This window comes from Seriola lalandi, unplaced genomic scaffold, assembly GCF_002814215.2.
Source record: "Seriola lalandi dorsalis isolate HSWRI2012SDOR001 ecotype SW California unplaced genomic scaffold, Sedor1 jcf7180002054302, whole genome shotgun sequence".
In the NCBI taxonomy this organism is placed as follows: domain Eukaryota; kingdom Metazoa; phylum Chordata; class Actinopteri; order Carangiformes; family Carangidae; genus Seriola; species Seriola lalandi.
Genome location: NW_019524855.1, coordinates 79239 through 202615, shown reverse-complemented (window position 1 = coordinate 202615; position 123377 = coordinate 79239). Strand labels below are relative to the sequence as shown.

The 123377-nt window shown below is 41.7% G+C and overlaps 1 protein-coding gene across 1 annotated transcript; it reads left to right on the top strand.

Moving 5' to 3' along the window:
• Positions 1-33206: 33206 nt before the first annotated feature.
• Positions 33207-122429, top strand: LOC111655071 (protein O-mannosyl-transferase TMTC2-like). Its single transcript, XM_023406318.2, has 12 exons — positions 33207-33662; positions 74864-75440; positions 94898-95744; positions 97268-97382; positions 97970-98055; positions 99835-100019; positions 101230-101308; positions 104212-104333; positions 109615-109696; positions 111365-111479; positions 115082-115145; positions 119980-122429. The coding sequence occupies exons 1-12, from the start codon at positions 33580-33582 to the stop codon at positions 120157-120159; spliced, it is 2535 nt and encodes an 844-aa protein (XP_023262086.1). The 5' UTR covers positions 33207-33579; the 3' UTR covers positions 120160-122429.
• The last annotated feature ends 948 nt before the right edge of the window (positions 122430-123377 follow it).

Below are 123377 nucleotides of genomic sequence, written 5' to 3'. Positions count from 1 at the left end.
GTGAAACCTTCATTCTATGATGTCCAACATGTTTCCCGCTATTTTCCCCCCATCTTTGGTCCATTGCCCAGTTACATATGGAAAGGTGATGGTTTTGAGCCAGAGAGGAAGATGACATCAGAGGTTTTCCTTTGTAAAATGGAAATCTGACAGGTCCCCCTACAGTAGTCCATTAATTCTGGTGACTGATAAAATAAAACAGACAGAAGGTGGATGAAATGAAACGAGACATGCTTTGGCAGAATTGGCTGGCAATGCACCACAATTTATAACCTAATCTGAATACAATGTAGTCATAAAGCAATTAAACACCTTCTTACAACACTTACACTGAATTTATGTATATCTGGTAATAAAACTGAATTGTGTTTCTTGCACAATTTTAACACCCACTTATATTTTATCAACCTAAGTGTGACCTTTGACCTCTTTGAATAGCCGGCCTCCCCAGGGCCTCCTAACCTTTTCGAACCAGCGTGTATCAGTATTATACAGAGCAATATGCAAGGTGAAGCATATGTAAAAATGATATTCCAGGTCCACCAAATTCTTTATAGGCCTGACCATAAATACATGACTGATTTATGAAGCTGATAGGCAGCCAGATGAAAAAATCTAGTTCTGTTTCTTAGTTCATGCAGGTTGTAATGCCTAAGTCTCATTCCGCTATTGTCTGACTTTAATGTAGTAAATATACTTTTCAAACCAGCTTGGTAGGGCATATCTCTCTAGAATTTGATCAGGTCTTGAGTGTGACAGGATCAAAATCACATTGCAAGATAAACAATATGTTACAAGAAACACTTTAAGAGGTGAATAAGATGAAGTAAAGCACATGCCAATATAGCATGTAGACTGCACTGCACATCTTGAAATGGTTGTGAAGTTCCACTATAGTCAGCAGTATGTCAGAAGTATCTGTGCGCAACAGCACACGTCATTTGGTCAACAAACATCCCTCTTTGTAAAATAGGGTGTGGTGTGGTACAATGTTAAAAATCTGTCATTTATCAGGGAAATAATATACAAAAGAAAGCATAAAGGCCAAATTCTTTGGATTTTCCCGGAAAATGTGTGTTGTCCTTTATGTAGAAATCAATCAACTGGCTGTAATAGGGAACCGAGGAAGTCAGGGAAGGTCTCATTTTTTAAGTTACAATCTGTTGACACATTGGCACTAAAAAAGCGATTAATAGGTCTACATGTAAATTGCTTCACATTCTTACGATGATGATAATATGTCGGTGTTGTGTACACAGCTTGTTTCTGCTGCCTTCAAGAGGACAAGAAAAGGTTTAACTTCATGTAAAATGAGAGTAACTATTCTTTTGCCTTTAGGGTACTCTGAAAGTCAATGTTTTCAACAGTAGATAAAGTATACATTTTGTTTTTGAGTTCAGCTGTGAAATCACAAGGAAAACAGTGCAAAGTTTTGAATTTTATGGTTTACCCTCTCTGGTTCCAGTTTGTTATAGGGATATAACACTATTGTGTACATAGCATTATAGATCTTGTTTCTTTTCTGGAACAGTACGTTTCTCTTGTGGCTGAAGCCAACTGTGGTTTCCAAACATTAAAATTAGTTTGCTCACCTTATACATGTTTTCCAGTGTTTTATATTCCTTACTAGAAGTTTTTTCAAACATTAAATAAGATGAAGTGGGGAGTAGGGAGATCATTCATTGATCATTCACTAAATTGATTCCCACATTTCACATACTACAGAGCTACTTGCACATACATGGAAGTGCATGTTTTCTTACTTTTGATAATACTAGAAACCTATATTTTTCAGTTGGAATGCTCACTTACAAATATAATATTATATCATATACATTTCTGAAGGTGAATTTCACTTAATTCTGTTCTATTTATTCACTCTTGACTGTTTTTTCATATGTCATAGTAGCACAAAAATACCACATTTATTTTCTCCTGTGAGGAATGCCAGAATGTAACTGGCTTCAAAGCGCTCTCAATAAGTTTAATATCACCCTGCAGCTCTGTAGAATATGAGTGTGGTGAGAACTATATCTTCCTCAAGGGATCAGGGGGCTTCAGTTTAGAGCTACAGCTCCTTTTCCACAGCCAGACTCCTACTGATACTTTCCATCCTGGCTCTCCGTCAGCACTTCTGCCAAAATGCAATCTTTTTCACATAGTGAGAATCTGTAAACCAGAGAGCACAGCACACATAGCTCAGCAGCCTCAGAGACTTCCAGCTGTCCGCAGGGGGGTTAGAACAGCTTCTAAAGGTGGATGATTGGTTTTCAGGTGAGTTATTAGGTGCATAGGTTTTGTATTATAGTCACACCTGATCTGAAGACTACCAGACTCAATGTCATTATTAAATCTTGAACAGTTTATCATGTAGTCAGGAATTTATCTCCAGACATGGTGTCAGATTAGGTATGTAATGGAAGAGACAGGGAGGGAGAGACTGGACCTCCCACTGATAATCACTGTGCTGAATGGGCACTGCCTTCTCACTGGGTGGCACATCTTGTAAATGCCTACTCAGACCAGAAGGCAAATACCACAGCAGCACCAGCCACGTGCTGGGTCAGACTGAAGGGCAGGCCAGAGAAGAAAAGGTTTCATAACCTCACCCAAGGCCGAGCACAGCAGCTGATGTACAGCAGGTTGTTATTATAACCATTCTGTGGAAGAAGTGAATACTTTTTTTCTGGATGCTTGATGACTTTAATTGGTGTGTCAGATGTGATTTAACACAAACGAAACAATATAATATAGTAAATGTTGGTTGAAAGTTGATGAAACAAGCTCTTCCAAATTTTAATTCATGGATATAACTAGAGCTGAATTTTGTTGACATTTTCACTTAAGTCCCATTCCTCCACATTCCTGTACATCACAGCAAGCCATTCTATGAAGTCAGTCTGTTTTCCAGGGAGCTCTTTTACACTAGAACCATTCTGTTATTTATGCAAATCCTGATTTAGGACAGCCTCCTTTGGTCCAGCTGAGAACCTAAAAGATAATTTAAAACAATTGAATTTATTAACTTTTGGCATAAGATGATAACGGTAAAAGTCTACCCCATAAGTCAAAGAGGTTCTCTGGATGATCGCAGCAGTATTGGTATGTACAGTATTTTATAGATGAGAAAGCATTGCTATTAATCCTGGTTGCTTTTTTGTGTTGCTATTGCAAGCCTGAGGTCTTGTTCCTGTCCCCGTTGAATCTTGACTGAGCCAGTCTCCTCAGAATGTTGCCACGAAGCTTTAGGGTTGGCAGATGGTGGTGTATACTTTGAGCCTACTAATCAGATTAAAGTGGGTCACTGATTTGGATTGGGATCAGAATCATTATTCAAAAAAACTACATTAAAGTTATGGGAATCCAGAACTTCTTACTTGTCATCTCCACTGTTGGGCAAGTTAGTCATGTAATCAGTTACTCATATTACTAATTCTAAAGTGATAAGTATTAAGTAAGGGTGGTTCTTAGCATTACAATCATCCTTTACAATCATGGGAATAATTCTTACTACCCCTTACTGACAACATTAATAATTTCTTTGGTTTTGTTAGTCATCTCCACATCACATCTTCTGTATCTAAGATGTGTAGAAACAGAAAACAAGACATTTTTCGAGACATTGGCAAAACAAGCAGCATGCTAACCATCAACAGCTAGCTGGACGTTGGCTTTGGTGACTGCACTCAGCTCTCCAGCAGTTCTGTTCACACGGTGAAGCTATGGGTTCACACAATTATAAAACTTAGCATAGCTTACCAGTGGCTAACGGTAGCACTCAACGTGTAATTAAGGCAATTTTGGAGTTACTGGAGTGGCATTTCTTATCTTTTCATGGAGGCTAACCTACGCCCCACTCCTCCAGCCACTACACCATGCCAACACTTCCTGCATAAAGTCTGTCCACTGAATGAAGAGAAACCAAACCAATCATCCATCCAACTACTGGTAAGATAGCAAACAAGCTGACATCCATATTGTTAGTGGGTAACTGTGATGCAATTACTACACCTTTTAAATTATAATCCCTTATACCTCTCATTACTAAAAAAAAAAAAATGATAGAAAATAGATACATGTAATGCATTAGAAGTATAAGTAAAGTATAATATCCTTTAAATCCTTATCTTTTACAGCTGGCCATCTAACTAGAGACACACATCATCAGGAATTTTTTGTGGAGGTGTTGAATAGTTGATGTTGGCTTCAGATGCCTGTGGTTGGAAGGACAAAGTATTCTGGGAATAAAAATGTCTACATTTATGCCATGAAAGAGTCTTATCCAAGCACTGCTGCAGCAAGGGATTTGGTGATTCCATGAGTGGCTTGTTTACTTCAGTAAAAGCAGTTTTCAAAACATACCACTTACATGGTTTGACCTTTCAGCCTCTGGGGTCTGTGCTGCCTGAGTCTATTATATCCAAAACAAAAAGGAATACATTGTGAACGATATAGTTCTTGGTCAACATTCTACAATAAAGTCTGAGCCCCACAAAAGCCGAATGTTTGATGTGTTTTACGCCTGTCAGAGTGTGAAGTCAAATGGGAGCTGTCACGACTCTGTATCTGAAACCCAAGCCACTTAGCTGCAATTCCAGTCTGCCCTGAAATAAATCTAAGTATAGTGCCTTTCTCGAGCCCACATCCTGTTGCAGATGTTCCTATGAATAGATTGCGTGTGAAGTACCCTGGTACTTGTTATGGATTATTTGAATAAATTGCCATGTAGATGTCCGCATGAATTTACTGAGCTGCAAGTTCTACATGCATTTCTGCTCGCTTCTTAGAGTGACGCTCACGGGAGTGTCAATTGGTTACGGTGTGAGTCATGAATGTGAATTAATTTGTTCTACAGGGAAGCACTAGACAAAGAGGTGTTCTGTGCACAATTATTCAGCTATTCTCAAAACAATAACAAAGCACCAAAGACCATGATGTAATACCAAAACAAATGCACCTACTTTACAATTTATGAGCCTCTCAGAGACTTTTTCAACGGATAAGTATAGAGGTTGCTTTGTCCTCACCTTAGAGAGTGTAATGGGAAGATAATCTGATGTTATGAAGCTGCCAATAGAAAAAAAACATACATAGGTATTATATTGTTTATTCTTGGATGTAGTGTAAAGGATGTGCAGACAATGTGCGTATGCTTCAGTGTAGCTTCTTAATTTTGTAATCTCTGGACTCAGAACAGTGGCTGCCCACCATCAGTTATTACCAACAAACCAGTTTAAAGCCTTAGCCTATTCATTTGACATCGCTTCAGTTTGCAGGATGAATGATCTTTATATCTGTGTGCCAGTCCTTGTTTCTCTGGCGAGAGTGTTCAGAAAATGTAAGACTACATTAAATGAATTAAGTTGATATATAACTGTATAACAGAAATCACCTGTTGCTAATTTGTCCTTCATGATTTTCCATGCTAAGGTTTCACTCTCTGAAACCTGCTACATTCCTTTCCTCATGCTTTCACACAGGTCCACAATATCAAATGACATATTCTAAGCATACTGTGCATCTGACCTTGAAATAAAACAATTGAAATGAATGTAATGGATGTCTGCGGGAGAGAAATATGTCCAGCTATACAGAGTACATAAACACAACACCCTTCCAAGTAATCACCTAAAATGAAGTCATTTTTTAATCCATGATGGATGACTTGTTCTTGACTTCAGTTTCTGCTCCTTAAGTTTTGTTAATGGCAGAGCTGTGCTGGCCCCTCTCAGCGTATTAATCATTTCTGAGTGTTGCTAGTACAGGGAACACTTTGGAACCAGCTTTAAACAAGCTCTGGTTCTGGCAGAGGAAGTGCAAACTCTGTGAGGAAATAAACTGCTAGGAATGATAATCTGATGGTGGTGGAGGAGTGTGTTTTGGCTTCGGTCAGCAGGAATCTTGTGTTTCATTGGAATCTGGCAGTGCCAAAGAAAAATCAAGGAATCCAAAATGATTCCTTCCCAGTCAATCCAGATATGCAGATGTCTCTTGATTTAATGGGAAGTTGGTGAACTTGTTATACGTTGCCATTAGTCCACATCTACTATCTACTCTGGTCTATTTCATTTTATTTTATAAAGTGATTATTATTGTCTAACTGACATGGCCTTTTTTGTTTCAGTTAGCATAAGGGCCCATAAACACCTACAGACAATTGGAAAATAAACCTAGCATGGCTGGATGTTGAGATATAAAACAGAGATTTTCTTATTCCTGCTTCCTGAAACCTTTATTCATGCTGAGACAGACATTTTCCACAACGCAGCACTGATTACGATCAATCATCCTTCCCTCGAGGTACATCTTTGCGAAGCCGATCCAAGAAATACTAATAGTTTATTGTATTTATTGTCCTTATGGGATATGATAATTCCACTGATTTCAAGTGTATCTTCCTTTAAAAAGGCAGATTTGTTCGTCATTTGCCCTTTTATGTCATGACGCTCACCTCTCAAAACATTACAAATAAAGAAACATGTGAGTTTGATTATTACTACACCTTTAACTACCATTTCATCATTTTTATTCAATGTTTCAACAGCAATTGTGACGCTAAATGAACTGGAAAATAGATTTTTGTTTCCTGCTTTGGCAGATAAACACAGTATGTGCTGTCTCACTGACTTTTGAAAGCTGATATACATTAAAATATGTTATTGAGAATTTAGAGAAAGTGGGGGCATTTCTACATCAAGTGTACTGTACACAGATGCCTACTGCCAATGGCCCAGGGGCCTTGGGCACATGCAAATTAAAAGTCGTTTTTTCTACTATTCCTAATTCCTCAATGGGTCAAAATAAATTAGTAATTAAATCTAATTATTACCCTTTTTAAGCAATTCTTCTATTAATTACTTCATGACTACTACTTCAGCATCAGTACTTGGCCATTGGACTTAATGCCATCTGTCTTTAACAGATGATTACCTCATTCTACTCACCTCAATCATACACTGAACACTGGTAAAATAAATGAATTAAGGAGGCATTCGAAAACAAATGCTCTTTTGTTGCCGACGGCGGAGAGCACAGCAGGTCATTTTGATTTTCTTCCATCCCGCCATATGTTTCCGTTTTTATTGTTTTGGTTTTGAAAAGCAAAGACCGCTGTCAGAAAAAAGATAAGAGCCATCAAGCTGAGCAAGAAACCATGAATCAAATCTTTTCTTTTCCAACGTATGATGAACTATTGAACGAATCTGCACACCACATGGTCGATAAATTCTCCTGGACTGTACCTGGAAGAAAAAGACTCAGCTGTATTCTGCATGCAATCCCTGTTTTTCTGTTTGGATGGAGCGGGGTCAGGTCGATGAGTAACACTAATATCATACAGCACAAACAACAAGAAAGACATTCTTGAATGCTTGCGTAATTGCTGAAATTCTCCTTTGATTCTGCTGTACACAAATTAGGGTTTGGTGATTTGTTCCAGCCTCCCTGTTGTTTTACAGGGATGTCCTCTGGATAGCTTTTTCTAAGATGTGATGAGTAGCGCACTGTCCTCAAAGAACAATAACAACAATAACCCCCTGAGGATGCTGCCTTGTTAAGACCGCCAGTTTTCAATTTGATTTGACATCACAATAAATAAAAGTACGAATATCTGCCATTATAGTCTGTTCATCTCACAGGCAAGTCCTGAGATGTTGCCAGACTGAAAACATCCATCATCATGGATATCATGGTACATGGGAAAGCATGTACAGTGTTTGACAGACTTTAAATGGCTTAAGAATGATCATATTTTTTGGTTTGCATGCTGAAGATGTAACGTATATATGAAAGCCAGACATCAATCATACAGGAAGAACACTCGTGTTCTGTTAGCAGAGATGCTTACAGCGACACTAGCTCAAAATTACAGAGGTGATATTGATTTTTCTCTTTCCATGCCAGCCATCTTTACAGGCCTTAACTTTGGTTTGAATGAGCTATGAATAAAAGGAAAAGTTCTAAAAACTGCTCAAATAGACGTATTAACTCATATTTTTAAAAATGCATTGTAAATCATTTCAAACCAAACTGGGATATTGTGTTGCAGCTATCATGCATGAGTTGATCATTAAAAGAAAAGTCTTGGGGCCTTTAAGATGTCAGTCACTGAAAACAAAACCTCTGTCAGTTTGAAGTCAATGAGTTTCAGATGGTAAGACTAAGACGATGTGGCTTTTCATAGAGTCCCCAGAGACGGGAATGTTTTGGCCATGAAGCTTATGCGGGCTCACTACACACATGACAAGCAGTTGTTGTCTCACTCGAAGCTGTCGTTACCATCTGAGGAGATCATTTTAAGTCTGAATGTACTCTGTTATGACAGATTGTAAACGTGTCAGACGTCTAATGACCCGTAATCCCAGAGTTTGTTCATTAGAAATTCATATACACAAATCCATTAGCAGGGAAGGAATAAACAGAACAGTGACAATATCTGCTAGGACATATCAATTTAATTTGAATATGTTTGAATTGTAATCTGTGTTTTTTGTTCTTCAGAATGTAGGAATAAGAAAACATAACTTTGCTTAGTACATCCAGATGATTTGTCATTGTCGCTCTGACATAATATGACCATCACTTTAGACATTTTGACAGGTGTTTTCAATACACTGTCTGATAAACCAACATCCATGAGGATGTATGTCTCCTCACATGAACTGAATACTTGGTCGGTTCATGCAACCAGTGAAGTCAGATCAAAGAAACGAGAAGCACATCTTATTATTTAAAGCATAAAATACAGTTACATCTTTGTTTCATGTTTTTATGGTGGATTTATTATGCTCTGACCACAAAGTCTGAAGATGCATCTTTTTCATTTTCTGATAAACAGCAAGGAGGGAGTGAATCATTATCAAAAGAAAGGGGGGGGTATGGGTTATCTTAAAGTTTCTGTTATCTGTCATGTGCTCAACACTCAAAACCAAACACCCACGGAATAATAGATCACATTCGAACAGTTTCTTTATGTTTTATGCCCAAAGTTTATGATAAGAGGACCGTTACGTGTAAACACTAAGATAAATGATGAGAGTGGCTGATATGCCGTAACATCTGGGTGTGTTGTAAAACTTGGCTCATGAGAAGCTCATCTGCTGAACTCTCGGACAAACGCACAGGGTGAGGAGGTAAACGAGGTCTGGGTATTTGCTTTTCAAATAATTCTTAATGAATACTGTGTTCTAGCATTTTTCTTTTCGCTTTTTCAGTCTGCTCTTCACAAAAACATATGGATACTTTCCTGGACACTCCACACAGAATCGTCCAGTGTGTGTGTGTGTGTGTGTGTGTGTGTTCTTCTGTGCCTTCAGCCAAGCTTTAAAGCAAAAAGCTAACCATTGTTTACACATCCACTCTCACAGAGGAGCCGTATAGGAAAATGTAAAAGAGGAAAAACACATAGAAACAATATAAACCCCCGAGGCTATTACTTTGCAAATGTTTAGTGTGAAATTACACTCTCTTAAACACAGGAAATTGCACCATTTGAGCTCAATTAAATATATACACAGTTCTACTTGTGATGTATTGCACATACAGCTAATGAGTGAGGTGGCTACTGATTATGAGTCATTGCTTTTTTTTTTTTCTGCGTTTGTAACCGTCTGAGCTCTGATCTGTCTGTCAGACACTGAGCATCCCTCCTCCAACATATTTTTATTATTAAAGAAAATTCTATATGGCTGACTGCACAAAGTATTAGCTACAGTGGGCATGTGGTGGATATGTAATATTTGTTTTTCAGATTTTGTAGCATTCATGCAATGAGATTAAGAGTGAAATACTTAACAAATACTGTTACCTAACTGATTGGTCATTAGTGCAAAGTTTGCAATTTTAGTTAGTGTATATTGTGTTACTACTCCTCTTATCTGGAGGACTGATGTTAAAATAAGTTTAGCAAAGATATCCAGATAATTTAGCAAGACCCCAGAAATCAATTTACATGATTTAGTTTGGTGTTACTTAGATGTCGACCAATCTGAAAGTGAACGCAGGTTCCTACATTTTGGTTTCAATCTCAGTGGCGTTGTTGCGTTTCATTCACTTTTGGATCAGTATCAAAAAGCAGTATCAAATATTTTGAGACAAAGCTGTCAAAAATGCCATCATGCTTCAAAACACAAAAAGCTGATACTATAGTGAGGTGTTTACTGATGTCCTTTGCTATCTTGTTCTATGGGCTTTCTCCACTACCTTCTCTAACTTTTTTCTTTTGTTAAAACAAATCTTCTACATATTTTGCTGTGCAACCTGCAGATATTGCAAATACATTAAATTTTGCTTGGCTCATTCAAATTCAACCAGACCTGACAATCAAATGTGTACGACAGTTAAGTTATCCGTGCATTTGCCTGGATTGTACCTTTTAACCCTGCAAAATTAACGTGTCTTACAGATTCTGTAACTGATGTAGCACTGCAGCATCGCAGACCAAAACAAACACTTCATATTCCACAACTGCGGCCCCCGCTCAGTCAGTCACCCTTCCCCTGCCTCCACCTTCTCAGTCAGCAATGTGTTAGAAAGCTCACTGAACACAAAACACACAAAGAAACACAACTGAATAAAGTTACCCTGTGTACACGAGAGCCAACAAAATACAATCCAACCACAACCAGTCAGCCAACGTTAACATTTCCGTGATATGCTTTGCAGCAAAGCCAGCTAGTAATAGTTAGCAAACATTATTATGCCTACTGCAACTGGTCACAAATGACATGTAGCATCATAGCCATGTAGCCTTAAAGTTACCTACGCATTGAGAAGAAGAGCCAGTTCTGAGTCAAGCTGGAGCGTTTAAGCAGCTAGTAGCGTTCTCCATCTCGGTAAGAGCCTGATGGCTCCACGGTTGGACTGGAAAAGATATTCAGCCTTGGATTTATCTGCCGCAACCAGCCGCACTAAGGGAAAACTTTATGGGTGTTTTTGAAGGGTCCGCCAGCTGACCAGAATTTGAGGTGGTAGTCCCCATGGCCAGTCCGCCTGTGCTCTGTTCTTTTCTCTTTCTTTGTTGGAATCCCTTTTAAAAGAAAACGTGGTTTCTTCAGTGGAGGAAATCCTGAGAGGTACTCTCACCTGAAGGCTGTGTACTGCACTGTGCCATCTCACCTGTGGGCGGCCCCTGCATGTTAATAAATGTGGGGAAGACCAAGAAGGACTCATGCATGAGCATGCATGAGTACATGCACTAACACGCACGCGCTATCAGTCCTGCAACCCAAATGAACAACAAAGAAACTCAGGTCACTATGGTAACAACAAATACAGAGGCAGTGTGACCTCTCTTCTCATGACACCATTACTCCAGCCATTCTAAGAAGCAGTACATTTGGATTATCTTATTGTTTGAAAATGTAATTTCTTCTACAGTTATTCCTATAGTCTACTCCATTTAGTCGCCTCTCTTTTGCCAGCCATATTGTATGGTGATTTAGTCACATTTATTGTCTAATGACTTCAGTTTTGTCACGTCAACATTTTGTCTTTGTCACACAGTTTTTGTTAACAAAATTAACTCAGTCTGTTTTAATCTTGGCACGTGTAAAGCTCCACATTGTTTTAAGTAGCCCAGAGAGCTGCTGCAGGGAGCTGGTTGCAAGGGCACCTTGAGCTGTATGGATCTTCTTGACATAATATTTAATTTTAACCAGAAAGCAGATCAAATAGTAAAAGTGTCAGGGATTTTATGACCTTCTCATGGACACCATTATTATCTTTTGACATCTTCTTATCTCATGTTCATGTTTACCAGTTTTACTAGTTTAATGCCCTAACACATGCAGAGCACATGTAGAAATCACAAACACAGCGTGTCTGCAGGCTCAGTTTCCAGCAACTGCATCCTGAAAGCCTGCTGAAATTAGATCAATGGAAAGCCTGTGAGAAAGAACCTTCTTTGTGTGTGTGTGTGTGTGTGTGTGTGTGTGTGTGTGTGTGTGTGTGTGTGTGTGTGTGTTCGCCATGTGTGTTTATGTGTGTCATGCATTTGAGTAATCTGTCCTGTTTGTATAATTCCACACACATTTTGCGATGTACACAAACCTGAGGCAAAAATGTATCTTGCTGACAACCCCAGTATTAATTTGGTATGCCGGCCTTATTTTGGGTTTCATCTTCAAAACAAAACACAGGCTAAACTCATTTTAGCAAAGCTTCATTCAAGCTGTCTTATGAGCTGCATCCATTGCGAGTGACTCTAAAGCTAGTGATCCTTTATTTTTTTATAATCTAAACATTCTTTTCCATAGATGTACTTTTTGTGCCCTTGAATCGTCCTGATGAAGGCTATGCAAGTAAAGTTTCTTCACTGAAATCTGCGCAGATTATGAGAGTCATCCCAGTATCTACAGTGTCTGTGAGATATTGCACAGGTTTTGTGGCCATTCAAGACCTTACCAATCATCATCAAGTATGAATGAGTACAACAGTGCAGCAGACTAGTTGGTGTTTATGTGGAAATAATCTACTGTATACAGACAATGTTTACTAAAGCAGCACTTAAACATAATGTCGGGTTTACGTGAAAAATCTTTTGGCTCTGGATAAAAAATAACTGTTTAAAAATCATATAAACTGGTACTTTTGGTAATCTTTATCCTCCTGTTTGTATCTTCTCCACTGCAAATACTTTGAAGATGAGTTTACCACAGCCTAAATTATGGCAATTTACAGCAATTTAATCTCTTTATATTTTTATACGTTGGCATAACCTCCTCCGTATGCACTCTGAAATGAGCCCTTTTTCAAGTCAGAGGAGAGGAAAAGCACAAAACAGAGACAGAAGTGAGTGCGACTGTCATTCTCATACTCAAATGTTGTTGTCCACCCAACTCATCTGAGAAAATGCTTTTCTTTAAGATGACACAGTCCCTGAGAGGACATTTCACTTCAATCAGATGACAATTTACGTCTTGTCGAACAGTGATATGTCACTTTAAGCCAATCTGTTCCACAGGATGGTCATGGTGTCATTGAAAGTCTGAGGCAGGAAGCATCAGCAGGCGGGATCCACTATCCATGGATTCACGGCACTCTGTTGCTGTGCGAGTCCTCACTGATCCTGCTGACAGGGGTGCTTGTGTTGGAAAAGCCACCATGGCCTCTGGTTGTTCCTGTAACCCCACACCCGGTGTATCCTGGTTGAGGAGTATATGGAGAGCTCTGTGTGTGTGTGTGTGTGTGTGTGTGTGTGTGTGTGTGTGTGTGTGTGTGTGTGGGGCACCGCGGGGGTGTACTATAATCCAGTTGTCAAACGAGAGAAGGATGAATGGTGGACGAAATATAGGAGGTCCTTGAAACTTTTTTCGCTATTGAAACGGTCGTTGTGGGAGGCTATCACACTACAGATTGTTAATTAAACTGACATACTGGTCTTTTGCATGACATAAACAGACGCAGTTGTTAAAGGAGGAATCCTTCTCTCCGTTGTGGAGGATAAGTTCTAATTAGAGCTGGGGACAAATTGTCTGTGCATCCAAGAAAATCAAATCAGGAACACGCGAGCTCCATATTGCAGATGATTTTGTGTAATTTAGCTTGTTTTGTTCTGGAGCTTGTGGGGCTCCAGCAGTACTCTACCAGATGTTATTCTTTGATTCCTTGAAGTGATTATTAAAACATACTTTTCCACCAGGGTTTGGTAGATGCTGTCAAAAATGTGTCTAATGAAACTGGGGATCTGGGATGTGTTATTATTTATGTCATGAGGTTTATGTTTCCCGCAGAGAGAACACCATTATCTGCACCAACAGTTCTGCGGTATTGTAGCCCAAGGACAGAAACAGCTACTTGATTTTCATTTATGCATTTTAGAGTTATTTAATTTAGCTAATTAACATCAAACCTGTTTAAATCAGATTAATTTCAGTTGAGCAGATGGGACAAATTCATCACCAGAATTAATTCTTTATCTTTGCCCATGTGCATTTCGATTCTTTATTTCCAAAGTCGCTTATAAACTTTGTCACTGGTGAAAAAACTCAATGAGAAGTTGTTAGGATTTTATACTTGTTTCACCTTTCAGTTACCACTGGTTTTCACTTATCAGGTGAAATATCTCAACTTCTGCTGGATGGATTATCATCATGAAAGTCTTTCAATTTCAATTTATGAAATGATCGATGATTGATGACTTAACATTTCCATCAGCCCAAGGCGTACTTTGTGTTTAGTGCTAATTAGCAAATGTTAGCATGTGAACACGCTAGCTAGATCAGCATGTTAGCATTGACATTGTGAGTGTAGCCATTCCAAGTGAAAGCAGGTATAAACTGTAGCTACTATAGCTCCTACAAAATATTAGCTGAATAAATTGTACTAGTGTTAACATAGCGGCGGTGCATTTGCATCCTTTCTGTCCGTCATTCATTCCACTGAGTGGGAGATATCATTTGTGTCAGAAATTCTCAATATCTCCGACTCCAAAGTTTGAGGCTGACATGAACACTGTTTTTTTTCCCCACTCGGCTGCTCGTAATGACAGTTTAAACAATACGACGTGAACATGTCATATAGCATTTATAGTTTCTCATTAATGTACGGTACATTCAGACCAGACTGCATTTTTGCAAAGACCTGAGATCATCAGGTCAAATGTTTCTCAGTATGTATCTGACCATCCTTCACTTTTACAGCTGAAGGTCTCATGGATTTCATTGTGTGGAATTTCCTGTAATGTAGTATAGATGGCTTGGCTGCAACAAACCATCTCCACAGCTGAAACGTTCATTGGTATTTTTTTTTTTTTTGTGTGTGTGTGTAACAAGTGATATTTAGGTTAAATCATGATCCATCAATTGATGTTTCGACCTCTTATAACCCAATAAGACTAAATATTTATATTGGAGAGATATATTGATTGTTCTTGGCTATGACACCTCAGCTATACAGTGCAACTATCTGCCAGTTTTCTGCATGAATAATACAGTCGATTGCTTTTCTTGACTACAGCCCAAATCACAGGAGAACAGCAGACATCACTCGCAACCTATTATAGTTCAAAGCTTGCTGCTTTGGAAGCCACTAGATCAGACACTGGTTCTTACACAAAAGAAATTTTGTTTTGTCACATAACTGCTTCATAAAGTCTCACACCTGGGGCTTTAGTGAGTCCGAACCTGCTGAGAGAAAAGCTGAAGCTCCTCTTGCGTATCCATGAGGATCATGCATTATCTCATGTTCTCTAAGAAAGACAGTACTATTGATGTGTGGGAGTATGAGTGGGGAGTTACAGAATTGATTCAATGCCATAGAGAGGTGATGGCCCCCATCTGGCCTCTGGTTCAAGATCCCTCCTCAGTCTGCTGTGTTGTTTGCATATGAAATAATCCCCTTACTCAGCGCTGTGGTCTTAACAAAGCTATGAACCATAGCTTGCTTTGATTGAAAATATATAGATATGTTGCCTTCATCCCTTTGAGGTTTGAATCTTGTGCGAATGGGTTCATCACAAATAACAGCAACAGAGCGGTTATTGATTTTCACAGGTTCCCTCTGGACAGATGCTACAATGCAAGGGATCACTACTGTAGATGTATCTGTCTGTAGCAGCAATATAAAGCCTGGCAGAGAGGAACTTCTTTGCACAGTGCAGCAAACTTGTTGTGTCCTGTGAGCACAATAATGGTACATACACATATCCTGCCTCCAGCAGCTGTCTAATTTGAGCAGTACATTTCCCCCCTCACTGTTTTTTTCCATGCAGTTGTGTCAGATACAAGACACCGCAAATGCCACCCTGTCTGAATTGTTCTGATGAGAGACAGCAATTGAAAATGCTCTGTACACTTACACGTTCTGGAAGAAGTGTAAGAATTTACAAAGAAGGCTGTGTAGCTTCTTGCAATACTAAAAATCCAGCTCAAGCTATAGCACTTCAGTAGACAATAAATGGTTTAAATCCTCAACAGTTAAACTTAATCTGTAAATGTTCACTATATTCAAGTGCACAGATAAAGAATGGATGGACAGGACAAGAGAAACATCACAAACTACATAAATCATGAAATGTAGAGCTATAATATCAAGAGACATATCCTGCATACGACAAGAAAATGTAGACATGAAACAGTGGTATTGTAGTAAGGCTTGAAATGGCGTCAGTGTTGACTGCTGACTGCCTATACTGGGTGTATTTTACTCCTGTAAATACAAATACATTAAGTTAATCCATATATCTTTCCATCACTTAGCTTGTTGCTCGTTTGACACTCTGCACAACTGACGCAGACTAGATTGAGACAGTTTGGAAAATTTAGTTAAACCCAGCTGATTTCTAAACTGGTTTGGAGGTCTGGGTCTTTGATTTTGCCAAAACTGCCTGGCGCCAGCTGGGATTGCACATCCACCCAAACACATAAACACACACAAACGCAAACGCCGACACAATAGAGAGGTAATACATCTGTCGGTGTAACATTTACAGTAATTACAGAACCCACGGTAAAGGCTTCATTACTGCTGAGAGGACATTCATCTGTGTGTGTCCTTTAAATGTCACTGAGCGTGTTCAGTCTGTGAGGTACAACCTCGTACCTGAACTGCTGAATCCTTGTGGTTCCCTTTCACAGGCACATCAGATAGGACAGCTCACTTCAGGAGGTATCATTGAGCTGTCAGTGTATGTTATTAGCATTTCATTTACATTAATTTGCATCACTGTTTAGTCAGGGCCTCATTAATCAATAGCTGCTGTACATACACAAAAGAGAAAAGGTGCACCTGTCACATCTGTCAAATGAGCTATCGTGTGCTTTTTTTTTTTTTTTTTTAAATGCAAAACATCAACATGCTGTCATTGCATAACTTGAAACTATGGAAACTATGAAAACTGCTTTCAGTGAAAGCAAAAACCCCTGTTTTAGTTTCCTTTATAATTTTCACTCCATTTATTTAATCTCTATGAAAACAGTTTGGTTAGCGTGTGTTGTTTTTAATAACAAATAAATTAACTTGACTTAACTTTGGACTCCAATCTTAGATATGTGAAAAAGGCCAGGAGAAAGTGAATACTGAATGTTATGTCCATCAGTGAGCTCTGCAACAACAACACAAGAAACATCATGAATCAGCTTTTTCAGTGCCAGCTCCGGCATCTCCACGTTCATTTGTTTCAGTCTGGGCACCTTCTGATGTTCATCTGAGAACACAGCTCTGCTTTCGCTAAAGCCCCCATGCCTTGGATGGTTGTTTTATTTATGTGACAGTTCAGAGGCTTTATTTTGAGCAACCGTCTAACATTCCTGCATGTGTTGTGTTTTGGTGCGCCGCCAGGACCTGCACCTGTTTGCGTTTTTGAAAATATGAAACATTGAACTGCGGATTGTCAAAGTGAAATGTAGCTCGCTAGCGGGAGACTTTGAAACCGAGGTAAACTAATACCTGCCTGACACACACACACAAAGCTATGAGTTACTTAAACCTAATAGCCAACGCTGAGCTGAGCTTACTGAGTCGAAACTCCTCTTTAAAACAGAGAAACGCGATGCTGAGCTTTCCACTCCTAAGTCATCTCACTGTTTACCGAATGACGCCTCCTCTCTGTAGTGCCTGTGCATTGTGTTTTGCAAATGCAGAAATTCAATGTGAGCGAAACAGATGAGCCTGTGTTTGTACAATGAGACGAGCCGGAGTGATATCATGCGTTTGTACACGGGACATGTGCGAGTGAGTGAGGTCAATGCCTGTAAGAGGGATTTGAGTGTGTGAAGTGGGAGTGTGAAGATGGGCTCCAGATGGTTGGATGGTGGAGATTTATAGATGAACAGTGGCTTTGTAATGTGAACGTGTGGGATGGGAGAGAGAGCTGTGACCTCAGTGCTGCAGCTTCCACACTGCGACGAGTCTGTCTCCATATAACAGGTTTGCTTTGCCTGGGACTTTTTCCTTTTGATTTGCTCTTCTCTGGGACACCGGCAGCTGGAAAAGAAACACTTCTGGCATTGATTATGATTCCGTTGAGAAATAAATCCTTCATATTCTATAGCAGCTCTGTAGTTTTTGGGTGTGAATTTTACTGTGTCACTATGGTGCACTTCTTCTCTGCAGTCCCCCCCCCCCCAAAATAGTACACCTGTATTTAGTCTCATTTTCCTTCTCCCTGCCCATGCTGTCCTGCAGGAGATGCTGTTTTTCTAGCTTCCACAATATCTCTGCTCCTGGCCTGTGGATAAACCAATGCTCCTTATCGTCAAAGGATTTAGCCAGGGGCTAATTGGTTTCTCACAGGCCTGAGTCCACACTTTCTGGGATGCTGCATATGGGTGGAGTGTGTTCAGCCAGCCTGCCACTTCTAAAGAAGAGCAGCTGCATGAAGAGAGAGAGAGAAAAAAAAAAAGAAGCCTTGATGAGATTAAGCACTTCAAGATGTTTGCATGTTGGTTTAAAGCCGAGAGAGAGAGAGAGAGAGAGAGAGAGAGAGAGAGAGAGAGAGAGAGAGGGCCACTCGAGGCATTGCATTGTCACATCCTGTTGTTTGTAATGGTGTGCGCTCTCCCTCTCTCTCTGATCTGCAACACATGCACATATACAATGGCAACACTGTCCTTGTGTGTCTGGCAGCAGTAAACAAACCCCATCAGCACCTTCAGATGCAGGAGTAAAAGAAAATGTATTGGAGTATGGGAAGATATGACCTTGACAACTTTTGCTGGAACCAAAAAGAAAAAAAAAAAAAACTCTTTATGGGAAGTGGAAAGTGAAGAACGTGTTGCACAAATAGAGTGGAAAATGAGTCCCGTTGGCTGCCAGAGGTCTTCTTCAACATCTTAAACACATTAGTTACCTGCTCCAAAGGCATAAAAAGTTTCCGTGTCACATTATTACATGGCAGGGCTTTCACCTTCATTCATGATTTCAAAGCAGCAAGTTATAGTCCAAAATAAATGTGGTTGGGTTAGTTAATTTTAGGCATGCAAAGCACTGACACAGCCTAAGGCAGGGCCTAGTGTACTTATTTCTGAGCTACCAAAGATTTCTAAAATAGCATTTCACCATACAAAAGTTCATTCCCGCTCTTCTTGCCAGTAAAAATGGAGAAAACAGCTAGCAAGATTTATTTGTGCTTGAGTCTCTTGGTGTTATTGCATGAAGCGAAGGACGATGACCCGTGTTTACGGCATGAGGCTCACACACTCACGAGACAACCACTTCTAACAGTGAGCAGGGGCTGTGGTAAAAACACACCTGCTGTACATGTAGCCCTCCCAATGGACGGTTACACTACATGGCCAAAAGTCCAAAAGTGCATGGACAATTGAAGTTGTGTTTCCTGCGTCTCCAACCTCCAGAGCTCTGGACTCTTCAGTGTTTATTGCAATTGGACTACAATATTTCTAGTCCACCAAGTGAAAACTTTGCAACAGCACATCTGCACCTTCTCCTCAATTAAATATCAATATGAGTCATAGTATAATTGCAACGTATCACACTGTTAATATGCATTGTATTGCTTACACCACCTTTCCTTTCTCCCCCATTTCACTCAAATCAACTCAACCGCTCGAGGCGGGCGGCCGTCCGCCCTCAGTCCGGTTCGGTCGGAGGTTTCATCCGCTTACAGGTTTTTCTTTTCCTGTGCTTGGTCACAGTGGGAACTGTTGGGTTTCTCTATCATATTGTCAGGTCTTGACCTTGTAAAAATGCCTTGAGATAATGTATATTATAATTTGGTGCTTTGGATACTTTCTTTCACAAAAACATCTGCACAATTCACTTATATAATCAAAGGAATGGTAATGTACTGTATATCATGTATGTTATCTCTCCAATTCTTCATTTTTTCCTTTTTTTTTTTTTTGTAGTGAAAGGCCCAAACTGTTAAACCTTATATATTTGGGTATAAGTTAAACAAAGTATTCATTGTTTTGCAATGTATGTTTTACTCTTCTTACCCTAATGAAATCAATTTGTTAACTTGAACCTTGTGTAACCTAAAAGAAATGATTGCAGCAAGGACAGAAAATTGCTTAGATGAGTTGTTGCATAACTATCAATGAAAAATTCAAGGCTGATCCACCCACTTATCATCATCATCATCATCATCATCATTAACCTAGTCTGGAAAAGTCTGGAAAGCCTGCCATTAGTGTTCATCGGGATGAATTAGTGACACTCCTTTAGAGCAAACTGGATCTTGCCAGTTTCGAATGGAGAGACATTTGTTCTCTTTATGAAGGACAGCTCATACTAAATGAGAACAAATAATTGTGTCTGGGTATTGTTCAGTGTAATCAGGCATGTCTGCTTCATGGACACTGGTTAATTGGTTTAGTTTGCATTTATGAAAATTATAACCTTTGCTTTTGACCCAAATCATCACAGCCTCTGGCTCTCTACTGCTGGAACGTGGCTGCTTGCCAAATCTTTTAGTTCAGACAACACATTTACTTTAATGCGATACCCCAGTGATCTAATAATGCACTTCTAAAAAACTGGGGACTCACAAGAGACAGATTTTTTAAAGTGTTCAAAATCAGAGCAGTGAGGCGGAGAATTTTAAAATTCATTTCTCAAACTTTTGAAAGCTCCCTTTAGGCCCACAGAAGACATGATACAACTATTTTTACAGGCTTGGTAGTACTTGGACAAACTGCGTTTTGTGTATAAAATCGGAGCGTGCCTTTAAAATAGCAGCAAATATATTGGGATGGACGTGCTGAAAAATGATGCAGTGTGTTTACAGCAACAGGTCGTTAATGCTCCGTGAGTCATTTACTGTGCATCTGTGAGTGTTTAGTGAGACACAATCATCATCACAGGACAGGCAATAAAAATGGATCCCTATAACTTAAATTCTGTGTTAAAGTCAACTGTCCCCTTTTTCCTCTGATCTTTAAATCTATTCGTTTACTATATTGTTACAGCTGTGTGTGTTGCTGCCAGATCTAAAGAGCAACGTGGGAATCCAGTTGTAAACGATGCTCTTCTGCTCTCTGAAGTGAATGTGTTGAGGAGCAAGTGCTTTGATAAAGCAGCGGAGGACAGATGAGACGGGGGATGTGCTGCACACTGCCTGAAGCTTGGAACTAGAGTAATGCTTTATTGATCAACTAACGTCATTTCTACCTGATGAGGATCTGTTGTAAGTTGTTCTTGCTGCGGGATATAGACTGCGTGTGGGATCTCTTCTTTTCTGACTCCTGTGAACACAGTAGCCTCGTGTCGCTAAGGTTGTAGATGTACAAGCAGAAAGACCTGAACTTACTGGACATACTGTACAATTTGAAAGGGTGAAGTGGGCCCTCCTGAGTAGCAGGGAAATTCCCTGTGGGAAAGTCCCCATGGTAACCGCAGCGGTTGATTCGCGTAAATGTCACATGATTGTAAATGTCATCTGGGTACACATTAACGTAACAGAATACAACATTTACAACAAAGTTGTAGGGTGGTGTGTGTATGTATAAATTGCACACAAAAATTAAAACATCAAATTGGAAAAAAAAAAGGAACTAAAGATGCCAAACCAGGTGACCTCAGTGCACAAAAAAGCAGAAATGTCTCATTGAATCACTTCCAGATGTCGACGACAGAAATAAGCTCAAACAAATACGGAGACCTGCACAACACAATCTCCTTCAAAATTGAACTGTTGCGGAAAAACGTGCAAACATTATCAAGCCACTGTTTATCGCCAGTCAAAATATTTTCCTCAACATCCTCCACATCTGTCCCCACCCATGTCTGCTGCGCCGGTGAAAAGATGTGCAGATTAAAGGGCCCATTAGAGGCTCAGTGACACTGGATCCTATATCACAGGGGAGCGTGGTGAAAATTGCAGTAATCCTAGTTGACGATATAAACAGTTTGAAAAGTCACGGTGCCCGAAGAGCAGCAAAAGGACAAAAGAGATCATTATGCGTATGGATGAATTTCACTCACGGTCCTTATTTGTGATATGAGGCTGCTGAGCTGCAGCGTCAGAGCGCTCTCTGTAATTTCATATGAGAGTTGGAACCATTTTTCTCCTCTTATTATCTCCCAGGCTTTGACAATGAACTAGTCTGTGTATTTGCTGTAGACTTTTAACTATGTTCTCTCTTTTAGTGCACGTCACTGATTCGGCCCTGATTAACAATAATGGATTACTGTGCTTATCACATCAGTATGCTGGACTACACCACAGCACTTTAATATCTGCCGTAGGGGCACTTATGAATCAGATTTTCATTTTTAAACAGCGGGTTTAAGATGGATTGCTTGCAAGCTTTGGGCAGTTGAAAATAATCAGGCCAATCAGTGGCAAACAATGTCAGCTACACCCCGTTCTTTTTCACTGAAAACTAGAAATTACGATGGTGGAAAATAGTCTGCTGTAACATTCAGTTAGAATGCCAAAATAGCAGTTAGAAAACATTCTTCTCTGGGGGAGGGAGGAAAAAACAAACAAACAACAAAACAAAATACATTCACTCATTTTTTTTAAACATGCCTATCACATTAAATCGTTTTACAGTCATGGGACTATGTACATTGGGCCTGGCAGACGCTCTTGTGTATATGCAACATTTAAATCCAATTTCATTACATTTGACGGAAAATATGTAGAAGGCTGCTTGTGGCATTGTGGTATTTTGAGTGCTCAGCCTTTGTTTAGTATCTGTCATCTCTTCGCCTCGGATTGCGTGAGCTGGCAAACACAACTGCAGCGAGAGCCCATGTGCTGTTATTCTCAGCTTGTTTAAGAAAATACACCGGGGACTCAGACTTGATCTGATTGTTTTACACCAAAGACGTCTTCTTAAATGAACGCAAAGGGGCCTGGTTATATGCATCAGGTTATGTCAAGACTGATCCTTTCGGACCTGATCTTTGAGTTTAACTCTCTCAAGTTGCAGAGGTCCCATCTTACCTCATTCTCCTGTTGTTCACGTACAGTGTGCTGCAGAGTAGCAGCCCAGCACAGCTGCGCTGAGATCTGCTCCACAATAAGAGCAGCTATCTCTATTTTTATGTCACTTCCATTTACTTGAAACTGTCACTGCCTGTCCTTTGATCTCTGTGCAAGAAATAGAAATGATATTAAAGTCTGTTATGTTTGAACAAACCCCTTGGTAGTGTGTGCGTTACAGCAGATAATCTACATTCATGCCAGCACAGAAGGGACAGAATCATGGCAGTAGATCCCAGAATTAGACATGACACATGAAACTTATTAAGTATTTAGTTGGAAAACTTTTGATTTTATTTTATAGATGTGCTTAATCCCACTTGTTTGTCTCCAGTGACATTCATCTCTGTTCTTTAATACATGTAATGATATTATTACTAGTGTAAACGCTGTTGGTTTTCTCTGATGTATAATAGCACATAATCCCCTAAACCACATTATATGGACAAATTATAGTTTAAGTGCAGCTCTGCTAGCCCTAAACAGAGGTTTTTGCATCTCCCCTCCGTATCAATCCTGGTGTGTGGCTCCACTTTAAAAACTAAAGCACCATGTGAATTTCTGGCTCTGATCACTGCTGGAGTTTGAGAGGGAAAGAAAGAAGCAGGAAGAACAAAGGAAAACGTTGGAGCCACTTGCCTTTCCTAGCATGCGTGTTGTCTCTCTTCACCACCGAAACTATTCCACTGCGTAGAAAGCGTGAGCGTGGCCCAACAATTTGTCAACTGTGCGTTGTCTCCCAAGGGAGAGCGGGCGAGTTAAGTTGGAGCGACAGGAGGAACAGGAGAGTGGGCGCAAAAGAGAAATTGAGACAGAGGAGGATGGAAGGAGAAATAGTGCGAGAAGTGTGTTGGCAAAGGGGAGAGAGGGGGGGAAGACATTTGTATGCAAGGTTTAGCTTTGGCACATTAGCATTCAGTGAGTAGTCACTCTCCACTGTGTTCACTCCACTATAAATCAAACAGCGTGTTTACAGCGTAGGAGTGCAGGGGTTATTGCTGATGCAAGGCACACCATGAGACCACTCTTGAGCGCTTCACATTTGATTTTGATTTTATGTGCAAAGCCTGCAGTCTAAGCTGGTTCTCTCTGCTAATGGCATTTAGAAGAACATCTTGATAAAATTGATCTGACTGATAATTGGCATCCAACAGACAATAAAAGCTCTTTTGCCAGGAATGTCCTCCCATAATTCATTCAGTTCAGTTAACTGATTTTCCCTCTCAGAGTTTCTGCGAGCAACCTCTTTCATGATACGGTCTCTCCGATTGCATCTATGGCTACTCTTCAGCTAGTTTAATAATTTAACAGGATCTTACTGTTCTTTACGCAAAGATTAGGCAAGGGTTTATGTATTGGTCCCAGTCTGTCCCACAGTCCCTCCAAGCCAATGCAGATTGAAGTGGAAAAATATGCACTCTGCCAGTCACATCACTGGTTTCATCAGTGTGAAACAGCTCAACAAACGAAGAGGTACCTGTTAAATAATGTTGTTTGGAACGCACAGAGCAGCACGATCTGATCACACTGTTCAACAGTTAGATAGTAGAATGACAACAGAAATAAATGATGAAAAAATAGTTTGGTTAAGTAGTTTGTTTATGCCGGCATCAATCCAACGCCTTTTCAGTCTATTCTCTCTCATGTTGTAAAATGCCCCATCATTATTCAGGCAGCATTTGCACCACAATTCATTTCAAGAATAAAACATGAAATGCTGGAAAAGAAAAAAGAAAAAAAAATTGCTAAGAAAGTTTGAAGTTTGAAAAGAGGATGAGGCTGAGGAATAATAAGATCCAGCAATCTGATGATTCGCACATGAAGAGACACAATACAAAATTATAGCTGCCTTTTCTTGATGTATGCAGAGGTGTGAGTGTGGTTATTCTGTAGCAGCCTGGTGACAATTACATGTGATTTCATGGAGGTGAACACAGTGGATGGTTGTGCATGATGGCACTGCAGCACCTCTCCAATCAGAGGCTGCAGATTTATCAATGTATGTGAAATGTTTGAGAAATGAACTGATAGAATAGCTATTTATACAGTATAAAGCAGTGTTGATTAGAGGGGCTATTATAAATTTTCTCTGACACCGAACGTGGTTTCTTGCTTGAAGCGGGTGATGATGATGATGATGATGATGATGATGATTATGACGATTGTTTGACAAGAGCTTTGGTCATCATTGTGTTTTAAAGACAAGAGGATATTATACGCCCTCTGAGCAGCGCCATGTATCGGAAAGTGACGAGACGCGCCGGGGCTAGCTGGTTAGCATGCTAACTTTAGTAGAAGAAAAGACGTGAAAGAGACAATAGTTAACATTGATGGAGACAGCTCTTGGTGAGCAAAGGAATGAACTCACATTTCTTATAGACTGGTAAACAGCTGTTAATGCTAATAGCTCCTTTAAAATCTTTGCTTACTTTATTGATATTACTCCATTATGTCTGTATTTAGTTTGCTCTTGTTGATAATGTGGCAGTGGAGTAAACAAACATCTTTTTTAAAAAAAACTTAAGTTTAATATTTTCATGCACGTTTTGGGAAGCAACAGCCTCTCGAAACCTCTTCGTCGCACAGTTGGATGGGGTGGGTGCTACTGGAGTGGCTATCTAAGTTTTCAGTTGCTATGGCAAATTCAACAGACAGTTATGTGTGTTTATTTTCATATGCTACACACCAAACTTGAGCAACTTTAGCATTCCTATGAAGTCATGTTTCGGGGCATCTGGGTGATCAGTTCTAGCATTCATTCTTCATTTTAGCTCTTGTTTTGGTCTCCACTAATGAAATTATCTGTCTCTTTAGCTGCTAAGAGCTCCACTATGTTCACCAACTAGTCGCTAAATGTTTCTGTCTGCCGATCGGTGCCGAGCAAGTAGTGCACAGTGGGTTTTTGGAGACTCTTCGATGCAAATAGCTGCCAGCTGTGGCCCAAAAACGATGAGCCGAGAACAGCAAGAGTGCATAAAAACAGTGAAGTTGAATGCCAGAAAACCAAAACAATGAGCTCAGAGATGCTATAAAACTCTGTAGAGCTGAGAGGAACTGCAGAGTCAGGTGATAATTCTCTGCGGTTCGTTCTGTTTATGAGCAACCCCTTTAACATTACACACATTACCTGTGGTACTCCAGCACAGGTGTTTTCACTTATTTTGTTTCTTGGGCCTCGTCTCAGGACTTTGTGACTTGTAGGGACTGCGCTTGATTGACAGCTGCCTCACTCTCCTGTTGCACCTCTTCAGGCAGGACAACTTAAACCTTTATAATTGTTATTGGTACATTATTATTGACTTCATGTAATTCCTGGTATAGCCTGGCTCACTGTCACACTGTCATGCCTTACTAACGCCTGTGCTTTTCCTACTTTCCTACAAGCGCCTGTTGGAAAAACTGGAAAGCTGTATGCATTGTGTCTTGGTGGTATTTTTTTTTTTTTTTTTAAGTGACAGGTCAAGGAGGTGTATTCATGAACATGTTTCCTTATTTCCTTCCTCTAGTTGTCTATGTGCAGAGTCTGCTGCTCTTTCAAACATCTGCCAAACTGCAGCACAGCCAGTAGACCAGTGACCGTATAATTCTGTCTGACTCTGTCTCAAGACATGACATCAAAAAATACACAACTCCTTAACATCAACAAGACTTTTATACATACTTAGCCCTCCTCTGGTGTGCACTTATACCAGAGGAGTCGAGGGCTGGGGGCAGAGGAGACCTGAGCTGACGTTTTAAGGATCCCTCAACTGGACTCTCCTCTTCAGTCTTCTGCTGAACACATTAACCCAGATCAGCTGCGCTTCTCATCAGAGGCACTCAGATGTTACACATCAAAAAAAGCGACTGGGATTGATGTATAAACACACGCCCCTTGTAAACAGACATACTGGCTTCTCGTGCGTCTGCAAAGCGTACAGACACACACACACACAAACGGTCTTTCTGGCACACATGCTGTACAGTATTTTAACCTTAACACTCTCTAACACACACACACACACACACACACACACACACACACAGACATACACACCTACAGCTCAGGTTGTGAGGACGGGCTGAGGGAGCTGTGTGTTCATTAAAATGGTTGTAAACATCCTCTCACTGAATGTATTTGTGGGGTTTAGGTGAGAGATGCGCTGGCTACAGTAAGTTTAAGCAGCCCGTTGGGTCTCATTAAAATGATCATTTACAGGGGGTTTATTGTACAGGTTGTTGCTACATATAAAACAGATTGCAGTTTGTACATTTATAGATAATGATACTTGAATTTATGTGTATAAATTTAAATATTTCTTTCTCACTTATGTTTTGAAAATCACTCTGTTTTATTTAACTTATTTATAGAGCAGGGCACAGTTTTATTGACTCTTTGTTAGAGTGGAGTTAGTCTCCAAATCCACTTCCAAGAATATCATCATGTCTGGCTGCTGAATATCTGAGGGATATTCTCAAGCAAAAACAAAGCCAACTGCAGGAGAAGGTCTTTTTTTTTTTGCTGTGTGGAAAGGCAGTCAGCGAAATGTCCTTGGTCCATAAAATGTCATTTCTGCAGCTTTTAAAGGCTAAACAAGGATCCAGCATGAATCCACACAGCTCTGGTGTACAGTGGGAACCTGCCAGTCGGGAAGGTTACTGAAGGTCAGGTACAACAGAAGTTTCAGCTATTGTCTCTGGAGTGGAGACGTTGATTCCTGTGTAGAAGAGACCCCGCTGCGGGTATTTTCATTATGCAGATGAGTGTGAGCGCCCCTGTCCCCGTGACCGTGCTGAAAAAGGACATAGGCGGCGTGTGGCTGGCGGGACACGTATGGCGCTGGCAGAGGGTGTGTGTGCCACCGCCACCACCGCCACCACAGAGATCTGATCACTTGCAGTTATCCCCTTTCCTTGGGCTGAGTTAACAGGGAAAAAATGGCATTCGGAGAAAGCCACAGCATTCCTCTGACAATGCCTATGTCTGTACAGCATAAACAGATGGGAGCTCTTGGCTACGCTGAGCCCCAGCTTAACTTTACTGTAGGATCTATTGTTTTTATTTATAGCAGGCTGCTGCTGTGCTGGCATTTTCATCCTGTGGAGAATTTGGTGCACCATCAAAAAGAATTGGAAGTTACTGAACACTCCATTGCTAATGATAACAAATATTAAAGTGGACATTTAATATAACAGGTTTCACACAAAGTGTTGAAATGCACCATGGAAACAGTTCATTTTTGTGGATAATTTGTTGGCTTTCTGTCCTTGTAGACAGTTTTTATTGTTCTCTCTCTCTGTCTGTGAGCCATAAATAATCACCTTCCTCCTTCTCGCTGTCTTATTAAACCTTAACCGTTTCTTCAGCTTCTTTTTTTTTTTTTTTTTTGAGTTTCGCAGTGAACGTGAATGGTTAACAGTGCAAATACATGATGAACTCATACTTACTAAGAAGGTGCAAATCAAAGGTATCATCATCCATGGCTTACCCAACCCCAGCTTGCTTTAATTTCACCTGGCAAATAACAAGAATCTGCCTCAGAACTTAGGACTTAAAAGAGAAGAAGAAACTGCATTCCCTTCCTCGCCGAAGATCAAGACTTTCCCGCTCTGCTTAGACTTGAGAGAGGAAGACAGCAGCGTGGCAGACGCTGCAGGGGGCACTAGGGTTCAAAGCAAGACGCAGAGTGTGCTGATGGACTCCTAAGATGGTGGTTACTTGAGAAAAAAAAAAGTATTGCAACTCTTTTTTTTTTTTTTAAGAGCCAAAGAACCTTGGGTTATGTACCACTGATTTGGGCAAGCTTATGCTAAAGATAATAGCAAAGCTTTTACAATACACTGGATTCTCCTCTCATTCCTCTCTTCTGCTCAGAATTTAATTGCTTTTTAAATTGGAAATGTTGTCCTCCACGCACCATCGCCCACTGAGATGTGGTGGAGGGAGGATGTATGTGTGAGTGCACGCAAGTAGTTATCTCCTTATATATATTTAGTAGGCCCAGGTTCAGTGTAATCTTCCTAACATCACACAGCCTTGGCAGCCAGACTCTCCCAAGACCTTTTCCTTAGATTGTCTCACTGCTCCATACAATCTCGTCCATCAAACTTCCCGCTCCTCCGTCTCCGTCACAGTTAATGGATCTGCCACACAGCTAAGTCCCTCATGAAAAAGAGAAGGACAAATTATATTAATGGAAATGCCACTGCGCCTTGTTTGACGGACACATAACTTCTCCCGCCTCCTCTCGCTCTGCCCGTCAGCATTCTCATTCACTCCGACTGCACCGTCAACTCTGAAGTGAAAAGTAATTTACTGACGGTAGTTTACCGCTGAGTAAGCAGCTTCAAGATGAATATTCAGAGTTGATATCTCACACTGATTCATCTCATGTTTTTTCCTGCTTGCTGGAGTCCTATTGGGCACAGGTTGAGAAGCAGAGCTCAGCCTGCACGAGGATGAGGAGGACAGTAGAGGGAAGAGTTAAGAATAATATTACAGGATAAAAAGTGGGAACTTCTGTTTTTACTTTGGCTCATCGCAGTACACCACCTGCATGCATTTTCTCCGTGTCATTCAAGTTATCATTCATTACATGCTGCCTGATATAAGTTTTCGTGTTTGATACTTAACGTCAGTCCCTCCCAAACACCCACAGATCAGATTAAGCCTCTTGGCTTCGTGCAAAGACATACTTAAGAGAGCCTGCGTTAAGCATCACTTTCTGTTTTACCACACTCACGTTTCTCCTTGGGTTTTTTTCCATGCAGAAGTGATTTGGCCCTCAGACGTGGGTCTGAACCTGTAATTATCCAACAGCCAGAGCAGTGTCCCTGTAATTCCTTCAAACCATCCAGGATCCAAAGACATTCAGGGAGGTCTTCCTCTGTCGCACACATCAGGCAGAAGCCCCCACATGTTTTCACTTTGGTTGGACACTTTACATATGTGAAGCTGAGAACTTATCATCATAATGTACAGTTAACAATTCAATTGACTGAATTTGATTCCCTTAATCTATGACTCCATCAGATTGGTTGTTTCTATAACACACAACAGAAGTCAAGTTGTATTGAACTGTGACTTTATGCTAAGTTCGTGCAAGGATCCAGACTGCCGCAGACTGGTGTCTCTGTTAATGTTGTGTTATTACACTTATTGCATTATTGGATTATTATTGCAAATGCATCAACGTGCACAGTAAGCAGCATTTCAGTGCTTTAGTCGGTCGAGCTGGAGTTAATGTCAGTAAAGTTTATATACTGTTGGCTGGCTTCATCTCCAACAGTGCATCATATTTTACTGACATGGAATGTAACTAAGTACATTTACTCAATTACTGTACTTAAGTACGGATGTGAGGTACTTGTATTATCAGTTTCATGACACTCAACTCCTGTACAGCTTAAAGAGAAATGTTGTACATTAACTCCTGTACATTTTTCTGACCAATACAGTTATTTGTTACTTAACATACAGAACATGTGATAAACTTATAGAATATGATGCATTATTATGTATTAAACAACTGGACCCTATAAAGATTAGCTGAAATATACTTATCTTGTATTATTTTGATTAGTGAATAATACTTTTATTAAAATGTAAGGATGTGCTTTTACTTGTCTTAAATTACAGTAAACTAAATTGGACAAGCAATAAGCAGATGCATCAATGATCTAAATAATCTTTAGTTACAACTCTTTATAAAATAGTTAAAAATTAGCTCCACCCCAACTAACTACAGCAGTAAAATGCTGCTGCTTAAATGCATTGGAATATTTCAATTATGTAATATATAATAATATTACAGGGGCCATTTCATGCATTGAGTACTTTTACTTTAGATGTTTTAAATACATGTTTCTAATATCTACTTTTACTTAAGTGACAGTGACATTTCCGATGGAGTATTTCTACTTTATCACTTTTACATTGTGGTATGGAGTAAAGGATCTGAATACTTCATCCATTACTTTTACTCACCACATGTTTTTTTAATCTGTAAAGTATTGTTTGGCATCCACCAATTATTTCCATGACTGATTATGTTGATTTTTGATTAAAATTCATGTATACAGTATATATATATATTTTCATTGATCAGTCCTTTGCTGAATAAAATGTTGGAAAAGCTGTATGATAACCAACAAAAAGAGAATCATTTGATCAAATGTTTGTCTAATTATCACATTATCACTTGTAGCACATGCATTTAACCCAGAGGGAAAACAGCACTGGCTCCTTCATGTTTTGATATTTCATCAGTGCTTGTGAACTGTAGACTAGAAGCAAAAACCTTGTGCCAGTTGCTCTGATCAGTCTAATTAATTCCTGAGATGTGTTACATCATAGTGTCCTGCTGCTGTCCTGTGAAAGGCTACATTGAAGTCTGGCCCGACAGATGGGGTCTGTCTATTGAAACAACCCTGAATCAATATGCAGTGGGCCAGGCTACTTGCTTTGTCTGTCGACCACTTTTACAATTATTCTTTTTTTCTCCCCCTCTCTTTGCTGTCGGTCTCTTACGTCTTGATATTGTGCAATATCCTCTATTGGAAGAGAGTCCAAGAACATTTTAACTGGTGGAAGAGTTTGATTATAAAATGCTGTATATTATTTTTGGAAATTAAAACATGTTGTTCATCCTGAAATTGATGATACAAGATCCAATCTAGGAAAGTCTAATAATAATCAGACACTGATGCTATTCATCATGAAAAAGAACACTTTCTTTTTTTTTTTGTTTTTTTACTCTATCACTGTTTTAAAGTAGTCATTTTGGAACAATGAGATAATCACTGGATAATTACTGGAAAAATATTGCATTTATGGACAATGCAATTAATTGCACAATAGAGACTGAAATAGGGACTGGTGTGATCTCCCCACAGACATCATGCACTGTGAGCCCTCTACTGGCGACTGTGCAGCTCGCTGTGCACTGCATTTTAAATCAATAGAAAGCAATTACTGGAATGACACTGTGAGCCTGTCAGGGGCCCGTGTGATGAACATGTCACCTTTTCTTCATGTCAGCCAAAGGAAAATATTTTCCTTTCATGATTTAATCAGACAACTAGTCTCTTGCATCAAAGCGGTCTATACTCTGACAGAATATTCACTGCACTGACAGAAGTCAACTCACAAAACTATGATTTCTACTAAAAGCAGACTATAAAATAATTTTGAATAAACTGTGAATTTTTTGCCTTTTTTTTTTTTTTTACAATGAGCAGAAGCCAAAGCACAGACACATGAAGTTTCTTATTTGGCTGCTGTTTTCTGCAGCTGTGATCATTTATGTTTAGTGTATTGAACCCAGACAAGTATATCAATAAAAGTTTTACCAAAATATTTCAGAACACAATGAATAATTTTACAGCAACGCTACAATATTTGATGTAGCCTTGAGGTTCTTTAATTATTTGTATTCCTAATTAAGGAACAGGAGATACACATTAGCCTAAACCATAATTTTTTCTATACTGTAGGCGTTGGATGAGGGATACGACACCACCGATTACAATAATATCCCATTCATTGTGGTGCTAAATCCTTAGGGAATGAAGCAATAGTGAAATGAAATAAAATATTCATGCTCGGGGAATTCATGGAGCCTACCTGAACGTCAGTCTGAGGACCACCTCGATATTATGGACTACTGTTAGTGGTAGTAAGTGAACCTTATGTAGTGTGATTTACCCCCCCCCCCCCCCCCCTCTCCACAGGAGGGGTAGTGCGCATGCGCTCAAGATATTCTAACCACATGCGTTTGGATCACAACTTCATCAAGTACCAAAAGACACCAAGAGTAGGAGCGGAAGTGTAGCAGGTTTTTTTCATAATAAGGCCTAACTACTCTTAAAAAGTTGATTTCTAGGAAAATGAATAAAATTTGTCTTAATATTGGCTGGATATATTCATTTTAAAAATTAAACTTACATTGTCTATTTTAAGGGAGAGTAGCTCTTTACAGGATAAGAAAAATGTCTAATATCAACATGCAGATGTTTATGGTTTGCTATTTTAAAACGGGCTGTAACGTGATTTATTTAGGCGTAAATGGTAAATTTATGTTCAGTCAAGAAATGAGAAAATGATGCAAAAATTTTAACCTTAAAAATTTGACTTTTAACGTTTAATATGAAATGAGAAGAAACCATTCCTTATTTTTTTTTTCATGGGCCTAATTTCTATGAAGTTTCACAGCAAGCTTTATTTTGAAAGTCTAACCGGACGTTGCGTATGTATTATTGCCGCCTTGACCGCGGTCTCAATCACGACGTTTCTCCAGCAGCGAGCGTCCGCTGAGCATCAGAGCGCTGATCCTCCTCTAGTGTCGGGAAGGCGTGCGGTGGGCGATGCTGTCACAGATTCACTAAACGCTGCTCGTGTTTCATTTTCAGAGCCCAACTCCCAGCAGGCTACACAGCTCTCCAGCCTCGCACCCAAACATGGGTTAGGAAGAAAGCGACCGATGGATTATCCACTTTGTGCACTTCAGCGAGGATGATGGAGGGGGAAGCGGACTTGTTTTCACAGAGACATCCTGACAAAGACGGGGACTGAGAGGGAGTAGAGATCGGGATTCGCAGCCTCGCTTTGCATCTCTCTCTCTCTCTCTTTTTTTATTTTATTTTTTTCAGTTTTCTTTATCATTATCAGTACTGTTATCATTTTCCCCGCGTGTGTGCGAGACAGAGAAATGTTTGCAGAATTGCTGTGCGGCGCCGTGGCTCTGGTCCTGTATGTCAACACTCTGGGCGCCGATTTCTGCTACGATGACAGGTACTTGGGTGAATGAATGACATCCAGCCCCGTGTTACTAACGTCACTGCCTCTGCTATATCTACTCACCTGTAATGTATCAGATCTGGACGACAGCGTAGGACTGATGACAGGCTTCATTCATTGTATTTCACTATTTCATTGCACCAGCAACACTGGCATTTAACTCATGTGAGCTGGATTTTTTTCATTAACACAACAAGCAGCCTGCCTTAAGGCAAGTATCAATAAATCAATAGAGTATGATGCTTTGAAAAGCTATCCAGTGATATTAATATTACTTTCTCCTGCAGACACTTGTGCTTTTACTAGTGTTCATCATACAGTATTTTCACATTTCCAGTGGTTCTAAGAATAAATCCCTGCAGCCTTCCTCTTGTTATATCACTGTAGTTTTCCATAGGAGGAAGAGTGATTCAGTAGTAGTGTGCTCGGATGCCTCAGTGCAAAGTGTTGCAGTCTCCAGAGGCTGGACTTTCTCTGAGTCCTGACTTGTTCTGTGGAAATAATTGATCTCTGGAGAAGAAGACATATAGCATGTCTCCTCACTCCACAGCCCCCAGCGTCCCTTTGCCAAACACGTCCAACTGTGTAGCCTGCTGAAAGTTTCAGCAAAGTATTCCATATTATTAATTTACTTTAAAATAGGCTGCAAGTCGCCGTCCTCCACTGGAACCTATCAGTGCAAGGGTTCAGCCGCTGTAATGCAGGGTAATGCATTACTCATAGTTGGCCTTTTGATATTTGAATGGCTGAATGGTTGTCAGTGCCTCAGGCTCATTTATGCACCATCCATGCCTCCATGTAGGTCAGAGGCATCATCATTTTCCTGCCATCATCTTCCTATATTTTATTTATTTTTATTTTTTACAGCTAATACATTATTATTTATTTGACTGTGAGTTAAAGATGTAAGTTTATAATCTTCAATGTAGTTCCAGCAGTTTGTGTATTTATGACAGGTGTGGTGCGACTATTAAAACACACCCAGAGGATACCGTTTAGTGAGCAAACAGTACATTAGCACGCGCCGAATCAATTAGTGCTGTATTTCCTTTACATCTGCGCTTACTGCTCTGTGTATAGAGCACTCCCTGCTTAGCACATTCCCTCAGGCCTTTTTCCTCAAAGTCTTGATACTTTTCTTGTGGTAGAGCTGCTATGCATTTACACCTTGCACTCAGGTCAGGCGATTCAGGCAGCCCTGTGCAGGAAAGATGGTGTTCTGTGTCCATAAACCTGTCAGGGAGTGGCAGGGCTGTGGAGAGGGGAGAGGCTGTTGCTGCTGCTGTTGTTGCACAGTCAGCTGCTGTGTGGCTGCTGGAGAGCCTGGAGCCTCCAAGTTTTAATGTAAGACAGAGAGCCAAGTTCTTGATGATTCTGTGAAGAGATGTTAACATAATGTTATTTATTACCACATGACTTTTGAGTCCAAGTTATTGCAGGCTTCTTACGAAACGGATGAATGACAGCCAGGGATTAAAAAAAAAAAAAAAAAAAAAAGATTTTCTCTGACTTGTTCTGTCTCCGACATGTTTTTCATCACAGGCTTTCTGTCAGCCGGCGTTATCTGTTTTTAACACCATGTGTTTGGTTCAGACTTGCAATTAGCAGCCGTCTCCTGTCCCCTCGGGCTCCACCGGTGGAAGGAGGGAGATAGAGGAAGGGTGTGGGGTGTGGGGTGTTGGCTGGGTGGTGCGACAGAGATATATCATTCTGCTGAGTAAAACAGCCCTGGACACACAGACCTATCTAACTGGCTTATGCTGTTCCTGTGTAGAAACAGAGCCAGTGTGACTTGGAAAGAAGCTGTCATAATGGAAAACACTGAATGTGTGAGTGACAAATCAAACTGCCTTGCCCGACACCCTGCGGCCTGTGGACTGGATTTATTTTAACTGAGAATCTGATGCTAATTTATGGATCATTCAGATAATGTATTACAGAATGTAGGACCACATGCTCGAAAAAATAAACACGCACAGTTGATGTTTCATTTAGCGTGCATTTAAAAGTTAAGAGAAACCCTGTCTTTCATCGAATGTTTATGACGAATGGCTGCAGAAGAATTAAAAATGGATATTTTGTCACAGTGCAGCATTGATTCCTCTCTCTCTGAGAAGACAGATTGTGCTTCCCCCTTTTTGCTTCTGGCTGTGAAACCAGTGCATTGACTTTGCTCATCTAGTGATTAAAAGTTCAGATTCAAGTCTGTGGTGTGTGCTTGGGTGAGTGCCTCAGGGCTACAGAGCCGGCATAAAAGACACCTGAGGATTTGCAATCGATCGGGTGTTCGACTCGGTACAGCACTGGAATATGTAATGGTTTTGTTGCTTTCTTTTTTATATGTATTCTTGTCATTGGGAAAGGGAATGTACAAGGAAAAAAAAAAACATAACTGTGGAGGGTACTTTGTGTTCTTGGTCACATTCTTCTTATCAAAGGTGTGTTCAGTGGTTACACATTAATTTGAACAAACTTTATGTGTTCTATACATAGAAACCAAGGCCATTGGGAGGTCGTGGTTCAAGGAAAAAACAGTTAACACGTTTTTACAAGAAATCTTATCCTCAAGACATAAAAAAAAAAAAAAAAAAGTAATAATAATAATAATAACCGCCTGCAAGGCAATTTTCTGACCCTGCAGTCAGTCACAGACCCTCCCTCGATAAAAACGACAGCCTGGAAGAGTGGCCTGCTCTGCGGTGCCAAATCACCCCAGGGAGCGTTTCCTCTCCCTCCCCCTGGACACACTCATCATTAGCACATACACAGCTTTGACACCTGCGCTGGAAAATAGGAATCATACGTCATGTAGTTCATATCTCTGCTGCTATAATCTACAGTTAGAGCTGAGTGAAGGAATGGGAGAGCCCAGATAAATGTCACTGGAGAAATACTGGTGCAATATTCTGCGACATGCTGGAAGCCTGCAACGTTAGCAACCTCGCAGAGAGAGACCGCCAAAACCTGGTGAACGCCTCACTGCATTGTTAGCTCGACCGCTGGTGGCAAAAAAGTTATCTCACACTGCGTCAAGTTTTAAGGAAGCCTTTGTGCCACAGGTCATCTAAGGTGAACCCCCCCCCCCCTTCATCAGTTGAAAACATTACTCTCCTCTGAAGGTATATTTCATCTCAACCCGTGCACACTGGTTCTATGGATTATCGTCTCTCTGTCGGTGGTGCTGATGGATGTGATGAACTGCAACCCACCTCATTGCTCTGCCCTCAGTGCGATGCATTATAGGGTTTGACTGTGTGAGGATGTGTGAAGGACGCGGCCTCGCTGGGCATGGGTGATCATTTATAACGCTCAGACACTTGGTAAAAGGCGAGTCCCTGCACTGCTCCTTGCCCTCAAAGCTTTATTAGGGAAGAAGTCGGGATTGGGGGCAGAACTGAAAACTCTTCACACTGATGCGGTTTGATGTGAGCTCCGGCTCGATGACGGCAAAGAAGCCACACAGGGCGGGTGACTCATGTCGTTTAATGATCATACCAACCGGGTTATGTAAAAAAAAAAGAAAAAAAAAAGAAAAAGGGGTGGTGAGTTTTTATTTATTTATATATTCTTTTGGTGTTTGGTGTTTTTTTTTATTTTTCTCACTTTTGCTTTGTTTTATTCGTTTTTTCATCATGCAACATGCAAGTTTCTTTGCCTCTGATTGTGTGTTGTGAGCATGTAACAGACAACCAGACAAAAAGTAGACTGTTATACCATAAAAATCCCTAGGTGACATTTAAAGTCATCTGCACCGTGCACCCCCCCCCCCCCAAAAAAAAAAAAAAAAAAAAAAAGAAACCAAACAAACTCGGCAAGTTTAATTGCAGGCTTCACAGAGCTTTTGTTACCAATTTGAAAGCTCTGTGTGGTCCCTGTCAGGTGGAAACCAGTCTGTGATGGACCGACGTGGACCCGCAAACTGCCTCTTCCTTGGCTCTGTGTGTCAGTGCACCGATCTGGAACCCTACTCTCATGGCCTATACTATAAGATGGGCTGGTTAACGTTGCGGTTATGTTGAGGGCCCAAGGGCGGCAACCCAGCAGTCTGAGCATCTCCTCTTTTTTTCCCCAAGTCAGGGTTTCTCTGTCTGTGCCCTGTAATTACCGTCCTGCCTGCAGTGAGGGGACTCACGACATGGTTTCGTAGACGTAGCTGCTCCTCTGTCTCTCTGTCTCTCTCTCTGTTTCACTGTCTGCTTTCCCTTCTACTACCCCCCAAAGCCTTTTAGGCCTCCAGCTCCCATCAGCCAATGACTGCCTCCAGATGGTCCTGTTTGGTAAGCAGTTTTGGGTTTTTCTCCCTTCTGCAGTTTGAAGGGGGGAAGGTTTGAAGTGGATTCAAATGGAGGATGTTGGTGTTTGATCATAATTGCCAGGATGGAGACATCAAAGTTCCTGATGACACGGTCAGTGCGTAATAGTGTCAGTGACGATGGCCTCAAGACTAAAGTTTATACAGCCACAGAGCTTTATGGCATCTTTCAGCTGTTTGTTTTGGTTGCCGGGCCCACAGGTTTTCTGTTTTGATTGGCTCTCACCAGTCTCATAGTGTGTCTCAAATTGTTTTTCAGTGAAAACAAAGATAACAAAACAAAGTTAGCAACTAGCTGTAGTAAAGATGGTGGGCATATTGCAGGAATTGACTATTTTTGTTCTCAAGGATTTGGTGGAAAGCAAAACATAGCTAAAGGTGGAGTGAATATTTGATTTACATTTGTCACTTGATCAAAATGCACAACTGCAAATGAAAGCTCCATATATGCTGGATGTGTAAGGAGGCAACTGTTTGCTGACATGTTGGCTATAACAGCCTGAAAGGTCGTAAGGATTGTGTTCTCAGCTAATTTCTGCTGCGGCTGAGCGGCCAATGGAATCTGTTATTGCAGCTTCAAATCGTATGTCAAATTAAAAATACAAAGAAATGATAAAACTACTGTTGAGCAGTGTGGTAGTGGCTGTTTTCAATGTGCATGGACTCTGTTGTCTAGAGGGGGAACAAGGAAGCTTTGCATTCATTCCCTCGACCCACCAGGGAGTACAGACTGTTGGCAGGAGAGGAGGGAGATATGAGGAGGCATCTTGCCCGATATTGTTGGTCCCACACTTGATAAGTCAGTGTTTGTGCATTGTGAGTAACAATTGCAGATTCTACACAACTTGAGACATTTCACACTGCAGGCACAGTAGCTGGTTGTGTGTCAAAAAACTATGAAAAAAAGAAAAGTTCTTAGCAAGTTTCATTCCAATTTCTGTTCTCGTTTGTATCACAGAAACAATCTCCCGCCATGTAGTCATTTCACAGAACTGGATGATTCCCCCTGTTAGAATATGCTGCCACTGCGACCATCTTTTTTGAGCTACACCAGCCCGGAAAGATCAGCTCAGTTTTAACCACAGATAGATTGGATCTCCATTTTCCTAAGCTCTCATTTTCCAACAGATAGATGATGAGGGAAAAAATAGTTATTTTCACTCTTGCCACAATTGCAGATAAGCTAGTCTGGCAGAAATGCATTTGTTTCTAAAAATACCATTAATGAGGGGTTCTGATATGTTTGTGAGTTGCTTCATTTACCCACAAAACCCTACAGAATTACTTGGAGCATTGGAGTCTTGGATGGTGGGAGTTCATATTTAGGTCAATAGGAAACAGCTGACTAGATATGATGCTCCTTTTTCTCCCTCTCTGTCATCAGACCCAGAATAAGACTTCATTCTCCTGTATCTTGGTTATTGAATTTCACCTCCTAAACTCCATTTGAAAACGTTGGCCTTTGGACTGCATTCCCTGTGGTGAGGGCAGAAAGGAAAGATCTGAAATACCTGCATATTTGGAAAATGTGCAATAGAGATTAAACTTGAGAAAGTGTTTTATTGGTGTGTTTTAGCTTAACATGTAAAAAGTGTGGAAACCCACACATCGCAGCAGAACACTGCATTCCTGTTGCTTAACTTCCTTTCCCCTTCCCTCCCATTCTGGGTCACCAGATTTCTCAGTGACTGTCAAACCTACTTCTGCAATTCACAGACGTTTTTTTTTTCTTCTTCTTCTTTTCCATGAGAAACTGTCGAAATGTTATTTATTTCTTGTCTACTTGCAATACTTACTATGACTTTCTGTAAATCAGCCGTGTCAATATTTTCACAGATATGAGTATCAGTATATGTCGGTGGATAAGTAATAAGAAGAGTGCAGAGATGCTAAAGATATGTTTAAAAATACGACAAAAAGACGAGGGAAGACTCTCCACTAGGATATGACGGTACTGAAATACAAAGCAGGAGCTCTTGATGCATCTAACACTGTTCAAACGAAAGGATATGAATTCCCTCCAAAAATCAAGGCACACTGCTTCACAGACGTAGAGATGAGAGTAGAGAACGATTTTCTTTCCTTTATATTATTATTATTATTTTTATTATTATTAAAAAAAATCTAGGAATAAATAACAAATTAAAGCCTAGCATACTGTGGACGTTGCCTTTTTACTGGTGGGACTTTCCAGTGCAACAGTATTGCCTGTGTAGGCTGTTGTTCTAGAGCGGTGATTTCTGGTAAAACTTGTTTTATTCAGGTGTGAAATTATAAAGTTTATTGATAAATGACTTGGTCCTGAATCAGTGGATAGACTCCTGTACTTGCTGATACCAGATCCAGTATTTTAGGCATTATGGGAGGCATTTCTGATACTATTGGTATTGGAACAACTCTACGCTTAAGTTTATTAGCTTTATAGCATGGCAGTGTTGTTGCCAACTACTAAGTTCACTATTCAGAAATCTATCATTCATTATAGAAAGGTTGCAGTATACTGTACACTGTATGCATTGTGCCCAAAGCTGTTCTGTGCGTGTACAGTAGCATGTTGTATTGCTAAGTTTATCACTTAGTCACAGTAATCGTGAATGACATTTTACATAAGAAACATGCTCTTGTGACGCCATCAGACGCCCATAACCTCCAGGTCCGATCGGCGTCTGGACTCTTGAGAAACACGATCCGCACATGAGTCTTAAATACCTGCGATATCTTGATGAGGGGGTGATCACACAGTGGTTGAGGAGACGTCAGCCTCCCAGTCTACCTTTGATTGCTGGAGCATACCGCAACCTGCCATTGGCTGAAACTGAATATGCGTGGCAGGGTGTAGGGAGCTGAGTCACTCCGCTTGATTGCACCGCTTCAGCTGATTGTCATTTGTGATATGCTGCAGCGGCAGACCGGTGTTCTTGCTGTGGGATTGAAAGCTGCTCATGAGCAGTCACCATGCCCACTGTTTCTTGAAAGCCCTCGCTGTGCTCGAGCCAGGCCAGAGCAAGCTGCTTCAAAGCTGCATTAATCAGGCTCTGATGCTTTGTAATCACCCGACTGGTATGCAGTGGGATGAGAAATGGGCCATATGTAGATGTCGGGTTTGGCTTCCTGGCGGTGGATTGAGGCATTAGAGATTGTCTTCGCTGCACTGCACAAGACCTTAACCTTAGTCCACTTTGGGTATTCTCAGTGCTCCTTGCCGGGCTATTTAATTAAAAGCCAACAGATTATCTCTCCTAATACATCATGTGGTAATGGCAGCACACACACATACAGTATGCTGCTGACACACACACACACACACACACACACACACACACACACACACACACACACACACACACACACAAACACAAGGATAATAATCGCCTTAAATGGGAATAATGTCTAACACCAGACTGAATCATCAAACAAGCAAATCCTTCACATGGTCAGTGTTGTGTGGCACGTTCAACACATCTACTCAATAAAGTGAGAAAGGCCATTTGTCAAAATGATGCATCAAATGTGCTGATTTACCAACAAAATAATATTAGCTGGATTTATAATCAATGAACATGATGCATGTGGCGGGTCAGCTCTGTGTTCTCTGGAAAACAATGTCCTGATCGAGTGTAATGATCGGTAAAGGATCGCTATAGGTTACGCTCCCATCATTAGACATGGGTCTCAAATGATTTGACTCTACGGGGCTAAGTTGTTAATGGGTCTAGACAAGGGTTTGGATTTCGAGGGCTAATGCTGGCTGATGGCTCTTAAGCCGTGGCCACTCTCAGGCTCTTGGCCCTCTTCATATTAATGGGATTAACAGGACTGTGGATGAGAGGGGGCACGACGTGTAAGCAGAGAACCCCAAGCCCTTAGAAACAAAAACTCCCCTGTCCCCAATATCCAACAGGGATGCTATAGTTTGCCCTTTTCAGTAAGGAAGAGGAGAAGGCTTTACCCCTCTTCACTGGGCCTCCCCATCTCGGTGGCCTTATTCTCTGACAAGGAGCACTGGCTCGTCTCGATAAGGTTATGACACAAGTTGGCTGGTTCGGGGGCAGTGCCTTTGTCCATTGTAAGAAGGAAGGGGCTGTGTGGTCCCTCTGTTCTCCCTGGGCCCAATGAAGGAGGCCATTTGTCGTCGAACACAGGGGGAATTAAGCCCTGGTTGTGCTGGCCTGTTGTTTATGAAGGACAAAGAAGCAAGACCTCAGTGTTTTTGAACGGAGCAGAAAATTGCTGCAGTTTTGCCGACCAAACCTGTCAGAACCAATTGGGTGAACTCATTCTGGTGGTGGTGGTGGTGAAGGCAGAGGAAGGAGGGCAGAGGATTCACGGTTAGTGAGCAAACAGAAGCATCATTGTGTCGTGAATAAGCCAGTTCAACTTGTTAGTTTTGGGTGGCATGGATGTATATTGCTGGAAAGATGATGCGTCAGTCAGTGACGCTTGGGGGAAATGCGGCCTGGCGTATTTTAGAGCCGGTTGCCAGGTTGGAAGCCAGCCACCTGCTTTTGGTTGCCATATTTTAGTCATTTGTAATTGGAGCAATTATGGTCTTGTTTGATTATAAGCCATATTGCACTAATGAAAAGGCGATATCAAGAATGGTTTAATATATTTTTCATAACCCAAGTCTACTTGTCGGTGCTCTTACTCTGGAGGGTTTGTTGTTTTTGAGAACGGACAAAGCGCGTTGGGGAGTTTTCCAGATTAAAATTCATATTCTGAAGCCTGGTGGTGTGCTGCTGCAGTGTGTTTATCATTCATGCATTGCCTTTCAAAGTGTGAGGAAGTGTCTGTTTGTCTTTCATTTTCACTGTAGTGCTGTTGTGCGTGTTATTGCTGCTGACAGGTTATTGTTTTTTACTCAAAGAAATTGATTTAAATCTGTTCAACGGCAGCATTCAGCTTCTGCACCGAGGAATACAGTCACTTTATTTAGCACAGGGCAAAGCATCCAGCCCAGATAAATCTAAATCTACTATAACTCTTGATGCTTGGGGTGAATGAAAAAACACAGCAGGTCACTGGAGAAAACAGGTTATCTAGCAAAAAATGTTTAAATGATTTGACCAGATTATTGTTGAGGACTCTTTCCCCCTCTCTTGTCGGATTCAGGTTCATGCCTTTAAGTGGTGGAATTACTCTGACTTGTGTTATTATTGTGGTTGAAGCGGTTTTCAGATGTGATTAGAGTATGTGGTGTTTCCTTCATGTGGGAGGTGAGTCAGATGCAGCACAGAAGGGCTTGTGGTTTGGCCAGTTTAGCCACCGTGGGGAATCTATTGCTCCCCTTAGGCCTGTAACACTAGGGACACAACCGGTCATGTGCCCCTTGTGGCCATTACTCTGATGCTGTGTGTCCTCTGAAGTCGCTGCTGAGAGGGAACATCATCGTATTATTTGTGTATATATATATATATATATATATATATATATATATATATTTGTGGACCTGCAAACAGGCTGACCGAGCAAGTTGAAGCCTGAATTCTTGTGGACCCTGGACAGTCCCAGCTGTAGGAGTCGCCTCCTCCCTCTCTCTTCCCTCACTTCCTACCTCTGACCAGACCACAACGACGGAGGAAGAACATCTTTTCACAAGCTGCCCTAATTGATACTGTCGAGCCCTGGGAACCCAGCGCGTGGTTTTAGTACTCTGCAAAATGCGTGCAAAGCACAACAGCCTGCAGTATGCCACCCTCTGGGACACCACAGGTTATTTACAACCAGACGACCGGTCTGGCTCAGGTCCTCATATAGTTTCATTTAAGTAAGTTTAGAAAAAAAAATACCCACCGCACTTGGATGTGACCGTTGCCAAGTCTTTCATCAAATAGCAACAGTGAGAGAGGGCAGGAGTTGAATCCAATCCAGAGCTGTAATCTCAGCCTTAGGGGGCTTTTCGCTAAATGGTTGTGTGGGTTATGAAAGAATGAAACCTGATATATAGGTATGTTGGGTTCCTACTGTTGGTACCGGCTTTTTCCTGCAGTTTTTTTTTTTTGCCGTTCCTATAAAAAAAACCGTAGCACTCTACCGCTACACCTGCAGGATTTTTAGTGGATTTAAAATGAATGATTTTGTTTTTAATTAATGAATGTTTTGAGCCATGTATTTTTTTCATGTTTGGATACGTGTAGGAGGCATTACCAGATCCAGTCAAATGTAGTGTAAATTGACTGCTTCTAATGTAACTTGTCATAGCTCGGTGAGGCAGACGAGTCTGACATCTCTCCAGATGGAGAACAGCTTGTGTTGTATTGTATTTCACAGACAGAGCCAACTCTCTCATTCGCTCTCTGTCTCTCTCTCTCCCTCTTTCTCTCTGTCATCATGAATAAAATCACACCGGTGACAGATTGATGGAATCATGATGGTTTACAGGCTTGATTTCAGCAGTTTATTTTGGCTGAGCGCTGACCCTCAGTATCTGTGGCCACGGTGTTCCTCCTCATCTCTGACCTTTCGCATGTGTGACTTTCCCCTCCGGCTCGTCTGCCAAGTGAGGTCTTCCTCTTCGGCCCGAAGATGGATACACACAATTGGCCCGAGTTTATTTTTGATCCGACAAGGAAGTTTAGGTTGGGAGAAAGTGTGCGCAACTGTTTCTCCTTTACCAGCGCCTGAGGTTTTTGAGGATCTGGGGAGAGACGCTGTCGGCTGCTCTGACAGAATAATGAGGTTTCTTAAATGTGCTCTCAAGAAATAAATTTCTAATCTGAGAGCGTTTGAGGGTATGCAAACGAGAACAGAAGAAAGAATGACTGGTAGAGCATTATGGCATTAGATGAAGGGCAGATCTGTGAAGGCCTCAGGCTATCTGTTTCAGTACAGCATGTGTTGTCCCGACTGTGAACTCCAGCTGTTAAGGGCCTTACAACATTTACCTGATGAGATGTTAAGAGGGCCCAAAACCACACCGGATCCCCCAAGTAGTTCCTCAAAATGTGTCCAGCCTGTACAGTAGACACATTTCCCACCACCACATGGTAGAAACATCAGCGGCTGTTTTAATTAGGGAGCAGTTGAAGGGAAATCCATCCCCGGCGCTCGCTGGCTTGAGAGCTTTGTTTTCATTTTGCGTGAGTGACTGCTGGGGTCCCCGGTGAAGACCCTAACCTTCAGACACATGACTGTTCAAACAAACTGCCACTCACAAACCTCAAACCTTTTCCTTTTTCCTGCCAAAAACATGTTGACCAGAGTGAGTCTTTTAGCCTCATGGTCAGGCTTAATGTTTTATTTTCTGGAAACCAGCTCTGTTATCTTGGAAGAAGACGAATGAGACTATGAGGAGAAGGACATTTATATCATGGAACTTCTTGAAGGGAGTCGGATTCTGTCTCGGGAAGAAGTGAAATTATCTTAAACCCGCTGGCAGATTTCCTTCACTTGTGTAAAGAAAAATACATTATCAGCACTAAACACTAGATTAAATGACTGGTGCGGCTCTCTCCCTGCCTCCGCTGCTCATTTAGTACTGCTCTGAAACATTTGCTAATGCAGTGCGTCCATCACTTCACTTGATTGATGGAGCTGATGATTCTCTGCCATGACAGCTGAAGTAAAGCAGGCAGGCCTCGGGGGAACCTGCCACGTGGTCTCGTCCGCTCCCTCGAGACGTGGCCCCGCAGAGAACAGTCCTCGATTGGCGCTAAGATTATGTCACCTCCTAAACTGCACATCCTGCAGCTCTCATTCTCAGCAGCTAACTTCTACCACCGGCAGCTCATTGAGAGGTTATTGATTTTTTTTAGTGGAGGAATAATCCCCCATAGTTTCCCAGTGAGCACACAGATGGCTGGCCCTTATTAGGTGAATAAGGATTTCATTTATTTCTTCCTGCAACTGTTGCAGAGCCCATTCATTCATTCAATGAAGTGCAAATCCATATTGGAAAATGAATGGCTTAGATGTCTACTGCCTGCAGGGCCACAGCAGCATACATTTGTATGTAAAGTGTATTCTCTGTGGGTGTGTTTACTGTTCCAAAATGGCTTAAAAGTTTTATATTTTATGGCTGGATTTAGCATCAAGATATACTAGCATAAGGAGGTAAAACCACACCAACTTTCTTTTCTTTTTTTTTTGTTTTGTATGTGATCTATTGCATGTGGCCAACAAGTAAAGATCAGATTTATGTAGGAGATTATGGTGTATCTCACACTCTACTGCAGGAGACGTCTGGCTGTAAATCATGTGGGTGAATGATGGATACCGGCTGTCACAGTGAACAGATGAGTTGGCAGGACCCACGCTGGCATGTTTGTCTGCTCAATGAGCTTTTAATTTGCGGTAACGACTTGACATCAGCAAATTAGGGGTCTTTGGGAATCACAAAATTAGACTTCTGTGGAGGACTGAAAGAAGTGGTTTATATAGCCTACCTGTTTTCAAGGTGCTCTGGACTGCAGACAAATGACTTCTCTCACAGACAGTAAGTCATAAACTAAACATTTTAAAGGGCGGAAACAGTGTTCACTGGACTTTCATAGAAAGACGTGTTAGAAGTAACTAGAGCCCGACCGAAGTTGGATTTTTGGGGCCGATACCGATATTAGGGAGTTAAAAAAATTCCATATATATTTAAACACTTGTGAAAAAGATATATAACGAAAGCAGGAAATTTTACAGTTTAACAATAAACTTTATTGATCAAAATGACATCAGTGCAGTGGAATGCTAAATTTCACTGGGAATTAAATAAAATAACTACAAAAAGTATAGAGTATAAGTATAAAGTATAAATAAAAAACATAAGAACAAATATGTATACATATTATAAATATATGTGTATATATGTATGTATATATGTATATACTACTTGAATGAAAACAAAGGATCAAATATACATAAAATGCTGCCTATATAACTTGACTTTACCCGAGCATTTCCACTGCATTATTGCTTCTTAATAAAAGTATTCATATCAGCGCATGTCAGCGAATAAATGCACCAATACCGATATATCAATGATAGGCCAATAAATCGATCGGGATCTAAAAGTAACAGTATTAAAAAAACATCTTTAGGGCACTGTTTGAATGTGAGGAATTTACCATTATTTAATAAAAAATTTTTTTATAAAAATACTATCCATTTGTTTCCTACAAGTATAAAAGAAAACTGAACTGTTTGACATGAGGCATTTCTCAGTAAAGTAAAATGATCCTGTTTTCTCTGTAGAGCTTCTTTGAGGAGAATTTACAGTTGCCTCCATTGTTAGTTTACTCATCTTTATTGTATTTATTTATTTAACACACACAATTATCCCTCATTCTTAGTTTGGCTATGGTTGCACATTTGTTTTTCCCAGTGTAATTGGCTGTTGTTTTCATGGGCACTTAGTGTTTTACACTAAATTGCAAACTTGGCTTTCACCGTGCGCAGTTACAATTCCCCCATCTGAGAGCTGTGATGAAGCTGTTCTCGGTTTCCACAACCTTCTTAACAGCAGTTTTTAAAAAAATCAATATTTGAAGTACAAATTTGAATGAATGTGTTGTAGAGTACTTCCTCTATGCACGGCTCAAGTTTTAGTCTTTCGGACAGTCATACTGCGTGTTGCCAAGGCCTAATAGTTTTACAGTACACCGTCTGAGTGAGTATGCTGTTGGAAAGGACACATCCGAATCTGTGCCATAATCACATAATCATCATTATGAATGATCTCATGGTATTTATTAAGAAGACGTCTGGTTTTCTTCAGGAAACCACCTCGGCTGTCTCCCATCATGTCCACTATGTGATTGATAGAGAAAATAGGCCTTTGAAATATTACTTATTTATTCTTGGAGGCCATCAGTGATCCTTTTTTTTTTCCCAGTTTCAACATAACCAGTTCATCTCCATTCAAATCTATTTAATCATTGTGATCAGGGGAATCCTTGGCCCGGGAATGAAAGAAGGTGAATGGGACACTGTGGGGAGCAGAAACCTGAGCAGAGCTGAAGAAGTGCCACAGATCCACTGACTGCTCTGCTCTGCATTTGTTGTACGTGCGCCTCATAGTCCCAGTGTTGTCCGCAATAATCAAAACCAGATTTTTACGTGTGTTTTTTTGCAGGTTCTTTCATCTGAACCCTTCAGATAATACTGTAACAATAATATTGGCAGAGGTGCCTCCTCTTACGTTAAGCTTTTTCTTTTTTAAAACTAGAAAGCAGATGGACCATTCACTGCATGTTTTTCTCATCTAAACAGTTGCATCCTCGAAATAGATTTTGGGTCGTATTCATTTTAATGAAACAGACGATTCTCCCCAAAGCTTTAATTATTTGCAGATTTGTTCGACTTAGGAGGCTTTCAGTGTAACTGTCAGTGGACTCCCAAGGGTGAGTCAGCTGCTGCAGCATGGACGCCCACAGTCTAAACCAGATTAGGAGTTTAAACCTTTTAGTCCCCAGTCGAGAGGCTGTTGAACTTCTCTTAATTTAGATTCATACGTTTCTTGTGTGGGATTTTTTTTTTTTTGTATTTGCCATATAGAGATAGTGAGGTTAAAAGGAAGAACAAGGTGCATTTGATCTTGATTGAAAATTGGTTCCAACATCTTGATCTTATTGGAAAAAGTGATCAAAGAATTAACATGTAATTCTGGCCACAGCTGGATACAAAGACAAAACCCAGCTCTCCTGAACGTGCATGCACAGTGTTTTCACCTCAGTGCAGTTATACTCTCTGACAGCTCTGAACCCTGAAACGAAGGTCACTTGCATATTCATAAACCCGCGGATGTTCAGCTCCGACCATTTTCACATGTCTTGCGGATAATGTAGTGCGGTTGTTGAGTTGTTCATCACAAACGGCGTCGCTATGCGAATTAAGGGACAACTGCTCTCTGCATAAATACATCACGATGCACAGTGTATCATTGTGAATCTGGAGCCGTCAGTCTCCGCACAACAAGTAAACACCATCCATCACAACACAGAGTGCAGTATGACAAGAGCCTGTAATGTAAAATGTGGAGCAGCTGAGAGCTTTCACCTTGTCAATCCAATAATGCAGCTATGATGCAAGTTTAGCTGTGTGTGGTGAAACCTTTGGCTGATCTATGGGCCTGTTTCCCTGCCAGCTTTGTGCAGTAGCCAGGATTAGTTTTACTGGAAAACTCGCCTTAGCTTATTGCAACGAGACTTCATAAACATTTGATAAGTTGAGCTCCCTGCTCTCCTCTTTTTCCACTTTTTATTTTTTCATGGGATGCAAATGCAAGTGTTTTTTAATGTTCTCATTAGCAAATATTTTGGAGGTCACCGCCGGAACACAGTGTGTGAGTTGCATGATTTTAAAGCAGAAAAATATGAAAAGGATGCAGGTTAATGAAGTTAATACACAAAGAATCTATTGTCAATTTTTTTTTTCAGACAAAATAGCTGAATTCCATCTAAGTATAGTGAGTACGTAAGTAAGTAAGTCCAGCATTAGTTCATCAGAACATTATCTCCTCACATGCGAATACAAGGCTGGACAGCACGCACTGTGTTTGCCTTATTTTCAGCAGAGCTGGTTTGGGTTATTAGCCGAGTTGCTGATGTGTTTATGGCCGCTGGGGCTGTGTTTATTTGAGCAGGATTTAAGGTTGTTTATTCGGAACCAGCTTCTCCTGTATACAGTAGGCCCAGTCAGATAATTGTAAGATTTACGAGTTGAATAAGAAACCCAGTGTTCAGCAGTGTTTACCTTTTTTTTTTTTTTTTGGTATAGCTAAATCATCTGCTGTCTTGTGGATAACTGTGGAGTAATTGCGCCTGGCTCAGAATAAACGGAAGGTGCCTGGTAATTTTCGCTGAATGCTCTCTTGATTACGATGAGCTGCAAGTATAACTGACGTTGACTAGTGCATGGTAATTATCCGGTTTCTTTTCCGTCCAGCTTTAGCTATAAACACATCCAAAATATCTACAATATCATATAATATCTGGAAGTTAAATTGTCCGCTTGTTTCTTCATATTGATTTCTCAGCCTCCAAATCCATCTTACTTATTTTTTTATGATCTTCTGTGGTCACAAACATGATCTTTATGATGTTCTTTAATCCTAAACTGTCACATGCCGTTACTGAACACATAAATCTTGAAAAACGGGTCACAAATATTTAGTTGTATTTTTTCTAAAAGGCTCAGCAACAGCTGGGAACTGTAGTTTTTAGCAAACAGGAGTGGATGTTACACTCACTGAGGACTGCTTTCAGTCGAGGATTGATATACACTCACTGTCCTAGTGAATATTTATGGCAGCAGGACTATGTATGTGGGAAAATAAAATAGACTACAGTTCCCCACACTCATGGCAATGATGGAACATGTCACAGAGTCCAACTGTGTGGCTCATCAATGTCTTCTTAATAGTTTTTGGAAAAGAACTGCGTTCTGTGGCACGGTGGAATAAGCTGTCAGGCTTTGGCCACAGTGACACTTGTTAACTGGATCAGCTTACTGATGGATTTGATATTTTCATGAGGTTTTTTGACAATACGAACGGCATAGTATAACGTTGCCAGCTTTATTCGTAGAATTGATGTTGCTCTGTGGGATAGTTCGTCAGGTTTTAGTGTCAGTCGGTGAAAAATACTCAGCTTTGGTTTTGGATCTTCTTGGGTTGGAACGAGTTCGAGCAGAGCTGCATTGGCCGACTGCAACATAGTGTGGTGCCTCAAAATCAAGGGCCAGTGGTGGCTTCTAATACCGCTAACCAGCAAGAGGCGGGTAATTGATTTGTTAAAGCCCCCCACTGGCTTGGTGAAATGAGATGACAAGTACAGTCCTGAGGCGTAGTCGAGCAGAGGGAGGGATGGGGGGGGGGGGTCTGTGACCTGCAGGAAGATCAATACTACATGATGAGGGTGTGGAAATGGTGCTGCAGCTCTTTGTTCTCATTCAGGCCTTTGCCATCAACCAAGCGTTTTGCCATATACTACACTTGTGATGTTATTAGAAAAAACATCTCAGTGACACAGGCCATTTGTTTTTACTGGCCATATGTTTGACCATGTGGTTTTCCATACAACAGGCAGAGAATATTTCTCTTTAACTGCCCATCGTTGTAAGTGATATCAAGGGCATAAAATGCAATGTGAATCCCAAACAAAGGCTGTTAATACACCATGACACGGAGTCCCGCTACAAAGGAGTGGAGACATCACACACTTGTGCTGTGTTGTGAAATACCACATTAGAAGTCATTAATAACCACATTTCTGCTCTATTGGAAACAGATGATCTCATATCTTTGAGATGTAGGCTTAACTGCAGCGTACAATACCTGATGTGCGGGGAAAGTTATATCCATTAATTCCACCAAATACTGACATTTGCTCGGGGCAAGGCCTGAATAATTTGTTGGCATAACATGAATAATACAAGAAGGACACTAAGGTCAGAGATGGCGTGAGCCTGTTGTTTTTTGTCCTGGGTTGTGGCTCAGACCATGAAACTAGCTGAAGTGTTTCATTCATCTGTTCGCATGCACAGTATACAATCCTGCATGCAGCGCAGTATTAGGCAACACCGCCTTCCAACTCAGCTTTTCTCAGCCAATAGAGGGGAGAGGTCAATTGCAGGTACACTTTTCAAGTCATAAAAATCCATATACAAGTGTTTTTCTTCAGGGTTTAGAGAAAATTCCCTGGCTTCAGGAAAGGCAGCGGAAGGGGTCGAAGGGAATAAAGCTCTTTTTTCACCTCATAAAAAAGCTGCGAGCACACATCAGGTGTTGGCGAAGGCCTCTAACTGAAGGTCCCTCACTCACAGCACTCAAAGATCTCCCTGAGGATGATAGAAGAGCTGAGCAGGGCAGCATAGCAGATGATACCTGCTTTCACACCACTGATGTGTGTGTTTAGTCCTCTTCATGCCGTCCTTCATCGTAAAACACAGTTTAACTGTCATAATACAAGAATGACAGGACATCGCATCATGAATACCAATACCAATACCATTCATATCCTCAGTGACAGCTGACCGGTCTTTTCCCACTGGCTCCTGTGCCCGCACCGCCCCAGCTGCCAGTTGACACTCCAAAGTGCTAAAGTGTGTATTTATTTGCCACAAATGCAACAGTCTGGCCTGAACCCCTGGCTACTGAGCTGAACTATATGTGCGCACTGTGTGGTGTTTTAACCCAGTTTGCGTGACTTGAATTTTTAAAATCTGCCCCAGCTCGAAGAATTCACTCTGTTGAACTGGAATAACAGGCATGGGCAGAGAGCAGGATCTCCATCGCTGCAAGTGATTTCATTATTCTGCAGAGGTTAACTGACACCCACTGCTACTTTTGGGCAACGATAGCAGGCTGAGCCACAACTAAACTTCAGAGACCATAAGAGAACATTGATCGTAAGAGACCAAAATAAGCTCAGATATATGACCTCTGTGGCAGGGGCTTTTCTCATTGTTGCAAGATGATTTGTCATCAAAGCAATTTTGAGAATCAAATCAAGTCATTTATCAAGCAACAAAGAGTAAGAGCCTGTAGCCGTGCTAGCAGCCATGTGAAACAGTATTTTGAGCAAAATGCTAATGCTAGCATGCTGCCGGGCTCACAATGACAATGCTAACATGCTGATGTTAAGCAGGAATAAATGTTTATATGTTTACCATGTTGACAGTGTTTAGTGTATTAGCATGCTAACATTTGCTAACTAGCACAAACACAATCAGCTGCAGCGGATGGGTCATGATTGTTTGATTGTTTGCAGGTGCTTACAAACCAAAATATTGGACACACTGAAGATGTGACCTGATGATGGCGCTAAAGGAAAAGTCAGAGGATAGCCCAAGTCATTACAATGTATCCTCTTGGGACCTTGAATATCTGTAGACAATTTCACAGCGTTACATGCAAGACTTCTCGAGATATTTCACTCTCAAACACAAATGTTGACATTTGGTGCCACTAGAAGAAAAAGTCCATTACATAGTTATATAGATATTTCAGTCTGGACAAACCAGCCAGCACTGCCATCCACAAAGCAATGTCACTAGTGTGGTTAAAAAAAAAAAAGTGGCCAAATGTATTGCTGTGCACCTGGGTCGTAAGTCAAGATCTAAGAGAGAGATGATCTAGGGTATGTAATAGGCTTTGTTGCCAAAATGTTCAGCCAAACCATAATTCTGGATTGTAAGAAATGAATCGTTCCTCCCTCTCTTAATTCACTGACTTATTATGGGTCAAACACACCGTTAAATCTTTCCTCTTCCCTTGTCCTCTGCTGAACTCTCTTATCATGGATCTGACATGCTAGCAGGTTCATGTAATTAAAACCCCACTGCTTTGTTCACATCTGCATGCAGCTGCGTTGTACATGATCCCTCTCTGCCTCTTTAGCTCGAACACGTTCTGCATCCGCTGCGTCCCTCCTTTGTCATCAAGCTTGCAGTTTGCTCGTAATTAAGTACATCAGTGGATTAAGAGCTCACCGGGGCTGATTTGCTCTGACGATACTCTAGAGATGACAGACTGTCTCTGTATCTTTTTCACGGCCAGACGCGCCCACACAGCTTCGTGAGGTCGACTGGACCGATCGTGGATTTGCAGAGCACCTGAATCTGGTGTAACTGTGCAACAAATAATTTGTAGAGACACAAGCAGGTGTTGGTCTGGATGAATTCATCTCACATTACCAATGCATTGTGACTGCTGTGTTTACCAGCTGGATTGTCATTTTCATTTTATATGATCACATATTTTAAGTTTTAATGTAGGCTTACATCACTGAAATTTCTCAACAACTATTGGATGGATTGCCGTGAAATCTCTTACAGCCATTCCTGGTCCCTAGAGGATGAATCCTACTGACTTTGATGATCCCCTGATTTTTCCTCTGGCACCATCATGAGGATCACATTTGTGTTTTTAAGTGAAACGTCTACAAATACTGAATGATTTGCCATGAAATTTGGTACAGACATTACTTCATTTTTCCCCTCAGGATGAACAGTGATTCTCTGACTTTTCATCTAAGGCCATCGTCTGATCTAAATTTCAATTTTTTTTACTTCAAATTACCAATGCGCCTTAGTACTTAAGGCTGCAATAAATCATTCTTTTCTTAATCAATCACTTTATTCTTTTTTATTTAAAAAAAAAAAAAACGATTAATCGCCTTGACAGAAAATTTCATATATATCAAACGTTATTCCATTTACAGCATCTGAGAATCTGGAAAAAGAAAATTTGTCATTTTTGCCTCATAAATTAAAATTAATTGATCATCAAAACCGTTGATGATCGCTTATGATTTCAGCTGTAAACTGCTTGTCTTGTACATTATATCATATCATAAGCCACTACATCATGTGAATAGGGATGGAAGTTTATTCATTCCCACAGCGGTCTTAAATATTTCATGATTACTAATCTGCCCCTGTGAGGCAGAGGATCACAAACCAGGTCCGACATGATTTCTCTGCACCTCACTGTTTGGGTCATTACCACGCCACTGGTAGCAAGACGAACGCACACCTTGTGTCAACCTGTTATTTTTTGAGATTATGGCTACCTCGTTCCTTCAGGAGGAAATTGGGTTGACACTGTGAATTTCTTTCCATTTAAGCAGCCTTAATACTTAATGCTGTTTTGTCTGCCCCTGGGGCCCTCTGAGTGCGCTTTGCACTTTTCTAGGCTGGCACAGTCTCATTACCCCTGGAAAAACTTCCCATGTTCATGTAAAACAGTGTAACCTGATCCAGGGGACTCGAAATAGTTTGCGGGAGACTCAACATCCTCCACAGTTTGGTGGAGGAGATGCTGCTTCCCGAGAAGAGTCACATGAATAGCAAAGGGCCCAGCAGAGAAAAAGCCAAAGCAAAGAGACAGCATGTGCACGTTTAATACTTATAAATATCTGAGGTGAGATTAACATCATCTGCTCGCTCTAGTGAGAGGAATTATGGGTAATCAAAGGAGACAAAGGGACTGATGCTATTCCAGCTACTTTTTTATGCAGCTATGCCAAACTGTGGCTTCAGTACATGAGGTTAAGTTGTGTGGGAAAGTGAAAATAAGCACTGCTTTACCTTCAGAGAAGAATTTTATATTTTAGGAAACTGCCTGTCTCTTGTAATCACACACAAGCATGTTGGATAGATACAAGCTCAGGGAAGACACACAGTCTTACAGTTACTACAGTGCTGGAAACCAGTAAACGCTGACAACAGGAACTCCATCAATGGGAAGCATGGGATTGCAAAATGTTTACAAGACATCATCTATTGTGCGCTGAAGGAAGTTATTTCTTACTCCCTGGTGAGATAATGTATTTTCACCAGCAACTTGTCACGCTGGAGCCACCCGAACAGAAAATCAAATCCCAGCCCGCTGGATAATGGGCCTTTGAATCCTTCAGGAGCGGCGATAGTGATTGCCTCCGCGTACGACGGAAAGCAGTTTGATGTTTGAAAAACGTGACAAATGTGTGTGTTTGTTTGGGACACGCTGGTCCTGTGTCTGTGTGTTTGTGTGTGTGTGTGTGTGTGCGTGTGTGTGTGTATGTGAGCTTGTGTGAATAAACGTTTGTGCGTGTGCTTTTTATGAGCTCGTCTGAGTGATTTCCCAGCGAGAGTGTGTTTTACAGCCGGATTCCTCCAGGATGAGTCTGACTATTTGATAGAACAGCCCCCTGGCGGCCTCCCAGCCTCCAGCCTAATGAGCATCATGTCTAACAGGTGGTCCATCAGGGCGCCGAGAACAAGAGGAATTAAGGTGTTTGTGCGTAAGTTGCTCATTTGCCGTTTTGCTGTGGGAGACCTTTTTTTTTTTTTTTTTTTAAATACCAGTAGCACTACTTTTTTCCCCATGCAGTGAGGAAATTGAATCATAAACACAATATTTCTTGGATCAGTGATTGGCAGCCTAAGAGGCTCTGTGGTTTGTACTGTAAATGATCAAACAATTTCCCAAAACCTGGAAGGTAGTCTCAGTTTACGGACTGATTTGAGCTTGTTGAGATTTCTGAATTCTTCTGTGAACAGGCCACGTTGTTTCATGAAGAACTTATAAACCAGGGGCACAGTTTACACAGCTGGGAGGAAAAGAGCTGTAAAAGTGTTGATTGCTTCCAGATTATGTGTTCGTACACAACACTGGGTCATTACATATTTTGTGTTCTATGACATTAAGACGTGTGTGCTTTAACTTCAACGTCTAAGTCAATGTAGTTCCATTTTTACTATTTCTATGCACATTTTTTGTCACTTCAAATACCAAATTACACACGTCCAGAAAAAACGTGTTTACAGTGTTGCCACATAATGTGCTCTGTCTAGACCCTTGCTGTTGCCTCGCTGTACTGTTGTAATAGTAAAAACTATATTGGTAAAATGCATTACCACCCAAGGTTACTAAGATGTTTGACATGGTAAACATTGTAGGCTACCTGCTAAACATTAGCATGTTAGCATAGGTTACGCACATGTTAGTATGCAGATGTCAATGCACATTCCTGCGCCTAAGCACAGCCCAAATGGAGTTGCTAGCATGACTGTAGAGTCTTAATCCTGTTCATTATGTCGTGCCTGAACTTTACCCAACTGCACACTGCACCCGACTATCTGACCGGGATGATCTGTAGAGATCAAAACCACTTTTCCAGAGTTTCCCGGCCAGAATGAACAATGAGCTCCACAAAGTAAAAAAAGATCCAACCAGACACACACAGTAAATGAGGAAAGGGTTTTTGTGTTGTAACACAGGGGCAACAGCTATTTTCCATTCAAAGTTAGAAATCTTGAAAAGAGACGAGAAACATGAAAAGAGGTTTTTTGGCTTATACTCCCACATGTAGCTGCCGCTCTGGTTAATGATGAATAACTCTCATTTTCAGTCTACCGCATTATATGGAACTGCATTTTCTTTTTACAGCAAGGTCCTTATCTCAAATTACATTTAATTACACTAAGTTTTAATTGGGTTTAGTCAGGTTAATTACTTAAATCCTTCTCATATCTTTATCATGATAATATCTCAGTTTATGCTAATAACTCGGGCAGAGAAAAAGGATGATATGAGCTTTGGAAATTAAACAGGACGAATGTTATTGTAAGGCCGACAACAAGTGTGCTTTGTTTCCTGTTTCTAGACAGAGATATAAAAAGCCTTCTGCCATGTTTGCTAATTTCAGTTTTTCTTCTTCTGCTAATGCTAATTTGTGCTGCCTACAACCTCACAGTCTCTTCCACTCCTTTTTATTTCTTTCTTTTCACAGCTGCATTTAATCCCTCTGCTGGTTGACCAACATACAGTATGTTGGAAACAAAGCAGGAGTGTTCAGCATGACCACCACATGTCTTTTGTTTTGGAGTGAGCTCATTAAATGATGGTGTGTTAGAATGCAAGGCCTCGGGATGGGGTGGGGTGGGGTGGGGTATGTGCTCCCCCCACCCCCAGCCACCCACCCACCCACACCCTCTCACTCTCCTGCATTTCTGCAGCTGACTTTTAATGGAATCTGATTTGAAAGCTTGTGAATAATTCCCGTGGGGTTGTGGTTTGTAGGTCATTGTGCCATTATGGTTTGTTCCTGGTCTGTCTGAGGGAGGATATATGCGTGTGTGTGTGTGTGTGTGTGTGTGTGTGTGTCTGGATGTGCGTTGGCGGGGGAGGGGGAGAGGGAGGAAGGCACGGGGGCGTCGTCTGCCCGTCTGGTCGAAAGCATCGTAGCTTCTCTCTCCCTGCTGCTGGAGGTGGACACAGAGTGAACACTCAACCCCCCCACCCCCCTCAGGCTTGACCCACAAATCCTTTTCCTCTAGGCAACAAAGGGATTATGGGAGAAGTAGACTAATCTACTTCTGTGAATTTACTTATGCAAATTGTTTTCCACACAAGCCCTGGCATCAGCGTTAATCTGCGAGAGCAAAAAACGTTTCAGGTATTGTTTTTATTTGTTTCATTTCATCATCCAAAACTGCACTTTCTGTATTTTGTACTTTACGTGCAGAGCGAAGAAAGAAAACGCTGCAGTTCCAATCTGAGAGCCTTTGTTTTCTTTATTTGGGATACTTGAGAAGGAACACTGGGCTTGTAAGGGGCCACCTGCAATAACAAATTACTCCCCTGTGTGTAAGGAAACATCCAAAAGCAGCACTCTGGATGGGCTTTGTCTTGATTTATTAATATTCTGCATATGCCTTGAGGGTTGTGTATGAAATATAGCTGGAGGTGTTGCAATATGAAAAATATACCTTTTGTGGAGGGCTTCCCAGCTAGTTATATTCAGTAGCACATACCAGAAATGACAGTTTGTTACTTGGATAAATGCACGGCGCACAACTTTCACCTCAGAGTGGTATTTCTGGCTCGCTCATCTCAAACATCTTTGATCCCTTCTTTCAGTTTATATGTGGATGTCGTGGCTTTATCTGCCGCTGAGGTGGGAGTGGAGTGATGGTGAGTGGAGGGGACAGAGCAGGGATGAACTTATCACCTTGTCTTTGGCCAGACAGATCGGGTATAGAGCGTTTCGCCATAGCTGGCTCTGCCTCGCTTGTTTAAATGTTCCTGTCTTGATGGTGCGATACGGCGTATCCCAGGCTAATTCAAACAGTCCAGAGAGAAATAAGCTGAGGGATTTTCTGCAGTGAAGGCTTGCACGCTGGAGCGGCTGAAAACAGATACAGTAAAAAGCTTCTTGGCAGTGCTCCACTTATTGTTCCTCCTCAGATATCCCCAGACGTTTGAAAATTAGTCTACACGTTGTTTTCACGTGTTGTAAAATGACTGTTTTCCCTGCACATTTGACCTGATGATGAGAGATTGTGTGATATTTTATTGTTGGGTGATATTTATCTAAAAGGGAAGAGCTTTGATTGCGCACAACAGGAAGAAAATTAGGGTAGTTTTTGAGCTGGATAGTCTTTGACTTATTTTCAGACTAGATCCCAGATGCTGGACCTGGGTGGTCACACCCATAGCGATGTTGCACAATGCCTGTTTACGGCCTCGCGTTTGTTAACCAAATATTGTTTCTGTGTTTGGCTGGTTCGAGAAGAAAATCAACCTTACGCAGCAGGGGCATTTAACTAATTGACCACATGATTTTACAGAAAAAGCCACTAAACTGTCATAGTGCTGTTTCCTTTCCAGATGTTCTAATGATGTTCTCATCAGCTCTCACCACCTCTGTTTTTCACAATGTGTTCACAGTGGGAGCCAGATGGGTTGTTCTCTTTCCGAGGGTGGAGCAGGATGGCTCAGCAGCATGGATGCAGGGACATACTGTGTTACTGTACTGGCCCCCGTTATAAGACAGGTCTGATCCTAAGACATTCCTGTTCGCAAGATTTTTTTTTTTGACAGTAAAAACCCTTTGTGAAAGTGAAACATGAAATATCCTTCCATTAAAACAGAACCTAAATCCCCATGTGGAGGATCCTCTGTTTATCACTCACATACACACTCTCCAGCTCTGGGAAATGGTCAGAATGTTTTTCTCCAGCAGACTTTTTTTTCTCTTTTTGATCGCTCATCGTGACATTTTGTAAAACCAGTAATTCCTGGCTGCTTAACAGATCTGGACCGCAATCCATCTCTGCAGTAAATACGGTGACTTGTGTTCATTTGTCAGGAAGTAATTTTTTCCAGCTAATCACTTTCACAAACTGAACTGACTGTTGAGGGTTAGGGTTGGCTCTGTCTGCAAGACACAACAGACTTCAAGAAACTCACTAGCCTAGCAACACTGAGGCTACAGACAAAAAGAGCCTGTGCAGTTGCAAAGTACGTAAACCTTTTCAAACATAATTTCCAGAAAGATTTTTTTTTAATACGTTATTTTTATGATATTTTTTTATTATTTTAGTATGGTTTCATAAATACGCTATTTTTGAGGCTCATCCCAATGTTTGAGTTTCGAAAAATCTGAAACAATAATTTTGCTATGTATCCCTTAGATTTGGTTTTTAAAGAATTGTTGCACATACCAAAAGGTTTTACTCTTTGATGGATAAAACACTATTTCCAAATTAGCTCAAATCTAATTTTGTCATTTACGTTAATTTCTTGTCACTTGTCACAACGGGCATATACACTGATACAGATCTTGGCAAAAAGATTTTTTTTATCAGTTTAGCATTAATAAGAATTTACTTTAAAGCACTAATAATGTAGCAGTAATAGAAAATAGCTGAAAATAAACCGAAAAGGTTTTTCAAATAAAAGTAAAAGTAATCTTTATCCATTTCCCACTTGCCAGGTAAAGTTATTTGTTCTGAATATTACACTGGACCCAGGAGAACCTGCAGGCTGTTGGTGGTGAATGGCTGATGTCCATGAAAGGCTCAGACGTGGTGTCAGCCTGCAGGTCTCTTTCACAAGCTCGAGTTCCTGTGTTCTCTCTGCTCTCTATAAGAAATGAATGGCCCTCTGGTGACTTGTTGATTTTGTTTCTCGCAGTGTGAACACACGGTGAAACTGACTCGTTCATGTTATCACTTAAATGCTACCAAGAGAGAAGCCTGGATTTAAAAAAAAAAAAAAAATGCAGCTTTTACAGCTGCATAACATTAACTGTCATATTTTACAACATCAGGACACACCACTCTGTCTGAGAGCCAAAAGCGATTTCAGTGTTCCCGTTTATTTAACCTTATCCGAGCTGATTTCAAACACAGCCTGTTGCATGGTAACAGGGGTACTGTTAAGCTTCTCGAGCACATCCAGGCCACTCCCAGGCATCCGTCACAGACCGTAACAAGCTGCTGAGCGCTGTTTGAAGGGTGCGTGTTCATGTGCTATACATGTTCAGCGCTGATGGATATGCAGTGACAGTTGTGAGATATGACCCGCTGGACATCCAGGACGGGGATTGTAGTGTCTGATGAGCAGCAACACCAGCCCGCTGCTCTCTGAACCCCCTTCTTATCCGCTGTTAGCGGCGGATAATGCAGCTCTAAAGCCTCTTGTGTAAGAGACCTGCTCACTGATGACTGGACGGAAGGGGACAGGGAATGACGTAAGTGTCCTCCCGTTCCTCTTTCCGTTCTGCCCTGATCTGTGATCCTGAGCGCTTGGAAGGTCAGCTGCTCAGCTCTGGTGACCCCAATTTCTTAAGGAAAGGTTTCCTTAGAAGAGTCACTGCCTGTTCCCTGCCCCCTTTTGGCGGCTGACCTGGAAACAGCGCAGGGAGCAGCTGACGCAGACAGAGGCTGCAGAAGAGGCACTGAAGGGCCTGAACTGCCTCTCTGGTTTTTTTGATCTGATGAAGGACACAGCTCCATCTGTTTCCTGCTCCCGAAGGCTGCGGTAGTCGCAGTCAGATCGGATGAAGATAAATGAATAAACGGAAGGATGAGTCATTGCTTTATGCTCATGTTTTGACAACTGCTTCTGCTCGAGCGCATGACACTGGAAATATTGACATGTTTGTTAAATGACTTCGAGGGTGGTTGTGAAGCAGTCATCGTTAGAAATGGGCAAACACAAACGACAAACATTTCTATCTTTTAACTGTTTAGCAATTCGACGTCGCCATGTGTACTCTGCAGGGTTCTATTGTTTGCTCCAACAATAAACAGGCCAACTCAAAATGTAGGACATAAATACTTGTTGTGCTCCCCTCAGGAAGCCGTTGACTTCTGAGGAGTGTCACCCCTTTCTTTACGCTCGTCATCCACCTCCACACTCAAACCCATCCGTCTCCTCTCTCTGCCTCGGTCCTCTTGTCTGTCTTCCCCCAGCACCTGTCAGCTCTATTGTCCTCCTCAGAAGAGGAGCAAACCCATACAGGCATGCTCCTGCGACCTTTCCAATGGCCCTCTCCCAACGGGGCGGGTGCCTTTGTTCTTTGAGCCTTTCTTACCAGGTTTTGGGGCAATCAGCAAGGGGGCATCCGTCTTCCCATTGAGGGAGGCGTGGTGCTCGCTGCTCGCTGGGTGTGATAATGGACCACACATGGTCGTGCTCCAGCGGCTCACCAAGACCCCGGGGCCTCGTAGCGTGGGCACAGGCCCCGGCTCTGCCTCCTCTATCCCTCCAACCCGACCCAGAAACCACTCTTCTTCTCTGCCTTTTGTCAGGGCCCTTTCACTTAGCCCGGGCTCCACCGGGCCCCTTTGTCCCTCCTATCTGGGGGCCCGGTGCCTTAGCGTCCACTCCCTCGTCTTTGTTCCCTCCACCTACAATATGCCACCAACAAGTATTCCAGAAATGCCATGAATGCAAGTCTTTCTATCAGTGTGAATGTGCCTAAGTAAAGAAGGGAGAAAAGGGGTTTTTGATTTTATGTTGCTCTGGAGGTTTTGCTGCGTTTATTGAGCTCAGCTGATGATGTGGATAAATTCATTGGGATACCAGTAATAAAAATAAATCTTTTCATACTTTTAAACGAGATTCTTGCCTCAAGGAGTTTCATTAACATTTTTCCTGAGTGAGGGATTGTTGTTGTTACGTGGTGCAGTTTCAAACATTTTCGTTCTAAATTAAATGCAAGCATCGCTGGTGAATTAAAACCTCATGCATGCTTGCATTGCATACAACTCAACGGTAGAGAGCACACCTCATTCCCAGCAGTCCCGAGCGGCTGAATATCCCCCATTATAGACCACATGAATCCTAGAAAGGCCTTTGTTTCTAGCAGACCTGTGGACATATTTATCATACTTGACTGAATTAAAGAGCCAAAAAAACAGGCGTCACGAGTCTGGATACTACATTAAAAACTTAATATATGTCCCTCTGTCTCCATGTCCACTAACATGTCTGACTTTGCAACCATAAATCTTTATATTCTGAGGCTTATTAAGTTTCTTTTTTTTTTCTTTTTATCTGTAGAGTGGAGCTTTTTGATGTTTGACACACATCAGGGAGGTTTTTTCTTCTTTCTTTCATTATATCGGAGGCCTCGCTAATTTAGAAAACTTCTGTCACGGCCTGTAGCGATGGTACCACCCTGACACTTTATTAACATGAGGCATGTAGGATGGTAATGATGTCAATTTAATGAAATCTCCATCCGTCTTTGGCTTGAATTTCACCGTATCCGTTTTAAACTCTAGAAAGGATGTCATTTTATGTACCCCATAAAATCATTCACCAGTTTTCTCCGGTTCACCATACGAATGGCATTGATTTGTTGGTGCTGCACCGCACAGACCTGTGAGAGTGAAGCATTACATGCAGTTGCTGGTGCTGTGGTCCTCTGCACCACATGGCCCTTTGTTGTTGTGCCGCTAACCAGGAATACAGTATGTGGAAACATCAAAGGGAAACAGCTACCTCTTGGGTAGCCTTAGCAAAAGCATGGGGAAGAAAAAAAAAAAACCAAACCCTGTTTTTTTTTTTCTTGTTTCAGTCATTCAGGTCACCATGCTGCCTGTAGTATTTGGCACAGTTTTTCACTAAGTTCAAGTAACTTCCGTTGGGTTGAAAAACTTCAATCTACAGAACTGGGCTAGAGTTTTTTTTTTTTTTTTCATAATATCAATCTGATCCGTGTAAAATTTCCAACCCGCTTTACTCAGCATCAATTTATTGCCACTAACTCTCTGTAACATCCAATCTCAGTCATGCCAAACTTTTATATCCCCTCATCAAAAAAATACGAGCTCCAAAACCTCCGAGGCCAGAGCACTGCCCTTACTTCCACATTTGTGGTAGGATTTAGAAAATATATATTTTGCTTCATGCAACACAGACTTCACGTAGGCTCAGTATTTCATCAACACCAAGGGCTGTTTTTCCAATTTCAACAAAAGCCTCTCAGGGCATTATTATTGAAATGGAGCATCTCTCCCCGTGGAGCAAGGTATGAACAAGAAAACAAGCAGCTGTCTGTTTAACCATCAGACCTACCCTCAGGACTGAGACACTATAGATCGCTGTAGTGTGATACCTGCTCTCCGAGGGGGAGACTTAGCAAAAACACATTGATTACTACTCACTTTGTCCAATTGATCCTGTTCACTTCATTCCACGGTAATTCACAGCCGCATCAACATCTGACTCATCAGGCTTTTTTTTTTCTTATTCATTTAGTTTCATTTCTTGTGTTGTGTATATATATATATATTGCAGAATGTGGCAAAGTATGAAAGCCGACCACTGCCTGTGTTGAATGAATGGTTTTAGGAAATCCAATAGTGCTGACTGTTGCTGTATATGCCGTATCTTAGTTTAGAATTCAATTTAGCCCGACAATGGGAACTGAAGAAAATTGCCTGTGAATGTTATTGACTCGGAGAAAGGAGATTAGCTGGGGGAATGTCTTTTGTGGTGCGCAGACAGGAGTGACAACACAATACAGAGGAGACATGAAGACACAGGAGGAAACATCACTGTTAATGGAGAGGATTTTTTTTTTTTCAATTTCTGGCCATTTCAAGGCACAAAGGCTTTGTTGTTAGATATATATACACTGAATTACACGTGTCAGGTTGGTCTTGTAATATCAGGAAAAGGAAAATCAATAAGTGATATCTGATTACACGCGTTTTGCTGAAATGCAATGCAACTACTTTTGATTTATGTATTTGAGAGATTCTACACTTTCTAAATGGAAAAACTAAATGAGGAAATCCAAAGTCTGTAAAAAAAAAAAAAAAGAAAAGAAAAAAAAAGAAAGAAAAAAGGCACGGGCACTGGTTACGGAGGCGGTTGGGGTTTGTGTGATTTGGTTGCTGTAAACTTTTAAATGCGTAAATGAGCTCCTTTGCAAAAATGCAAATTGACACCATGTGGAAGACAAAGCGTTTAAAAACACGTAAGAGGCTATGTGGGTTCCTCTCTGACATGTTTTTAGGTTTACAAGGTGCAGTCTCACGCAAAGGCAGGCGACGCTGAAGAGATTTAGGTTTCCTTTTGCATTGATGCGAGGCTTCAGGCCATGGAGATGGACCTGATGCACGGCTCTGCTCTCCTCGCTGTTTCTCCTCTTTTCTATTCATCTGTTTTCTCTCTGTTCAGAGTATAGCAAATAAGCATCAACCCCCTTAAGCTTATTTTTCCTGTTTACGATTTACGTTGCAATAAATAACAGATTACCATCGCGCCTTAACCTGATTTCCTCCCTGTGTAGCAGCTCACACTGGCCTCGGCTATCTGAGAACAAGCAAAAGTCAATGAGGCGGTGATATCAGCGCTATCAGAGCTGCAGCAGTCCCCGTCTGTTATTTTAAGACCTGTGCTCGGTACTGAAGGAACACCGAAGCCCCGTCCCTCCACGTTAACACTGACAGCCTCCACACATACACGTGGCTGTCGAAGGGGGCTCTCCATCTCTGTGTGAGTCTGCTACATGTGCCTTCAATTAGGGCCTGGAACTGGAGCCCAAATGGGAGAGTTTAAAAAAAGGCAGGGCTCAGAGCAGTGTGAGAACACTGGCCTGTTGTGATAGTATCTAATGAGATGACTCAGAGCTGCATCCTTGAACGTTGCCATTCATTAATGTAATGATTCTTTGTGTGTGTATGTGAGTGTGTTTGTATGTGTATGTGTGTGTGTGTGTGTCCCAATTTACCAAATAAGCTTTCATGCTTTCTTCTGGTTGCTGTCTTGTGGTGAGCAGTGGGAAACTACAAAACGTCAGCTTAAGAGGTTTATATAGAGCTAATAACGCTATGATCTGAAGAAGAGAAAAGTAATCAGTTGCTCTCTTTCTCTTTCCTTAATCTCCAGCTTGCATGCCTTCTCTTACACTGTTGGGGCCTTCAGCTGGTTGAGTCTCTCTCATATTTGTTTGTGTGTGATTGATTGCTCAGAGCTTCTAGAAAATAGCCACTAATCACGACGCCTGCAGGAGGGTGAGCTCCCCGAATCCTCTTGCGCTCAGGCAGCTACTTCACATTTAAGCACAAGAGCCTCGTAGCAGTGAGGAGAACTGGGACATGACACAGCTGTTTCAAATGCTGAACACATAAGATGGTCAGGGCACTAAAGATGTCTTCTCCTTTCTGCTCCACTGGCATTCTCAAAAGCTCTTCCTGCACTTAAGCCCCCATGCAATAAACATCAGTGAGCGGAGGGCCTCTGCAGTGATGTGCCATGATTCAGGCTCATCCTTCAGGGCTGATGTGCTCTGTAAAGCCCCTTCCATGCAAAAAGGTTTGAGAAGAAGGATGGCAAAATGCTGGGCAGGAGCTCTGTTCTGAGCTCTGGCTCGTACAGGATTTTTCCATCCTACACTGCTGGTCCCATCTGTCTGGTGCAGGTCCCACTGAACCCCTCCATGGGTCAGCGTCCTCCAAGCCCAAACCAGAGCGATTAAACGGCCCAGTGGTGGGCCAGGCCGGATGGGTCTTGCACGCAACAGGGCCACAAGCCGTGGAAGAGCTGCATTGGTCTCCCTCTCCATGTGAAAGAGAAGCACTCTAAACACGAGAGGAGGAACAAAACTAACTAATTTATTACCACATGGCCAAAAAGGTCAGAGCGTGACAAAAGCCCTCCTGTTGTGAGGAGGAGTGCTGTGGAGTGGCCCCATCCAAGCTGAGTCTGGGTGACTACCGCAGCATTAGACATGGGTCAGGCTGGGGGGAAACATGGAGGAAGAACTAGTTTGAGAACAAAGGCCTTTTTCTTGACTCTCGTTAGGCTGTGACGTTTATTTAATAAAACCTGTTTGGTTTAATCTTCCAGAAGCCTAAGAAGACACTGAGAAATTGAATTTTTCAATTTGGTGACCATTATGTGACTATTTTAAGAAATTCAACAAAATGTATTCAACATATGTCAAGTTCATTAGAAAAGCAAATATTGTGTCCCGTGGTGGTAATATAGCCTTATCAAGTGGTTATTTGCCCATGAAATCTAATTTGCAGATCCTAAATTCAATAGCAAGAATGCATTTTTATCTGCTAAAAATGGTCATGTTTGCAGTCAGTGTGCTGATGTTTTCTTGTGTTCATTTTTAGCTTCTTCCCTTTAAATTCTTGAAAAGCATTTTCCCTCAGCTATGTAACTTTTTTTTATTAGCTAGCAGTGAGGCTGTGGGTTTAGCAATATTGGTCTGTTGGTTGCATGTCTACTACTTTGGTCCATGTCAAAATATCTCAACAACTTTTGGATGGACAGCCATGACATTTAGCACAGACATTCAAGTGTTTCCAGAGGATGAACCTTAAGAAATTTGGTTATCCTGCAACTTTTCCTGTAGTAATATCCATGAGGTGCACATTTGTGTTTTTCAGTGAAATGTCTATAACTATCAGATGGATTGCCATGAAATTTGGTACTGATGTTCATGCACCCTCAGGATGACTTGTAATAACTTTGGAGATCTCCGACTCTTCATCTAGTGCCAAAATTTCCACCGGCCTCAGCTGTGTTTTGTGTTTAAAGCTAATAGGCAAATATTAGCATGCTAATGTGCTGAATTAATGTGGTGAACATTGTTAAACTTTAGCATGTTAGAATGGTTAGTGCAAGCATGTTAGCATGCTAATGTCAGCCTTTAGCTCAAAGTACCATTTTACCCAATACAGCCTCACAGAACTGCTAGCATGGCTTTTAGCATAGCTTGTTTCCCCCCTTCTCTCCTTTCACTTTTTTTTTTTTTTAACAGACAGGTGCTTGTGCGTCACTATGTGGAAGTGTAGAGGTTCCGTTTGAATTTCACCCTCAAGCAGTAAACCAACTCTTATGAAAACCATCTGAACTCCAGCTGTGGAAAGTTCTTACTTCTGACTGCCCAGTATGCTTTACCAGCGAGGCAGCCAGTTGAAGACAGTGGTAGTGACAGATACAAAGCAACAGTTTCTATTTAGCCAGAAGAAAACAGGAGTTAGTGCCTGAAAAAGAGAGGGGTGTGTGTGTGTGTGTGTGTGTGTGTGAGAGAGAGAGAGAGAGAGGGATACAGGGGTGACCCAGCAGCTCTATGCTGTCTGGCCACAGCCCTGCACATGCTGACAGATTTATTGGATACAATAATCAGAGTGTACTATATCACCCTGCTCTGCTCTCTGCACGAGCAGCTCCTGTAATTGGCTTTTACACCTGGAACTCACTATAAACATCACACAACTTTACACTTGGACTGAAAATGTGACTTTGACATTAACGTGATTTGTTTAGAAAGCTGTGATGTGCAGTGGTCGAGGATGCTTTTGTCTCTTTCAGTTTCTGGTTTAACACTGAAGAGCAGCAACAACATTCTCAGCCATTGTTAAATGCAATTAGACAGTATTTTACACTAATGAATTATGATGTCTCTGACTGTTTGAACTGAAGTTGTTAAAATAATTTAAGCTCTGGATATTTAGCTAAAAAAATAGTATTTAAGTGTTGCAAAACTGACATCATCATAAGTAAAGTAATGGAGATAGACTTCCAGACAGCTTTATTAAACAGGGCGGTGGCCCTAAGGCCTCTGCTGGACATTAGAAGATTGAGCAAGTCTCATAAATGCCCCCTGGCAACTTCACACTATTGGATTCAATGCTGAGCTGCCAGGATTCCTTCTCTGTCAGCCTGGTTGGCTGGATAGAAGTATGGCTCACTGGTTGGTTGGTGGGTTGGTTGGTTGGTTGGTTTGTGTGGCATCCTGGCTGGCTGGTTAGCTCTGGTGATCAGTATTCAGGCCATGCCCATACTGTGCCCGTCCCGTTTAGGACAAAGGGCTGATCAGGTATGCTAGGCAGCAGGCGCGGGTATTCACCGAGCTAAAACACTCTGCAGAGCTGGACGAGCTTGCCCAGCTCCAGACTCAGCGTCTCAGTGTCCCAGTGTTTGCTTGTCTACTGTGCCATGAAATGGAGTGAGTGTGTATGATTGTGCCAGTTGAGCAATGCAAATACCCTCCCTGAGGGGAAGACCTATTCCACTTAGTTAGGGAGTGCTGCCGGGTGAATTAGACACAGTGTTGCATGTTGCACTCTGTAAAACGCTTTGATCCCTTTTAACAAGCCTTTAGTGAGACTCCCTTTGTGCATTTTTTAAATGCTTGCACATCCCCAATATATGTATTTTACTGAAACATACGCACTTTGATCAAAGCTTGAGGTATTAGATCCAGTATTTGTTCATCCATGTGTATTTTTTCTTGATCAAATGGATAAATTGCATCTTGAAGAAATGTGATGTCGCAACAAGATATTTCCATAGCAGAGGAAAAAAAAATCCATCCAAAATATCAACATTAAATGTGAGGTATTGGTGCCAGTGGCTCAGATTCAAAGGGAAAATGTGTCTGGTTAGACTCACCGCCCATCAATATCACATACAGAAAGAAATGACCTGAGGGAAGGCGGGCAAATTTAGATGAAGCAGGCAGCAGAGGCACACCAAAGAGGTAAACACAACACTTAATGACACAAAGTAATATCGAGTGGAAGAATACTGAAGGGAAGAATTCTTCTTTAAGAGTACAGGGGACATTCAGCCTAGATTCAGCCCTAATTACCGTATCTCTGACCTTTATCGCCATTAACTCCTGCCACTATCTCATCCATCCTGACTCTCCTGCCTTTCATTGATTACCCTGATAGAGAGAGGCATCAGGTGTCCACAGCCTGTGATAATAGATAGATAGAATGGTAAATTTATAAAAGGTTAAAAAAGGTTAAAAAAATAAATAAATACATTAAATAGATTCAAATTCAAATTCACCTTTTTTTTAAATGCTGCAACTTTATGTAGAATTGCTTATTTTGATGGAAAATATGATGAACATGAGTATTATAGTTGTTATTTATATTTGTAGAACATGGGCCAGATCAAAATAGCCAAAATAACAAAAAAAAAGTGCCATGGTAAAAATTTTGCCTTGCGGTGAAAGCATTCGGCGTTCTCTTCAGTGCTCCCTGAAGCTGTTTTCTTTTATTAAGAGCTTTTACTACGGGCTTACAAATCGCATATGTCAAAAGAAAGAAAGCAGCCATTCATTCTTGACAATAGGGATTTTACGGCGGACTCAGTGGTGTGTTTGCTACAGTGAGCTACGTATACCCCACAACCACTTTTTCTTTATGTCCTCCTCTTTCATGTACTGTACACTGCCCCGTAGTTACAGCTAAAATATCAAAAATATTTAGGGACACTTTGATAGTGGTGTTATTAATTACATTTTAGCCTGAAGATACAGAGATAGAGAGCTCTGAATGTAAGCCAAAATAAATCTGGAACCTTTCTTTCTCCATGTTGAATGGGACCCAGGTGGGGTTTTTTTTTCTTCCCTGGCTGACCGAGTCAAAAAATGTTAATGCTTGATTATGTTTTATCTTGTTTGGCATGCATTGCCAATGGCTGGCAGCTCCGATCCATATCTCCACGCTTTAAGGAGCTATTTGTAACAGTACAGCAAATTATACTTTTTTTTTTTTTTACATAGTATGTCCCTTCACCTTCGTGTTTTTCATTCCCCATCACCTTTCGCATCTATAATTGTTGTATACAAATGAGTTTTTTCAGAGTTGGCTGAATACATTAATCACAGTACCCTAAAGACACAAAATAGGACATTGTTTATTTTTCATGTCATGAAAAGAAGTAAGAGCAGAAAGAATAATATTTTCTTAAATAGCCTATTAAAATTATGCCGTTAAGACGTATTTAGACTTATTTTTGTTACTATCTGGCATTCTAGTAAAGAAAACCTTTTAAAAAGTTGAAAATATATTTTAAGCAGAAGGAAAAGACCATTTTTTTCTATATTAGGTGCCATAAGTGCAGTGGAGGTATGCCATTAATGACCTGCTAGAATGCCCATGGGAAGAAACATTAGACAAAAGAGCATGCCGGAAACACTGAGCGGGCTACCCCGGTGTCTCTGTGGGCAGTCTAAAAATACCACTGTGCTTCTTTCAGATATTGAAGCCGGGTGATGACATATAGTTGGCAGACCTTCGATCACTTTCCCTAGACTCCCACCAGATTTGATTTTCTTTTCACATGCTGTCACAAATGGAAATCTTTATATGCTTTGTGTTTTAAAGGCCTGACTTTCTCTCTAGTCGTATACAGTGTTGTTGTGGATCATTTCTGGGTCAACAGGTTCACCTACCAGGACAAAAGGGCACACAAAGTTGATACTTGTGAAATTTAACATTTTAGTTGACCTTTTTTTTATTATTATAATCATGACTAAACCTTTTCCCCAACCCTCATCATATTGTCAAAGTGGCTGTTGACATACTTCCTGTGTGCTTCTTGAACGCCCGTCAGTTTGCTCCCATATTCTCAGCAATGTAAAGTGCCTCTTACTTTAAAACGAGCCTTGTGCTTTTCTCTTGTGTGATTTATTTGCAGACAGATGCCCAGCATTCTTTGGTGAGGATGGTTTTATGTCATTTTCCTTCAGACTTTGGAGGATTTTAGAAAAGGTTTTTGTGTTTGGTCATACAGCTCCATTTCACTCACAGCTCCATCTGAAATTCATCGAGGACTTGTAAAGGACGAATTGTGATGACATGTCCTTGGTTTTCAATCTCATCCCTAATATCCAGTCTCATCTCGTATGTGGTGCGACTTGCCGCCCCAGACTCTCCACCGAAAAAGCCAATCAATCTTCAATTTTAAGAGAGCCTTTTTACATGGGCTCCTCCAGCCATTGGACTTGGCTATTTTTCCATCATCCTGCTCGTGCATTCACATTATAAGTGAAACTGTTCCAGGGGTAAAGAGGTTAGCTCTCACATGATTATTTCTCAGATAAGGAGATAGCAGGAGCATTTTTCATGGTAATGCTTTTGAACTCAGCAAAAAAAAAAAAAAAGATGGGTTCAAGCTACGCCCATGTTGGAAATTGATTTTACTCTTTATAATTACATGGTCTACAGCTCTGTGTAAAGCCATAGTCCTTCCCCAGTGGTTCATTTATTCAAATAATAAGAAGAATATAAACAAGACTCTTGTTTCCATTTTGGTCCAAAAGAAAAAGTAAAAATTTGAAAGAATATCTTACACATGCGACAGCTTTGTGACAAACTGGGAACAGTCGCTGCATGGTAGAAGAAGTGGGCCATTATCAGGGTCCTGTGTTTGCTCTATGATGTGGTGCTAGAATTAAAGAAGCTGCGAGAAGAGTCAGTCAGGCCTTTGACATAAACAACAGACACTATGCTGCCTTTGTTTTCTCTCCTCAGCAGGATCACACATCTTTGTTTTGGTGAATTCATTTCAGAGTTGAGGAAATGTTAACTTTTCTGGGGTCTCTGGGTTCACCATAGTCATTCAAATTAGTGGCACTGTGTACAGTATAATGTGTACAGAATGCACAAAAGCCCTACATAATGTATCTACACAAATACACCAGCCTTTATTTGAATAATCAAAGAACTTTGCTCCCACACACACACACACACACACACACACACACACACACACACACACACACACGAAAATGATGTTTCTGACTTCACTCTCTGTTTCAGTCCATATTGTGACAGGCAAACAGATTGTGACGGATCGAGGCGCATGACTGAGATCCAGAGAAGCTGTGGAGGAATTCAGGGTGGCAGCAAGAAGTAGATGATTGAGGAGCAGTTATGGGAGGTAGAAAAGTTTTCAGGGCCTTCTCTTGTTAGCAGCCACATGATCCCCTTGTTCCTCTGGGAGTGTGCGTACAGGCTGGCGGTCGGGTGGGGGCAGGAATGTGCTCCCGGCTGGAAAAGGTTTGCAGTGCACGGAGAGGTCCTCCCGGCCGCCAGCTCCACTGAGAAATGGGCCCGGCCGGCCGCAGAAACTCAATCTTTCTCTCCAGCTGGCCCCTGAGCTGGTAGAGGATGGTGGTGATGATGATGATGATGATGAAGGAGAAGTTCAGCGGATTAATGATGTGCCATAGATTGGGAAGACTCACCATGACTAGTTGGAGTATAATGCAAACGTGTTAAATCAGCTGTGGGTGTATCCCTTTCATCTGCTGTGAATGGGTTCAGAGGTTACACCGCCTTCACCGCGGTCCTCGGTTCTCTGCCTCCCAACCGCAGCGCGTTCGGCGCTCTGTTCGGCGCTCTGTTCGGCCTCCGTGACATATAAGAAGGAGACAATCTGAGAGGTGAACCTCATGCGCGGCGACTCAGGAAGCCAGGGCCATAAACGCAGTGGGGCTTTTTGACTGACTGGCACTGGCTTTCGTCTGTGCTTTTTTTCTACCAGAAAAAAAATCTGGTGTGGTTTTACAGCAATATATAACATATCTGGCCTCGCTGGCTCCTCCGCAGTGTGCAATGGAAAAAGAGCGCACTTGTCTCCAAAGCGGCTTTGAGATGTAATTGAACCATAATGCCTCTTATGTGAGCATCTTGCGGTGGAATGAAGATCTCACTTGACAAATGGGCCAGAGAAAATAAACTGGCATATCTGAGTCATGAAGTGGAGACTTGGGCTACCAGCTCTTAAGCCTGCCGGTCGGAGGGCTGGAGCCTCCGTCGGTCTGACTAGAGAAGGTAGAGAAAACCCAATCATCTTTTCGCTGACATCCAAGGCATTTCTATTATATCCCAGCTGATTATTTCTATGCCCCTTCCAACATCCTGAGGCCAGGTGCTATTTATTTCCCTTAGATCCATCATATGAGCGGCTATTTCTATTCGAGAGTCAGTTGATTTTTTGATTTTTTTATGATTTGATGAATGCCGCCATCCCTGCTGCACCACACCGAGCTCCCCCATGAGCTTTCTGGTATTGAGAGGTGGCAGTTGTTCAGCAGGCTTTTGCCAAAGTAAAGTGTTATGCTTAAGAGCTTGAGAACGGCTGAGGAAGCAGTTCATTACTCGTGAGTCAACAGCTTTTTCACTTCATTCGTTTTTTCTCACTTTAATGTTTACTTTAATTCATAGATAAAAAGAAAAGGAAAAAAAAGACTCCGCATATTTTCTCCACCCAGCTCTCTTTGAACTAATTGAGTGTGTTGATTGTGACTGCCGTTGAGGACACATTACAACCCGGTGCTCTTGGCTTGTTATCACGTGTCGTGTCCCATCGATCACGCGTTTAATTACAACACCTCTGCTCTGCTAATGCCAACCACCTTCTCTCTGCGGGGGTCTCATTCTGTCGCCTTCAAATCATCATCAGCACCACCATCTCCCGGTGAAAGCAGCGGAGTCCTGTCACTGTGTCAGACACCTCATCGCACGGCAGAAAAGATAGGGGGGAAAAAAATATCTAACACTGAAGGACTCCTGTAGAGAGAAACGTGCCTTTTTCTTTTCCTCTTCCTTGACCCCTGCTGGCCATCCCCGCCACCCACTGACGCACACAGCTTGTGGCTGATGTAGCAGCATTAGGTTAGGTCACGCAGGTTCGTCCCTAACAGAAGGGAAGTCAAACTGGCCTCATACTCAGTAGCCATGTCTGCTGAGGGGGCAGAAACTACACATATGGTGCTTAGAAACGTCCTTAAACACGGACACATCTCTCTGTTTTGCATCACTGCTGCTGCTGCTGCTCCCCAGTCCTCTGCATGCGGCACACAAACTCAGAGCTGCCATGTCGATTGTCACCCCAGGTCGCCTTCTCTAGAAGCTGCATTTTGCCAACATGGCGTTCCCCTGCTGCGTGCCTGTATTTGTTTGTGGTTGAGGGTGTGGTGCTCTTGCTTAATCTGCTAGTCCACAGCTGTAAGAGCTGTGGCTGCGGTGGTAAAGCTGCCCAGACCTTGAAGCTGGCACTCTGATTTTCTGTTTGTGAATGCCACGTGACCAGACTCTCTGGGGGGAAAAAACTGTTAGCAAATGTAAAGTTACATTTCACAGCAGCCTATATTTTTTACTTAGTCTGCTTGGGTAGAGAATAGCTGTGCATCCTCATCAGAGAAGCTGCAGCGTGTTGCCAGTAGAATAAACACTGTTTTCAGATGTAGCTGTTTTATTGAATGTGGCAGAGCGGTGAAGTGGTCAGACAGTGAAGCAGTGACATTAATTGAATTGACAGACAGCGTTCAGTGCTGCATCAATTATTAATCTGGTCCATCCAGCTACAGTACACTAACCTTTTCCTTTCTCTTTACAGCCGTGCAATCAAGACCAATCAGGACCTGCTTCCAGAGACCCCCTGGACAAATATCTTCTACGATGACTTCTGGGGCACCTTACTCACGCACAGTGGCAGTCATAAGTCTTACCGGCCCCTCTGCACCCTCTCCTTCCGCCTCAACCACGCTGTGGGTGGGCTGGACCCCTGGGGTTACCACATGGTTAATGTGGCCTTCCACGGAGCTGTGACAGGCCTGTTTACCTCGCTGGCTCGCCTGCTGCTAGGAGGAGGCCTGTGGAGCCTGTTGGCCGGCCTCCTCTTTGCCTCTCACCCCATCCACACCGAGGCGGTGGCGGGCATCGTGGGCCGGGCCGATGAAGGCGCCGCCCTGTTCTTCTTGCTGTCCCTGCTGTGTTACATACGTCACTGTACGCTGCGGGGCCACGCCGGGCCCTGGCGGCTCGTAGCCTGGTTCCTGGGCAGCCTGGGCTGCGCCGCCTGCAGCATGCTGTGGAAGGAGCTGGGAGTGACCGTCCTGGCTATATCCGCGCTGTATGACGTCTGCGTTTTCCACAAGCTCAAATTGCGACAGGTCATCACGCTGCTCTACAAGGTAAACAAGTTTGTTCTCGGTCCGTGGAGCTGCTTTTTCACATGTATCTGGTTTCCTGCAGCCGATCCGCGAATCTGGCAAACAACATAGGATATATATATATATCTGTGTGCATGTATGTCTACAGTTTGTGTGTTTTGTTTGCTTTTCATCACAATATAATTTGAAAAACATTCGGAAGTGTATGAACAGCTGTGTCATTCAGGTCAGATTGTTGTGCTTTCCATTAAACGCAAGGAAGCGCGCATGTGGGAAAGGAAATCAAACAGAATATTTCTCTTTGAGTCTGTGCATGAGGCACATTCAGTAATGATGTATTATAGCCTTAGCCATGTAATTCACCAATTGATGGGTATTCTGAAATAATCCTCCACGAGGATGATGAGTATCATTATGGCAATAAAACATGAGTAAGGCTTTTATTTATAATCCTTATGAGCTTAACCTTTTCAGCCTCAGGACTAAAGTGGTAACAAGGTTACAGTCTGCTCTGTTACATCATTTCGTATCATGCAATTCAATTCCAAATCTCTGCCTTCAAAAGTGACATACTATACATTATTTTCTTCTCTCTGACAGGAGTTTCGTAACAAACATCCAAACTAAAGATGGGTTTACTCAGTGAAACCAAATGAGAATGTAGCTAATTGCTCATGGAGCCATTAGTGTTTATCAACATCTTTATAGAGCATAGTCATGAAAAGTGTGCTGTTAGCCACATGTCACACATTAGCATTGGAACAAATCATCATGAGCATGTGTTTTCCTCCTCCTCTTTTTGTGCACTGTATACATGTTTGTATGTGTGTGTGTTTGTGTGTGTGTGTGTGTGTGCGCCATGTTTACTTGTATATTCACATTTCACACAGGGACACAAAGAGAAGAAAATGAAAAACATCTTTCAAAAGAAATAGCTGAGATAACAAAAAGTGATGGCCACTTTATATTATCTTGTCGCTTTTGAAGCGTCCAGCCATTAAGTAGCCCTTTTCCCCAACAGCTCCTGTCAGAAGTATTTACTGTTTGCTGTCCAGGCAATGTGACATGCGTGACTCCCTACACATCATAACAAATGCAACAGGACGTGTGCACAAATGTGACAAAAGAGCTCCAGAGCAGCCAATCAGCAGCCTGGCTATCCGGCACTCCCCCAGCACGAAAACAACACTATGAGAAAATGTTATGTGGTAAGGAAGGGTAGGTGTCAGCAAATACTAAGAGAGACAGAAACAAAGAGAAACTGATGTGCAGATCTAATCCCGCCCTTTAAGTGCTCATCCTCGGGTGGTAATAAAGACGGAGGGCCTCTGCTGCTGTCTTCTCCACACTGTCCTCTCATGATCTAAGCCTTATCAGCCTCCCTGTGTCCTCTGGAGTGCGGCCCATCCACCGCTGCAGGCAGACAGGCCCTCTAATGGCTTGTCAGGCACGGCTGGACTGGAGAGGAAACAGGGCCAAAAGAGCTGAAGGAGATGATGCGTCAGAGCTGACAGATTTTCCACTTTTTTGATTGAAAATCTACAAACCCTGCTGATCCAATTGTCTTTGGAAGAAAAGAAAAAAACATGGACTGGCAGATAATTAATAATTCTGGCATGGAGCAGGCCCTATGGATTTCTTTCATCCCTTGCCATTGTGGTTAATGAACTTGGCAAGTGTCTCCTCACAGCACTTCCAGAGTAGCTGGTTTCCACACTGTCTCTCTGATGTTGATGATGGTTACGATGCAGTTTTAAGTTTTAGTCTTAACTTTAGTTGAATGGCACCTTTCATGCAGAAGATGCAGATTAAAATGACATAAAACATCTTTAAAAGGTTGTAAACACTTGAAATTTGCAAACAATTGAAACCCCAATGAAACAGTAGAGGCAAATGAAGCAACAAGAAACTACATGAAAGCAGATGAGTCTTAAGATGTTTCTTCAAGGAATTTCCAGAAGTTGAATGTTAGTTGAATTTGGTCAATACACTGCCTCTCCGTATATCTCTGTCTGAACCATTGGTACATTTCACACTGTAGTGTTTGATGATCTAAAGCAGCAGCTAGCAGGACAAAGGGAAAGACGGCCGACTAGATTTGGTGATGCTTAACCATTCAGGGTTCAGGGTTCTATAAACTAGTAAAACTTTACAGTTCTTCTTTGGAAAAAAAGAAAAAAAAAGAAGCATATTCTCTTTTACTTGTTTTGGTTGAGGCTCTGGCAACACCCAAACTTTTTGTCAGTGATTGAACCTGTTTTGCACTTAAAATTCTCTCTGAAGCTGCAATACATGGCTTGATTTGCCTAACATGCAGCTTTCAGCTGACAATTGTCTGTCACACTGACAACATAAAAGGAAGCACAGACAGAGAGCTGTCATCATCACCTCAATCCCGTTAACTTTGGAGGTTTCCTTCCTGTCTGCTCGCAATGTAATGGTTCTCTGCGATCTCAGATTCGTGTGTATGAGTATTGTGACCCGATTTGTTCCCGTCATGGCAAACAGTCCACTAATGCAGCGTGTACATTCATCTCTCTCTGTCTCTGTGGAGGGAGGCAGTCACTTTGACTGATGATAAGCAACGGGAGTTATTCCTCAAGGCAAGTTGAGCTTTCAACCGCCTGTGTGAACATTAAATTCTGTACAGAGCTGAAAATGATCACAGTGAAAATAAATACACCCCCACCCTCACCCTCAAGTTCAGGCTTGAGATCTATCAGGTGCTGAAAAGTTGGCTGCTAACTCCCCCTAACCGAAGTGTACGAATGGGAAAGCGGCATTGTTACATTAATTTTCTGTGATAAGAGGGAATCCAGGCATAAAAGCATGAAAAAGGAACTGTCACCGTGTCTCAGCTCGTTCCTCGTTTGAGAACGTAAAACCCATGCTTCATTTGGACTAAAGAGACCGGCTTGTTGCATGACTGACAGGCCACAATGGGCCTGCGCTACGTTTTATCACTGAGCTCTCCTCTCAGCCGAAGTCATTTGACATTTAACGTTGGAAATGGTGAAATGGGCCTGCTTATCTGATTGTGGCCCACAGTCAATTACATTAGAGTTTTATATCAGCTGCAAATCTCCCATTGTGTTGTTACGGCTTCTGTGTGCGGTTTGAAGGTTACAGACTGAGAGCTTCACTGTAATTCCATGTAGGTTCATAATTCATTTCATCAAGACTTTAACTGCAGACTCTCTGCATACAAATCAAAGGGAAGAGGTAATGCATGGATATTATCTTGATTTATTGCTTATATGTTGCATGACCTTACATTTGCATAACAGATCTGGGAACAGTAGAATAAAAAAGCTCTAACAGCATAATTTCTTTAAGGGTTTTAGCAAAAAAAAAAAAAACAATTGTGGAAAAAAAGAAACATTTTACATTAAAGCACGCCATATTTAAATTAGGTCAGGACATACTGTCAGATTGAATAGACTATAATTCGTTTGTGTACTGCACATGTGTCTCTTCTTGCAGGCTTTTGTCTGTGTAGTGTCAGAGTTTACATGGACCCACTTCTTCCATTCATCATATTTAATCATCCCTGGGCAACACTGAATCTTTAAAAGGGATTAGACAAACACACACCAACTTCATATTCTCTTTTGAATATTAAACATTTGCCACATTATGCAGCACATTCAGCATAAACACTGATCTAAGTATGGTACTGTCTCTCTTTGTGTTCATGCGAGCAGTGCTGGCTGAAGGTGGAGAGAGGGAAACAATAGTGCCCAGACAGTAATTGAATAAGCACATACTGGGTTAACAGTGACGCTGGAGTCAAAGCTCTTGGCATCCTCTGGCATCCAAACTCTGCTGAAAGCTTTTATTAAGAGATCTGGTGCAACCTTTGGATGCTTGAGTGACCTTTCTAAGGAAAACAGTGCTCTTTAAATAAACCTGAGTCAGGACTTTTATAAGATATTTTTATGAATAAATACATAGAAAAAAAACACCTCTTCCTTACAGAATAAACCTACAGTGAGTTACAATTTAATTTTTATGACCCATGTCCTCGTATACACCTTTCAACAAGCATCACACCCGTTCCTTTTCCTCCCTCCAGTCTTTAGTCTGTATGTTAAGTGTTGAACCCCTGGTGGGTTACTTACACAGTTGATAACCGGTGCCAGTGTAAGTTTACAGTTTACAATGTGTTTTTAATTAGTTCTTTCCAAGACATGTACTGTCTTGAAAAGTGAGAAAAAAAAACATCATTAACTTGTTTACTCAAGCCGACCTTTACAGTGCTGATATTCAGCAGTTGCCTTTGAGCCTGATTAAAGCGTTTATGGTCATGTGTTCTTATGTATTGAGCAACTCCCAGGCAATGAGTTTATTGCATTCAAATGTAACATAGTTGGCAGCAGAGAGTGTGTGTGGTGTAACCACAGTTTATGTGGAAAAATCGTGCTTTTTTTTTTTTTTTTTTACATGCTTTTTCCTGCACAGCATTAGTTAATAGGCTCATTTTCAATAAGAGATACTGAAACACAATTAGAAAGCTTAATGAAGTTGAGGAAAGAATGCTTTTTAAAGTGATCTCACTGTGTTTGTTCCATAGCATAAGGCAATAAAATGTCTATCCTGAGGAGTTCCTTCTTTGTTAGTTGACCAATAAAATAAATGCTTGGAGAATTAAGACAGTGAAATTGGCCAATAAGCCAGCTCCAGCTCTGGGAAAAACAAGAACTGTTTGGCCGTATAATTCTCTGTAAACATCTTCACTACGATTTTACATATTTTCTTTTAATGTGCAGCTTTGTTTCGCCATTAGGGTCCATTGTTTGAATGTAGATAGTCCTGCCCTTATAATGTTACACTCCTTGTCCACATTTTTAACCAGAAAGAGAAAGTGTGAGTGAACTCTTTTCACACTGGGGAAACAATACTGATTATTGATATGGACATACAGTACAAGCCAAAGTCCCTGAGGGGCTGACACTCCTGACATGACCCTTAAGAGAACAACACTTTGAAAACACAATACAGAAATACGATGCTGTTGAAAGTGTAAACTGGATAAAAAGAAAATATCTTGGTGATGTCATGTCAATGCTGTGCATCCATCAGTACCTCCTGAACATACCAGGGATCACATACATGTTCGGAGAAACTTGAGATGTTCCTCTGCGATTGCTTTTGTTCTTGTCCAACATCCGACGACTCAACCACTGGAAAATGATTTCCAAATCTGGGACAAGACCCAGCTGGCCCTCAGTGAATGTCAAGCTTACACACTTCATCTTTTCACACCTACCATTTTCTGTTCACACTTTGGCTATTAGTGCAAGGTCACTGCTTAAGGTGTGTGTAATTCGTCAGAGTTTACCTGGGCTGGGAGCTAAGGTGTCATGGAGCTGGAGAGGCTGGAGAGGCCGGCAAGGTCTGACCTCACGGATGTCAGAGATGGAGCAGAGCGGGGGAGGGCAGGTGTGAAATGGGAGGTCTCTCCAAACATATGTATGTGTGCAGTGCATGTTTACATGCTGAGGTGTGTATATCAGCTATAGACCCGGCGTACAAAACATGACATCCATACATAGCCTTGCTGTGCATTAGATGAGGTAAAAGGGAAACACAGCCAGCAACATACATTCTTACCTGGGGCTCCACAGATGCTCCTCCATGCTCTAATGGCTCCTGTCACTGTGTGATGGATTGGGCCTGGTGGGCTCAGCTAGTGCCCCCTGCCCTCACACACCTGCCTCTCACATGGGGATACACACCACCACTTCTGGTCTGGGTAGGGAGATGGGCAGTCAGCGGCGTGCATGATGGAAACACAGTTATAGACAAACGTAGGTCAATTCTTAGGTTGTACAACTTAAAGCAAGAGTTCAACATTTTGGGATATAAATGCAAATTCACTTTCTTACCAAAGGCGAAGATCAACGCCACTCTGTCAGTGCTGTTAAATATGAAGGTGCAGCTAGCGGAAGGTTACCTTAGCTTAGCATAAAGAGTGGAAACAACAGGAAACAGTTAGCTTGGAGTCTCCAAGAAAACACATAACTCTTCATAAAATTAGAACGTGTATTCTTTGGCTACTTTATATTATATTTCATACGAAGCTACTTAGTGAACTTTAAAGGTGTTGGGAGCCAGATCTTTCTACCACTGAACAGAGCCAGGCTGTTTCCAGTTAGCTACTAAGCTAAGCTAACCATTTGCTGACTTCTCATCTATTTCTTAGCAAGAAAACAAATATATTTCCCAAAAGTCTTAAAAATATGTTTTGAAACTGGATACAAAGGGCGCTGTTTCTTCATCTATCAGTCCTATTTTTATTCTGAACAAACAAAGGCAGCAGTGTAACAGAGAAGACATTCCACACACAGATGATTGAACAGGTCTCTCGACCCCTGAATGTCGTAGCTTTGGGGTAAAATGAGGCAAGTGCAGCCACAGTGATGGAAAGTGACTTGAGCTGGGTTCGCTTCAGCCTATACCGTTCATCAGGCTTAAGCGAACCTGACAGGCACAGTGCCAGCGACAGCCCGCACTGTGACCCTGACTTTGTCCACTGTGAGAAGATGGAAACGCAGAGAAAGAATGAAAAAAAAAATCCCTAAAACACAGCCTCATGTTGGCATAAAAACAGATGCCAAATACAGCATGAGGCTTGAAATTTTTCAGATTGTTCCTCGCTTTGCTTCTTGCCGAGAACGACTGCACGCCCCTTCTTTTTATAGCCGGCGTGTCTGAGAATCGATAGTGGCATGTTATGTAAGACCTCGGTTCTGCAAAGGAATGTCCCATAGCACCAGTGTCCTGTAGTATCGCTCTTACACATGCATCGAGTTGTCTTAATAGAGACGCGTGTAAATTTGCTGGTTTGTCTGTTTTTCCCAAAGTCATTAAGCTTTCACAAGGGATGATTGATTCACCCACAAGTATTACAACAAATAACAGACACAGTAATGAAATCCCCTTCATTTTAAATAACTGAGACGTGCATTCAGTGTATTTTTTCACAACCTCTTCTTTCTTCAGACAGTTCTGGAACAAATTGGCCTCTTTCTTCTAACTCATTCTGAGGTCAATTGATATTTCAAATTTAAAGTTTTGTTAACTCTAATTTACAACTTCAACGCAAGTGAAATATAGTTTGGGCCGTTGTTTCAGTTGCTGACCATAGCTCCTATTTATGGTTCCTTTTTATGGTCTCCGCAAATAAACTGGCATGTAAAATCAGCCAACCAGAACTGCATTACCGGAGACTTCCAGCTACTATATATCAGTATAAAAAAAAGCCTGTTGTCAGGTCTTGTATGGACATATTGTGTAATTCTGAATAAATCACTTTCTTGTAGAAGTTTTGTGAGTTATTGTTATGTACAGCTCAACAAAATTTGTAATATTAAAACTGGAACGGTTCAAAGCCTGTCATAGGGCTTTGAATGCTTTAGAGTGCTCTTGGGGATTTTTGTTAGTTAGTTGTTTGTGTACTTACTACAGTAAATACGGCTTTTAGGAATCCTAATCAAAACAAGCAACCAGATACCCATGTAAACTGTATAAACTGCTGCCAAAACTGTTGAGTTGGATAAGAGAAATGAAATCATTCAGATACAGAATGGGCAGACTGCCAATTTACACAAACACAGGAAAGGGAAACAAATTAAGTGCTATCTGCAGACTCTCTCTGCTGCATCATCTCGTCATGTTGCGTAATATGCAATATGTAAAATGACTGTGTTCACAGAATGCATCTTGAAGGCAAAATGGTCCAGTCTATTACCTGAATAGGTTGGTGATTTGCTGGAGTGCTGCTCTGAGTCCCAGTTGAAATTCCCCCTGTGCATGTTCCTACAAAGGACCACTGCATTTTCCCAGCAGAGGCCCGATGATCACCGTGGGCGCTCCCAGCGCAGAGGGAGAGAACCGAAGAGAAACAGGACGTGTAGAAAGAGATGGAGCAAGAATGTGTTGCAGAGGAGGGGAGAGACATTAATGGATGGGGCAGCCAAGGGACATAGAGACAAAGAAAATGAGAGTCTGCTGTAGATATTTTCAGGAGGTGAGTCTGTATGAAGTGCTTCTGTCAGATGGCCTGTCGCTGCCCATGAACCATCAGCCACTGGGTGCTCTATTTCAGGATACAAGGACTAGAGAAAATGCCAAGATGGTGTTAAAGCCTTTCAAGCATGTGGGGGTTCCTCTCTGAACACACATGTCAATGTAACACATGACTCTTTTATTTCTGTATTAATAAAAGATAGATAGATAGATACTTTATCTATCTATCTATCATCTATCTATCTATCTATCTATCTATCTATCTATCCAGCGTTCTTTCTTTAAATGCACTCTGTCCCCTACTGTGCCACCCTGGTTTTTCACCTGTGTCTGTTTTTCAGCAGGATTATGCAAAAAGTACTGAACCGATTTGTTGGAGGTATGAGTATGAGCCCTGGAAGAAGCCATAAAACTTTGGGACTGATCCAGATCATTTACTATATAAATTAGAATTTTTTCTCTGAAGTCTGGTGTATGTTTGTCTGCCTTGGTGGAAGTTCCCTGAGAGTCCTTCTAGTTGTCTAATGTTATAATTCTTATACACTGTGGTGATTTAATAACAGTACTATTATTAGCAACAACAGTTTTCATGTTCCACGCTCTCTACATGAACTATAAGTATAAGAATAAGATTAGAATTCAAACTGGGCCGCGTTATATGAGATAATAATTAAATTTAGTTGCTTTTCTTTCTAAATTCTGAGTCTGAACTCAGACAAACTGTAACCAGGATGCGTTAAATATGGATTTTTAGTTCCAGGAGTGATCCACTGCAGTTGCCACAGTATTTATTGCAGGTGTGATGCACATGGCTGACCTTGTCGGCCCATTATGTTTCAAGTGACGTGTTCTACTGATAGGAGAAACAGTTGTGACATGAGGATTTTGACTTGATCTCAGTGCAGACCCTGCAGATGTGTATGGATACAGAAGATAAATGTTATCCTGAGACGATATAGCAGAAGTACATTTGGGAAACGAGGCTCGTGTTACTGTGTGTGCTTTTTGAACAGCTACTTTATCAACTAAATTGGGAAATAAGTGTATGATCAAGAATGTGTCTCTGCTCTGAGAAAAACACAAAGAGGACATTGTAAATTTTGAAGAATAAATCCATGAAGAGATCCATCCATGGTTGGAATCTGAACTAGACTCACTTAATTCACGTCTCTTCTTCTTCTATAATTTCTCAGTTTTACCCAAAGTGTCACTTTAGGTCAGCTGCTACCCTCTCAGATTATTTTAATCTCAGTGAGCAGTGAAGAAAGGGATTCATATGCAGCCAGACAGTTCTGAATGCAGATTGTTGGGCACGCTAATGCAGCCATGAAAGACTTGACTGCTGCTGTATTCCCGTCATCTCTGCTCTTACAGTACTCTCTAATTGTTTTCCGTTCTTTCTTGTTTAGCTGCTGAGTTGCAGTTTTTGTCCTTAAACATTCAGCCGACCGTGTGGACTAAATGGACTCGGGCCCACACCCAATTCTAATTTCTCCACTGTGACACATTGGAATGATTATAGCTGCAGTAAAGCGAAGCCACACGGGACAATCCACCGGTTGTAAACATGCAAATTGTGGAAAGAATCCTTTTCCACAATAGGATCTGTAGAAGGAGATGCCAGTAATATTGAGACTCACATGGATCCCTTCATTTTGCGTGATCAAAGCTTGGTTTTGTCAGCACCAACCCGTTGGTTTCGCATTCATACAAATTCAACTACTCAGTGAATCTAATTGATTACATGTAGAAATGTTCATGTGTTGCATCTCAACATCCTGCCAAAGAAGGACTGGGTGTTAGAACAGCAGGAGACATACAGGTGCCTGGTTTCTGTGCCAGCACATCTGGGAATTCTTCTCACAATCCCCGGATTCATTGGTAATCTCGCAGCATACCGCTGTAGAATTGAGTTATCATGCCCTTGTGCGAGTTCAGAGACAAGTGGACGCTCAGAGACCTACAGAAATATGTCTGGCAAGCTCTGCGTACTCCCACAGCATTAAAGGTTTCTCAGCTTTCTGCTTGATCTTTCAGGGTGTTTCTTTCTCTCTTTTTCTGTCTTTTCATTTTTTTTTCTGTAATTTCTTTTCTCTACTCCTTTCTCGTTCTCCCTCTGTTGCCATCTTTAATTTACTGTCTATACTGAAAGCTACAAGTTAAAGTAATTCCATGGTCTTTAAGTGACTTTTATGATTCTGTAATGATTTTATGAGTCTGATCTATGGCTCGATTTCTTTACAAATGAAGCAGTGCCCTTTTGGTGTTCTGAGTTAATTCTGTCAGGTGGAGATTCTTCGAATGCCCCACATTTTTAACTGGTCTGTGGAAAACGAGCAGCGTTGTCTGTATGTGTGTGATCTCTTATAGCGTTAAAGTGTCTTAATTTATTCTGACCGCACTAAGCAAGCATCATGGCAAATTTTACAGCTGATGTGATGTCAGTATTGTTAATGTCATTTCGCTAAACACGCTGCCGTGAATGAACCTGCAATAACTTGTGTTTTTGACCACTTGGGGGCAGCAGAAACAACTTCATAATATTCACTCTTTTTACCTCTGTTTTTGGTCTCTACCAAGTCCTGAGGGAAATATCCGGCTCGCTCCACTATCTTCACAAAGCTGGTTGCAGAATTTGTGTCTCTGTTGTATGTCGCAGAGCTTTTCACAAAAAAAACAAAAAAAAAGAAATTTTTTCGAGTGCTGTATCCAAAAAGCAATTCTTTGAGAACAATAATGTTTCAGACCGGCAGCGAATGAATCAGTAAAAGCCCACTCTGTAAAAGCTGAGAGGAGCTTCAGATTTGGTTTTTATTTTTCAGTAGGTTCATCACTACCATCATATTGTCACATAGTTATTTCATACAATTATATCCGCTTTAAGTACCACCTTGTGGCTGTAGTCATGTTTCTCACAAATACACACTCTCACACTTGCGATTGATTTTTCCGAGAAGAAACAAGCTTTTATTATTTTTGTTTTTCATTTGGCGCACACACACACACACACAGACACACTCTCAACCGCCCTCAAATCCATTGGTAAAAGAAAAAAGTGGAACATTACCATTTGATGATTCAGCTCGGACTGAATTTTGACCTAGACTGGTTTATGGTTGACTCTCGCTTCTGCTGTTCGTCATCATCCCACACCACAAGTCATCTTTTTACTGTGCATTTGCTTAGCGTCTCCCGTGCTTGTTACTAGCCAGTATAAACAGCAACAAATGGCATGCTGTCACTGAGATGTAGTGGTCAACCGTAACGTGACACACACCGGAGAGCTATTTCAAAAAGTGGTTCAGGGAGGGAAAAAATGCAATCGGAGCAATTTTCTACATCCAGAAACTGACATTGGTCTGACAGCAGATCTGCTTAACTTTGGACCCCAGCTCTGGCTTTGAGCGTCTCATTCATGCAATGTTCTGTAGGAGCTTACTGCCACTCTAAACCCTGCAATACAAAGACTCTGATCTCCCAAATGCATTGTAATGACTGGGAATCCATGCATGGACAGGACTAATCTAGTTTGGATACAACTGGCAACTTGCCTCAGAAACAGTAAAATTTTATTTTTTCTCTGTCTGTGTATTATTTTCCATTTATTTTCGAAATCCTTCAGAGACCATGAGCAGGGATGGAGCGTGAGCACCCACCTCCAACCCAAATTTTACCCCCCACCCCCCTTCCTTAAAGCTTGAATCAGCATCTTGTCACAGCAAATTTGCAGTAGTGGTCACCCAGTCTAGTTGGCCCTCACAGTACAAATAAATATGGGAAACTAAAGACCAGAAATCAGGAACAGTCCGTTTATTTTTCTAACCATGACTGTGGTTTCACTCAATAAATATCTCTTCTGAAATGTTAAGGGTTTGAGTCGACTTTGGTTTTCCATTGTCATTATGTTCTTATTGTTTGGTCTGCCTGACCCTTTTTGCCTTTTCAGAATATGACTTCAGTTTGCACTGAATACTAATGAAGATGAATTTAGAGTCGTTTCATTTTTTCGAGGACTTTCAGTTAATGAACTGTGATGTGTGACCTCGTTGTGGCTGCGCGACCAAGCAAAAACATTTTTTGGAAAAACAGCAGAAAAGCAAAAATGGAATAAGCTTTTTTTTTTGTGTGTTCTCGCCACTTTGAGTCAGCAGGTTGAGCTGGTGCATAAACTGTCATCACTTTTGGAAAATATAGTGAGAACGGCTGTTGCTTTTCCATACATTTTATCAACTCAGGTTTCGGTAACTACTGAAAACTTGGCAACGCGGAGGATTTTCCATTGATTAGCTGTTTATGTTCCTTTCAGCAGGCCCTCCTTCACCCTCCTCCCGTCTGCCTATAACACACTTCTCCATTTTCACCCATCCAGAAGATCAAATTTCATCCCCTCCAGAGGTGCCCTCCGGTAGACAGAATGAGATGTGTCTCTGCTATGCCATTATTTATCTATAGATGCCTGATTGCCAATGATGAGAAAATAAATCCACCCTGATTTTGGCACTTTCAGAGAGGTAGATCCTTGCTGACCCCTAACCCGGGGTCACCCGGCTTCAGCATGCTGAGAAGACATTTTGCAGCATGATTGGGACATTTAAAATAAGTGTGTTTAAGGATGTTGAGTTGAAGTGAGACGGAGTGAGACGAGCTGGAATGTTGAGAGACGGTTTCAAGAGAAATGGATCCCATGTTGGTTCAATGATTATGGTTAATAAAGGCTGACCAAGAGAGCATGAGCTGGCGTGTTTTAAGACGTCTTGGTCGGAAATTTTCTTGCTGAGATTTATTTGCTCTCACCACGTACATTTTAATTCCAGCTCTCTTTTTTTTTCACATTAGGTCTTTGGAGATAGGCAGTGATACTTAAAAGAGAAAATGTTGTTCTTTTCACGTTCTGCACAGAAATTTAACTTGTCAGTACCTTTCATCCACGGAGGTTCCACTTAATGTTGTGTGTTGGCCTTCGCCGTCTCTTTCCCATTTTCTCCTACATCCTTCATGAGCTCACCCACCCTCATTGCTGGAAACTTAATTCTCTTTAATCTTTTACAGTCAATAGTCTTTTCTTTTTTTTTTTTATCTCAAACAAATTCCTTCTGATCAATGGCCCATTTCTCGCCCTTTGAACTTTCTGAGGCAGATCCCCTCACTCGCTCTTCCGTCTTTGCCGCTCTATGCATCCACCAGCCAGACCAGCTGACTGTGTGGGTTTTGTGACGGGGGTTCACACGGGTTAAAAGCTTTGATTATGAGCAGTGCGAGGGAGGTCCGCTGTGGGGTTTGACTCCATGACCTTTGGCACCATGTGGCCTGCAGTCCAGCAGTGGTCCACTTGACTTTAGGTAAACTGAAGCTACACACTGCCATTTACAGAGGGTTATCTATCCTGAAGTTGTGACAGAATCAGTTCATCTTAGCTACAATAAAAAATTGAGGATGTCACATGATTCATGAGCTGATTTGCCAGGAAGTGTCAAACATTGTGAAGCGGCGCTTTGGATCTTCTTGGGTGTTCACTAACTCTCTAGGCGAGCGCGAGCATCGGTCACCTGTCAGCTACACATCATTCAAATGTCAGTCATGTATGCTTAAATAAATACTAATATTCATTTTGGGAAATACACTTTTGTTTGTTGCCGAGCGTTAGAGTAGAAGATCGATAGCACTCTCGTATCTGTACAGTAAATGTTAAACTACTGCTAACAGCTGCTTACATTAACTTAACATAAAAACTGGAAACAGCTAGCTTGGCTTTGTGCAAAGGAAACAAAATCCACCTATCAACATATAAGCTCACTAATTATGTCTGGTTTATTTAATCTTTTATTTTATTTAAAACTTAAATATGATGCATGTCCTTTTTACACTTTGATTTTCAGATTTAATGCTTCACATTAAACAAACAAGATATGACATGTTCATTTTTGAGTGTTAGAAGTGCTGGAAAGCTAATTTTGTTACTTTCAGACAGAGCCATTTGAGCTGTTTCAGATCTTTGTGCTAAGCTAAGCTAACTGGCAGCTGGCTATAGTTTCGTATTCATCGAACTCTCTGCAAAAAAAACAAATAAATAGATTTACCAGTCAGTAAAAACAATCCCAAATTAATTTCGGTTATTATCGAATAAATGACAATGAAATCAGTCAAAACAAAATGCAGCAGCGTATACACTTTTCGTGTGTGAGCAAATTGTCGGACATGCAGTTCAAAAACATGAGCCAGCTGTCGGTAATCCATAACACGTTGTTAGGAAGTGAGTATTTGGGCTCTTATCTTGTCCTTCCTGCTAACAATCAGGTTTGTACATTCAAAGGTTCAGAGGAGGGGATCACAACAGCTGCTGCAGATAAGAGGGAGAAAAGATAGATGGTGAATTTGCGGCTCATCAGCCACAAGCTTGATTAGTTGATCCAGCAGTCAAGGAGCAAGCACACAAGCCGAGTGTATGTCCATCCATCAAACCTTTAGAAAGATTTATGCAGACTTTTTAAGGGGATCTGGTGTTCTTCCCAAATTTGAGCTTTGTGTGTGTGTGTGTGTGAAGGCTTTGAAGGTGGTTGCAGTCTCTGATTGCTACCCCGAGCTCATTTTCACTTCCATTACAAGTCTATCAATGTGAAGCAGGATCATGATGAAAGGCCCTCTGCAGACAATTGATCTCAGTAATGATGACGAGGAGGGGATAGGTCAGACATGCCACTTCTCCTTTCACTGGATTTTCTCGGAGGTGCTCGCTGTGAGCCCGTCAAGGCGCTGCGGTTTGATGGGCTAGTTAGATGTGTCATGTGATTGATTGTTCTTAAAATGCTCTTGAAAAAAAGGTATGGTGTGCATCAGCCAATTATGCAAAAAAGCCTGGGTGTACCCAGAGAAACGAGTACTATTCTCCAAACTAATTAATTAAATTTCTCTCTGAGCTCTTTCCACTTTATTTTTGCTACAAGACTTCTTTCACAACACTCTAGCGGATGTTAAAAAAAAAAAAAAAAAAAAAACTTTTTAGATTGAGTTTTCTTCCCAGTCAATTCAACCTAATCAAAGTGTAGAGGGAAAAAAAAGGCAGGCACAGGCACAAATAGGAATTCCGTAATTGGCCTGTTTTGCATTTCATCTCCAAGGATATTTTATTCACACGCCTGCCTTATAAAGGCTAAATTGTTTCAGTTCTGAACTGATTGCGCCTGAAACACAAAAGGGAAGAAAAAAAAACACTGCCCTCATCCCTCCTACGGGGTTGTGCTAAACCACTTATTTCAAACTAAACTGGATTATAGACAAAAGACACAAAGCTGGAATGCCTTGGTTTTCCTGCATAATGGAGCTGTAGCACCCGGGGAGCCGTTGCCTGGCTGGTAATTGAACTTATGCTTTTGAATGGTAGACATTTTAACCGCAGGCATATTAAGGAGGATGCACATGTTTGTTTATCCAAGACATAATAGACATGGGGTTCATGTTGTCCCCTGGTAATGTGTCCTCCAGAACATCTCCTCAGAGCATTTCCTGTTTGCTCCCTGCCTATATATTTTTTGCCTTCACATTTATTTTCCTTAGAAAGTCGGAGCAGTTGGCAAAGTAGGCCAAGAGCAAGGAGCAGTGGGGTTACAAATGTGTACTCAAGTGCATTGCAGTGGATTGTATTTATGCTCTCAACGCTGCCCAAAGACTTTATTCTGCATAGAAAATAAGGGAAATCTCAATGTACAAATGCAGCACAGGAATGTAAATGAAACATGGCCTCAGTCCTCAGTACTGACATATGGTTGTGGTTAAGGTGGTGTTGTCTGAGTAGGTGCAGTGTCTGAGAAGAGTCAGGATGACATATCTGTCTGTCACAGTGCCAGGTATGAATGAGTGTGTGTGGGAGCGGTGCCAGGTTGTCATCAGCAGCAGCAGCAACACTTCTAAACACTTGTGCCTCGTTGCCCTACAGCAAAGGCGCTGCAAAAATCAGCCGTAAACAACAACAACAGCCTCAGAGGAGATCAGAGTGTTGTCTTGTCGGGAACCTGGCACCCTGCCCTATAAACATGACACCCAGTTTTTAGTCGACCCCTTCTTTCTAAAAATAGCGGGCGTTTTTCTTTCAGTCTGTCCTGCAGAGCGCTCGGAGTTAGCACTGAGGTGGTGTCTCGTAAGCCCTTGCTTGGACCAGAGAGTCGTTTTGAGAGCCTGCAGAAGAGCCTCGTAAATCCAAGCTGGATTCCCTGAAGCAGTGATTGAAATGTATTAACACCGCTCAGCAAGCCTCTCTGGCAAAGTCTGTGTGAAGAACAGCCCCCTGGGCCTCACAGACCACTTCAGACCACTTCATGTCTTTGTAGAGTTCCTGCTCACCTGCATAGATTGAAAAGTGGCTGCAGGACCTGTGTTTTCTCCTCAAGTGATTTTTAGGGATGGAATTAATTCGTACATTGGAACCTGGTGTGTGAGATTTGAAGAGGATGATAGTCAGCCATCTATCCGGAGAGTTCATATGCAGTTCAGATGACAGATTTTAAAGTTGGGCTGTAGGAGCCTGGTGAATTTGAATTCCACGCTTTTACTGCAACTGCCTACTTTTTCTATGTAAGTTTTTCTATGTACGTTTTCTCCAGGCATGCCCAAACAGCTGTAGCAGTTTGTGAGAAACTTGTAATTGTGAGACTTTGCCAGAATCGAGTTTGTCAGACTAGTTTCAATTATTTTATTATTATTTTAGACCTAACATATGAACGGGCTGATCTGATGGTATGGTCGGTTGTCAAGATGAGGGTGTGGAGTGATGTCAATCTCTTGGTAAAAAATGCACACAATCACATAGAATATTGAACTATTCTTTTAACCTGTATGAAAGGATCTATCTCATCTAGTCCTTATGGATGTATTTATTTTTGTTACAACCACACATCAGTGGGTAATCCCACAATCAGCAATAACAATGCTGCATTCCCATGTGTCACTGAGGGCTAATTAAAATGATACATAGGCACTGTATTAACCTCTGTTCCGCAGGACGTGGAGTTTGTTTATTCCTTTTTTTCCTCTCTTTTTACAGGACCATTTAAACATAATTTTTAGCTTTATGACCCAAGTGCTTTCTGTTCTGGTCTTTCACTTAAACTGGCAAAGTTTCAGTCACTCAAATTGAATTTCCACATGACAAAAACCCGCTTTGGTCTCATATTTGGAATCTGTTTGTGTATGTTTGTACTATGTTATCAGTTGTGTCTGTACATACTGACAGACGTTAGTACATTTATTTCCGTTTTTACTTTTCACAACATTGCGATAACTAGGATCGTTTGACACGGACTCCATTCTTTTGTGTTCAGTTGCCTGGCTGTGGCTTTTGTTTTTATGATGGACTCTGTTGTCACAGTGGGTTTCCAGTCAAATTAGATTCATTATGGCTGACTGGATAAAGTGGTTCATCCATGACGTCCCTGCACAGTACCTTCGCCTCATATTCTTATTTAAGTGCTGTTTAATAACATCTGTCTTATATTCTACATAAAAATGTCTTTGTTTGTGATCTACTCCGTCCTGCCTGTTTTCCTCTGGATTTCCATGGGAGCTGACAGTAACAGCTTTGGCAGTGGCTCAAATTAATGAGAAACAGTGATGTGAATTGAAACGATGACCTTTTGTTGCCAAGCGACGGAACAACTTCTTCAGCTGTGGTATATCTTTACGGAGAAACTGAAGCACTGCTGGTTGTTGTCAGGTCTCCCCTGAAGGTTTTGACAGAGCTGACCTTTTACCAGTTTTTATTTATTTACTCATTTATTTTTTACTGCTATGAATGTTATATACCAATATTCAGCTCCGAAGCCTGGTACTTCAGCGCAAGTGCACTTGGTGCTCCCCTGAGCACCTAGGAAGTGTAAGAAGTATACATCTTGTAATTAGGGTGACTATTTCTTCAGATAATACTCTTCTGTAATATTCAGACTTGTGAATAGTACCATAGACTCAAAAACAATCAGACTCGGTCAGAAACAAAGCTTGACAGGAATTGGGTTGGTGGCAGAGTTGTTGTATCGAACTGCATTATATTGTAAGGTCTGTTGTCATGTAAACCCTCCGTGTATTTTACCACACTAGTATCAGAATTAGTTGTTTGCAGTGTCATTTTCATGGTGTTGTCATGATGTTGTCTCCTGTGGTTTCAGCCTAATTTCCTGTTGCCTAAGTGTTTGGCTGCAGCATTGCATTAGCAGTGATCATTAGCAGACAACAGAGCCTTTCCCCTGTGATGTGATGTGCCCAGAGGTTACGCAGGTTAAGCATCTCTGCACAGATACAATCTGTAAATGACAGTGGACGGGGCGAGGAAATCAATAGTACACCCTTAAAGCAGCGGTGGTATGAAGTTTATGATCACAGATGAGACATGTTTGTGCCCTTTGGCATGTGGAGATGGAGAAACGTCACATCCACTGGTATAAGGGTAATGAGAAGTTCTTCCCATGTTGCCTTGGGTTTAAGTTTAAATAATGAAAAGGTTTAGATCTGAGAAAACATCCAGGACCATGATGCCCTCAGGATTTAGATTCAGACTACGGAGACTAATGAAACAAACCACTGCTGCATACCTTATATTTTTGTAATCTATATTTTTGTTCCTTCTGTGGTACTGAATTATTTCTCATTTTTGATGTATTTTTGCAGCACAATACAAGTTAACATTGCAGGATATGAGTGGACACTGCTGTGAATGCTTTAGCTGCTGTTTTTAGAAAAAAAAAATAAAGCTCTACAATTTTCTAAGTTGGATTTTCCAACAACAAAAACAATGAAAGGTCAGTTGGTCTTAAAAGTGGAACATGCTTGTGGGGAAATATGTCCAGTCACTTTTCTGTGCTCTGCCAGCAAAGTATTAAACAACCAAACACACTATAAATATTTCATAGGCATTTCCACACAGCATTCGAGAAAGTGTTTAATATCAAGTCAGTAATATGATGAATGGGGTTCGTGTAGTTGCGTTTGTTTTGATACATCTATAGAGGCCATGAGAGATGTTAGTCTGCCATATTTTCTTCTTACTTGGCTTGAAAAGTTGAAAAGAGTCAATAACAGAACAGAAATAGAGGGCACTGGACTGTTCTTACTTCACAGGTTTCCAGAAACATCAAAGCAGCTAAAACAAAAGTTTTTGACGAATCGCATCAAAGCGACTCTACTTAGTGAACCCTTTCTAAATTGTCCTTGAGCACTCTTTCTGCTCCAGATGGCATTATGCAGCTGTACTGTCATGGCCACATAGTGATGTGAGATCAGACATTCCTTTGTTCAACTTCCAGTTCATAGTCTGGGTCAAAGTAAATGTAAAGGCATAAGAGTCATAAATATTACAACCACCCAGAAAACGAGGTTTGGCCTGATGCTCTCGTAAGTGCAGTGTATTTTCCTTTCCAGTGGATTGAGGGTTTCAGTCCTGTTTCTGTGTTTGCTTTGTCTTTCAGAGAAAGAACGTCCACCTGCTGCTCAATGTGTTTTTGCTGGCAGCCTGGGGAGCCGTCCTGTTAGCCTGCCGTTTCTACTGGATGGGCAACAAACCGCCCAACTTCTCCAACTCCGACAACCCGGCAGCCGACTCCCCCTCGCTCCTCACCAGGACGCTAACCTTTTTCTACCTGCCCGCCGTCAACTTTTGGCTCCTCCTCTGCCCGGACACGCTCAGCTTCGACTGGTCAATGGACGCCCTGCCTTTGATCAGGAGCCTGGCTGATTGGAGGAACTTTCATACAGTACTCTTCTACCTTGGGCTGCTGTTGCTGGCTTGGTTCGGCCTGTGGATGCACCACGCAGCCAAGGGCAAGGACACGAACGGAAAAGCGCAACATTACACCAATGGCAGAAATGGAAACAGTAACGGACACAGTTACCAATATAACAATCACGAACATATGAACAATTCCCACACAGGCGCTCACATTAATAGTGCACAAAACGGTACCAAAAAGCACTATGAGAGCAGGACTCCACTGCCCACCACTGAAAATGTTGTGGTGTTCTCTATAGGCCTGTTGGCTATCCCCTTCCTTCCTGCCACAAACCTGTTTTTCTATGTAGGGTTTGTGATAGCGGAGAGAGTACTGTACATCCCCAGCATGGGCTTCTGCCTGCTGGTAGCAGTGGGGATGAGGTCCCTGTACGTCCGACTGCGACGCCGGTCCTTCAGGACCATCTTGGTGTACTGCAGCGCGACCCTGGTTCTTCTCTTTGGCGTCAAAACTGTTTTGAGGAACCGGGACTGGCAGAATGAGGAGATGCTCTACAAGTCAGGGATTTATGTCAACCCTGCTAAAGGTAAGGCCCGACTCGGATGCATGCCGTCATTCAACTTAGCATGCGCAAAGGTGCAACTGCTCCAACATGAGCTCAAACACTCTTTCATACGTGGTTGTCTGAATAGCGTGAGCAAGCTTTAAAGTTTTGAATTTGATTATGTGTACTGTCTTTCTTCTTCTGCCGCCCTGAATAATTCAAAGTAAATCTGCTGCAAAGTGTCTCCTCTTCATCACTCAGCCCTACCACAGGATACATGAGTGCTCACAAGTCGTAGAGGCAGTGACACCGGTGTGACCTTTACCACTCAAGGCCGAATTCCTTCAGCAAAGTTTTGTCTCCTTTTTCACACATCTTCTTATACTCTGCATGCAGTTTGTTTCATGACACCACATGCCCTGTCTCACTTGGAAGGGCACCCGTCACCCGTCTCTGATTGGCACTTCCAACAGCGGATAAAATATTCAATAGCTTTCACATCCAAGGTCATCAGACACAGATTCCTGTCCACAGCAAAGTTCTCAGAGCAGGCTGAGCAGGGAAGCAGGGCAGGGACTCGCAAAGGCAACAGCAGGACACGTTGTGTTAGCTAATTTCCCTTTCAGATTCTGTAGCGGAGCTGAGGCATGACAGCTGTTTGTTTTGGCAGGCCATCAGCCGAACAGAGCAGCAGCAATGTCCCCGACTCACATTCATTATGGCTAATATGAGAATTGAATGGAAGTCGGCCTCACAGACGCAGACACACCCACTGGATCTTTTGAACTGTGAAATTTGGGGATACACGAAACAACTTCATGAAGTCATCTGTGCAGCACTGGGTGTTATGAGTTGAATGAAGGAAGCTTGAGTTTTTTTTTTGTTTGTTTTGTTTTTTGTTTTCCGTCTGCTTTTATTTATACTGAATATTCTTCTGGGATTTCATAGATGTTAGGATTTTGAACAATTAAGTAAATACATTGCTTAAAGCCACACTGTGGCCACACAGAGTGTAGCACTCACACAAACACATGTCAACAAAAGCAGCGTGAGCCAGGATTTTTATCTTCCTTTTCTACATGACTAGTGGAGATGCAAGGGGGAGCAGTATCTGAGGGTTTACAATAGTGTTATAATGCATGACGCTATAACAATGCATAAATGCCCCTTTAGGCATACCTGTCAGATACTGCATTGTGCCATTCACCAGTAAAGCCATTAGCTGTGCAATAGCACTGTGGTGGTCTTCTTTTCATACACACACTCACAGGAACGGCTGGTGGTTTTGGCACAAAGCTCCCCTAGTGTGTCATCTCGCTTTACTCATATGTCTGGGTATACCAGCGGCAGCAGAACAACATCCTCTTGAGAGGTTAAAAACTCTGATCCCATGTCAGCATGGGGCTGTGAATAACAAAAGAAAATTATTACTTGCCACAGAAATTTCTCTCCTTCTTTTTGTCAGCCTTTTAAGATTCAGAAAAAAAGTTGCTATTCAAGAAGGCTGTCGCACATTTTCTTTTTTTTTTTATTCCGTTTGATTAACTGTTTTTCTTCGCCCTCAGCATGGGGCAACCTTGGAAATGTGCTGAAGAGCCAGAGCAAGATGGAAGAGGCTGAACAGGCGTACAGAAATGCTCTGTACTACCGCAGCAACATGGCTGACATGCTGTATAACCTGTGAGTTTACCTTTTATCAGAATCTTATGTTGTCATTTCTGTTTTCTTATGCTGAATGCTCCAGTTCTCTCCTGTAGATGTGAAAATGTGCCTGCAAGGCTTAGAGATCTTTTGTGCTTGTATACATGTCTTTCTTTTGAGTGCGTCTCCACTCCCCAGCTGTTTCACTGACTTAAGAGTCTCTGTGCGTGTGCGTGTGTGTGTGTGTGTGTGTGTGTGTGTGTGTGTGTGTGTGTGTGTGTGTGTGTGTGTGAACAAATGGACGAGCTCTCCATTTCCTTGCGTGTGTTCATTGATCAGAGCTGTTCCCTCAGAGGAAGTGTCTTGTATTCCCCGGAGTGCTGTCTGTCTGACAGGGTTATTAATGATGCTGTTTTAGCCGGAGGGGAAAATGCAAAACATCCACAGCCAATACTCACAGTGTGCTCAAATGTCTGTGGTTTGCTCAGATCTACTACCCCCCCCCCCCAAAGTTTTATCAGCTGCTTGTGTTCTTGTCTACTTGTCTAAGCCTAACAGAGGCTTCTAAACTTTAAACATTTGAGTTTTTCAAGCCGTCGTTTCTTTCTTTATTTCGTCTGTTCCAGCGGTTTGCTGCTGCAGGAGAGCAACAAGTTCTCAGAGGCGCTCCACTACTATAAGCTGGCCATTGGGAGCCGGCCAACTCTGGCTTGTAAGTACAGCTCTTCTTTTTTATTGACAATCTCCAGCTCTTGTGGTTGTGGCTGTGCTGTGTCCAGGCAACAGTGAACACAAGCTGTGGTTATGTGAAGGGAGAGGAATAGGTGGCAAAGGGCAGTGGGTATATGGCTAAATTAAACATTCAACACAGCTGCCAGACTGGCTTTCAAAGCCAAGACGTGTCAACAGATCAAGTAACTGCATTATGTCATTTACTATGAATTCAGACCGTGACACTCATTTCTTCTTCTTCTACCTGCTACCCCTGCTTCCTTACATTTACTAGTGTCTCTCACTTTCCTGTTGTTTCTTTTACCTCTTCTTTGCTTTCCTCTCCTTCACCCCAACCTTTCTGCTTTTCCTGGAATAAAATCTTCCATACATTGTCATCTTCGGCAGGTTGACTCCCTGTTTACAGAGAATCGCTCACAATTTCACCTGATCATGGAACAAATTAGCTCCCTATTGTTCCAGGCATTAGTCAGTGACAGATAAACAGAGAGCCTTAAACGTCTCTTCCTTTTTTTTTTTTTTTTTTTTGCCTCTGGAATAATTATAGACCTAATCAAGATCGTGGTTAGACAAAAAAATTTCCATTCAGCGTGCAATTATCCAATCTGTTGGCGCCGATAACAAGGTTAATTAATTACCCCAAGCAGCAGACAAGTTGAAGACAGAATGAGAATGTGACAGTGAAGCTGGGTTTTTTTTTTTTTTTCAAGGTTACACCATTACTCACTGCCTAGTTGGGAGCTAACTTGTGCAAACTGTAGCATTTATATTTAATATGTAGAGCAGCCCTGCTCTTTGATAAAGTGCTATTGATTCCTGTCACATTTTGTGCATACAGAAAATCACTTTAGAAGGCTGATGAAATTGGAAAAAAAAAAAAAAACTTGCTTTTCTCTGCCTGTGGTTTTTGTTATCTGCTCCTCTTTCAGTGCAATGAAAAAAAGTCTAGATATTGACCATTGAAAGCAACACCATGTAAGACAGATAAGACTGTGAGGTGTGAGGAAGCTTTTTTAGATAACGAATTGCAAGGACAGAAGAAGAGGAAGGTAAATTTCTTTGTAGGAGGAAAAAAAAGGTTGTTTGATTCTCAGCCACGCCCTTTAACTTGATTATATGTCAGCGCTCTATAGAAGAGCCTTCCAGAGTGATCTCCTGTATCAAGTTAATTTATTCCAACAGCCGAGGCTTGATAGGGAGTCGTCTGGAAACGCAGGTCCACAGAGACTAATTACGCTGCAGCTGCTTATCGATCATTAGATGTTGTCGTTGACCGCTCAAGAAAAAAAAGTTTTAACAAGCATCCAAAGTGTCCCGCAGGGTGGATGCAAAGGTCAAACATACAGAACAATAAAGTGTGAAAAGGATTAACAGCGGGTCATTGTTCGAGCCTGAAGATCTATTTCATATAGAGATGGTCATTACTCACCTTTTCAGCGCTGTTGATTTCTGTGGCTTCAGGTCAAGGAGAGACACTTACGTATGTCAAGGAGCTGACCAACTAGGGAAATTAGTCACACACACGCACACACGCACACACATACACACACACACACACACACACACACACACACACACACACACTTACATTTGAGGAATCCAAGGAGCAACATGGTTCTCCTGACAGAATTAATCGTGCTTTTAAAAAAAAAAACCACATACATGAACATTAAAAACATTAAATCTTAGTTAAATCAACGTCAGTGTTCTGCCCAAACTAACGCTTTTCTCTGTGCATTGTGTTGTTTTCCCCAAACAGCGGCCTACTTGAACACAGGCATCATCCTGATGAATCAGGGTCGCCACGATGAAGCCAAGCGCACCTTCCTGACCTGTGCCGATATCCCCGATGAGAATCTGAAGGACCCCCACGCCCACAAGAGCTCAGTCACCAGCTGCTTGTACAACCTGGGCAAGCTGCTCCATGAGCAGGGACATCAGGAGGTAAAGACCCAAACTGCCCCTGTATGCTGCAAAACATGCTAGCATGCTGGGCATTAGCATTAGCAGTCTTAGATTCACAGAGTTGCATGGTAATGTTGATCAGAAAATCTGTATCTCACGTGTATCGATCAATGTTCGTTTCCTCCTTGTTGAATAGCTGTAATAACTTGTTTTTATTTTATTTAAGATGGTAAACGTGATAAGAAAGCCAAGATGCTATTGCATTTAACTGCCTTACCCATAGCTATCCATAATACAGAATAAAATGTACACATTCTACATGTAAAATTAATCTGCATAACGTATATGTTGGCTCTTAGAAATATGAAATATAAAGTAGCTTGATTGCACAAATTTATTTTAGCTCAAATGTGCAGCAAAAACATAATCTGTGTAACATCTAAGAAACACCACCACCATTACTGCTGTAGGAGTTCAAAGCAGACTCCTTCGAATACAGTACATGCTGGAAAATGTAAAACCACAGTGAACTGAGATAAAATGCAGGCATTTGCCCAAGGAGCCTTTGGGGGACACAGAGAAAATGTTCGCTTTTATATGGACATGTTCCAAAATTGCCTCTGTCATAGGGGACGCAGTGTCGTGTGCAGATAATCCTCAGGCTGTTTCTAACAAATTCACTCTCTTTCATGCCCTTAAAGACCTACAGTGCTGGCTAAAGTAACTGGTTTTCCAATGCTGCACATTTATACTGTACACAAGGACCGATGCTGCTGATTCAATCAGGAATGAAGCAGCAGAACTGCAGATTCAATAAAGGCCTTTATAAATAGTTGGCATGCTGGAGAAAGAGAACAGTCCCACTTCCTCCGACCTCTAACCGCAACATTTGCTTCAGCAATAAAGTAGTTCCACCTCCTTCTACCATTTAAACTCTGAGGGACGCTGAGGGGAATCGCTGGACCTAACACACTATACATATTAGATAGAGTCTGTATGTGACACCGCTCTGGTCGTCTTAACAGCCGTGACACTGAGGATAGACCCTGTCAGCCGGGCTCTGTATGAACCAGCCTGCCGGCGACCCCCAATTCCACGCTGTGTATTCACAGTGGCAGGGCCCCGGCTGCTGGGGAGGAATGACTGGTTACCCCAGCGCCAGTTTCTCTGGCGGGGGTCTGCTCCACTCTCTAATGCAAACAATCCCCCACCTTCTTCTTTTTTTTTTTTTTATTTGTCTCATTCACAGGAGGCCCTCTCTGTGTTTAAAGAAGCAATACAGAAAATGCCAAGACAATTTGCACCACAGAGCCTCTACAACATGATGGGTAAGAGCTGCTTTTGTTTCAGGACCACAAACATAAAAGCTGTTGTTTTTTAGTGCGGAAGTAACAGCAGATGGAACTGAGGGTAAAGGGTTATTTTTGGACTGTTTTTGGAGAACTTGTCTATTATACATCATTCAGTTTGCTGTTCTGAGCACCTTCAAACAAAGAACCTCTCTGTTTCTTCTGGACAGGCAGCAGCAGCAACCTAACTTCCCATACGCATTAGGAAGTACGAATTTCACTTACGAGGACTGTTTAGAGCCGCAGCACTCACGCAGCTCTGAATGTGAGATAACCAGGGGTCACTAACCTCCACTGTGGAACAAGGATATCTCAGACATTTTTGGAATTTGCCCTGAAAAAACAGGTTACATTAAACTTACGAGTTAAGTTTGTAAAAAAAAAAAAAACAAAAAAAACATCAGAATGATTGTTGCTTGTGATTGTAGTTTTCTATGAGGAGGTCAAACATTATCCCTAACTCTAACCCATACCACTAGTGCTGTGAGAAATCAGAAGATGTTAAATCTGTGTTCAGATTGTGAGCTGTGAATCCTAAACCTGCGGCTTACAGTACGATCTCGGTTAATGAATATGTCGGTCAAGATCATTGTGGGCTTTGTGTAGCCTACAGTTTAGGTTAAGACAGGGCTAAATTATGCTCAATTTTTAAGGACTACTTGAAGAAAGTAGATTGTCAAAAAAATGTGCAAAATCAGTGTCAGATGAAGCCATTTGCATCAATTTATATCAGTGAAATCCATGTTTGAGTTCATGCTGTTAAACAGTGTTTAACAGCTAAACAGCTTTACAATATCATTTTACACAGAGTTAATTTGCTTTGTTGGATTACAGCTGTAGAACAGCTGCTGCAGGCTCATTATAGCTGCTCTCTCTTTGCTTTTTTTTAACTTTTTTTCCCCCCTCCCTCCTGCTTTCTCTCTGTCATACACATGCAGCTACTTAAACACACACACACTTCCAACCTGGGACGTCTGTAGTCCAGACTTGGTAGTGCCACAGGTTCGCTCATGTGTTGGCAAAATGCAATTTGACAGAGCTGCTGAGATTATGTCAAAATGTTGATGAAAGTTCCAGTCACCGTTAAGGAGCAGCGCTGCGTCTGTAACGGAGGCACTGAGCCAGCGAGCTGTGATTTCTCGTGCTTAGCGTTGTTTCCTCGCTCAACTGATTTGCACATTTGGCACACCTGCTTGTATCTGTTTCCTTCCAGTCTCACTCACTGTGCTGCTCTCATGCCGTTTGTCAGACGCCAAGGAGCAGAGGCTTTCATCAGAGGCAGACCTGGGTGGTAATCTGCACCCTACTGGTCTCGCTCCAGCACTCTCTGGTGGGCCGAGGAATGTTCCACTCCGGAGGAGCTGGTTTTCAGCTCCTCGGATTCAATGTCACTTCTAATTGCACGTTGATGTTTGTGCTAATCTCAAACAGAAGTCTGCTGCCAAGGAGGCGAGACAAGTATTTCAAACCCCGTCAACAAATGAAGACCCGTGTATGCATTTTGAAATAGTGGGGGTTCATTGTAAATTTCCTATAACCATATCTATCACATTGACGATTCATTAAACTGAAACCGAATTTGGAAATACAATCGAGTGCTTTCAGTTATTGCACTTGTCAAAATGTCAGTTTGAAATGAAGAAAGTGACAAGCCAGCCATGGGAATATACGACTTGACAATATTGAGATTTGCGACATTTGTGAAATCCACTAATCCATTATTACGCTCTATGTGATGTTAGCTGTTGACAAGGACATTTTTGCATGTGTGACCGCAGTATCATGGATTTCCAGCTCTTGAATCTAAAACATGAGGCTGCACTGATGGACATCATCTTGAAAATATGTTCTCATGTATTACATTACATCTGGGGTGTTGGGAGTCTTAAGCCTCAAGCTGTATTTTCTCACAATGAAAGGAAGTTACATCTTAAATATGATGTCTTTTACATGCCAGCAGTATGTGTCAAGAGCTTTCATTATCGTTATCGCTCATTGGAGAACATTTGTCTAGATTAAGAAGGTCCTGCAATTGTAATAATGAGGTGTGTGTCACCTGTTGCTTATCACAGTTTCTTATCAAGGAAGTGATTAGTCTCAATCCCCAAGGGATTAAAGTTTCAGACCGCTCTAGTCTAAACAACGTGTCCACTCGTTCGGCTGCTTGTGAGACTCGGTGTAGATTGAAATGTAAACATGTAACCACGTTCGAGTGAAATTTTCAACACCTGTGCTACATTCACTTTCTGCCCCTAAATATGTTATAATGTTGAGTTTAACTGTGTTGTGTCCAATTACCAGCCGATGTTGTCAAATTCTTGCAATAATACAAGTGTTGTTGGACGGCTATGAAAGAGAGGTCATTGTTATTTCAGGTGTTAGCAGGCAGAGGGTCAGGTTCTGCAGTGGGGGGAGGTATCAGATGATGTCTGACAGACCAGAGAGTGTGAGGGAGTGTGTGTTATAGACTCACTTCTTAAAACATCCACTAAACTCATATTATTTCTATTCTAAGAACTTGAGTTGAGTAATTTTCAAATTTAAGATATCCAACATGTTCATTATTGAATGAGATTCAAAGGTTTGCTTTTGTGAAAGACACTGAAAGTAGTCTACAAATCAAGTATGAATGTTTTATGTTTAAACAAAGCTAAACAATTGCCTCCTCTTAGTTCAGTGCCATGTATCACCCTATATGTAAAAAAAAAAAAAAAGGACTAGTTGATAAACAACATGAGCTTTGTGTTCCAACCCACTGGGATGAGGTCTGGCCTCAATACTGCTCTGTCATGCAAATCCTCAGCAGAGCAATGGGAAGATGTGTGATGTCTTAACCTCTGACAGCTTGACCCCTGACTCGACCCTCGCTTTGCCTCTCACAGGAGAGGCCTACATGAGGCTGAGCAAGCTGCCTGAAGCTGAACACTGGTACCGAGAGTCCCTGCGAGCCAAGCCGGACCACATCCCCGCACACCTCACCTATGGCAAACTCCTGGCCATGACGGTAAGACTTAATGAGTCTTATAAGAGAACACACACACTTGCTTAATTCAATACACTGAGGGCTTTTGCTGCTACGGCCTCCACTGGTCTGCTATGACCAGTACCACGCTCCATTCAAACTGAGGTCTGACGCCTGCCCCGTTGACATGGACATGTCTGCCTTTTTGCTTCCCTGACCCAGCTCTCATTCTCTACCTGTCTTCTCTTCTTTCTTTTCACTTTCTTTTTATTGCGCTCTCTTTCATCTCCCCGGGCTTTTCCCCAGTTCTCCTCAGCTCTTTACTGACGGTCGTAATGTTCTCCTGAAGTCTCGACAGTTAATCAATAGTGCGTGGGTGAAAGAGAGCGAGGGAAAAGATTGGAAGAGAGTGAGCATGAGAGAAGAGGGTGGTCACATTGTATTTCTCAAGATGATCATCTCTGTCAGGGAATAGCACTTCCTGATTAAAAATCTTGTCATGTCCGCCCACCCTTTTTATTTTGCTCCATGTAAGTTCTTCCTACATCTTAAAAAGTAGCTCATAAAGCTGCGCCTGTAAATTGTAACATTGCCCAAAAAAATAGAAAATTTAAATCTTTAAACACTGTAGAGAAATAAATCTGCATCTGCCCTGGATTTTAGGTCTGCAGAGATAATATCCGTTCAGGGTCACACAGCTGACCTGTGTCCCTGCAACCAAAGAAAAGGCCATCTGTGTTGATGGGACAGAAGCAGAGTCCCCGAGTTTACGAGGAGACGGTCATGTGTTCAGGTCATACAGTCATCTGTTACAGATCGCAGCTCGATAGGCGTGTTTGGAATCGAGCTGGCCGAGGGGAGCGGGGCTGAAAAGGACTGTCAGAAAAGAAATAAACAAAGTAGAGGAAGAGTAGCACAGAAGGTCAAAAGAAGGGTGGAGGCCTCCTCTTCAGCTGACACCCTTCTCTCCCACAGTCTGGGCCCTAATGAAAGGACGTAAATGTGTTCAAAATCCAGGAGCAGTGGTATCTGGAAGGCAAGGCTCTTCCTGGCTCTGTCCCTTTTCATTTCCCTCATGGAAACAGGGTATTTTTCAAGTTCTTTTCATTTATACTTTTTCCAAAATTATGAACTTGCGTGTATCACAACTGAGTTGTGTGGAGGAATTTTACTGGCACATCTTTTACCTAAATTTACTGGAAAGAACCTTATTTTTCCAACATGTTATAACGATGTTGAAACACATTTTGAATCAAAGAATTTACCCTTAAAGAAATAGTTTGACATTTTGGGAAATATTTGCCAAGAATTAGATGAGAAGTATGATACTACTTATTTATATGGTATTTGTATGGTAAATATGAAGCTACCACAAGCTTAGCTTAGCACATGAAAAAATATTCTTAGCATCAGCATCTCACCAATCATGTCTGATGAGTTTAATCGAAAAACTGAGGTGGCTAGCTAAGCTAACTAACTGGTTGCTGGCAGTATTATACGAATATAATCCTATATATCAGTGAAGTGGGTCATTGTGTGTCTAAATTAAATTGAGCTCTTGCACCACACTAGATTGATTTTCCAATCTGCACTCAGACTGATGGTCATATTAAATTGTAGTTCAGCTGACACTACAGACAAAAGTCGCTTGTTAAACTGACACGAATTCCTCTCTGAACAAAAGCCATCAGACATCAGAAAGTATGCGAAGCCAGGAGCTGTCAGTGAGAACAGTTTAGGGGAACAACACAGTTCTCTAGAGGAGAGTTAAGACTTGGTGAAGTGGACGCGGGTAAGAATTCAGTTGGCCGTGAAGAGAAACTCATTTTATTTAAGAAAGTGTTATTGATTCGGGAGGAAAGTATAGTTCAAACCTGCAGGGATAATTCTCTGTAGATCTCTGACCATGATGGATGGGATTGGTGTTTTGAGCCCCTCTGATCCTGTGAGTGCAAATAATTCCATCAGAGCAGTTGTTTGGACAGGCTTAGAGATTCTTTAGCCTTGAAAACAACATTTGAAAAGCACAGACATTTATTTTAAAATGTTTGCGAAAATTTTTACCCATGAGTCAGAATCAGGGTACCATTTAATGCATGCTCCTCTGTTGTGGCTATGGCCCGTGTGCCTGATGACACCGGCGTTTAAGCGTGATCAAAACCAGAACAGGAAGTTGACCCGCTCACCAGCCCTCCGCCTCTATCATCCCCTACCTCCACACTCCCTGTGGCACAACTGTAAGTGATGAAGACGCTTCAGATACTGTCGGGGGGTTTCAAGGTTCAGATCCCTGCGGGAGAGATAGAGGGGCTTCGAGATAAGGCTCGGCAGCAGGGTCAGGGAAGGGTGAGAGGATGACGGTGGAGCTGAGGTGCAGAGAGAGAGAGAGAGAGAGAGAGCAAAAGAGTTGCTGTGATTTGTGGGATGAAGGGAGGAAAAAATAGGAGAGGAAGGGAGAGTTAATCACACCGATCAGTATCACCCTCCCTGCTGTGCTGACCCCTCCACACCTCCACTGACACCGAGGGGATGGGGGGAGGATGTGTTCCGGACGCTCTCTGCACTCACCGCGGGTCAGAGCTGGACACGGCCGCTGCGATGCTCGCAATATTGGATTCAGTCATCCAGTTGTCATTTCCTCAGCTAATAGGATGCAGGCTTCATCCATAATCGCATAGGCACCCGCAGAGCCGGGGGTGAATCTACAGTTTATCTGATGTGGTCGGGAGATGTGAGGTGTGGGGCACGCACCAATAATCTCAGCGTGTGTGTGACAAAAGGGAGGATATTATGTCCATATTGAATGAGAAGTAGATATAGTTCATAGAGAGTAAAAGGATTGTTTAAGGTAGAATACATTGTGTTCTCAAGATTATTGTAATAGATGTTGTTGATCTTCCGTCTTTTCATCTAGTGCCATCCTCAAGTTTTTTTTTTCCAATACTTGAGCGAAATATCTTGCAACACATCAGCCTCAGCTCTGCTTTGTGTTTAGGGCTAATAAGCAAATGTTAAAACTGAGATGGTGAAGACGGTAAACATTTACCTTCTATGAGCATGCTGGGGTTTAGCTTTTAGCTCACAGTGCAGCCTCACAGAGCTGTTGGCGTGGTTGTAAACTCTTTTAAAGTCATGTTTAGATACACTAGAGTTCTGCACAGGCCCTAAACTGAGACATCAACTGAAATCAGTCTTTATCCCCGTCTTTAAGACTCAGCCCGACTGAACCCGATGGGTACTGCAAAATTTAAGACCCATCTTGTGTCACGGAACCGATATTGACTGTTCCCTTGCCAGGCATGTGCAGCACATTGGCTATACTCTGGCCTTTTTCCCCCTCTCCCCACAGGGCAATACATATCTTTTTGCAACATGCGACACATATGTATGCAGAAGGTGGGTACAGTCAGAGAGAGAACGAGCTCAGATCCTGAGGTAGCAGAACTTTAGCTTTAAAAAAAAGAAAAGTAGAATAAAGGAAAACATGATCATTTCTCTCTCTCTGTTCTGAAAAGTGATGAGGAGTTCACTCCTTTCGAGTTGGAAGCATTGCCATGAGTTTGACATCACAGAGAAAACAGTATAACAAGAGAATTGAACACAAGTGCTGGTTGAGTTTCAGGATTATTCATAGAGGCACACAGGTGAGCCAAATGAGTTATAATCCAAAAAGTTTGAAGATGAAAGAGGATGCAGTTGCCAGTTTAAGGGGGTGTAACAGCAAAGTAATATAACCAGTAGTGTAACAAATTGCCTGTCTAGGGAACTGTATAAGAACTGTAATAACATTTCTTTTAAGACGAGTTATGAGAAATGAGCAACTGGTTACTTTTTTGGATTCTAACTCCTTCTCCTTCCCATATAACTCACTCTGAGCATGGTCTCCATTAATATACTTGTCATAATCCAAATCTCCTATCCAGTCACAACTGGAACTCATTTCAGAGTGTGAAAGCTTCACTCTGAGGTTTAACAAACAGACGTAAGCCTCTGCTAACATAAAACCAGCTGGCCTTAAAACATATGCATTCCTCCATCTGTGAATTAGAGTATATAAATACACAGAGATGATACTTCTCAGACTGGAACTGGGATCGCTACTTGGACGCCATTGGTTATATTAAACATATACTCAGCACAGGTTTGATTTTTCCACAGCATCAAGGGGAAACCCCGCTCATGTATTTACATTAGAAAATTATTTATTTATTGAACCTGCAGCTCACTCAAAATGTGTACACTCGACTAAGTAAACAGTCATTAATACTAGACTGCACTGATTGGATTTGAACCTGTTCTTCTATTTGAGTAAACTGAAGTAATTTGCTGTATTTGACACTGAGTACAAGTACATTATTTTTACTGACTTGTCCAATCTTTATTTAATCCCCCTTCATCTTTTCTGGTGCTGTAGCTTTGATAGGCTTGCTACAACTGCAGTTTAATAATATGCATTATTTATGCAAAGGCATTATCTTTTAGAGTGAAACTCATACTTAATGGGCTGCATTGTTAATGCTAAAACATCAGCTTTTATAGATGAGTGCACATTGTTAATTGTTGATCAGATGGCATCTGGTGCCCAAGTGAGAGTAGGAATGTGTCAAAGTCCCAGATGGCGCCTCTACTGGCCAGCTGCTCTGCTGTGTTTGAGCTGTGATTGGTTGCGTGTCACTGTCTCAAGGACCTGAGGGAGCTTTTGAGGTCCACAGGGGTTCAGTGATGCTTTTCCTCATCATGCTATGCACACCCTCCCAGTGTGGATTCTTTCTTCGGAACAACACCGTACACACAACCTCAGTATGCCTGTGTGTGTGTGTGTGTGTGTGTGTGTGCGTGCTATGTAACTCTGTGTGCTTATGCAAAGCTAAAGATCCCTATAGACACATGAGCCTGTCTGCCTCTTTCCTCTCCTCGCCTTTCCAACCCTCCCGCTCCATTTCTATCCACCGCTCTCTGCCTTGTTTCACGGCGGTCAGGCCACACACACTGGCAATCTGCGGTTATGCTCTGGAAGTGTTATTTGCACAGATAAAAGTGCGTAATGAATAAGCCTTTGCCCTGACTGTTCCACTGTGCCAAGGATGACAGTGTGTACTTTGACAGGACGACATATGAGCTTGAAAGAAAAACACTCATGGTCCATGTGTTTCGTGTCTATTTATTAAGATTTATTGTTAAAGTAGGTCTGTGGTTTGGAGACGGACATTAGGTATACACAAAGGTATTTTGGCCATTGAGCTGAATGTGGTGTTTTTATAATGAGTTGTTCTAAGAAGCAGTTGAAACAATAATGACACCGTATTTAATCCGTCTCTCTCAGGGGCAGAAAACAGAAGCGGAGAGGTACTTCCTCAAGGCCATCCAGCTCGATCCCACAAAAGGCAACTGTTACATGCATTACGGTAAGTGTCGATTTTTATTTTCTTGTTTAACTTTCAATTTGACATATCCTGACTTCATTCTTAAGGCCGCAAGTATTTAATTTGGCAATTCAACACAGACGTGTGCGCACAAAGGCAGGAACTTCCACACCTCGCCAGGTCGTTCGGACAACAGTGTTGGCTGACCCTTTTGCCGTCTCTCCCTCTGATCAGCCGTGGTGTCGGTCTGTACGTGGTTAGTGGGGGATCACAAGAAGAGAGGATGATTTCCTCAGATTGTTCTCTTTGATTTGATGGAAAAACAGAACGTGACAATTTCAGCATCCATTCTTGTCTTACATGATTTCTAGGACTCACGCACGACTTGAAGTTTCAGTGGTAACTCTTCGATTAAATGACTGTCTTAGTAAGAGTGAGTTTGAAAAAGGCTGACAAGTTAATAACTTCCCTCCTTTAAATGCTTTTAAAACCTCAGTCTGAAACTGCATTTTATGATGAACTGACGTGTCGCTCTCCCTGCACCAGCTCACATGTGGCATTTAAAGCAATCAATACACCGTGGTTAATGGTGGATTATCATACTGTACTGTCTAAGTTGTCGCCTTTTAAAGGTTAAGGAATGAGTTAATGATCAGATGAACAGTGCTGAGTGTTGCTGCACAGAAGAAAAGAAAGTTCTGAAAAAAAATGTAAGATAATAATAAATAATTCTGGGCTATATCGGGTTAACCTATTGGTTTTCTATCATGCTTTCATACTGTGATTGTGAAACAAGTATTAAATTGCATTCTGCGGGGTATTAAAAAGGCCTTAAAAAATCTCAGATTTAATTTAATTTCTTACATTTGATTTTGTGGCCCTGCAGAAACCCTGGGCTAAGGTCCGTGTTCAAGCTAGACCCTCCAATATTCCCCTAAAAGTCATACTGCCGCATGATGAACAGGAATCACAATATCACAGACCTTACACACACACATCACCTTTGAGAAATTTAGGTTTAAATATAGCAGGGCACTCTTGGGCTCGGGCATTTATTGATGCAGGAACTGTCTTTCCTTTATTGCTTTGATTTGCTTTGATATCATAAACCCTCCATAGCTGCAGAGGTGTGTGTAACCCAGAGCTACTTTGCACTCAATCATGGTCTGAAGTCTCATTTTCAGTCCGTCTCTCACCTCAGGTCTAACAGCTTCAGTTTCATCCACAGTTATTAAGGAAAATATGCTTAGGTTCACTCAGTGGGTTAGCATCCTGGTACAGTAGTGGGGCTGACCAAAGTCAACAGGGTATTCATTCCTCTCTAAACCTGGCCCTTTGCAAGGGGTCCACCCCAGTTCATGGCCTTGTCAGGCTTCCATAATCCCATCTCATTATGTGGGCCCACGAACTTCCATGGCAAAAGCAGGAACACCCGTAATAAAACACAAAGCTCTGCAGGGAAACTTTTTCATCACCAAAGAAATAGATCAATCAAGGTCGACTAATCGGAACAAATGGGTCTGAGAGAAGGCCAAAGAGTGATGGTATGCTGCACTCATATCTAGTGTTTCAGCATATTATTTCAGGGGCAGACCAGGCTGTCCGTCCACCTGGGCCAAAGGCAACACTTCGAGGCTGAGTATCCCTCAGTGCCTCTGTGGGGATCCCTCAGTGTTTTAACCGTGCTGCTGTTCTCTCCTGCCGTGCCAGGTCAGTTTTTGTTGGAAGAGTCGCGGCTCCTGGAAGCGGCGGAGATGGCAGAGAAAGCTGCACGCCTCGACAGCGGGGAGTTTGATGTGGTCTTCAGCGCAGCCCACATGCTCAGGTGACTATTTGATTGGAATTCTTTTTTTTCTTTTTTTTCTTTTTTCTTTTTATGTTTGATGATTTCCATAGCCACAAATGCACTGTATGTACTTTATTCCGTGTAGATGAGATGTGTTGGCCACAGTCTTGCAAGGCTGAGTAGAGAGGAGGTTGTGTATGAGAGGGAGGTCTACTGTCTGCACGGTTTATCCAGGGGCTTACACTTCTCCTCAGCCAGTGTGATTTACTTGGCTGTACTTTGTAATCCTCTTCTCTCGCTGCAGTGCCAGCCTGAGAGCTGCTGGTTTGTCTTAGCGTGCTGTGCAGCTATGTATCTTCATATGCTCTCTCTCTCTCTCTCTCTCTCTCTCTCCCTCTCTGTGTGTCTCTCTCCACACCTCTCTCCCACTCCGTCTCACTATTCCTCTGCTGTCGCTGGCTCCTACTTGAAAGACGGCTTCCAAATCAGCGCAGGGTTCAGCTGATGAGCCTGAGCAGCAAAGCTTTAGCAGCCCACAAGCTGTTGTGATTCTGAACACAAGCCACGAATGGAAATGTGTAAATACAGCCATGTGCCAACTTACAGCACACTCCACCGCTGACTGAATAAACCTACAAAATTATATTAGCCAGTATAGAGATTTCCTTGTTTAAACTCATCGTGGCTAGCTCGGGGCTTTTGGGTTAGAATTGCTGCAGCCCTCTGAAGGGAAATACTTATCTTGAATCACCGGTTTGATAAAGCTGGCCGTGCTGTTCCCCAAAGTACAGCTTTGCTGCGCAGCTCTATGTGAGATTCTTACCCAGCTGCTTTATGCATAGCTCTTCCCCCCACCAGTCCTATCATGCAGGATCTTCATCTCCAGCAGCTTTCAGTATTGACAGCCTCTTCCAGGGTGCAGACCCCTGGCAGCTAAAGTGGGCTTCAAGCGGTGTTGAGGGCTGAACTTTTCCTCCACTTGCTTGGAATGGGGTCCCCCACTCCTCCACAGCTCATGTTCTTTATGTTGTTTGTCTTGGACGCAGACATGGAAAGGCCCTCGGTTGGTGGGGACACAAGTGAATCTACACAGGGGAAGGGAAGAGATTAAAAGGAGGGGCAGAAGCTCTCAGATGTGCAAATGTGTTTTATTGCTCTCCTGAGCCCTTTGGTTTTTGATCATTTTACTTCCAAACTAAGAATTTCCTTCTGCCTCCTTTTTTGAACAGTTTTGATGTTTTTTTTTTTAACCTAGCTCTGGTTTATAGTGGGAATATAGAACAGGAAAGGCATGGTAAGGCCTGTGGGGATGTGTTCGTTTTCCTCATTTCATGTGAAAATTACACTGTGACATCATATAGTCACATACAATCTGAAACTCAAAAGGACACACACAGGCAGTATATGCACCCACAGTTGACCTCATAGTTTCCCACACAAACCACATGTCTTATATGATAATATAATACACCATATCTGAAAGATTACTTTGCACATTAGCATGACATGATGTTAGGTTTGCCAATTTGTGCATATTTGACTTTCCCCGTTCCCAAAAAGTGTATAAATTGGTTTGACTCGATAACCTTATAATGGTAATAAAAAAGAATGAATGGTAGTAAGTTACATTAGGCTTACTGAGCATACAGTATTGCCCTCAGGGAAGAGGTCTGTGTTCAGTGTTCAGTGTTGCATTCGAACACCGAGGATCTTACTCTAAAAAAATGTGATTCTGTCCTCGAGACAGATGGGACGGCTGCAGTTTAAGCACAAATATCAGGCTGATGTTGAAAATGCAATTTGTTCATTCAATCATTAGCATCCAGCGGCGTCATGCTTATAAGCAGCACTGTCAGCTGTTGTGATTTGTGCATGTCTGGGGTTAATAAAGCATCGCTAGACAACAAGATGTCAGGGTAAAAAAGATCAGTGGTTGAGTTGCTGATTTGAAATATGGTCAAGAATTTTTCCCTCCGGGGGATTTTCTTTTTTTTTTTTCATTCACTCCTCTTCTGTTTTCCCATCACTCTCTTTCCCTTCATTCCTGCGCTCTTGTAGTCTCACACTGACTCTTCCTCGGGTTTAAACCCAGGCAGCGGTTTACATACTTGGCCTCCATTGTCTTCTGCGCTCTCACAACCCACAGTCAGACAAGCCGAGGAGGCTGTGCTGCTGCTTTGGTCGTGGCGTGGCAGCTCTCCAGTTCTCCTCTGATAATGTGTTTATAAATGTGATAATGATATTATAGAATTAGATTGGTGCAATTTTTTTCTCAGAGGATCGTACTTTCTAAATATTATGCTGGCAAACAAACATATGGTTGTGGTTGGACATGAAACCCACATTTATAATCTCAGGACAAATTCGGCAACTCGAGTCGTTTTCTGGATCGCTGCTGGAATGTGAAATGTTTCTTTTTAACAGAGCTGGAAAAATTCATTTCTGCTAAAAGAAATAAACAGCAGTGGCATGTTTGTCTGTATATTTGACATATGCTGGTGGATAACATGTAGGATGGGATCAATATTATGTTTCTTAGTTATGTAGGTGGGTTTTACTATGTTGCAGCTAACTAAAAAACATAAATTCTCTACTCATGGAACAGTGAGGAATCAAGCATTTAGAACACATTAGACAGTGTCTTTCAAACCTAACATTTATATTGTGTGTGTACTTAGTCGTCTGACCGGGTAATCCTAAAATGAAAGCTCTGCCTTTTATCTGAGACCATATGGATGATGATCCCTTAACAAACTGCGACAGCCAAAATGAAACTGGTTCCAAAGGCCTCGCTTCCTTTGATCATTACAACTTAAGGGGCTCCACGGCCGGCCGTCACTGACTCTGACCTTGACTTCGTCAAAGTTTGTTTTCAATGAGACAATCGTTACCATCAGTGACAAGCATGCAGCTGTGGACCATAAAGGTGATTTCTGAGATATTAATAGCAGGAGAGGCCTTGTGACATAGGAGCCACAGTTTTGTGTATAACAGTAGTGGATTATGAGGTAAGATAAGAAGCGTAATATAGGACATTCCTGTCTTGACTGCAGGTTTTATGTCCTCAGGAATAAAGTATTCCTGGTACCAGGGAGTCATGCCGACAGGCCATCTGCTCAAAAAATCCTTTCTGTCGCAGTGTGGCATATACAGCATGTTTTGGTGCATCTGTGCCATCCCTTCTGCTCTCCTGCTTGTTATAATAGTATGATTAAATGGTTTTGTCCTTCCATACTGTTTTCACATCTCCAGAGTTGCAGTATTCAGTCCAGTAAGTCAACCCACAGTTTACCCCATCAGCTATGTACAAGTCTAGGGTGAATATTTCAGGTCAGCCTCGGTTTGTTGATGAGTTTTCTTCATGTCCCCAATAAGCCAAATGTCCCGACCCCAGGCCTCAATTAGAACAGAAAGTGCTTGCAGTGCACCGCTCAGCACAGATGTTATCGAGGGAGAGATGCTATCGAACGAGAAACCTACAGGCGACTGGATCAGCCTTCCTCATCCCTCATGCTGTTCCCTCCCGCTATTTTCTCAGTGACCCCTGAGCGCTAGTAAACACGCAGGGTTCAAGGCCTCATCCTAAGCCAGGAGCAATAAAGATGAATAATGATTGCCTCTCTCTGTTTTCCCTTTTGCAGACAAGCCAGCCTAAATGAGGCAGCCGAGAAGTACTACGGACAAGCAGCAAGCCTGAGACCCAATGTGAGTACAACCGCAGCTAGCTAATCACCGACATTACTGTTTACCCTGATGGGCACTGTGCAATCACAGTCTGGACGGCTTTTCCAATATTATTACTGCCCGCTCTGCCTTCTCACAACGGCCTTCATTGTCAGTGGATTTCAGATAAATAAGGGCAAGGTTTCGACTAAGCTCAGAGGTTTGTTTGTGCAGAATCCATCATCAACTTCAAAGGAGAGGCCCGGATAAGCAGATTGAAAAGAATAATGATAATAACACTCGGTCAGAGGACTTTGACATCTTGAAAATGAATGGGGTCGAGCCTTTGAGAGCTGTGACAGGAGGGGGTCGAGTTGTTGGAGTGAGGGCCGCAGAGGGAGCAAAATATGTTTGGCATGTGGTCACCTTGTTTGTTCCTGTGTCTTGATTAGAAGAAATCAGTTCAGGATTAATGATCAAAATATATCTGGACGACATTATACAGACAATACAGTTTGGTTCTGCGAGCACACAAACCCTGGTATGATATATACAAACAAAAAGACAAAACTTGAGTATAACAAAAGGATAAAATTTAAAAGTTCCACAGAAACCATGAAACTGAGCTCCTATCGCCTTTGTTGTTCTCAGTGTTGATGCAGTGTTCAGCTTTTGCCAGAGCTCTGTGTATTTTTAAAATCTGATTAAACCCAGATGGAAGGTAAGTAAAATCATTTTTCTCATTGCTCCAGTTCAAACCCATACATAAATAATGTAAGAGGACCACAGAGTTTTAGGTGAACTGTGGGAATGTTCCCATTAGTTCTATTTCATTAGTGGTACACACTCTTTTTTCATGCTGAGAGAACATCCGATCGCTACTCACTTGTTTCTCTATCTATAGAAGTTTGGAGTTAAAGAAAGATTTGGGAATCTTAAAGGAATAGTGTGAATTTTTTGAAATAACAAACAAAGCTAAGCTAATGGAAACATAGGAAGTTACAATAGCCCTCAAAAACAAGCTAACAAGCTAAGAAGGTGCTGCTCTCTTCTGCTGTCTGGTTCTTACTGTGCAGGGACATTTTCAACCATATCGCGCTGCCCCCCGATAGATATGTACTTCTATGAAATACATGCTGTAAATGTTTGTGTTTCCCACAGCTCTGTTTCCAAGGCCAGATCCGTGTAATTTTCACATGACCGTTTCTTGGCATCTGTAATTGTACAAACACACATTTGATGTCCACATCCAAACACAGAGGCAGTTTTTTTTTTTTTTTATACCCCTACTTGGTTACTTTTGCCTGGATGCCTTTTGGCGTTTGTATTACTTACAGCTGAGGCACAATTGTAATTTAGCATCTTCATCCATCTTCTTTACCATTATCCTTTGTTCTTTGCGATGCGACTTGACTTAAGCCATGTACCCTGTCCATCTTCATTTGTCATTTCATGCTTTACTGCGGCTTGACTCCTCACTCTCCAAAAGCACTGGTGGTTTATATTAAGCACACATGTCTGCTTGCTCCGAGTGAGAGAGGACAATTCCCTCCATTCAAGGGATTTAGTCCTTTAGTCCTACAATCCCCTCTATCTAGACGGGCTAAATCCTATCGGATGCTTGGTTTGCTTTGACTGCTCTCTGCACCCTATGACATCTGTCCTTTTGAGAGTTTCCCATTCTATGTAGATATTCTTTACTTAAATGCCATTCTGGAGTCATTATGGTCAGGTCATTCCCCAACCTAGCTTCACATTCAACTCTGGCAGTCTTAATAGCATATGTTGCTTTACGGCCCAGGCTAATATGCTCCACATCTGGCCATGCTTCTGCAAGCATACATGCCAGTTTTGGGAAGGGTAGGGAGGCAGAATGGTTACAGAGCAGCAGGAAATGAGGAAAAAATGAAGGCTTTGACAAAAGAACATTTTGCGGAGTGTTGCAAGTGTTGCAAGGGCAAGGAAGAATGCAGGAGAAGGGGAATAAATCACAAAAGTCCTAGCTTTATAAAGTAGGGGGATAAAGGCTCGGGTGAGGAAAGGTGGGAGCCTACAGGGGAGACGGGAGGAAGGAAACTAAACTTGGGAATTGATAAGTTCTGCATGGGTGGAGAGAGAGGTCTTTTGAACCTCGGTTGCAGCCGCACTGAGAGGAAAACCAGGAGTCACTTGATTTTTTACCCAGGACTCTTTGCTCAGCGCTTCATATGTTACGCCACTCATCAGTATCTATCCTGGAAGATCGCAGAAAGCTTGCAACAGAAGCATGTTAGCGTCGGCCTGTTTAGGTCAGCTCCTTCTGCAATTTTCCTGTTTGATTTGTTTCTCCAGCAACTGGACAAACTGGCCTTTGTTTTTGACTCTGGCTTCTCCTACGACCTGTGTCATTTCTAAAGGGAAAATTTTAAAACCATTGTCGTACCCTGTGAGATCACTGCATTACCACAGGCTAAAGAGAAATGATATAAGAAGCATAAATTGTCGCTGAAACATTCCTGTGTACATTTGCCAGCAACCAAATCAACAGACGCCAGGAATCTCGAGGAGCCAAGTGGGGAATTATTCGACCATTGTCATTCTCTCACTTGAATGTCTCCAAAGTCTGTATTGATTCTGAGCCATGTTACCTAATGAACTGACTGACCTCTTAGAAATACACTGAGGCTAAGGGATGATTGCACTTCACTTAACATTGAATCCTCAACAACTCCACAAAATGGCTTAAAGACTAATTTTCCAATATACACCTACACCACTTGTCACTTCCACATTGCAGACACAGTATTAATGTGTCACTTTCAACTATGTCTATATGTATAAACAGTTATATTTTGTCTGGTATTTTCTGGACTAGTTAAAATCCCTAACTTGCAAATTGATCCCCCAGCGTTATTTTGTGGTTTGACCCTCAAATGGCGAGGTCAAACTGAGGGTAATTTATAGCACAAACAGCCTCAAAATTACCCCGACCATTAAAGTCAAGAACTCCTGTGACTAATAACTGAAACACTGAGGGAAAATGTTTTTCTAGGGGATAAATGTAATTGTACAATATTAAGCAAGTGGTATCTAGTAATTTAAAGCGAAGCATTTGGAGCCATGGAGCAACAGGAGTAGTGTTGGTCATGCCAGTCGCCTTTACTTTGGCCAAAGCCTCTGCAGCATGTTATATATGTGTTGAGGTAAGAAGTGGCTCCTCTCTAAGGGACAATAGGATTATCCCAGAGTCTGTGTTCCCATTGAAATTCTCATGCATGGAGCATCACTCATCCAAGCTTGACACTGGAAAAACAGAGAGATGTTTTGAGAGTTGAGAGTGAGACAAGGGTCGAACAGTCAAGCAAAGTTTCACGCAAACTACAGTCTGGACGAGAAGGTGCATGGATGACTATGCCTTGAATATGCAAAGTATAAACTTCAGACTCACTTTAATAAAAACAAGTGTTTTGGTTCAAATAGAGTTTGTTAGGTGTTTACTTATTGTAAATATAAATCCATTAACTGAATTGGATCAAACTTTTACACAAAGAGCTTTTCATAAGCGTTTCATGTTTTTAGTATGCTCTTACATTTTTTGCAGAATTGCTGTTGATGTGAATGGTTCACATTTCCACGCATTTTCACATGACATTCCACAGATTTCTTATAACATTTATAGAAAAACACTTTTTCTCTCATGCAAAGCGTGTTGCTCTGAGAATTACTCTTGATTACTTAATAGGCCATGAGAATGAAACTGAGCCTCGAGGTAGAGCACATCAGTAGATGCCACAATCGTGTGCCATTCCATGTGACAATGATGTATGAGGCGATAATTATAGGAAAAAGTCGCAGCCACTGCAGCGTAAGCACATGATTGGCCATTTTTACTAACACTGTTTTATTTGAGCATTCCTTGTTTCCAAGGAATTAACGATTACAGAAATTACAATAGTCTGAAGCAGTAAAACAGTAGCTTCTTGACAGGATTAGACATCTTTTCCACACTTCAGACTAAAATAGAGATCAGATGTGGACCCTCCCTTACGGTGATTGCACACCAGACACTTACTCCTCATGACTCACCCACCCGCTGCTGCTGCCGCTGCTGATTTTACCCCTTGGTACCAGCAGGAATATACAGTATATTCAGCTAGATCCACTTAAGAGTGGTGGTTGCTCACTCTGACATGTGTGGCCACAGACAAGACACAGGGACACGCAAAGCGGCGTGGTTACCAAGCTCCAAACACTTCGCCGCAGCCTGGGTGATCTGACAGACAGGAACCAATTGCGTGCTGTATAGCCTCATATGATCACCAAATGTGCTATTACCACACTTTTTTTATTTCAAAGGACAATATAACTATTTTCATTTATTTACTTCATTTATTCATCCACTCTGACGTTTTTCCATGTTTTTGTGAAAAGATTTGCATTCAAAAGTGTTTTAATCTGTTCAATGTCCAGACAACAATTTATTGCATGTGATTCATTGATATAAAACATTTCTGGTCAAATTCCATTTCTGTTGAATTATTCATACCCCCCTAAGTGTGAATCGAAAGACTTGATTTGCATTATTCATCTCATCCATTCATGGCCCCTGATTTGAATTTTTCAATGAATAATTTCTTTAGTTTAAACAGAGCGTTTGCAGTGAGTAAATTACTGTTGTTGTGTGTGTATCAGGTCACTCTTTCTATTTCTCAGGAAGCTTTGTTAACGCCCACTGTTGTATACCTAATTCTCAATAACAGTGTAGAACCCTGCATTGCTATTATTGAAGAGAACAGACAGTGCAACTTTGGAACAAAACTTGAAGCTCGCCTGAGGCGCATTCAGCGTGAAACTGATCTCGCCCCAAAAATGACTAAAATCTCTCTTCTGGTTTCAGTATCCTGCAGCGTTGATGAACCTGGGGGCCATTCTCCACCTCAACGGGAAGCTGCAAGAAGCTGAAGCCAATTACCTCCGAGCACTTCAACTGAAACCTGATGACACCATCACCCAGTCCAACTTGCGTAAGCTGTGGAACATCATGGAGAAACAGGGCCTGAGGACCACGAGCCCCTGAGCTCCTCCTGCCCGCCTACAGTACCTGCCATCTGTACGCCAGACCTGGAGGAAAGGACGGCCCACGCGTTGCTTATTCACTCTTCTCTTCCAGAAGGGATGGAAGAGACTCAGGGAGGATGTTTGCTCTGAGAGGCCATGACTGTGCCGCACAGCCCTCCTAATGACTCCTGAGCTCTGCATACACCTCAGGCCAGCAGCTTTCCTCAGAAGCATTGCTCACAGTTTGGCTGGTGCTGCACAGTATTTGGACTCTTTAGAACTTTCCTCAAAATTAGTGCTCTCACAGGAACCCTTTTTTTTTTTTTTTTTCTTTTTTTACTTTTATAACTACAGCACTTGAACTTGAGGTGAGACCAGGTACATCCTCCAACATTTGTGATGAATTAAGTTTCTCAAATACGCAATTGTAGTTCATAAGGGTGAAATTTATCCTCGAGCTGTGCAAGATAAAATATAATGGAGAGAGAAGGATCTCAGAGCACTGCACTGAGGGTATTTTCCATCAACATTTACTGAAGTCCTTGGTTTTATTAGATGTTGCATCTTGATAATGAAGAAAATAAGATTATATGAAGAAATGGATACCATCCAAAATCTCCAAATTAATGTAAATCAAGTTTATATCAGTAAGATCTCAAGTCTGTGTATTTTCCTCAGTGGGTTTGTTTTGCTCATGAGATTACACACGCTTCGTTATGAAGGTATGAAAATTAGCAGCATTATTGTAACCCATTTGGAGCAGATGCCCTGACATTTTGTACAAACTCGAAAAAGGGAATTGAATTTGTCAGTCATTACAGGACAACAATAGCCTCTGAAAGCTCCACACAGGCTGGATTTCACCAAATGCAGCATGATTTGGCTGAAAAAAGGAAGTGGGACTTTCACATTGTTATGCCTTATAATAAAAGGTGTGAGTGTTCTTTTAGCAGTGTACAGTAGCATGCAGGTGGCATTTCTCCCACTACTGCTTCTTGTATTTCCCTGTTAAAAGTCGCCGTAGTAACTTGTTTGTTGACAACATTAAGAAGCTAAAAATGGAATTGTTATTAAGCTGTCTTCCCATGGAAGTCACAGACGACAAAGTGGCAGGTACGGTAGTTCTGGGTACGTCGTCTGCCCACACACCTGCCGCTTTTGCAAACGGAGCGTTTGTGTGTGGAGCTGAAACAGATTAAGGAGTTCTTCTAACCAAATACAAGAGCTATGCTGATGCACACCTTCTCATCACAGAGCAATGATGGGACATAGCACATCTGAAGGAAATGTTTTAACGCCTATGTTTGTGTCGGAATAAAACTAATTTCATTGTGTTTGTATAAATGAATCCTAATATATACCTACATTGTGTATATTATACAGAAAATCATGCAGCAAAAAAAGTAGCCAGACTTTAAAATGGAAGCTCAGATTACGGAGCAAGTTTGGCTTCATTACATGAAGTATTTTCCCATATTGTCAAACCTCTGTTGGCAGTCATAAGGTCTCATTTTGTATATATTCTGTGTAATTAACATCTGTTTGTTTGTTTGTTTGTTGTCGTCAGCATACAGTAAATGGCACCTTCCCAGAAGTAAAAGTATGTGCAGTATTTGTGATCATTTTGTTTGTTACTGGCCGCAAAACTCCTGAATTATCTGTGTCCTCAGTTTATTACATTGTAAGTTATTGCTTTGTGTTACCTTAGCAACGGAACCAGCTGGCACTGTGTTTTTATTACATGTAAAATGAAGGAAGTTAGCAGATATGTGGCCCATTATAGGTAAATACACAGTAACACGTGCGATGGAGGATAAAAGATTGAATATTTAAGTCACTTATTGCAGTCGTAATAGTGTCACCACTGTTCTGTTTTTGACTGTGATGGTCACTAGTGATATGTTGAGTAAAATAATCACAGGTCACATTCACTCCCCACGTCTCACAAACCCTATGTGCTTATTTCTCCTGTGTATATAAAGTGTTTATGAACAAACACTGATAATTGTTATTGCTTGAGTGAAGATGTTAAAAAAAGAAAAGAAAAAGCGATTCACTCTGTGTCTCTGCTCAGGGATCTCAAGTGGTGGGTTATTGCAGAAACTTGTTCACAGAGCGTTTACTAAATTAAAGATTTATTTTTGAAAGTTGTTGTATTTGTATAAATTATCAAGATTTGTAGCCTTTTTCTCCTTTTTGTAATATAAAAAAATGAACAATGTGCCAGAATAGACCTTTTTTCCCAATGTTGCTTTTTTTCCACAATAAATTTATGGTGTTCTGCTTTTGTTTTGCTTCCTGTGCAGCCATTTTTTTTTTAAATGCAGATTTCGGATCAATTTATGGGATGGATTTCATGTGGGTTTTTCACTCTCACCAACATTCAAAAACACACAGATCCTTCACACTGTAGCAATACCAGGTCTAAGTCAGATTTCCTTTATATCCATGTGGGACATCAGACTTAATGGGGTGGTCTTGCATGCTGTGGAACAGGTTTTACAGGGCATTTAAAGTCCCCCCCTGTAAATTTGCGAAATCGTGTCATAAAATCAACTGAAATGGATCTCCGCTGCTTTGATCTTTGGACAACAAAGACGACGTAAATACTCCCATATGGAAGGGGTAGCACAGTGTGTACATGTGGCTGGTGTGTTTCGATTCCAACCACCCCCACAATTCAGACCCCGCTGACAGGCAAAAGGCCCTTCCCTGAGAACGAAGCAGTCTGCCTTGTGATGTTTCTCACATGTCTACATGAGAGGTCTGCTCCCATGATCAGAACTCGCCATGGTGCCCAGCTTTCCTTATTGAACTGGAATGCACAGACGCTGCTTGCACTGTCCAGTCGAGTTTGAATCTTCTTCTAATAAAACAGGTGCACCTCACATCGACAAATAATGAAATAGGGAGACTTGCTGCTTTGTTGGGCTGTAGACTCACGCTACAAAGGCAATGTGCTTTAATTTTATGCTTTAAGCCTCAGTAGGCATTTGGGTTTCTTCCTATATGATGTTACATATACCGCTGACTTTGAAGTTATATGTCAGTGCATGTGGAAGTTGAAGCAGTAGCAGAGGAAACTGTTTTAGGAATCTAGGAATTTTTATGAGTGCAAACTATTTCACCGACACAGTCTTTTCCCCAATCGTCAAGGATTGTTAGCCATGTGAGCAGCTCTCTCGGTCTCCATAGGATGAATGATAACAACTTTGGTGATTACATGATTTTTCTCTA

What these genes read in the sequence shown, in the direction of transcription:
- LOC111655071 (XM_023406318.2), top strand. Translation starts at nt 33,580, where the DNA reads ATGTTTGCAGAATTGCTGTGCGGCGCCGTGGCTCTGGTCCTGTATGTC. An exon ending in GATTTCTGCTACGATGACAG is followed by an intron (nt 33,663 to 74,863) that starts GTACTTGGGTGA and finishes TTCTCTTTACAG; the next exon opens with CCGTGCAATCAAGACCAATC. An exon ending in TCATCACGCTGCTCTACAAG is followed by an intron (nt 75,441 to 94,897) that starts GTAAACAAGTTT and finishes TTTGTCTTTCAG; the next exon opens with AGAAAGAACGTCCACCTGCT.